This window comes from Diaporthe citri (genome assembly GCF_014595645.1).
Source record: "Diaporthe citri strain NFHF-8-4 chromosome Unknown scaffold_1, whole genome shotgun sequence".
Classification (NCBI taxonomy): Eukaryota; Fungi; Ascomycota; class Sordariomycetes; order Diaporthales; family Diaporthaceae; genus Diaporthe; species Diaporthe citri.
This window is the reverse complement of record NW_025064846.1, coordinates 5325028-5447096: the sequence shown is the minus strand read 5'-3', so window position 1 is coordinate 5447096 and position 122069 is coordinate 5325028. Positions and strand designations below refer to the sequence as shown.

The following is a 122069-nucleotide window of genomic DNA, read 5'->3' as shown; positions in this document are numbered from 1 at the left end:
GCCACCGTATTGTCAATTTATTTTCGAGACACTGACCGGCTCTACTAGACTCGATCGTCTCGGTTCCAATTCCAGCCCCGCTCGCAACCCAAGATTGTCTTGTCGTGAGAGCTTGCCTCTCGCGTTTGTCCAGATCGGGGTGTGTTGGCTGTCTTGTCTTGGGCAAGGTGCCACAGACATGGGCCTTGACTGGCCGGCTGCACCCGGAAAGCCTAACCCCCCGGGCAGAGAAGATTCGGGCTGCGCGCCGACCTGCAGTCGGGGATATTGCTGGATATTGCCCTTTCCGATGTCAGTTCCAGCACAAATGCACAGCAAAGACATTTAGAGAGACAGCTTGTTCTTGCGTGCCACACGCGCCGGGTACCGTACCACAAGATGTCGTTGAAATAGACTCCGAACCAGAGCCCCTCCCCCGGGACTACGGTGGGTACGATTGGAGCATCATCCCTGCTTGAGTGTGTATCAACGATACTCCACCGCATATCTGGGGTAACAGTGGAGACTAGGAGACCCTGTCAGAGAGCTCGTGGCCCGTCGAACGACAATCCAACGACACGCGACGGCCATTTCGGATCGAGTCGACGACAAAGTAGCTGTCACAATACCGGGCCCGTGAGGACTCGGCCCGGATAGCCACTGCTGATGGGTGGTCCTGCTGCAGCAAGCCATAGCTGTCACTCGTGTCGAGCGCCAGCCATTTGCATGGACAGGCCGCGGCAGTGCGCAGGCAAGGCCATGGTCCTGCTTCGATCCGTGACCCCAACGCTCACGGCTACTGGCAGGTGGTACGCAGGTTTCCTCCATGGGCGGCGGCCACGAGAGATGGCTGTGCTCGGAGCCTCTGCCTGCTGGGGCAGCGGGGAGCACCTCGCGGTGGGCAGGCTCCCGGAAGAAGGAAATGATGGGATTCCTCGTCCTTGGCTCCTGAGGCAATCAAGTGGCTCGGGGATTTATTGCTGTTACAGCGCAGCGCCAATCCCTCCTGACCCAAGGCCTGGGTGGGAAACACCAATGCTACTCTCAGTCGTGGCAAAACACCAGGAAACACGCCCGTTTCATGCCATGCGGGCCTCAGCTGGGCCCACATGAGCGCGCTACATAGCTGCTTATCAACACCCACCTCCTCGCCGTGGATCCCGCGGGATGCAACCCAGCACAGAGCCAGAGGAAGCCCCTTGTTGGGCGCCGCTGCTGCTGTGCGAGCATCCAACCCCCCTCCCCAATCGGTCTTGGGAAAGACAAGCCAGGGCCACCTCGCGCTGCGCTAGCATGTCGTGCAAGGCACACCAAGTGCTGTGACGCATCGAAGCAACCTGGGCTCCGCCGGGCCACAGGGGAAAGGGGCGGGACGATCCCCACGCGCTCCACTCACGATTATCCCCCCCCCTTCGTGAGCGCCTCCAAGCCCCTGTTTCGAGCTTCTGGCTACTTGAGTACTACCTAGCTATTTGGCTACCTTGCTTACCCTCTCCTGCACTGTCACCAGTGCTCCTGTCGTACGGCAGTAGTCAGAGTAAATGTGTGCTGAAATTGGTGTTCAGATGCAGCGGGGCCATTGTTGCACCGATGCCTGGGCTTGCCTTTTCTTCTTTCTCTATCCCCCCCCCCTAATTTTCTGATACTCCTTGCGTCACGCTGCTTTGCGGCGCAGGTACGGGCCTGGCTAAGCGGGAATATCGGGCTTGCTCCTGAAAGCCTCTTGGGTGAATAGGTGGGTAGGTAAGCATGCCTCACTGCTGTTTCGTTCGCTGCACCGGGCGGTTAACTCGTGACTGGGCCTTGGGCGACTGAGACGCCATGTGGACACGACCATTGTCTTTCTGTTGGACAGTCACTGTTCGGGCTCTGGGTCACGGTCCGCCCGGTGGGTTTGATTTGGGGAATATGCCTTCATGGGAGCTCACATAGCCTGGCTGGACTTGGTCGTTATAGTATGGAGCTTCCAATCGCAAAATGGTTGGAAACATCCCTGTCATAGCCTATTATACAGGGCTGGCCTCCTGATCTCTATGAATGTGAAATTTCTTTTCTGTGTGAGCGTTGAAAGGGGGAATATCTCTACTGACTGGACACAAGCACACTGTGCTGCTCATGCATCGCTTGATCCTCCAATACTCCATATGGTGATCACCATACACCAGTGAGATCGGTGCCCAGGTCATGTGCTTCAAGTTTCGTTTCGCCCACGGAGGATTCAGAAGCAGACATCAGAGGGGGGTGATTTCCACGATCACGCTGACAGGGGCCATCGGGCTTGTGGTCGTGTCCATGGAGGTCTGCAAGGTGCCTGACACCCAGAGTTGGGCAGGTTTTCAGGTTTTCTATGTGCTGCCAACGTCTGGCCTCCAGCAGCACTCTCCCTGGTCCCCACACCCTCCTGCCTCTTGTCTTTCTGTCCCCGGTCGGAAGAACACAAAAGTCTACTCTGCTGCGTTCCCGTTGGCCAAGATACGATGTTGCTGACGTTGTCCCGATGGCCATGAGACCTCTGGTTGCGGCCGATAGGCTGACTGGGATAACGGCCGTTATTACACACTCATTGCTCAGCGCCGGCTGGCCCTGGGCGTATGAGTGGATGGGGTGGTCTGATGGCCTTTGGGGGCAACTCGCTGGTTGCCACACTGAGAAGAAGGGTGAAGGTGCTGCGAGTTGGTGACCCGCCATGACTGGACGAGGGCTGATCATCGAGTCGGTGGGGATGTTGGTCTGGGTCTGTGACAGACAGCCTTCTAAGTCCGGCCACAGGCTATCAGCGAGTGTCTCGTTTGGATCTGTAGCTTGCGCGATGGGGGGTGGTGGATGGAGTGATGGCATTTGGTACTTTCCTAGGCTGCGATCACGGCAGAAAACGACCCAGCGTTGGTCGAGGGCGCTTCGACTGTATGAAGTATGTGGCGTTCTTGGCCACAGTGCTTGTCAAGAAGCGTCTCCGTTCTTGCGAAGAGGGCACGCCCTGGAATGTTCATAAGCCCAGGGCATGGACATGGCTCTACTTTGATGTACATGGTTAACGCTGAGGCAGACTTGACAGCAGGACAGGGCGGTTCACTTAGATACCGGACAGGGCTGTCCTCCGATAGGCTCACAGCCTCAGAAGATATTTTATTGCTCATGAAAGTCATCTCACAACCTTTCCATTTTGTAATGATTGGGTACGAGCCACGATATCTGTGGACAGGGCAATCCCGCATCATCACCATGTGATACTGATGCCATCCTAGCCATGTCTTTCTTCCTCGTGAGGTTACCCACAAACACGGCAGACGGACAGAAAGATACTTGGCCCGTTGTTGTTTGCTTTTCTCTGCCCGCGAGGTCGAATAACAGAGTCATGGTTGTCAGGAACGTGTACAATTTACATGAGAGGCTCGCACCTGACATAACCCTACAGTCAGTCGAATGGGTTGGGATGTCTGGAATGAGACGACGGGACTGAGATGTCATTCCTCCATCCCAGAGTCAGGAAGACTTGTTGTCTGAGTGAAGGAGAACTCGATACGCACCTTTGCTGTACGCCTAACTCACGTGTCGACTCCCGTCTACCCAACGCGAAGCAATCACCTCAAGGCAGCGAGTGAGCAGACTCAATTGTTTCTACCAATGTTCTTGGGTGTAGGATGCTTCTGGGTCTTTCGAACTGACTTCTGTTGGACACGCCAGCCCCAGATAGCTAGTTTTCTGGCCGTGATACCTGGCAGGAGACTCAAGGCGGCCTCGCAGCAGCTTTCCCTCGAGCCAGACCAGCATCAAGACTCTGGCCTCATTCCAACTAGAAGCTACATAGACAACAAAATACACCAGGAAATCACCTCCGGCGAGGTGGCCGATTTGGGTAGGCGTCAGGTTTCGACCTACGCCGATGATCCCAAGTTCAAACCCAGCCGGCAACCAGTAAAATATCAGCGACGGTCTGCAGAAGACGGAGGTATTTTCTGACTCTTCGGAGGGTCTTTTTGACCTTTCACCCTGGTTTTGCTCCCCCAGCCTGCAGAGCCAAACCTGCAGAGACCACCCCTTTTGAATATCCAAGCTGGGGAGATTTTGTATGTGCTAGCAAGCACGAAAACGAAGAACATTAGTTTCGTGTAAAAATAAAGGCAGGAGATCCTCGATGCCCAAGACATCCGATGAAGTTCATTAGGCTCCAGGGCGTAAGGGCCTACCACCGTGTCGATGATCCTGTCTCGGCGCACCTAGCGAGCCATGTGAAAAAGCAATACATAGGAATGTGTTGTGACAGGTCGGGAACCGGTATTTTTGACCGTCAACAATCCACAAACCAAGGTCTAGCAGAATACAGACCTGTTAAACCATGGCTCCCCGGAACACCTGCGCAGGGTAGTCTGGCGTGACCGTCCGTGCTGACAGTCTGGGCCAACATCTGGTGAACGATTCATCCAGGGACGGCAGACTAAGTTTGGAGTTGGGGGCGCGTCATGATCGGAATGGTGGTATCGTGGCGGGCTGCTGTCAAGCAGCGGCAACTGGCTGCAGCGATACTGCGCAGAGCACAGGATCTGTGTTCAGTTGGACGGATGTAGAGGAGGTCCCTGCTACTGCAACACGCGCACTCTTCCGCGCCTTGAGAAACTGTAAGCAGTGTTTGAGTATCTCATAGTAACAGCAGTTGCGATAGCATCCGTACGGGGCGAAGTCCATCACAGCCAGATGCACGCAAGCCTTGGGACTTCCTAAACAGACCATAGCCACTCAGAGAGCACTCAACCTTTTTTGCTTGCCGAGCCCTCACTAGAGGTAGCACGCAACATGTTCTTGGGAGATGGCCCGAATTCTGCCTGCTAACGATCTGGTACCTTGAAGGTTCTGAGCACAAGACCCGCAGCACGTCACGGTTGCCCCAATGTGATTGCGTCCGACTTTGCTGCAGGTCCATGCAGTGTGTTGCTCGCACCAAAACAACAATCGCAATTTAAGCATCAAGGCATGAGTCGCATGAGTTGGGGAACAAAAGCAGAGCCAAAGAAATCGTGTTCGTACCTACGGTGACTACTGCAGATCAAGCTGAGCATGAATTCACATCCACAGCACCCGAGCCTCAGGGCACCTCGCGATTTCGGTTCAAATACGGGTTGCAACTGCAAGGTTTATAAGAAGTCGTGGCACCGCGAATCTGACCGTGATCCCAGGGCCTTCGTGCCTCGGCCCTCGAGATCGGATTTGATCTGTGACAGGCCACCTGCGCAGGCATCTTCAAGCGTAGGTGGTCGTTTTCTCGCAAGTGCAGTTATGTTACCAGGCTCGGGCAAGTCAAACGGTGAAGCTAGTGGCTATTGAGGCTGTTCGGGGCCGTGATCCCTCCCCATCAAGCAAGCCCACAATACGCTGGGGCGAGACGTTTGAAACTTGCTCGAATGCGGCAGCACATAGAGAGCAATCCCGCGAGCGCAGGTTTCAAGCTGACACTATGGTAGAATCTGACGAGATGCAGGGCCTGCCTTCAATAGGAAACAACTTTGATGTTCCAAGAAGCTCTGAATCGATCTCATCCTCTGATTGCCTCCCTCATGCCAGAGACAATGCAGGAGCTGTGCTAGATAGACGGGGATCATAGAACCGTGCAGCTTTGTACTCGAGTTTGCACGTTTGCAGAATCGACCGAGCACGAGAGGCGGGGGATTCGGTGCGTGCTCATCATTATCCACACATGTGTTCCGTCCATGTCAATGTCAAGTTCAACACTCGGTGAACTGACGTGCCAGACAACGATACTAGAATCTCAGAAACGAACACGATGCTCCGGAGCTCCGGAGCGGGGTCATGTAAAGGTGTCCCTATCGCAACTGGGCCCATTGCAGGAAAAAAGGCAAATACAGTTTGTTGAAGAGAGTGACGTTGATGGTCCTGAAAGCAAGGCAGAATCAGCAGGCGACCACCAACTCCACGGATCAGTCAAGGACCTGAGAACATCATGACACGCCAAGGCCCACCCGCCGAGAGATGCCCTGAGGTTTACAAGGGAATGATTTGGCACAGCCAGGCTCTTCCGCTATGTTTAGATTTTAGTCCAATGGTTGTCGCGATCGTCGCGATGGGACGACCGAGAAGGGCCCAGCTAGTGGCGCCCAGGCCGTCGAGGCCGGGTGGGATGAGGACACCGAATTATGCGTTACCGCTCGTGACGGTCCGAGCCTCTGCTCACATGAGCTTGAGCCCCATGGGCTATGGGCCACGGATGCAGGAATAGGGAGCTCTGGTCCCTGGCGGTGATGAAGCCGGCGCATGGCTCCCAAGAAAGAGACCAAGATGGCATCGCAGCGCGCCGGAGTGGTTCGACGCGGCCAAGGTCGAGTCAAGACTTTGGTAGTGCATGATGAGGCTCGTCGGGTGCTGGGGGAAGCACAGATTTGGGACGACAAGGCCTGGGGGAGCGTCCTTGGCTGTGTGGGACCTGCGCCGGAACGAGTGGAGGGTTCGGCTGGGCAGGGGAGGCCGGGGAGGCAGGCAGGCGGCTGCTGATCATGGAAGCTTGGGACGCATGCTCGCATGAAGCATCTCAGGATTGTCGAATGGTGGGTGGACAGAGTCAATGCTGCCGCTGGGAGAGGGTGGAATGAGGACTGATGTTTGGATTCGACCATGCGACAGAGGTGAGGATCGCCGCGAGCTCAGACGAAACCGCAGCTCTAGGGACTGACTGACAGGCCTCGCAAGGTGATAGTGCAAGGTGGACTGGCCGTGTACCGTCTACCAGGCCGAGATCTGGCCCAGGCAGCTTGTGAGAGCCGAATGGAACGCGATCGGTAGAGGGAGACGTGAGAAGGGGTCCAGATCCTGGGCTAGCCTGAGCAAGTTGCCCCGTACCTTCTGATATCCCACGCCGAGTCTCAGGTCGGCCGCAGAGCCAGGCCTGCTAACACAGACTACCTTCCCCACACAATGCGACGGCGCGGCGGTGACAAGGGTAGAGTGCCCAGCCAGGTGCTCTTCGCCTGAGTGAGCAAGTTTCCCCAAAGGTCACTAACACCCGATCGAGCCTCACCCGCGCATGCACCAGCAGGAAGAGCAAAAAAAGGTTCGACAGCCCTCGTTTCGACTTGGTGCTTGTTCCTTGTCCATCACCGCGACCCTCACACTCACCCAAGGAGCCCAGCTCCACTCACCCAGTCCACCGTGACAGATAATTCCCAAACCTGCTCATTCTATATCTGCGCAGGTTTTGGAGTCTTGTTCCTGCCGTTGAAACAAACACATGCTCGTCGCCTCCAGGTTCATATACTTATTAGCTTCCCCCCCGCCTCGCCTCCACAAGTTTGCTCGTTTCTGTCAGCACTCTGGAAGTCCTCATAATTTAATAATACCGGCCGGTCCATCACCATAGTACAACATCACCAGCACCAGCACCATCACCAGCACCATCACCATCATCATTGCCCAACCGAATAACACAGCCCACCAGTCACAATGGCCATCTTCCCACGACACGGCGACGAGGTGGAAGCCGCAGCCTCCATGGCAGGCATGACAGGCATGACAGGCATGGACGGCATGGACATGAGCAACTCGTCCACGATGATGGCCACCATGATGGTCGCCTTCCACAACGACATCGCCACTACGCTATACTCGGAGATGTGGACGCCCTCCAACGCCGGCACCTACGCCGCGACCTGCATCTTCCTCATCATGCTGGCCGTAATCTTCCGCAGCCTCTTTGCCCTCAAGGCCATCCAGGAGAGCCGCTGGTTGGATCAGGAGCTCAACCGCCGCTATGTCGTCGTCAATGGCCGCCGCACCATGCCCGATGACCTCGCCCGCAACAGCCTCAAGGACAACATGATGCTCTCTGCCAACGGCGTCGAGGAGGAGGTCATGGTCGTCAAGAAGAAGCACACTCACGCTCGCCCGTGGAGGTTCTCGGTTGACCCCATCAGGGCCGTCATCGATACTATTATTGCTGGTGTTGGGTACCTGCTGTAAGTCTCCATCTTCTGCCTCGCCAAGACACCGCGTCGCTGACCCTCATCTCAGCATGTTGGCTATCATGACGATGAATCTCGGCTACTTCCTCTCTGTCCTCGGTGGCACGTTCCTCGGAAGCCTTGCTGCCGGGCGCTATGCGGTCATGGCGGAGCACTGAGCGAATCCACTGCTGGACAGGGGGTGGTACATAGCACAAATGTCACATCGTACAATGCAAGACGGCACCTACGACAGCTATCACACCAGATTATGTCTCTTGACGACGGGGCGGCTCGAGGATCACAGTCTCGACACAGCACCGCGGGAGGCACCGGCACTAGATGACTCGGCACACCTCGAACACACAAGGGTTCGACTGCGGCGCTTCGATGTGGTTTAAGTCGGCGGATAATATTGGAGAATATGATCTCATGACATCGTAAATAAATGATTGAACGATTGTTGACACAACTTGTGCTTGTGTCGACTGCTTTGCCCTATTGACTACATGTAGGCTCGTCCTCGTCTGCCTGTCATTTGTTGGTCGTGATAGTACGCTCGTCGGCCACCTTGTACCAGCGACTCGCGCGGCCGCTAAGATCAGAAACGTGCTCAACTAACCTGCCCGTCGTGATGGGGGGGGGGGGGCCCACTCGCCCGCCTCGCCCATGAACCGGACCCACGAACCAAGCTTTGGACCCCTGCTGCTGCTGCAGCAGCTTGCAGTGGTTCTGCTGATGAAACCGCTTATCTCAGCCAATTCGGGAACTCAAGTCCCGCACCAGTTTTAACTCCATGCCGAACCAACTACAAACCATCAGCAGTCTACGCAACTCTACAACCTTCTTGCTTTTCTTTTTCTTTCTTCTTTCCCCCCCAAAATGTATGATGTCTCCAGAAAGATGCTGCGACCTCCTGCGGCGCGCCACGCTGCCCAGAACTCGAGAGACCTTACCACGGGCTCCACTCCTCACCAGAAGAAACTTCCGCTTCCCTCTTTGCAGTCGACGTGGGATGAAGGCTAGAGCCAAAGCCATGTCTGCTGACGGCCTTCCGCCCCTAGAGCATGAGGCAACTTGCAGTGCAAGAAAACAAGCTATACGCCGATGTACTCAGTGATCCCACGTTGCTGCGGGAAAGGGTGGGCTGCTCTTGTGCCGGTGCCTTTACCCAAAGAGAGCATCTTGGCGCTCGATAAGGGCTCGACTTCCTGCGCTCATATCGGCCAGTCAAGCCGCACAACCACCTTGGGATGAGATCTCGGCTATAATGAGTAAAGTCGCCTGGGCTGGTCTCGCATCGTGGTGGCTGTGGCCAGGTCTTGGCGTGCATCTCGCTGGGCAAGGCCCCCCAATCTGTCGGAAAGCCGAGTGGCTCTCTGGCTATGCGTTGCAGGAGGTCTGACTGACTATTCGAAGAGTCGCTCAAGTGGCGGCGCGAGGGCTACGAGCTGGCTGGTCGTGCCCAGGCTTGCGATGGGACTCAACGGCCCGGGGCAGCGGATGGGGGCTCTGGGACCGATCTCGCTAGTGCCAGATCGTTGATACATACCTTTGGTCAGGGACGCATGGGGATCTGGCCGTAGCCAAAAACGTGGACGGGCCGTTGAGAATCGCCTATCTTGACCGGTTCAAGGGGCCATGGGACAGCGGGCTCACCGTGCTGCCCTACGAACCTCTATCACGGCAACTAAATGTTGAGAACACTTACACCACGTGGGCCGGCGAAGTATCGTGAACCTGACACGTCAGGCACCAAGGCCCTGGAGGCGCAAGCCGGAGGCGCAAGCCGTTGGCGCCAACAGTGTGAAGAGACACCCCGGGGGTGTCAACCTTATTTCAATAGCCGGGGCGCCGTCTCAGCCCGGCCGGCCAACCGAAACCACTCGGCGTGACTTGCATTACGGTGCCTAGCACCACGCTTCCCAGGACACGAGACCATGAAGGATTGATGGACTATAAGACGGTCCTACCTCATGGGCGCGTAAACCGCACCAGCAGCCAAAAGTGCAAGAAGGGAGAAGGGCGATCCGTACTTGCCCACGGCGGACTGTGTTAGGTCTAAGCTTTATCCTCGACCGTCGGGAACTGCACGGCTCGTAGCCACGATGACTACCATCGATGAGGCCTGGGGAGGTACACAGAAGGGCTTGAGGAGGTACGCAGAAGATACATACCAGTTACTTTCAATTAATGGCTGAACTTTTATTTCATGAGTAATTACTACTGTTTCCAGGTTAGTTGACTCCCTGGCCTGGGTACTCTACACATACTAGCAGCCTTAAAAGCTCCACCTGCCCCAAGGAACCTTAGACACACAAAACACATGCCACCCTTCATCACTTTCACAGAGACTCTGTTTCTACCTCCCAAACTCATGAGTTAAGAGCGGCTATTTTCAATGACACTCGTAACCTGCCCATCCACGGAGGCTGGCCATCAGAATGGAATTCCGGGTACACTACCTCAAAACTTTCACTCATTCAAAGACAAACATCTCACATGGTTTCTCACGCATCTGGATAACCCACAGCCATGGAGGCAGCCTTTTCAACCTAGCAGGCAGGCAGTGACACAATATCTACCTAGCGCGGTCATGGCCTCGACCGGCCCGCGTACGCATACGGCAAACACGAGCCGAAACCCGGCACCAGCAGACCTTCCCCATGAATCATCGTCCCATGCCTGGGAAGAAACCCCAGATCGGAAAGGCCCGGAGGGTTGGAGGGGAGGAACCACCAAGAAGATCGAATGATCTGAAGGATCTGAGTCGCAAGTTCAAATCAAAATAAACATCCCCAAAATCCCAATCACGGGTATGGTAACCGGTCCGCAGGAGAACAGCCTAAGGGGCCTCGCATCACCCTCCCGAGGGGATCGATCGATCCCAACCGTCGGTCGAGCACCTCCTGATGCGGCGGGCCTGTTGTGCTTCCGCGCACAGGGACACAGAGAGCGAGAGGCTCAGAGAGGAACCAGCCACTGCATCATGCTGCGCAACAGAGATGGGCCAAGTTGCGGTTGCGCTCATGTCCACTCTTCCCAAAAGCTTTTCTGTGCTCACAAATGGGCAGCGTTGTCACCGGCACTTGGAGCATAGTGACAGAAAAGAAAGGGGGCCACTGCCAGCCACGTGACAATTTTGGTCAATTCCGACCGCCTTCACCAAAAACATCACGTGGGAAAGAAACGAGGCTTAATAAGAATGTCCTCGACACCGGCCTCGAAAACGTGTCACTGCCCTATATCCCAGTTTCCGCAGTTTCATAACATGGGGGTACTGGGGATCAACAGGGCTGACACGGATGGACGGATGGGTTCAATGGGGCTCGCATCCCAATCTGGGTAAAGTGGCAGTTCGTCCGTGTAAGTTACCCTGTTGGGAATCAGAGAAAAGCCACTCCTCCCCTACCACCGTTCTTTCGACAACAAACCTCGTGCATCCCCGTTCCCTCCCCCGACCCGGCATGAAATTCAATTTGGCTTTTCCTCCCCTTCGTTGCTTTTACCGAGAGAAGAAAGTAGCCGTATGCCTGGAGAAAAACTCCAACTCCCCGGAAACGGTCACTTGGCCCGGGGCTAAGTGTCTCAAGCTGCAGACGGTTCAGCCAGCCTCAAAAAGCTTGAACTCGCCACTTGTACATGTTATTAATTGTATGTATACTTATACAAGTAAGTGTCCTCGCCCCGTGTGTCTGAGTAGAATGGTTAACGATTGAATTAATGTTTTGGCCGACGCATATATGGGTGTCTATGAAGGACTCGATTCAACTACTATCATACAGGTTTGCTTAGCTATTGTTTTCTTTTTCTCCTTGCAGCTTCCTTCTCCCTTCATCTCAATCGCTGAAATCATGAGAAATCCAGTCTGTTCTTAATTCACACCGACCAAGAACAGCCTGCCACGTCTAGAACTAGCCGCCTTATGACAGATGCGATAAGACAGGGACCGTCGGAAGGCATCGCTTCGTGTGATCCACGTGTTCGCAGATATTGCTTCCCGTTTCGTAATCACCGGTGGGGTGCATCGTTTCCATCCATCGTTCATGCTCATAGTCAAGTTGAGATCTCGACCTTTGCTCATTCTCGCAGTTTCGTGGATTATGGCCAAAACGGTGATCCGCTGGCATGAAGATGGTTGGGCAAAAGGATCGAACGGCAGAACACGTTTATGCTGCCACGCCGCATTCTACCAGGCAGATGCGAAGAGCGCACGACAACCGTTCGCCAACGGTTCCAGCCTCATCCGCCACGCCTGGATGCCGCGCAGCAGGCATGCATGCGTGTATAGTCGCTCACGACATGCCTCGCACGCGCGTGAGCAAGGAAAATGAAAAGAGCTGGCTGGTGTGATGCGTCTTCGCACACACAAGACGAGCCCGGGCATTACCACTGGCTGATTCCCCGTGTCACGAGGGCCAAGTTAAAGAAAAGACGAGACACCACCCATGAACGGGAGACATGGAACAAGAAAGTTGGTGGTGTTGGCGAGCAATAAAACCGAAGAACGCCTCAAGACCCCAGCGGTCTCGAATAGTGAGAGTGTCCATGGGTATGGACACCCCCTGATTCAGTTTATTCGGGTATCAACGCGCGAGTTATTTTCGATTCGTACTGGTCGAGGCGATGCACCGGGAACTATGACTGATGTTGGGCGTGCTGCGGCATGCCCGCTTGAGGTGGAATCGCGTACTGCGGTCCTCCGCGCTGGACGTAGCCCTGGTATGCGAGTGCCGACGATGGATCCATGGGTCCGACGTTGGGCATGTAACCGGGAGGCATGTGAGGGTTTTGAGGCATCGAACGGCCTTGTTGCTGCTGCATGTGGTTGGGTGGCTCTTCGGGTGAGTCGACTTGGTTGGAGTCATCGACCCCATTTTCGTTGCCCTGGCTGGGCTCCGGCGCGTTCAGACAGGCCTGCGCAAATGGAATTAGTATGGCGCCAGGTCAAGGAGGTCGTGCAACACTGTGCAGCACTTACCTGGATCAGGTTCTTGCCCTCAGCCTTGGTGACGAGCGGCTGAAGCTTCGGCGTTGTGAACGTGTAGACGAGGCCTGTCTCCGACACGACGAGCAGTAACACTTGTGTACCGGTGAGAACGGACAACTCGTAAGCCTGTTTTGCGAATTACGGTTAGTACGAGGCCATCGCCAGAAACATCATAGCTAGTATGTCTGCACCGATCCAGCCCGCTCTTGTCAATAATCGCCTGTTGGATGTGTTGTGCTCACCTTCTTCATGATACCGGCCTTGCGCTTCGAAAAGGTGATGTGCCGGCGCGACTTGTCGGCGATGAACTTAATCTCGATCTTACGTCGCTCGCGACCACCCTTCTCGTCGTCGTCGTCGTCATCGTCGGCGGCAGACGGGCGTGGGCGTTTGACACCGCGAGTCTCAGAAGCGCCATTTCCGGCATGATCTTCGAGCTCGGTGGGTGAGGTCTGGTCGTGTTGATCGGTGATGTCGGCCATTGTCTTGAATTGTATCACCAAAAAGCTTAAAAAGGCAAGATGGTGGAGATGCTGTTTTGAGTGTGGTGCCGATTGCCTATACTTGATCTGGCGTTGAGCGGAGGAGGCTCTGTTGATTGATTGTCGCAGAAACCTGGTTGGGCACTGCGCTGGATCGAGTCTGGTGTGCCCGGGAAGGGAAGCGAGGAATCAATTTTTATTTGCTTTGTCTGACAATTGGGGGCTTCCAGGTCTTAGGCGGGTACGTTGTCCAGGCGAGTAATGACACCGCGCTTGGAGTGGCCAGATCCCCAGAATGGACGCAAGGTAACCGAACGCTGTGGATTGGTGCGGGACGGAGTGAACGCGACCTCAAGAACGACTCAGGATCGAAAAATAGTGTGTTCGCCTGAATCTGAAGGACTCGGGTACGTATTGGGCTTCGCAATTCCCTGTAGAGAAGCCGACAGATTGTCAGTTCCTGGAGCGTCGACTGATCAGGCTTGGAGGGCTGCCGAATGATTGAAAAGAGGATAGCCAGGTAGTAGCACACGGACGGCGGGCCACGGCCATAGAGTTAAAGGGCAGGAAAGGCTGGAAAGTAGATGGGGGGGGTGGCGTCTCTTGGACCGTCGAGGGGTATGCTTAGTGCTCAGACGGGAGGGTTGCTTGGCCGAAGGTGGGAAGGTGGGAAACAATGGAAAACACCAGGGCCGCAGCTAGCAGCGGCACCGCCTGCAGCTAATGTCCCAATACCACCCGTTCGACGAGGCGATACAGTGCGCTGTGATATGAGGAGCCGGGGCAAGGGGGCACGTGAAGGGGAGAGAGGGGGACACTTGGGGTGGGTGCACAGTTGACACTGTCGCGAGCCGAACAGCGCTAATGTCGGGCTTTGGGGGGCGTTTCGGTCGACTTTCGATCGAGGGTCTTGCGCAGAGAAGTGGGTGCAACAGTAGCAATGCACTGGAATGTTTCTGGCAGGTTTCTAGGGAGATGGGACGAATGTTTCCTTACCTCTGGATCCAGGGTGCTCCGATGCCCTGATACAAGCTCTCCTTGCACGTTGTTCGGCACACCAGCGAAGCTCGGAAGGGGGGTCAAATGTCACTGACTCTGTCGTACGTGACCCGGCGGAACGTTGTGCAGTAGCCTTAGCTCCCGAAGATTGCGCAGGGTAACGTTTTGGTACGAAGTACGAAGGATTGTGTTTGTTTCTACACTGATTGTCAGCAAATAGGGTTCTCACATACCAGCCTCTGGTCCCCATAGCGGCCGGACAGTGCACCGAGATGAAGCTGTGGTCGGAGCAGAGGCAATGGATTTTGCTAACGACATCGACCCACGGGGTATGGAGAGATACCGTGGTGGAGACAATGCAGCAAATGAGAGCGAGCAATTGCGGTGAGTGTGGGGATGATAGGGATGGGAGATGACCGGGAAGCGCCCAGTGCGAGCGCTTTCCCCTGCAACATGCAAGCCGCTGCCCATGCCATGCTGACGGGGACCAGCGCCGGACAACAAGCGCGGTGGGGACTGCTCCTGGTGATGGAGAACGGTGGGTCGTCTTTTGCTTTTCCAGCTTCCCCTTGCACTGACTGACCGAGTGGTGATGACTGGGACCTCTGCACTTGTCCATGATGTGTTCGGTGGGACCCTGTGCGAATGGCGGTAACAAGCATTGCAGAGCACCATTTCGGCTGCAACAGGGCACTCGCCGGTGCAAGGCACAAGCAGCAAAAGAGGACGGGCCGCACCAGGAGCAAGATGGCTCTAGGCGTCCCAGACTCCGATGTGCCTCGTCTCCCACAATGCACTTGTTCCGCACAGCTAGGGAGGGGGCCGAGAAGGGGCTCCACAGGGCGACATGGGCCGGGACCACTTGGATGACGGTCTCCAGCAAACTGGGTGTGCGGGCGCATCTCTCACGCATCTCACTCATCAGACTGATGCAGGTGGTGATGTAGGGGCCGAAACTATTGAAAACGGTTGGTGATTGATCACCCGACACTTGAAGGAATCTCGATGGGCTTGGACGGCCACAATGGGACGATTCTGGGTGAGGGCTCTGGTTCCCTTTCCTCGTGCCAGAGCGGAGCTTTTCCAGCGCGGAACCACTGGGCTGGGGGAAGCCTGCCACGGCCGCGGGGCGGGCTTTGACACGGGATTGGCCACCACACGAACGTGATCTGTGTTCGGCGAGGTTTGATCTGAAGGTCGACCAGACCCTCGGATTCCGCACCGCGTGGGAGCGTGGGAGCGTGCTGCGTGCAGCGTGCACAGCGGCGGTGGTAGTCGAAGCTGCCCCACGCGCTGTCAAGACGTTGTGAACTGGTCAAACGAGGACAGGCGCCTTCTGTCGACGGGTCGTGACAGGCTGTGGCAGGCGCTGACAGCGACAGGGCGTGCAACAGGCGCAGGCCGTCCAGGATCATGCTGCGTGCGAGCCTGCAGCGTGCAGATTGGAGATTGCAGACGGAGCCGACGCAGTCTGTCCGACTCGCTGGAGAGATTGGGGGACCAGGGTGCCAGGGAACCCAACCTCTTGAGTGTGGGTGGGCGATCCGGTGCGACTTGCCAGGGGTAGTGCAAAAGCGGGGGCTTTGATTGAGCCTTTGTTGATGGCGTGTGATTGGGGATGAGGATCCTGAGCCGTGCGACGAGGCGAGGAGGTCTCACTCAGGCACCCCACCGGCGTGAGCCCGTAAAACCCAGCTCTTCCCGTTGCTGATCCGACGGCCTGGACGGGTGGCCTTGCATTCCAGAACAGGGCATGATGACGTTGGTCTTGTTCGCTGGGCATGGAAGAGGTGTGTACTGTATGTGCGTGTGGTGTGTTGTGTGTGCCCGAGTGTCTGTGTGCACGTATGTACGTATGTACCCAGGTATGTATGTACGTATGTACGTATGCGCGTAGGCACGCACGCATGTATCGTAGCTTCGGAAGGCATGGATGGATGTATGTATTGGTGCCTGTTCCAGGTGTCCGGTCTGCAGGTGGATCGTAGGATCGCAGGTCCGTATCAAGGATGGAACTCCAGAACCAAATGAATTGCTGGCGGGCAGGCGGGCTGGCAGGCAGTGGATGGGCGGATGGATGGCCTGTGGCCCAGGCACTTCTCTGGAACCCGGCCACAACTCGCCCGGGTCCAGACGCCGGGCGTGCATGTGGGCTGCGGTCCGCGGACGAAAGAAAAGATGGGGATTTGGCATGGGGATGCGGATGGGTACGGGGATGGGGGAGGGTACTGCCACCGATTGGGGGAGAGCACTGGCTCCTGGTCCAGGTCCAGCCTTAGAGCCGAGGCCCAGAGGGCAGACGCGGCACAGGCGAGGAGCAGGATCGATGAGCCGGAAGATTACTTCCAAATCGGTGATTTGATTGTGATTTGAGATGAGCGAGCCTGCAGTGAGTGCATGCAGCGCAATATTTGTTTGTGCCCAGAAGATTACGGGAGAGAGAGGAGCGAGGAGCGAGGAGCGAGAGGATGTATGAAGAAATGGTTGACTGAATGAATTGCTCGCAGAACAGTGGGCGGGCGTCGAGACGCGCTTGCAAGCAGTCCGCCTGCCCGTCGTCAAGTGCAAAACGGTGTGGTTGTGATTTGAGGCCAGGGGAGCACTGACTGACCTTGGTTGCTGTCTCGTGCCTAGTGATGGCCGACTCGTATCAAATCTCCCTGGGTCCGAGTCTCTCTAGGTCTCGACCGCTGCAGCCGCATTCGCTTCGGTTGGGTCGTGGTGTGCCTCTAGGGCTCACTGAGCTTCCCTGGACGGCGACGGCCTGGTCGGTCGTGCTGCTGCTAGGGAAAGGCGCCGATCGGTGGTTTCGTTTGTCCTCTTTCCTTTTCGGTGCTGGTGTGCTTTCCGGGCTGTTGCAGCTGTCCAGGGACGGGGCTTGGTTTTTCTTTCTCTCGGCTGGGTCCGCAAAACAGTGGCTAACCTAGGTCGGTCCAAGATGGCAGGTCTGGGTAGGCGACGATGCTTGCTTGCTCGCCTGGTTGTGTGTGATTGCTTTGCTGTGGGTGCAGGTGGGCTGAAAAGGACGAAGTGTCTCCGAAATGGGAAAGGTCGAAAACTTTGCTGGGAAGAGTGTGTTAGGCACGACGACCATTCTTTCATTCATTTACTCATTCATTCCCATTCACTCACTCAATCGCCCAAGAGCCCGTTCAATCATCCACTCACCTTGAGGGCAGGTACTTCGTCAGGAGACGGACGGCAGGTGCAGTCGACGGCGCTGGGTAGTGACTTCAGCACAGATGGGGGCAGGCTCTCAACTGTCGCAACGGGAAAGGTCGGAAGCTGAAAACGGAAAGGCGGGCAGTTTCCTGAAGAAGACCGCCAAGTGCCCAACCACCGCTAATGATTGGCCGGCTTCTCCTGGCCCGGTCCCTGCCACCTGTTACTAGCGCGCTGCACTAATTGAACGATCCCCTCTTGCAGGCGGAGATGGCCATTTCATTTCCATCGCCATGAATCTGCGCAGTCTGTCCCCCTCGGGAGTTCGGGTCGCTGGCCATGGCGTGTGATAAGTTGGGTGATTGTGGCCTTGGCAATTCACAACGGTGGAGGCGGCATCGATGAGTGCATGGAGATGCTCGTGGGATGCATTTGATCTGTTGATCTTGGGCTCTGGCCCTGCGAGAGGAGATCTGATCGGCCTCCGTGCTACCAATGATTCTACTGTGTACAAGACACTCGCTCATTTGGCCACAGCACAGAAGGTCACGGACGGCTTCTCTTGCCGTCCAGGGTTCCCTCTATCCTGCCAGTAACCTTGGAACCGACGGGTGTCAGCATCCAAAAGACACCGGCCAGATGCCGCCAAGAAGCCCGAGTTGCACATCCTGCCAGGCAGTCCTTTGCCATCCGGCATAATAGACTCTGCCAGTACTGCGCAGACAGACTTTGTGTGTTAATCATGTCTGCCGATGTCTGCCGACGCTAGCAGGACGCTGGAAGGGCATACCCAACGTCGAGCGAGCGGATATTACGGGCTACCTCGCTGCGGGCAAGAGAGCGAGGCTATATTGGCCCCTTTTGGACGCGTCGTCTCGTCTCGTCCCTGGGTCGCTTTGAGGCAAGGCTGTGACTTCATGAATCATCCCAAGGTCCCTCAAAGGGGTGAGTTTACGCGGAAGCCGCCCTCATCCTCAGCCCATCTTTGCCCCTCGGTGGCCATTACAGTACTCCGGTTTCGAGGCCATCTCAACTCGCCGGGCGCGCCAGCGAGCTGAGTCGTTCGGACGTGCGCCCGTCGGTGTCGTTGAGGCGGCTGGCCCAGAATAGACTGGCCTCTAAAGCCGTGGGGGTCGTCCAGAGCGCCCTGCCCGGAAACAGTTAATGACAGCGGGTGCGGCGACGGGTGCGGCGGACGGGTGCGTGTGAGCTTGTGGCAGACAGTACCAGTAGGGGGCGAGGAGGGAGGTGGGTAGGATTGGGGATTGGGCTGACCGCTGCCATTCCTGTTCCTGTATTAAGCTCGGGTCACCATGACCGAAGAGGCAAGCAGAGAGGGTTGAAATGCGGGTAATCTACGATGAATCGAGAACAGGCCCATTCTGGGACGCAAACACGGGCGATCTTGACCTGTTTCTGAAGGGCAAGGCTGAGGGAGAGTCATGCCCGAATGGGTCACGGCCCAGAAGTGGAAAGGTTGACAGCTGCAAGCAATTCGGCCATGGTCCGCTCTAGCCCTCCAGACCTCCTGGGGTGCTTGGGCGGCCTATGGGGCGCCTAGGGGTGGTTGGCGTTCGCTCTCGCTGCACCACCCGCTGCACCGTCTGCCCAGGTGCTCCACACCAAGGAACTGGGCCCCCGTCATGTCTGCATGTGATGGGGGGTGGTGAGGGGATGTGGGCACCCAGGCAGCCAGAGAGCACCAGAGCACCAAGGCCAGAGCGCCAGGGCCGGAACAACCAGGGCTAGAGCACCAAGACCAGAACACCCAGGACAACCTCGATTCCAAAACAGACACGCACAGGGACATACGTAATCAGACGGCCCTCCAGGTCTTGGGTTCTGAGCTCTGCAAGCCCTCCCACTGCTCTTGTCCAAACCCGGACGGTCCCAAGTTTAGATTTCATCGAATGATTCCTGGAGATCACCCGTCCCTGATTGGGCTCGTTTCCAAGCATCTCCCAGCGCCGCCTGCGCGGCTGCGGCCGTGGGGTGGCAGCATGTGGCCCCTGCACGCTTCATCCCAAACCACTCCAGGCGCCTCACGGCAACGCTGAAACCGCAACTGCCTCACGACGCGGATCACCACCATGCCTAGTCTCACGGCCGCCGACCGCAGCACAAACCTCGAACACGCCGCAGCAGCGCCCGTCTCGAGACTGTGGGCCGGTTGCAAGCCCGTTCTGCGTGCACGAATTGAATGGTGGCGTGCGTAGCGTGCTGGTGTGGGCAGAGTCCCCTGGCCAGGTAGCGTTTCCGCTGCGTTTCTGCTCGTCTTTCTGGTAGTGACGAGTGTCTCTGCCCCCTTTTTCTTCTTCGTCCCTTCAAAGTCTGTTTTGGCTTCGTTCGATTCAAAGCGCTTGCATTGCTGTTCCCAAGGGGCCGGTCTCCCGTTGGTTCGATTCGTCTTCGCCTGACGCCACGTCGTCTGTGCAAATCTTCCCTCTTTCTCTCCCTGTTGTATACTTTTAGTAATTGGGCATATTCCCTTCCATCATACCTTCTTTTTCGTATTTCGCCACCGGTGGGAGGAAGCGCAGGACGATTATACCGCCGAGCATTCTTTTCACGGCGACGATCACTTCACGATAACGATTCCGACACTAGACGCAGGTCGTCATCTTTTGGAGCAGAGGAAAACCACCACAGAAAGAGCCAGGAACACCGACAGTACGGATTGGTTTGGTAGCGGTTGAAGGGCGGCCGACTATCCCGTTGACCCAGGCTGCTCAACGCAACAACATCGACGACAAAGATGGTCAACAAAGTCCTCGGCGCCTATGTGGCTGCCGACTTTCTATTCGTCGCCACCGGTGCCATCCTCGTCGGCTTCTCGGTCATTGTCCAGAACTTCATGTTCGAGACACCGACTGAAGGCGGGCAGGCCGTCAGGAACCTCCTGTACCAGGAGTTCCCGTTAACAGGTACGCTCTTGCTCCCACCGAGGAAGGGGAGGACAGGACGGTGTGACTGTGCAGACAGTCACTCGGGAGACAAATGCAGGAACTTCGGAAAGGCAAGGGCTTCACAGCTAACGTTCCGCAGCTGGCATCGTGAATGGCGTGTTAGTGTTCGTCACATTTGCGTTTACGCTGCCTGCTATTGCCATGCCCACCCGCGGCTGGCTAAAGCTCTCGGGATATATGCTCGTTGTCAACGCTGTCTTCTCGGTCATTCTGGGACTGTACCTATGGATTCTCACGCTACGGACGAAAGAAACGTTATCCCCATTGTGGAACGCACAGGCACCCCGCGTCCAGGACTTGATGCAAACAACTGTACGGGAAACCCTCCCTTGTACAATGGTACGCCGTTGAGCAGTCCAGTTGACTAACGTGTGGCATAGTTCGCGTGCTGTGGCTTCTTCAACAGCACCTCACCCGCATTCGTCACCGACCCGACGTGTCCGTCCCCCGCGGCCGCTTCCCTGATGAGGGGCTGCGCTGGCCCGCTGAGCAGTTTCGCCAACGTCTTCATCGACAACATCTTCACGGCCGTGTTCGGTATGGCCGGTATCGACGGCGTGCTCATCCTGGCTACGGCCTGCCTGCTCAAGGACCGCAAGGAGCGCGAGCGATTCCGATATATTGACTCCAAGACCCAGTCCTCGACCTTCTAAGCCTGGGGTTTGAGTGAGCAACGGCATGTTCGGCGGTGGGGAATGGAACGTTGAACGAGGAGGCTTGGACCCGCACGAGCCCCACGTGGCAGAGCATCTGGGTCTCCGTCGAGTAATGCGAAGGCAACGTCCCGAGGGTGTTGTAACGATGGGGGATGCAGGGGACGAGGGGTTGGGTGGGTTGATGCTGTAATACTCGAGACGACGTCTGCCTGTCCACACAAGCACGCACACGACGTCCCGGGATTCTGAGATCCCATCCAGTGGGGCACGGCACGGCACGGTCTCAAGAGAGATGACGGAACACGATGTACGAATCTACTTGTGGTCTTTCAGGGCTGGTTCCAAAACATATGTCCTCATGGGCGTCAATTATCTCCTTTTCCCGCATCATTTTTCCATGTACATCCGTTTTAGTTATGCTGCTCGCCACCCGTCATACGTGTGCTTATGTATGTGGGTGTGCGCTGAGCGCGTCTTGTGATAGCGTTAGATACGGACATCTCATAGATTGTTTCTTCCTATGTCTGGCGATTTTAGGTGAGTCGAACTTGCTTGATTATTGCCTGTTCATTACGTGTCAAGACAACCTCGTATGAGACGGGTGTCGGCCTTGGATTTGAGTTTGCCTACTGACGGGGTCCGGTCGTCGCTACTGCTTCCTGTCACCTCATTCCCACTTGGCACGGCTGTTACACCAGCAATGCGTGACCTCCAACCCCTAAATGCTTTCAGCAAGCGGGCTTGCCGACACTACCCTACCTTGGACCTTCTAATACGAGAGAATCACACCAGCCTGAGGAGTTGGTCCCACATTCGGCGGCAAAGGACCGAGTTGTCCAACTTGTCAGTATTGCCGGGCTCTTCGCTGCCGAACATTCACTCACGTAGAGAGGAACCTAATCAGAACCCGATATCCGCGCACTCGGTTGAAAAGTAGGCCCTTTCCCCGTGTAGTCGTGGATCCTACGTGGGGATGGAGGCAAAGTGTGTGTTCCCGTAGTTGGCGACTCTCCAACGGACGTAATTGTTCGGAGGTGAGTCGGCCGAGGTGATATCGGCCCGCAATTTTACGACAATGCGACGGTTGCGCTGCCCTGCTGGTGCCCTGCTGGTGCCCACATGACCCTAGGACTATAGTTATCTCATAGGTGGTATAGACGTCCTCCTTGCAAGCGGCGCCAGGAACTAAACTATGCGATCATCAAAATGCAACAACACGGTTACTTTTCCCCTGGTACAAAACGTCAACGAGTAGTCTTTTATAGGCGGAAGAGATGCCCAGCGCACACTGACAGTTGCTTGATGCTCCACGATGTCCAAATTGTCTCTGATGCAAAGGTGATAACTCCCTATTTGTAGTTTGTATGTATAAAAAGAAAGGTGCCGAGCATTCCGATCTCTTGGAATTTCTTTTCCTGTCCCAAGTGTCCTGGCCGCCGTCTTTACACTGATCAGAGCTTTTGTACCACCAGTCACTATCTGCACTGGAGCTTATATACTGCTCTATTTGGCAGCTGCATCAGTCGTTCCCGTCCATACTTCTCTTTCGGGAACTACTTCTCCACCGGCCCTACTGCGTCTGGCACATTCATCACTGAGGCGACCACTACGCTTGTCTTACCGGCTTCCAACAGCCCTCACAATGGAAACTTAGGTCTCTGGCCTGGCATGGGAATGGAATGATGGTGACCTTGTCCAAGGCCTTGCCATCTCGACCGTTGGCGTCGGGTAGGTTTCGTCCGATATATGAGTACGATGGACCCGACCGAGCTCAGAATATTCACATACAGGTCTCCTTGCAACCTGGTCACGAGCGAGGTTAAGTGTTGTATCACTGCCAGCACGCTTGAAAGCCTGTTCGTCCGATATCCTAGGGTGCTTCCCATGCTCCCCTGTGTCTAGACAATCAAGAGGACGGCGCAGTCTACAAGGCGAACCCAGGTGACAAGGTCACATACAACTGTAAGTTAAAGGCCCCGATCTCACAGAATTTGATTTCAGGTCTGACTGGTCCACAGACAAATATAACCCCTCCACGGGCAAGACCGACCAGACGGTTTCGGTGAATGGCAACGTGGTATTGACCCTGTCCACCTGTACGTCCTGGCCATCAGACCTACCACGGCTCAAGTGCTTCTTGTCTCGATGCTAACTGGTCCAACAGCCAGCGGCCGCGGTGGTCTGGGCTGGGGCACCGCAATGGAGTGCCAGCAGGCGAACTGCGGCACCGTGCCCGCGCATCACTACATCAACACCAAGCTCACGACGAGCGCTGCTAACCCCAACTATAAGAACACCCTGGCGCTGAACGGCGCCTCGGGCAACCTGGCCACTGCCGATGGCGGCAACACCTGGACCGTTGCTGACATTACTGTCAACCTACTGTCAACCAGTACACCTACACGTAGGTTCTGTATGTCTGGGACAGGTGAAAGGATCTTTCGAGACACAAGAGGGCAGTGTGTAGGGGTTGAGGAGTGTGATAGTGGCCACTGATGTATATTTATGCCCCTCGTTTATAAACGTAGCTATGGCGGTTATGCGTCTTAAAATATATGTACCTGCATGTGCATGCATATCAGCCTGACCTTGTAAGGAATTAGCACGTGCTCCCGGCCATAAACCGGGCACTCGGAGGCCAGTTGCAGTAGCGCCTTGTCACAGTGACGGGGCCCAGGTGGTGTGGAATAATCATGATTACAAAAAGATAACTTCCAAGTTCCTATCCAGTCGCTCGCAACAAGAGCCATTCTCAAGCCCGATGGCAAATCCCGTGCGTGTTTTCTATTGGTATATATTGCCCAGTCACTCCAGTGTCCTTGGCCCATGTTCCTTTAAGCCAAAACGCCAACAGGCGGCACACTTTCCGCATAGGGTGCCGCCACAGTTCGAAAGGTATCTTGTATATCTCTCTATACAGCAGAATCGTCTTCCCTCCTGCGCCCTGTGACCTCGGCCGGGCCGGACGCCTCTTCAATGCGGTCCGGTTCAGGGCTGTCCCTGTAGGGCCTTCGAGCAGCCGGGGCAGCGTGGTCCCCCGGGTCGTCACTATACTCTGGGAACGTGGAGCTTGACGGCCTTGACAGAAGGTCCCCTGAGGAGTCATTGTTTCTATTCCTCCACCAACGCGAGATGCCTCCAATTGCGCCCTGGACTGGACCCCCGGAAATCCTTCGGCTTGATTTCCGAGCCGTGAAGCCGGGGAAGCCTGTAGACTTCCTGCGGGCGCGGAAGCTGGATCTCCATGGCCGTGGCGAGTCCGCACTCGTCGATGTTTCACCCAATATGAAGGGAGTGTCGCTGATCCCTCTTCGATGGGAACTGAGGAGTGATGCATCGTTGGCTGGGAGAGTCTTCGAGCGCAATCTGCTGACTGGCAAGGGCGAATATGGGACTTCATCGTCGTCCAGCTCGCCCCAGATTTCCTGTCGTTCTTGCCAGCGCGGTCTGGGTAGCGAAGGCAAGAAGGATGTTTTTCTCCGTCCAGAACCAGAGGAGCCTGATGGAGCAAGTGGTAACGGTTTTGGCCTGCTGCGCCGAGCGCTGTCTGGCTCCGGACTGTCAAAGGTGTTATACGTGTAAGTCGTTGGAAGGACGTCATCTTCAGCGCCGACTGTATTAGTGTTGGCGAGGAGCAGGTCCTCTTCCTCCTCCTCACCGTCTGTGTCTTCCACGAGACCCAAACCTGGCGCGAGAGAGGATTGACCGCCCACGGGAGTGTGCTGCTCGTCGCTCAGTCTCCAAGAAAGCGCAAGGACACCTGACAAGAGAATGACGGTGCCGAGCGCTATGAGACAACCGCGCAACGCGCTGATGAGTTCGGTCTGATCGAAGTAGATGAGCCCATCTAGGATGGCAATGATATTGTAAATGCAGAATACCAGGGGGTATAGGACAGATGTCGAGACCAGCTTGAGGCCTCGATGCAGATAGTAGAGTTGAGTCAATGCTAGTGTGATGAGCGCCAGGACAATCACCCACGCTTGCCAGCGAACAAACTGGTTCTTGCCGTCCACCACGGTCTTGATGATGAGTTCGACGGCCGATTTTGCCACCAGCAGTGAGTGGGCGGACAATATGCCACTTACGCAGCCGTAGGACAGGCCGCGGATCAGGCGAAACCGCGGGCTCTGCGAGAGATTCAGGAAGTGGTTCGCGCCGTCGATTACGGCGCAGATGGAAATGACGAGGACTGCTTGCAGTGCCATCCACAACACGAAGGCCGACCTCCCCAGCAGCGCCAGCAGCTCGTCCAAGGTGTGTGTGGGAGACGGTATGGCGCCAAAGATAGCGATCAGCACTGCGCCGGCGCACACCAATAATGTGCCCCATAGTGACCACCTCGTGAAGGGCTCGCCCAGTATGAGCGTGGCGCATATTGAGTTGAAGACTAGGCCCGAGGCCTGCAGCGTGGACAGAACGGGCAGCGGTAGTGTCGATATCTGGACGGTACTCCCGAGGATATTTGATACTATGAACATGGCCATCCCGATCTGCCATCTCCTCCTTCGGTGAGGTGGTCGGCGGACATCGTGGGGCCCCTTCTCGTCTTCGAGGATGTGCGACTTGCGTTGCAGTGTCAGACCTAAGCTCTGCACGCCGGTCGAAAGCAGTCCGGTTATAATGCCGAGCTGTACAGCATGTCAGCGCCGCGCCTCGAGGGAGGGCTGCCTGCGACCCAGAAGCACAGTCGCAGGATCAAAAACATACCGCGATGCTCCCACCAGGGGACATGCCGCCAATAGACCCCATTGCGCCGAATCAGTTGTGCAGGGACGCATCTGGCAGAAACAGCCAGAGGATAAGGTGTATGGATATTCGCGTGTCGCGTTGCACATAAAAGGAGCCTCTGCGATGGAGTATTTAGGTCGCAGGTGGGAAAGGGGGTCGGTGGGCTTCGAGTGTCGTTCTGTCCCGGGAGGTGTAACCCTCGTGCCTGGGGTCTGCACCTGGCACCTGGCCGAGGTTGTGGTACACCGCAGTAGTCGGAGGGGCAGTCAAAGACACAGGATGGAGTTGGTTGGGACGGTTCGTTCAGGAGGACCGTGTCGTTACCGGGCAGGTCGTCTCGAGGTTTGGAGCGGGTCAGAAACTCGAATCGATTCGCGGCGAATGACCTCAGTCAAATGGACGTCACGGCCGCGGCCCTGAGACATCCGAGTGGGCTGTTTCGAAGTGCTGGGTGACGCCGCGGTGTCGGACGCAGACCACTTGAGCTGGTCACAAGTCGGCGGCCTTTTCCCTCTGGTCAGGCACAGTCATTCGCAGCGTCGTCGAGGGGGGCAAGTAGTCTGATTGATGGGTGGGACGGGATAGAAACGGTTGAGCGGTAGGGAGTAGATGTGTGTATTATAGAGCATGGAGACTATAGTCTAGGAAGGTGGGCTTCATGCGGGAAGCGAAACATCGAGGTGCGCGAGCAGCCAAGTCGCTGACGATCAATGATCGTGGGCCGTCCATGCCCCAGGCCCAGACTCCCCAGGGCTCCCAGCCCAACGGTGATCATGCTGAATCCAGAACAGCGCTGCCGCGGCCGCCCCATCGATCATGACCGCTGCCACTGCTGGCCCAATCACGAGGGGCTGCTGCACCGCTAGGCGCTGTAGAGGCAGTGCGACCAGCGCATTACAGACCAATCTACGGCTGTTTGCAGCACCAAGCGATAGGAGCCTACTGGCGGGCTGCCCCTAAAGAGGTAGAAGACGTAGCGGCGGCAGTGGACCCCTGGCTGAATCAAGCTGCCTGCTCCTGGGCGGGCTGGCTTGGGAGCTGGAGGTCTAATGTGCAGGTGTGCAGATACCGGCGGGCAGTTGGGCTTGGCAGCATCAGCACGATGAGTGACGGAGCTCCAAGTCCAGCAATAGGCCAGGATCCACCAAGCCATCCTCTAGGAGGCATCGTCTCTCGGCCTGACCACGACCACGACAACGACCACGATCACGACTTACACCATCTTCCACGACTGACGACCCTTGTTTTCGCTAGACGCCGCGTCTTCCTCCCTCCTCGCCCCGTCCCTCCCCGCGAGAGCGTCTAGCTCCCCTCACCGTACCGAACCTCATATCCCGCAGTCGTCACCACCGACAACCGCCCAACATGTCGCAAGTCCACGCCTTGTCTGACGACCAGGTACGCATGACTGCACCAGGTCCTTATGCACACTTCGTATGGGGCGTCAGCAGCTAACAATGGCCACCCTCAACCCTGCAGGTCGGGCAAGAGCTCCGTAAGATGACGGCGTTCATCCGCCAGGAAGCCAGCGAAAAGGCCCGCGAGATCGAGATCAAGGCCAACGAGGAGTTCGCCATCGAAAAGTCCAAGCTGGTTCGGCAGGAGACCGACTCCATCGACTCCTCGTACGCCAAGAAGTTTAAGCAGGCCAGCCTGTCGCAGCAGATTACGCGGTCCACCGTCGCCAACAAGACCCGGCTCAAGGTCCTCGCCGCCCGGCAGGAGCTGCTCGACGACATCTTCGAGCAGGCCCGTGGCAAGCTGGCAGAAGGCGCCAAGGACAAGAAGAAGTACGGTGTCGCCCTCAAGGGCCTCGTCCTCGAGGGCATGTACGCCCTGGCCGAGCCCGAGCTGCAGGTCCGCGCCCGCAAGGCCGACTACGACCTCGTCCGGACCGCGATCGAGGAGGCTGCCAAGGAGTACAAGGACAAAGTGGGCAAGGAGACCAAGGCTACCATCGACGAGAGCAACCCCGTGCCCGAGGGAAGGTAAGAGAGGAACCCTTCCCCATGGCTCACCACATGTGGACTTGAGGACGCAGCTCTTTCTGGTAGAATGCTGCTAACAAGACTGGTGTCACAGTGCCGGCGGCGTTGCTATTCTCAGTGGAAATGGCAAGATCGAGATCGACAACACGTTCGAGGCGAGGCTGCAGCTCCTCGAGTCCAGTTCACTGCCTGCCGTACGAAAGACGCTGTTCGGGGCGAACCCCAACCGCAAGTTCTTCGATTAAAGAGAGGGCGGTATCTATCGCATGCATGCCTTGTGCTGGTTTTCTACGTTTACAGTGGTCGTTCGTCATATGGCGTGAGAGGAAGAATAAACTTGTGCCGACAGCCACGGACGTGAAATCTGGTTCGAGGCCACTGGCCGTGGTACATGCAAGAATGTATTATAATGTCGTTTTCGCATTCCTGATACTCATACTGCATGCTATTGATGTTCATGATATCGCATCTCCTTTGAATCACAGGTACCCTGCATGTTGAAAGCAAGGCGGACATCTCGACGTCTGATTCCTCCCGCCGTTTCCATCCCGAGACAGGTTCCACAGAAATCCCGAAGAGGAACACCTTGTTACTACTTCCGTCACACATGCTTCCTTCAGTCAGAACGAGGTTACAGAGCCCTCGGGGCTCGAACATAGTCACAATGTTGACTTTGCAGAACTGAATCAATGCCACGAGCCATAACAATATTATACTAATACCAGGCGCTGCTTGCAGCGGCAGGCGGGTAGATAGCATTTGGCATATATCCAACAGCTCACAGAGAATGCTGACTGCGGCTACGGTGGCTGTCTGAGTGTGCTGTCACCAGGTATTGTCAGAAGAGGTGCCGGTGTCAACCTCTACTTGATCTCTTATACAGTACTATAGCACTAAGGTTGGTATTGACAGATCTGAGTATCTTATGAGCATTCTCGTGGGATGGATTAAGTGCGTCTGTCTCAAGTTTGTAATCAGGTGCATAGGCAAGCTGTCATACGCATAGCAGTCTAATCTAATGAGATACCGAAACACTCCATCCCGCCAGGACCCCACGAGGTACTCAGGACTATCAACGGCGAAATCAGTGCTGCGTATGAAAAGACTTGTCATTGACCAACAGAGACAGCCACGCCCGGAAACACCCGGCAATGCTATCATTCTCACAGCTACTCTCGCCTTAGAAACTAAGAGCCTCACCCAGCCATCACCGTGTCCGTGGTTTCTATTTTGACACCCGGCCCTCTGTTGTTCTTCTTGAGGAACCCCTTCATGAAATCCCTCTGCTTCGGCAGAGACGCGTCCTCCTCCGCGTCGTCCTGCAACCCGAAGATATTTTTCTTCGGAACCGCCTTGATCCTGACCTGGTACAGGAGCCTCTCGCGTATCAGCTCCATCGCATTCTTGGCCTCTATCCTAGACACGTGAAGGCCCCGGTTGAGCGGCGCCACCCGCGTCAGCATGCTCTTGAGGCCCTCGGCCAGCTCGTCGACCTCAGCGTCGAAGCTGACGGCCGACCTCTCGGCCCGGTCGTCCTGCCTCGACGCGTCGCCCAGCGCGGCGTTGAGCATCATCATTAGCGCCTCGAACTCGTGGTAGTCCGTGTCCTGGTTGATCTGGAACTCGTCCGCCTCCTCCAGCCGGTCGATGACGGCGCGGATGTTGACCGTGTCCTCGGGTCGCTTGTCCGCGCGGTGGAGGTCGTCGAAGAAGAACACGGACGCCAGCCGCCGCTTGAGGTCGAGGGTGCGCGTCTGAAAAGCTATGGTGTAGGCCCTGGCCGGAGCGGCAGGGCCTAGGAGAGCCACGGCCCGCAGCCGCGTCGTGGCCCTCGGGGAGCTCTGGTAAAGTGAGTGGCAGGCCTCCTGGCAGAATGAGGTCCAGTCCGCGTCAGGCACACTGCGGGCGACGAGATCCACCACCTGCCGCCACCTCTGAGTGAATCCGAAGTTCTCCGCGGCTAAGCTGTCCATTCCCAGGCGCAGAAGGATCTGCATCGCCGTGGAGCGAGCGGCTGGAGTGAGATGACATGCCATTGCCCCTACTAAGTCGAGCATGCTTTCGACGCATGACCAGTCCCGACTTGGATATGGATGCCGAATTTCCTCCCTCAAAGTAATGGGGCCCATAAGATTGTCGACGTCTTTCGTTGCGCCGAGCTGTCTGAACAACTTCTGCAGAAGTGCTGGCGTGACAATGCGGGTCGTCTGATCGGTGCAGATGCTCAACAACTTGACATACTCAGTCTGCAAGGCCTTCCGCCTCTCAGAGCAGACTTCGTCCAGGATCCAGAGGAATATCTCATCCGGAAGGTTCCTCAGCTTCTTCTGTATGTCGTAGGGAAAGCCGCTCGCGAAGTGCCTCCCGCGATCCTGGGTATCATCAAGCACAGCCCACGGTCCCTTCGCCTTGGCCCTAGGGAACTTCCTGCCCACCACGTCTGCTTCAGGCTCATCCTGCTCGAAGAAGTAGTACGCCTTCCTCGCACCGCCGACCTCCGCGCGCTGCAGGGCTCTCACGACCCGCATCTTGGTCTCAGTCCCATCCTCGTCCGCTCCCTCGTCGTTCGCAGCAGCTGTGGCCGCCTCAAGTATGTGCTCCTTAAGCGCAGCCGCCGCTCTGCCCTCTTGGCCGTGCTCCTCCTCACCCTCCCCTGGAACAGCACTCCCACGCTGCATCTCGGCCTCCTGCTCCAGCATCGCGGAGAAGCGCTGAGCAGACGCCCTAGTCTCCTCGTCCTTGCGCGCGAACTCCAGCAGGGCCTGCATGTCCTGCTTCTGCTTCTTGCTCTGGATGGTGAGCGGCGATGAGTGGAATTCATGCGCTGCGGCGGTCCGCTTCGCGCGGGGCGTCGCGAGCAGGGTGAGCGGGGCAGACGGCGCTGCTCCCGCTGCTCCCGCTGCTCCCGCTCCTGCTGGCCTTGTTTGCCGTGGCACGGTCGGGCCGCTGTTGCGCATCAGTATGTCCGGCAGCGAGTCATCGTCCGAGTCGGAAAACTCGTCGTCAGAAGCTGCAATCACGGCGTCGGCTGATGGGGGGCCTCGGGGTCGGAGAGCTTATGGAGGGAGGTGAGGAGGGAATGTCGGAGCCTGGGGAGGGGAAGGCATTTTCAGGTTCAGCATCATCACGACTCCGCTTAGACGGGGTTTCTGGCGCCAACGCTCGGTTCTGGGAGCTCCGCGTCGGCGAGGCTGGCGGCTTTGATGCCTGAGAGCCTGCAAAGAAGCTGCGGATGTCCCCGTTCTTCTGGGAGACCATGCTGGCTGTGCTCGCTTTGGAATGCGTGTCTGGACAAACTAGCTAAATTGATATCATATCAAACAGTTGGCCCAAGCTGAAATCACAGAGGCTCTAGTGGGAGGTCAAGATTGCTTGTGCATTTGGTGATGCCAGTGACGTTTTGAGCGCGTTCCGACCGCGACTTGCGCGTTGATGGGAGTAGGGGTGTGGGGTGCTGCAACCCGTGCCTTCCTTCAATTCAGTGACACTAACAGATTGCAGGCGCTAGGAAGGCGCGATGTGCTATCGTAAGGGCTCTCCGGCCCAGTCTCCGTCCGTCTCTTGTGCATGAGCTCACGTTTATCCACACACAATCCTCATCAAAAGAGAAACGTCCTTCGCAGGAAAGCCCTTTGCCGAAAGCCCTCTGCCGAAAGCCCTCGAGATACGGGTGGCCACCCGTCAGCCACGCTCAGACGCGCGAGGGGCGGGTCTCAGACAGCATTCCTGAGGCCAAGTCCTCCCGACGCACATCGCCACTTCTCGATTGGCTTTGTTCGAGGAGATCCTCCCATCACGGGTTTCCGTGTGTCTGCTGGGTGTTGTGCAGCCGGACCAACCAAAGCTTAAGTCCCATTAAGTTGTGTCTCAGGGATTGCAGTACGGATAGGTGCTGTGCGAACATGCTATCACGGTCCACGTCCGCCGTCTCAGCATCTGCAGGAGCATCTTTTGAAATGCGCCCCCTGCGTGTCACGACGCTTTTGCACAGAGGCCCTTTGCGCCACAGTCCCAGACGAGAAGTCCGGAACGGTTAAACCCGGTCTGTCGGTGATAATCCCGCCCCTTAACTCCAGACGCCAACGGTCGGGGTACACCGCTTCAGGTATTGCTCTTCGTTCTTCTCGAGTCGCGTCTTCGAGTCAGAGCCGACCGCGACTGACCGTCGAAACGTGCGACAATCGAAAGCCCCGGAGTGGTCATTTGGACTATCGGAGGATTTCAAGGCGAGGCATCTCACATTGATGAGGCTCTTATAACAATTGCCCTGCGGACCCGACACCATTTCGGTCCGGGCGGGAGAAGATCACCGCCAAGTGGGTCTGGATGCCCGGCTCTTGTGCCCGCCCCTTGCAGCACTCATGAAACTGCGCCCAAAGGCCCCTCGCTCGAATCAAGACTGTTGTCTACCACACGACTAAAAGCTTCACCTGCGGCCACTTACTATACAGCTTGCCAGTCGTCCGACGGGGGGACGTGTTGCTTGTTACTCTCTGTCCCCCTGGTTGTCTCCCATATCAAGTTGCTTCGTAAGCGGAGGAGCCTCAGTGTGCGACGCAGTAGGGCCGACGGAGGGCACGGCAGTCTGCATGAAAGTTGCCTCCGTGGATCTTCCCAGTACCGTGCGGCGCTGTGCACAACGAGAGGCGAGTGACGACACAGCGGGCCCCTTGCCAGATGCGCGGAGTGTTTCGTCTTGGCACCACCGACAAAAGGAGGCGTCGAACGAGCATGTTGATGACGCTTCTGTAAAGGCTTGCAGGATGCAATGGGTAGGGCTGAGGGCACAAGACAGAGTATGAAAGATATCGAGTCACTTTCTCTGGTGATTGACAGCGCAACTGTATCGATTGGGGGTCAAGCTTACTGCGATCGAAGCGCCCCAGCCTTGTTTTGGTGCCTCACTCTTCTCAGCTCCGCCCCCTGGCCCCTCGTGGCTTGACAAGTGTTGCTATGTGCGACTTGCTTGGTAGAGGTGGCCAGTCGTGGGACGCGAGCCCAGTGGGTTTGCAATGTCGCACACGTACAAGCGTTGGAGGGATTCGAGGGGGCCCCTTTCCGTGGCCAAGTGTTGTGTATGTGCGTGCCTACTTGGCTATTTTGATAGTTCTCTGGGCAGTGCACGCCAAGGTTGAGAAATGAACCTTGGAAAACCAACAGCCAACAGGGAGTTCGCGCCATCCCTATCATTGCCCGTTCTGGGTTCGGCGGACATGGGATGAGGATTGACTCATTGGGGAGACCACGATTGCCGTCACCCAGTTGATGTTCGAGACTTATTAGAGACTTTCCTGCGCTAACAGCCCCGGACATGAGTGGTGGGCTTTTTTCTTTGACTGGTGACGAACGGGTTGCAGTAGGTTGAAGCTGGTGTATCCGCAGATTCGGGTCCATCGGGGCTGATGCAGAGGCCGAGAAGGACGCGAAGCGATTGACGAACGCCTCTCCCTAATAATAATACCACACAAAGCACGGTACCTGGGCACCCAGTGCTACTATGTGCGTGCACCTGGATCACGCACCACGCACCACGCACCACGCACCACGCACACAGTAATCCACCAGTCCCACATGCGCGAGCTGGGGATCAGCACGGATTCGTAGCATAGGCTGCTCATTTCCCAGTCTCTTGTCAACTGCATGCGAGCTGGGCGAAAAGTTTCATCTCTGACCAAGACGCGCACAAGATGAGAGGGAATGGGCTGTGGGGGCTCTTCTGCCAAGATTGCGGGTGACCAAGATTGTGCAACCCCTGGGTCGCATTCTGGTCCCTGGATTTGTGGGAAGCCCCCCCTATTCAGCATCTCCACCCCCATCTGGACCAGCCAATCTCGGGGCGGCGGTGACACTGCCCAAGGCTGAAGAGGGGGTCGGCACCGGTGAGATTAAAACGCGATCGGCCTCCGGATCTCCATCGAGCATGCAATATCTCGCATTTTGTAGGTCACTCGCTCGATTTGACTTTCTAGGCCACCATGGACAGAGGGGCTGCCGGTACTGCTCGGGCAATCGGGGGCAGGATTTGGAAGGGGAGGGGGAGGAGGAGGAGGGGAAGGGGGTCGGCCGGTGTTGACGATCTCGGCGTACGGAGTACATGGACCAGAACGGGTTTCGATGGGCGGCCGTTGATGCGTGCCCAGTTATTACTTGAAGCAGGTACCTGCCAAACCCGGTCTTGTTAATCTAATAAAAATCCGTAAGCTGTGGCTGAGGCGCTGCGTGAAGATGACAACGGGGAAACACAGATGCTGGGTCTGGAGAAGCGAACGGCACAATGCATAATGAGGATCAGTGCTGATGAACAGGTATCGTGTTTGCCTTACTCATGACCCGGGGATCCTCGCCATGCCAATGCCCGTACTGCCTGCCTGCCTGCCTGCCTGCCTGCCTGCCTGCCTGCCTTCTTCTCTATCTGCATCTGCACATACGGGCAGGAAGAATAACTGGATACCTGGCACGTGGACGGGACACACTCTGGTGGACAAAGGGATGGACGGCGACACGCTCGGCGGACTCGGAGACACACGTCCGTGCCAAAATGTCCCGACTATCTTGGTAGCCAGACTAGTCAGTCGCAGTCAATCGACCTCCAGGATATGGTTGCATCAAGCAGAGACAGTTGCTGGCGTAGGCATGTGGCCCATGTGGTCTAAGAGTCTAGTGCGTGCGGCGACCTGACTCCCGTAGGCACACGAAGGAAGAAGACAGAGCGCGTGGGTGTGGTGGGAGCGGGTGCAGGTGCAGGTGTGGATGGATGCTTACCAATGCCATGCCCGCCCGCCCTGGCTACCCCCGACTGGCTCTCCTCGTCTCGTCTCGTCTCGCCGTCATCGTCCTCTTCCAACTTTTCCCTCGCCATTCCCTGTTGATTCTCGCTTCCAACAGACCCAGAGCCCCAGAGCCCCCGAGCCTCCGGGAACAGCCAAGGATTCTCCCAATTGGGTGCGCGTGGCGGTCTCCTCGTCTCTCGTCGTCGGTTTCATCGGGCTGCTGGTAACACTGCTGCCGCCGAACCCTTTATTTCTCCCTGCCCGTCGCCTCCCGGCTATCCGAGGCCCTGCTGATGACAGGGTTACAAGGCTGTCTTGCATCTGGATGCTGAGCTGACAAGGGACCTGGGACCTTCCGGCGCCGACCTCAGCCTTTCCTGCTGGCAACAATACCACCGTGAAGTACACAACAGTCGCACAGCCCATCCTGACAACAACAACCAACCGTTGCCGTCAGCTTCAGCCCCGGTGTTGGTCGTTCTTCCTGCCCACCAGCTGTGCTCCCGTACAACGTCACTAGATCCTTCTCTCGGACTTGGGTGCGATCGAAACGGCAGTGCCACCTTTAAGCTACCAGGCTAGCCCAACAGGTCCCGCCGGTACCGTGCACAGTACGCACCTTGACGTACATTTTTAGTGCAGCCAGCCCATTCCCGCCCCTGTGGTTGCTGGCCAACGCCGACGAGCGAAGCGCAATTCGCGACCTTTTTTTTTTTTTCCAGGGCTCCTCCTCTCCTCCACAGGGGCCTAGCCATTTGGACTTGGATCACGCTGGGAGGGATTGTCCTCGTTCCGCGCCCCGGTGCATCCGACACCTGCAGCTAGTAGAGCCAACTCTACAGCAATTGTGCGGCACACTGAGGCTACCGAGACTGCCTGCCTACCCCCATCCATCCATTCACTCGTTCACTACCTGCCTAGTCTACCTACCTGTCGTTACATACCAACCAATTCCATCTCACCTAAGCTGCGCTCGCGCTGCGCTGCGCTGCGCTCCCAATCCCAATCCCATTCATTCCCTCCCTCGCTATTCCCGCGTCCCTTTTTTCGACCCTACCAAGCCGATCTTGGAGCCAGCGCCCCCGAAAGAAGCTTCCCAGCCCGTCCGTCGACCGCTGCCGCCCCCCATCACTACATCTACCTAGGTACTCCACAGGTCGCTCGGGTTCGACAACTCCCCGGCCGTGCTCGTCTTCCCAACTCCTACTCTCACCTACCCCTTCGACTCGGCTCGACTCGACTCGACCGCACCCACGACCAGCACCCACGCCCGCCCACGCTCTCTCCGCCGCCTCGATCGTTTCAACCTGTGCACCCGCCCTCCAACCTATTTGCGTATCGTGGTAATCACCAAACTGGAATCCGACAGGCGACCACATACACCGGCCAGGCGGACGAACATCGGCGCCAACGCGGCCCAGCCTGGCGAGCAATCAGGCGTGATCGGGCCTGGCCCGCGACTGCCACACAATGGCCCCAGACTCGCCAACAGAAGCTGGCGACGGCACAGCTAGCAGTGGAAGCAACAGTCCTGACAAGAGGAAGATAGACAAAACGAAGAGATCAAGATGGGCGACGCGGAAAATGACCGTCAAGAGCAGCAGCCTAAAGCGACTTTCCTTGATTGGTCGACAATCACTTAAGCCCTCACACAACGAGAAGAAGAGGCAATCCGGCGGCTCAGAAGCCTTGCAGTCACAACAGCCCGGCGAACAAAATGCAGACGACGCAGAAGAGGAGGAGGAGACACACGGTCCTGGGCCGCGGCAGCTGTATTTCAACCAGCCCTTGCCCCCAAGCATGGTGGACGAGGACGGCAGTCCATTACAGCAGTTCACGCGCAACAAGATCCGGACCGCCAAGTACACGCCGTTGTCATTCTTGCCGAAAAACCTGTGGTTCCAATTTCAAAACATAGCCAATATCTTCTTCCTTTTCCTCGTAATCCTCGTCGTAAGTATCCATACTTGAACCACACTGCCCTGTCCCTGGGTCTTCAGGTACGGAGCCGGGCCACTCACACTTTCTAGATCTTCCCTATATTTGGAGGCACTAATCCTGGACTAAACGCCGTACCACTAATTTGCATCGTCGCCATCACCTCAATAAAAGACGCCGTGGAAGACTACCGCCGGTCCAATCTCGACAACGACCTCAACAATGCACCCGTTCACCGCCTTTGCGGTTGGAATAACCCCAATGTGCTGGAAGACAACGTCTCCACGTGGAGGAAGGTCAAGAAGGCGAGCTCCAGGTTTTTCGGCTCGATTTGGCATACCATCGAGCGATTATGGAAAAAGGAGGATGAGGCGACGAGGCAAAGGAGGGCTGGCATCTACGATAACAGCGATCCTCGCGCATCCGTCGACACGAGGGTCACTCACGGCGCTTCGACCGCACGACAATCTTTCGTCTCTGCCACCGAGGAGATCCAGATGACACCCGTGGCTTCTCCTCTGCCCGTCCAGGACAACAACGGGCACTTGGATGTTCAGCGACCGGCGACCAGTTACTCCTACGAGGGAGGCGCGGAGGCTAAGTTCGACGCCCTCAAGGGAGACGTCATTAACCACGATCTCGCGGCGTCAGGGAACGCTCGATTCAAAAAAGACGCCTGGAAAAATCTTGCTGTCGGCGACTTCGTGCGCTTATACGGCGATGATGAGCTCCCGGCGGATATTGTCATCCTGTCAACCTCGGACCCTGACGGCGCGTGTTACGTTGAGACGAAGAACTTGGACGGCGAGACGAATTTGAAAGTGCGTCAAGCTCTGCGCTGCGGGCGGACCATGAAGCACGCCAGGGATTGCGAGAGAGCACAGTTCATGGTTGATAGCGAGGCCCCGCAGGCCAACCTTTACAAGTACAATGGTGCGATCAAGTGGCAGCAGAAGGTGTCAGAGTCCACAACCCACGAGATGTCCGAGCCGATCACCATCGACAACGTCTTGCTGCGTGGCTGCAACCTACGAAACACGGAGTGGGTCCTTGGAGTGGTCCTTTTCACCGGCCACGACACCAAGATCATGATGAACGCCGGCATCACACCTAGCAAGCGAGCAAGAATTGCCAGGGAACTCAACTTCAATGTTGTTTGCAACTTCGTGATCCTCTTCGTCATGTGTCTCGTCGCGGCCATCGTCAACGGCACTGCTTGGGCCACAACGGACTCGTCCCTGTACTACTTTGATTATGGCTCTATCGGCTCAACGCCTTCCATGACCGGATTCATCACCTTCTGGGCGGCTCTCATCGTGTTCCAGAACTTGGTGCCGATTTCGCTATACATCTCATTGGAAATCGTGCGTACGCTTCAGGCCATCTTCATTTACAGTGACGTGGAGATGTACTACGAAAAGATCGACGCGCCTTGCGTCCCAAAGTCTTGGAATATCTCGGATGACGTGGGCCAGGTAGAGTACATCTTCTCCGACAAGACGGGGACGCTGACCCAGAACGTCATGGAATTCAAAAAGGCAACCATCAACGGTCAACCATACGGCGAGGCCTACACGGAAGCGCAAGCTGGCATGCAGAAGCGGCTCGGCGTTGATGTTGACAAAGAAGCCTCAAAGATCAGGGCCGAGATTGCGGCTGCCAAAGTGCAAGCATTGGACGGGCTTCGTCAGTTGCACCCAAATCCCTATCTGCATGACGAGGACCTCACATTCATCGCCCCTGATTTCGTGGAAGACTTGTCTGGAAAGCATGGTCCGGAGCAGAAAGAGGCAAATGCGGAGTTCATGTTAGCATTGGCGCTGTGTCACACGGTGATTGCGGAGAAGCAACCCGGGGATCCGCCCAAGATGGAGTTCAAGGCCCAGTCGCCCGACGAGGCTGCTTTGGTGGCCACTGCCCGTGACATGGGATTCACCGTTCTCGGACACACTGGCGACGGCATCAACGTTAATGTCATGGGTGAAGACCGTCACTACCCGATCCTCAACACAATCGAATTCAACTCGAGCAGGAAGCGAATGAGTGCCATCGTGCGCCTACCGGATGGTAGGATCGTGCTGTACTGCAAGGGCGCTGACAGCGTCATCTACTCCCGCCTCAAGCGAGGAGAGCAGCAGGAGTTACGCAAGGAAACGGCAGACCACCTGGAGATGTTTGCGCGGGAAGGTCTCCGGACTCTCTGCATCGCCAAACGTTATCTGACGGAGCAGCAGTATCAGGCTTGGCTGAAGGAGCACCAAGTTGCCGCAACCGCGCTTGACGAGCGTGAAGAGAAACTCGAAGTTGTGGCGGATCAGATTGAACAAGAACTCACCCTCCTTGGTGGTACAGCTATCGAAGATCGACTACAAGACGGCGTTCCTGACACAATTGCACTGCTTGGTGACGCGGGTATCAAACTCTGGGTCTTGACTGGCGACAAGGTCGAGACTGCTATCAACATCGGATTTTCCTGCAACCTCCTCAACAACGACATGGAGTTGATTCGACTGCAAACCATCGAGGACGAGTCTGGCCAAACTCCGCCGGAGGAATACCTGCGCCAGGTCGAGACTGCGCTTGATCAGTACCTGAGCACGTTTGGAATTACTGGCAGCGATGCGGACCTGAAGGCCGCTCGTCATGAGCATAAAGCACCACCTGGCACGCACGCGCTAGTCATCGATGGCTTTACCCTTAGATGGGTGTTGGACAAGGAGCTCAAACAAAAGTTCCTGCTTCTCTGCAAGAACTGCAAGTCGGTGCTTTGCTGTCGTGTCAGCCCTGCCCAGAAGGCTGCCGTCGTCGCTATGGTAAAGACTGGGCTCGACGTTATGACCCTGTCAATTGGAGACGGTGCGAACGATGTCGCCATGATTCAAGAAGCCGATGTTGGAGTCGGAATTGCCGGAGAGGAAGGTCGCCAGGCCGTCATGTCTTCTGACTACGCCATTGGCCAGTTCCGTTTCCTGTGCAGACTTGTCCTGGTCCATGGCCGATGGTCCTACAGACGTCTGGCCGAGACAATCAGCAACTTCTTCTACAAGAACATGATCTGGACGTTCAGTATCTTCTGGTTCCAAGTCTTCTGCAATTTCGACATCACCTACATTTTCGACTACTCCTACATCATCCTGTTCAACCTCTTCTTCACCTCGGTACCGGTCATCCTGATGGGAGTACTGGACCAAGATGTGTCTGACACGGTTTCGCTCGCTGTTCCACAACTTTACCGCCGAGGTATCGAGCGGTTGGAGTGGACTCAGCGAAAGTTCTGGCTATACATGTTAGATGGTGTCTACCAGTCCGTGATGGTCTTCTTCATCCCGTACCTCACCGTGATCAACAGTAACTATGTTACCTTCAACGGTCTCGACGTGTCGGATAGGCTGCGTCTTGGGTGTTATATTGCCCATCCGGCTGTGCTCACCATCAACCTGTACATCCTCATCAACACCTATCGATGGGACTGGATCATGCTCCTGGTGGTTGTCATCAGTGACCTCTTCATTTTCTTCTGGACAGGAGTGTACACTTCGACCACTTACTCAGGGTCGTTCTATAACGCCGCCCCTCAAGTCTATGCCGAAGCAACCTTCTGGGCATGTTTTTTCATCACTCCGGTCATCTGCATCTTCCCTCGATTTGCGATCAAAGCTTTGCAAAAGGTGTACTTCCCCTATGATGTGGACATCGTGCGCGAACAGGTCAATCAGGGCAAATTCGACCGTCTCATCAACCCCGAAACTGCAGACGAGGCTCAAGAGGGCTCGTCCTCTGGATCAAGCCAGTCTTCGAAGAGGTCCTCGAAGAAGTCAAAACACATGCAGTACGGTAGTGTTGACGAGGACAAGCGGCCTATTTATCCTCCCTCCGTGGCAACACACGCAACACACAACACTCGTACACAAAATGGCAGCGATGGAACGAACTACACCGGACATGAGAGCTCGATGGATGCGGCGCCGAGGTCGACCTCGGTGGAGGATCTGCCTGATCCTGTGCCAGTAAGACCGTCGATCGACCGGACCAGGCCATCATATGACAGGATACGAGCATCAATGGACCGCGTCAGGCCAAGCTACCAGCAAAGCAGCGACTTCACCTCGGCAGCGAGACTAAGCCGCGTGGAGTCCTCCCAATCAGGCCACCACCAACTGGGCAACAGTCTGCTCAACAGGACGAGACTGAGGGGAATGTCCATCATCTCGAACAGAAGCAAACCATAATCACCACCTAATCACACTCCCTCAATCAAAAGTCACCATACCCGTTGTACTATACAAAAACGGCGATTCCCATTCCCTTGCCACCCTGTTGATATCCCCGATGTTTCAAATCAATGCATTTACGATCTTCGCATGATCAGCGATCTACGAGCTCTTTGCTTCGGCGGTTTATTGAGAGCGCATCGAACGCAACACCGAGTCCGCTCAGAAGGACAGCGCTTTCCAACATGGCTTTGCTTCTCTCCATTTCTGCTTCATTGTCTCCTGTTGTCCTTTTTTCTTTTTTTTTTTGGTGATAATTACGCGATAGGCTGGTTTCTGGTCTGGCGTTTGGGAGCATATGCGGGCAGAGAGCTTTTGTCGGAAGTTTCGAGGAGGAAAGAGGAAGGGAAAGTCGAGAAATGAGGAAGCACATCAGATGGGCCTGCATGAGCCGCGCCACGAGGTCAACGCGACGAGCGAGACGGGTCGGGGAGAAAGGGGATGAGCAGTACAGGGCAGAATCTGCATCTATATACCTACGTAAAACATCCTACTTAGTACTGGAGAACAAAGAACGAAACCATATGGTCAGGCGAACGGATGAGAAGGGGGAGGAAGAGAAGGAGCCTTTTTTTCCCTGGCCGAGTTTGCCTGCCTGCCTGCCTGCATATAGATACATACCCCTTTTCAATCAATACCAGCATGAGGTTTAAGGCTTCAACCCTTTATCATGTGATTTCCATCTGGTTGGAGGCGTTGATCGTGCCCCAGACCTTGTCCCAGACCTTGTCGAGCACTTTCTTGTGGTTTTAGTGAGCCTTGAGAACAGGTTTTCCTTACACGAAAATAATTTGATTTCCCAACATGCAGGAGTAAGAAGGTTTACATGCAAAACTTGTCTAGCAAGAATCCTCTGGGACACTCTTGACGAACAAGACCTACTTATACAAGCAATGCAGATGGTTAAACCTCAAGTCACTGGTCAGAAGTTAGGGTTTAGCAGTGGATTTGAGTCACTGCACGAGGGCTGGGACCTCATGCCACAGGCACGAAAAGGTCGTAAATCACAGAGACCAAAAGAGCATCGATTCAGAGTCAGCTATATGCTTGTCCATCCTTCTGACGGAAACTACTCTTCTTAAAATACACACCCTCTCTGCCGGCATCTTCCCCTGTGATCAACTTGTGCGGGCCCACAGAGCAAAGGGATTCTCAGCTCTGCCGGACACGCAAATGGGAGCGGTATTCCAGAGCAAACAGATGCTGTATGCCAAAGATTACTATTGTTCCCCCATTTTCTTATCCGTTGCCAAGATTATTTTGCAAAACAATGAGGCTCCGAAGGCTAGAATCTTGGTGATTCAATGTGTGAACACCTTGTGGATCCTGAAAGCCTTGATGTGCCCGGACTGGCTATCCATAAAGCTGTATGCCAAATCTTGTTCGTGCAATAAAAAACCTTCCCAAAACTCCCATATGCCACCATGGTTGTGCTTCGTGCTGGTTGTCGTGTTAAGGTCCTGCATATTGTCCTGGAAAGAAAAGGATGGAAACACTGCCCAACCCTTGGTAGCGCTTTGGTCGACAATCGCCCCACAAGGTCAAGGATCACTGTCCTCTTCACTGATTGAACTCAGTGAATTCACTGTCGCTGTGCTCAGACAAGTCAGAGGAGTCCTCATCGGCTTCTGTCTTCGTGACCATCTCCTGGCGCAGGATAGGATTCAGCATGGCTTCTGCGACATCGATCTGAGCAAGCCCATGTGGTGTTTCGTCCTTCATTTGTGCCTCAGGGACTTCTTCAATCACTGCCTTTCGGCTGTTGCGAGTTGATCGAGTCGGACGCTTCGCATGGCGCTGTGTAGGTTTCAGCTCCACACTCTCGTTCTTCTGCTTGCGGGCCCGCTTGGCTGGCTCCTCAAAGTCGCTATCCTCAACTTTTTGCTGTCGACCTCGTTTCTTTGGGGTTCTTGCCTCCAAACCCCCTTCTTCATTCTCCAGTTCCTCACCCAGTTCCTCACCCGATTCCTCTCCTGACTTCTTGGCTTTTAGTTTGGGAGGCGGTTTCTCCTTGCCGGTCCTTTGCAGAAGATCCTCGAGAGGACAGACAGTCTTGTCCCAATCAGCCCACCCTTTGTTGCTATTAGTCTTGCACTTCAAGCAAAACTGGCCATGTCGGATGAATTGCTGGTGCAAATCGTGCTTGAGGTGGTCAGGAACCGTTGAATCCAGGTGCGCGAAAGCCTCATCTTCGCCACCTTTCTTCAACCCTCTAGGGACCCAACCAAGCCACTTTGCAATGCGAAAGCAGTGTGTGTCAATCGCAAAAACAGGCTTCTGCATGCAGAACAGGAGAATACACGCAGCAACCTTGACGCCTACACCTCGAAACGCCATTAGCTCATTCATGGCATCCTTCTCGGACAGCGCGCGCAAGTGTTCGAGGTGGAGGATGCCTTGGTCGAACATCCAGATCTCCTGTTGTTTCTGTTGCCCAGAAAGCAGTTCGGCCGCCAGTACAGTGGCTGGGTTATCTGCAGTCTCCTCCCGGAACGACTTCGCACGTTCAGCGTTGATGTTGTAGATTTGGTCTACGGTTGCTTTGATGTTGATACCCTTCTCGATGTGGTTGCCTCCTTTCTCAATTGCCTGCTGCACTGCCTTGAGGGGGAGAGCGCGGAGGCGGCTGTAATCCAGACAATCTTTCAGTCCTGGGTACTCGTCTGGGTCCAGTTGCAGGTTTTCAGTGACAGTTCCAATGGCCTGGTGAAGGCCCTGGACAGCCTTGTCCGCGTTGTCAAATTGAGTGTTGGTGCTGAGGACTGTACGCAGAAGCGCATCGCAGACCTGCCTGACCTGTCCACAGCCAGCAACCTTCAGGCTTGGAGGTGGAATCTCTGCAGGCTGTGGACATGGACCATGCTCCTTGACGAGGAGCGAGTGAACCTTTGTGCAATCCTCAGCTGACGGTCCCTGGAATTTGGGGAACGGAGTTGTCTTGTAAGGTACAAGCACTTTCTTCTCGTACGGGGTCCGGTCCTTGACGGATGTCTTCATTCGTATGCGCTCCACCTCTTCATCATCGTAAACCCTTGTGGCAACGTAGTAGCCCTCTGGTGCCTTGCTTGTATCGGATGGCTTTGACAGGTCTTCGTCGGGCAACTCACTGGCCTCTGTGGTGATTTTCTTCTCGGTCGAATCAGTGGCCTCAGGCTTGATACCAGCCTGGGTTTTGTTGGGTTGAGTCACAGGCTTGGTGGTTTTCAAGTTCAGTTGCTTCTGTGCTGGCTCGGTTTCGGTGTCTGCATTGTTCTTAAGCTGTCCTGACGTAGCAGATGGAAGTGCAAGACCGTGAGGCAGTGTCCATCCTCCAGATTTGGGTACCCGAGATGCCTTGGCAACACGAGCTCCCCGTTTGGTCTTTCGTTTGGCTGGCATTGTGCGAAGATGAACCCTCTTTGCTTAGTCTGTATCTGTGAGGGATGTGAGATTTTCTGAGCAAAGAGGCAAGTCTTTTGCGACACCAAAGCAGACAGCAAAGCAGACAGTTTGGAGTTGGGCAGCCCCTTGATGGTATAGAACGCTATTGAGATCCAGTTCAACCGGACGAGGAAGAGGAACAAAGATGGGACGAGGCAGTGACTCCGTTACCCACGTCAACTTTGGCTTCAGGGATAGGATTTTGACAGGGAAGATGGAGGTACCAAGTCTCATGTGAGGAACGACTTTCAATCTTGAAGAGTGGCCCAAGAACCTTGAAAAGCAGTGACAGAAGGGCGTAGAGGGAGCAAGCTCGTGCGTACTTACCACCGTTTGGACTGTGTTTGTTGGTCAAGTTTTCAGGCGTAGTCAAACCCTTCATGGGAGAGAAGAGAAAAGAAGAGGAGAGAGAAGTCTGGATCACGAATTGTGAAAATGTACACATTACTGAAAGTAGAAAACAGGAAGGAGGTGGTGGAGGCTCTTGCCTCCAGTCTGCAGTGGCTAGCGTGGCACGGGCCACTCAATAAGTGGTCTGGGACACTCCTGCATTGGCAAACACTACTTGGTCCACAGGCTATGGAAGTGGTAGATGTAGTAGAAAAGGAACTTGACAGTTCGGAATGCTTGAGGTAGTATAGCATAAAGTCTGCAGAATGTGTCCTCAAAGCACATCAGAGGAGGGGAAAGATTGGGGAGGGTAGGGGGGGGAGGGGGAGAGTCTTGAGAATGTCATTGTCCTCTAGCACTGTAAATCTGGATGTTGAATTTGACCTGCACAAAAAGTTGATGCACACGCTGAAGTAACTCAGTCGAGACCTAGAAACGACGAGAAGGACGTGAGGACCGCTCAACAGTATCTTGTTTTGTCCCATTTGTATGCTCTGCCCTGCATCCGTTCCCAGTCTCCTGTACAGCATCAGTACTGAGATGACCAGACAACCATATCGGCTCTTGTGCCAGCCACTTAACCAAGCACTTGCCGAAGTAGATTTGGAAGCGTGCGAAAGCCCCTGTCAGTCCTCTAGTGGGAACGCCAATCATCCCACAGTGTGTGCCAGCCTCCACGGCCACCAACTGAGCCCTCCGAGGCAGTTTCTGCATCCGTTGTGGTCTTTTGACAAATGCCGGGCAAGCAACTTTGCTTGACCGTCAGACCTATGGCAGTCCACTCTTGAGATCACATGGCCATCGTTGCCCAGGCTACATTGGATGCAAAGTATCGACGTGTAAGCGAATGCAGACTATCACTTAGATAGGGCCACGTGCGCGGTCTCTGCTGGTCCTGCGAGCATGTTAGCTTGCAATTCCAGTCAAGTATGACAGTAACATATCGGAATGGTGGTATCTCAATCAGACAGGTACCTGTTCTTCCGCACATTTTGGCTAGGAAGTCGTCCATTATAAAAGGTTGATCATCATGTAGAGGGAGGGCAGTGAGTGGAGGGCAAGTAGATGGCTGGCTGGTGAGCAGCTTACTTACCAGAGTTGATGATGATGACCTGGCTCCCTGAGCATTATAACGGCAGCGAGAGCCATATCATCTAGGGCAAACTTCGTGCACACATCGGGCTTTGACGCGAGCAGGACTGACTGACTGGGCTGGTTGGTGTCAGAGGACGGGATGCAGAAAATTTAGAGCAGCTGTGATTTTGTGAGGTTGCGACACGTGGGCCGGTCCCAACCTGCAGCCAACCACGCGGCAGGGCGAGCTTCGGCACGCTCCGGGCGATCGCACCGTCACACCAGTCTGCAGGTAGATATTAGACGGGTACTATTGTACCTTGCGGGGATGGGAGTTTTATGTTTTGCTCCCGATCGTGGGATATTCCACATCCATTTTCCGTCTGGTGATACATTTCCTTGACTGTTTTGGAGGCCCAGACAAGTTTCTGTCAACTGTCATAGAGTGTAGGAATCATAGGAACGGCCGTTTTGCCATAAATTTGCAAACCAAATCGGAAAGCACATTGATTAAGCCTCTGCCGTGCATCACCTTGTCTCTCCGTGCCCACCTGCGCACTTGACTGTTGTCCGCCTGGGTCTCCGTCTTTCAGCAGCAGCAGCCCCACGGGATAGCTAACTAGGTACCTGCATGGAGCCAGCGGTCTGGTTCAAGCACCTGCAGTATTTAACAGCAGCGACTACTTCAAATAAGTGAATTTGCATTAATCCGCCACATGATCTCGTCTAGCCATCAGCCACACCCAACCTGCCAAATGCAAAGTCAAGAGTCACCACCTTAACACCCTAGGAAGATAGCGTGATAGCTCGCAGTCCACTGAAGGCTGTCCAAGGTTGGATCGAGCGAGTGAGTCAGCTCTTCATTCGGACCTTTCTGTTGTTAGCAGGCTGGAAGGAGAGATCCATTTCCAGGGCGAAGTGCTTCTCACCTGCCAGCCGTACCTGGTAGCTACCTACCTGTGAACTGCAGCTTGAGTTGGGACCCCCTACCCGGTGAGTGGGTCCTAACTCGACAGCCGGCAGCCCAGTAAAGCGCGTGCAGGGATTCTTAAGTGGGATCCTGACCCTCTGCTAAATTGGTGACGCGCGAGTAGGCCTTCCTACCTCAAGTACGCGACTTCCTCCAACGGCATCTAATTTTTAGCCCTTTGTCCTCGACACCAACCTCCCGCCGAGTCGGAGTCGAAGCCTCACGTAACCACTGCCACAAAACATCGTTTCACACCCTTCCAGGGCTCTCGCTCTCCACCACGAAGCGTCGCCGGCCTGCCGACAACCAGGGAGGTTGAGGTTGACAGTTCCCCGTGGTCTGCGCTGCGCAGCTCCTTGCACCTGCACATCTGCTCACTCGCACAAGCCACGCAGAGAGCGATCACTTGCATGCCCACAGCGCTCCATGCTGACGTCCTCTACTCGAAGTCTTGCAAACAATTGACTTCTTTTCTGTGGCCAGCCTGCTACTGACGCCATACACGCTCTCATCTACTGTGCTAGGCTGACACTTGTGTCTGCATTCTGTTCTACACTTTACATTCACTCACCTCGCCGAGACGCCATACGAGCCCCCACCATAGCTGCTCCGTTCTACCTTAGACGACCCTCGAGCCCGCTCCCTTAACCGAATTTCTCTCCTTCAACGCGATGACCGTCACAACCTCGAAACATGGACGACACCAATAGGCTATACGAAGGGATCACGGAGTCCTACCAGGAGTGGATCAACATACCTGAGGAACACCATTTGCTTTGCCCTAAGACGACGAATGATGACGACTTTGATGACTACGTCAGCGACGGGCCCTCGTCTGACATCACTCCCGAGGAGAAGGAGCAGAGAATACAGGAGGGAAGACGTCGCGTCGAGCTCACCTACGACCTCAGTTTGTTACTGGGCATCACAGAGGAACAGTCCAGTGGCTGGAAAGAGCAATGGATCGAGCGCACCGAGTCTTTCTTGACAAAATGTGATGGCTGCGTGTTGCGCTGGCACATGCACCGAAAGAAGTTCTTCGAGAAACTGCAAGGGTAAGTGGCTCCCGACGGGGACGATGGACGATAAGGGCAACATGGGCAAGCACTGACGACGGCCGACAGCTCCTTTGACGAAGACGTTGCCACCATCATGGAAAACAAATTGAACGAGTTCGACAAGGCTCGAATAGACAGGGGTCTCCAGAAAGCAGCCGCTATTCTCGAGGCGAATGGACCAATGAGTTCGGCCAAGATCGCCCAGCAAGATGACACCGCTATTCTGGCTCTATTCGAGGCCCTGTGCTGCATGGCATATGTTGGTGAGCCACAGGTTCGGCAACGCTATTTCAATAAGGTCTTTCAGGATGTTCAGACTCGTAAACCTCTGAAATTGGGATCACAGGTTGTGCCGACTATGGCCTTCTTCCTTTTCGAAGAGGACCAGTATCGCAACCGATTTGCCAAGTCGGCCTGGGAGGTCCTCAATCCCGAATGTCTGACAGAAGAGGAGTTCGACTTCGCGGTCAGTGAATCACTCACAAACGCTATCCGAGAAGTAAGTGCGGTAGACCCAGAAACGGGGACCTTGCGCGTCTCTCAGAACAAGGTCAGAGTCTTTTGGGAAGGCTTTCTCCTTCTCTTGAACTCTATGAGCGAGGAGATCGTGGTGCATTGCCTTCGGGGGATGGACGCAGATGTCTACCAGCTTGCCATTCAACATCTCCAGCTCTGCCATTCGGACGAGATCTTGCTGCTGGTCCTACATGCGATCGCTGCACTTCTACAGAAGTCACCCAAGGCATTTTGGGGCGCGTTAGACCTTCCACGGGCACAGCTCGCCCAGTTTGTGTTCATGAACCCAGCGTTCACGCGGTTGCTCTCACGATCCTTGGAGTATGATAGACTCGTTGCCGACGGGCACATTCGTGTCCCCTTTCTTGCCGTCTGGGTCAGGACTGTTATTGGGTCGCTCCAGCAGCACGAGTTGCCAGACGTGTGCCAGTCTCTCACAGACCACCTCTTCTCTGCCCGTCCTGACTTAGACGCTTCAAGGGAAGCACAGGTGACTCGAACAATCGCTGGCTTGTACGCCTTGAAAACATCGCTCGACAGCTTCAACGGTGGCGCCTTCCAAATCCGAATGGGTACATCCATTATATACATAAATTCCCTTATCAACCTCGTCGTCAAATACGCGGCCAGCGTCATCAATCCTGCCGCAGAACTGCGGGCAGAGGACCGGTTCAATGTAGGGTTATCACAAACGGCCGTCGACGTCATCAAGACATCTCTTGTCCTCGACTCGAAGACGACTCGTACTGAGTGGATGACGCTTATGCGTGGGAATGTCAAGATTCCCAGGACCAACCCAAGACATTCCGCTCAGCTCTGGGACAGATTCCTCGAGATATTCTGGCCCGGCCGGCCTGGCACTGTCGATATCGCGAAGTCGATGTTGTCTGCTATGCATCCGCTCAACGGAATCGGAAAACTCTTGCCCCCAAAGAAAGAGACTATGAAGGACCCCGAGAAGAAACTGTTCAATCAAGATCTGGACCGGACCGCGGAAGCAGTTGGTCGCATGATGGAGCGTCTCAGCGGGTTTGCTCTTACGGATCTGGAAGCGCTTTGCAGCGATTCACAAAGCGGTATGATGTATGCCGTTGTTGCCTCTCTCGTGCACGCTGAGGATCCTATTCGCGAGGCTGGCATCTCCTTGATCAAGACCATCACAAGCGAAGCAACGAGGACGGATGCAGTAGCGCAGATGGCTTCGGACTATTTCCAGCCTTTTCTGTCGACCTTCTCTGACGTCGTCCGGGGTGTCACGTACGACAAAGACTCGATGAAACCTTTTCCGCCGATGCCCCATGTCTTGACTTGCAGCAATGACCTGGTCAATGCCCTTTGTGACACTTCCGGGCTGCTTAGGTCAAGAGCACTCTCAGGCATTGAGTATACTGCCGTCATGTCATGGTGGACAACTCAATGGGAAGGAATGCAACATGCTTTTCTTCAACTTCGAGTCTGGAACGAACAGATGGACAAGTCAATCCTTGAGGCGTTTTGTCGTAAGACTATGGAACTCGCCCAGGCGCTCCTCGACAAGGACGGTGTCGTCGCGTCTGCGCTCGGCGCACAGAGCCCGGAGGCTGAGGCCATGAAGACTGTCTTGGAGCAGCCACGACTCAACACTCGTGGGATAACTAATATGATCAAGCTGCGGGACATCGTTCTATTGGACACAACCGTGCAAACACTGCTCAAGCTTCTTAGTCGCCTGGCTCAGTTCGGGCTTGACTTGGATACACACAGTGCGTCCACTATTCGGCAAGCTTGCATTCCAAAACCAGACGGCAAATTCACTATCAACAGCAACTTGACTCCGACGCAGAAAGTTGAACTTCTGAAGGCGATCGGGGAGGAGGAGGAGACTGTCACCGTCTCGAAGGTCACTGAACGGCCGAAGAAACAGAGCAGTCTCGATGCCTGGTCCAAATCTGGGACCAGCACTCCGCTGTCCCGGTCCGGGAGCACCACGCCTGTTCCCACGAGCCGAGTAGATGTCAAGCCATCCTCAAGCAAGCTCGAAAAATTGCGCTTGACGAGCGAGAAGACCAAGCCAAAGCTGCTGAGACCAGAGCCCGCCAAAGTCAGCAATGCCAAGTTCCTGGAGGACCGAAAGCGGGCACAGGCCGAGAAGGCTGAGCGGAAAGCTGCTGCCATCGCCGAAGCCAAAGCTCTACGGGTGGTACCTGGAGAAGGCTCAGGATTGAGGGGCGTATCAGGAGTTCTAGGCAAAGATCATGGCCCGCAGCCGAAGAGCGACATGATGGTTGACAGCTCGGAAGAAGATGACGACTCATCGGATGATGATGCCCTAATTACCCCCAAAGGTGGCAACAAGCTGGATCATGACGCAAAACAGCGTGCACTTCAGTTGGCAGCCAAGAAGATGGGTCCATTAAAGAAAGAGAAAATGAAGCGAACCGCGAAAGATCTGCGGGCTAGGATCATTCCTCCCATGGACGTTCTGCACCAGTCCATCCTTGAGTGGGATATCTTCCACGAAGGCAATGACCCGCCGAATGGCGATGTGTGCGTCGAGGTTGCGAATACATACATGACTCATCAGGACTACAAGTCGACCTTTTTCCCACTCCTGCGATACGAAGCATGGCGCTCTTTCGTGACAGCCAAAGATGAGACCACGTCGAAGCCGTTTGGTATCAAGGTGATGAACCGCATGACCGTCGACAAGTTTATGGAGGTCACCACTTCGATGCCCAAGGTACAGAACAAGGAGCTGGGGCTGAGCGAGGGAGATATTGTGATAATATCACAGTCAGAGGACCCACTGAACCAAAAGACCGCTGCTCACTGTTTGGCTCGCATATGGAAGATGACATACAAGAAAGACAACCTTGAAGTGGCATATCGCCTCAATGCCAGGGGCAATCAGATCATGCAATTCTTGCAGGCAGGAGCACAGTTCTTTGCTGTCAAGATCACCAACATGACGACGGTCGAGCGTGAATACGCGGCATTGGAGAGCCTGCAATACTACGACCTTTTGGACGAAGTCTTGGAGGGCAAAACCTTCCCCACTCCTCAGTTATGGAGATGAAGCCATCGGGTCGGTGATGAAGACGTACTTCTTGAACCGTGGCCAGGCAAAAGCCATCATGAACGCCAAGGACAACGACGGCTTCACTTTAGTTCAAGGCCCACCAGGAACGGGCAAGACCAAGACCATTGTCGCAATGGTGGGTGCATTGCTCACCGGACACATAAGTACCAAATCTGCTGCTGCCATCCCTGTCAGTCGACCGCATGATTTGGGAACTCAGACAAACCAACCTCCTCCGATGAAGAAATTATTGGTATGCGCTCCCAGCAACGCAGCCGTTGACGAACTAGTTCTACGGTTGAAGCAAGGGGTAAAGACGATGAACGGCGCCCACCACAACATCGGTGTTCTTCGACTAGGCAGGTCTGACGCCATCAACACACTTGTCAAGGACGTGACCCTTGACGAGCTAGTCAAATCCAGGATGGAATCCGAGCTCAACAAGAACGGCCCGGGTGCCAGTGAACGCGAAACAATGCACAAGGAGGCCGGTGAAATCAAAATACGGCTGAACGATCTACGGCCCATGCTCGATGCTGCCAGGGCTAGCAGTGACAGGGAGTCTCAGAGCAACTTGGAACGTGAATTTGATAGGTTGAAGCATCGCCAGCGTCAGATTGGTGCCCAAATTGACCGCGACAAGGACAGTGGCACCACGTTTGTCAGGGAGAGCGAGGTCAGGCGCAGAGTGGTCCAGCAGCAGATTCTGGACTCGGCACAGGTGCTGTGCGCAACACTCAGTGGTAGTGGTCATGAGATGTTCAAGAACCTGAATGTTGAGTTCGAGACAGTCATCATTGATGAGGCCGCGCAGTGTGTGGAGCTCAGCGCTCTCATTCCACTCAAGTATGGATGCACCAAGTGTATCCTCGTCGGAGATCCCAAGCAATTGCCGCCTACCGTCCTCTCTCAATCCGCAGCTCGATTTGGTTATGATCAGAGTTTGTTTGTGCGTATGCAAAGGAATCACCCCAACGACGTCCACCTACTCGATACCCAATACCGAATGCACCCGGAGATCAGTGCATATCCCAGTGCCGAGTTCTACGAGGGCAGACTTTACGATGGAAATGACATGGGGGCCCTCCGCACCCAGAAATGGCACGAGAGCAAATTACTGGGCCCTTACCGATTCTTTGATGTCGAGGGTATCCAAGAGCGCGGCCGCAAAGGCCAATCACTGGTCAACACGAACGAACTCGAGGTTGCCATGCAGCTGTTTTCTCGCTTCAAAATCGATTATGCGGACTGCGACCTCAAAGGGAAAGTTGGCATAATCACCCCGTACAAAGCCCAGCTCTTTGCACTCAGGGACCGTTTCGCCAATCGCTTCGGTGAGGGTGTCTTTGATGAGGTCGAATTCAACACGACCGATGCCTTCCAAGGGCGTGAGTGCGAGATTATCATCTTCTCTTGCGTCCGAGCTAGTCCGACGGGAGGTATTGGTTTCATGACCGATATCAGGCGTATGAACGTTGGCCTGACCCGAGCAAAGTCGTCTCTGTGGATACTTGGAGACTCCAGAGCTTTGGTGCAAGGCGAGTTCTGGGCCAAGCTGATCAAGGATGCCAAAGCGAGAGACCGCTACACTCGGGGTGACGTGTTAGCATTACTGAGGAAGCCGAGCGAGAAGGTATCGCGAATGCAGAATGGCTATGAGGGTCGCAAGAAGTCCGACGTCGAGATGAAGGACGCACCTGCAATGGCGATCAAATCGGAGATGCCATCACGAGGTCCAGCACCGCCACCACAGTCCGTCGGCGGATTTAATGCGAAGGGAGAGAATATCGTCCAGCCGGCGAGGGGAGTGGGCCCTCCCCTGATCGGAGATTCGAAGAAGCGGCCTCTCGAAGGGGGTGACAACCAGTCTCCCGCACCCAAGCGCCAAGTAGGTCATAACCATTCTAACCCAGCATCTTCGACGGATTTGCTTTACCATGCGACCAAGAGGCCTGTGGAAGACGCAGGACAGCAGCAAAGGTTCTCTGAGGAGGATGAATGGGATCGTGAAGACTCCGACTAGCCACTTGATGCTAATTCACAACAAAGCAGAACCATTATTCGGCGACTAACCGGCCAATCCCAACTGGGCCGAGAGCAGCGGCACTACCGCCCGCACCACCAAGACCTAAGCCGCCGCCGCCGAAGCCTGTGGACCCGTCGGCCATGGAGGTATTAGGGCTTGCACCTCCTTCGCGGCCTCCGCCTCCCCCGGCCAACCCTGGGCAGGCAACGAGGCCAACGAGGCCGCCGCCGCCGCCGGCGGGACCGTCGAACGCACCACCGCGGGTGAGTGGCCATGCATGTCAAAACTGCTGTTAGCACTAGGCTAACTTCTCTAGGGACCGCGACCACCAAAAAAGAAGAAAGACCCATTCATTCAGCGAAAGCCGAAGAGGCCTTGATGTTTGTTTTACACTACGTTTTCCCTCCGTCATCTATACCCTTTTACGATTTTGCACTGCATAGGCGTCTGAGAGACAGAAGGTGGCCTGAAAACTTATCTTGACTGTTTTGACGGGCCCGTGGGACCAGCTAAACGATGGAGCATCGTCTACCGGCGTTGATGTTATGGTTTGATAGCTTTGTTTCTGGAGGAGAGCGCCGGCTGTGGGGTCCCTCCGATACAGATCTGAGGGCCTTGTGGATTGGAGCCGGATGACGACCTGGGGAACTGGGGACCTGGGGACCTTAGGATTGGGTAAGGCGGGGTACACTGTAGAAATCAGACAGCAGAGCTCCAGTTCGGGAGCAGATACACACAAAGAGAAGAGGAGGCAGGCTTGCGCAGGTCCGGGGACAGTTGGTGACCAGCCCCTGCGTCGCGTTGCATGGGCATGGACGTGGGCATGGGCATGGGCTCCGCAATCGTATTTTGTGGTGACATTGGAGCTGCTGGTGTTGGTGTTGACGGTGGTGGTGACGGGCGAGGTGTGGTGAGGTTCGTGAGTTTGTGACACGTCGTTCGTCTTGTATAAAAAGACGACACATTGCTGTCCTCCCCCTTGTCCTTTCGAAACGGGCGCCGGGCAGGGCAAGGATGTGTTGCTGGATGGCAGGCGGGATGCAACCTGTCCACCCAGATGGGCCCAGGTGCCAGAATCCTGCCCGGGACCCCAGCCGGCGGAGCAGTCTGGGTCGGCAGTCTGGGTAAGACCGATTGCCAGTTACATCGGAGCGTCACGTCGTCACCGAAGCACCCAAATGTCAAATTCCAGGACGTCAAAGTATCACTGTCACCCGCGTGGCCGGGGCTCCGCCCTTGAGAACTCCACCCGACGGCGTGGCTCTTGATCCTTCATTACAAGTACTCGGTGCCCTCACCAGTGATCAGCAGCCGGGCAGCTTCTGAGGCAGAGCTGCAGCTGTGTCAGGATTGAGTTTTGGCGATTCGTCAGAGGCAGGGATCGGACCACCCAGACACGTCGGTGTGGCATAAGAGGGGCGAGTGCTGTGCGATACGGATGCCTTGTCGTTTTGCCGTCCGAGCGGCGGTGACGACGCGCTCAAGAACCTTGGAAGAGCACGGCGGACAAGACCTGGGGCGCGCACACCAGGCAGCCGGGGCAGCAATGCAATTACTGTGCGACTACTGATCCGTCCAATCGTCGACCTGTCCCGGCACACCCGGCTGGGACTCAAGCTCAGGGAGCAGGCGGGCGGGCATGACGGAGGCAAACCAGTCAACCCAGGACCCTTGGGGAGACGAGGCTTCTTCTGGGCTCCATCACGCTTCTACGCTTGGACGGCTTCGACCCCCGGATGGCGCGCAGCTGAGAGGAGGGTGTGTGTGTGTGTCCCTGTCTCCCCCACTCTCCAATGCGACGGCGCCGTCCTTGCTGCTTAGTCCCAACGGGCATTGCCCCTGAAACATGCTGCAGGGGTGTTTCGACGTCGGCTCCGGTTCGACCTGGTGTGCGCTGTGCACCGCAGCACCTCTTCTTCCTGCTCTTCCTGTCCTCCGCCAGACTCTCAAACGTCGAACGAGCCCGTCGTCAGGTCCAGACCGGACACACTAGCTACAACGGCTGCAGCTAGCCACCACCAATGAGGCCAGCCTCGGTCTGTTCCTGCTCCTGTTCCTGTCCGTGGACTTGAGCTTTGCTTCTCTCAATCCCGTCCGCCTGGAATGCCGTCGGGCGGGACTGGGGAAACAGAGACATGGCATGCGCAAGGTGGTCACGGGAAGAGTCGATTGATTCATCAAGGTGGGGACCTGGTGCGACTCGCCGATGTCATGGGTGCCATGTCCTGCACAACGTCCGTGGAGAACCTTGCGATTTGCGTTTCGCCATCGCCAACGTAGCACACAGACAACACCCAGAGGACCCTTGGCCGTTCACTGGTTTGTTTCCTCCCTCGTTGTTTTAGCTTTGTCCGTTGACACCTTGACGCTTTGGTGCTAAGGTAGATCTCGCTGCCGTCATCTGTGAATCCTACACATGGTCAAGGACTGTTGCGTTCACTTCGTCCTGCCCTCACACGGCCTGCTGCGAGCTTGTCTTGCGCTTAACTTAATCGCTGTCAGGTGCCTCCAAACCTCCAAAATCCTCCTTCCACCCTTTGCCATTGCCTTCGTGGATCGAGGTCGCATTCTCTACTTTCCTTTCTAATCTACGCCAAAGCCGGACGGCGAAACCTAGTCTATCTATCAACGAGATGACTCGAGCTGTCCGCGTCCGCTTCCTCGCTTGATTTCCCCCGCGGACCTCTTTTCCTCTCTCCCTTCATCTGCCTCTGTCCCGGCGTAGACCGCCTCCTTCTTCGCCTGGCACACGTCTGACGCAGCGTCGCAACTAAGACTATTTGTGTCCACCATTCTGCAAGTTAGCGCCAAGGGAGAACCTTCAAGTCGGCAGCCACGTGCCCGTCGGGGCTTCAGTGAGGATCGCTGCCTGTCAACACGGGACGAAACTCTAAACCTGTGCCATCTTTGATACCCCGAGTTTCGTTTCACAGGTAGCACCGGGAGCTTACTATCCCTCCTCTGTCTGGAGTTATGCCTCCGTCCTGACCCGTCTCAAAGCCATGTACATATACGACCTGGACGCGCATGGCCACACCGCCACTGCCGAGGACAGGCGCATGTCCTTCAGCTCACTGGACTCGGACGAGAACTCGTTTGCTACAGCAGCAGAGTCGCGAACCAACAGCGGCTTGGGCGTCGCCAACAGCGGCCTCAGCAACGCCCGCCCCATGACTTCCTCTCAGCTCACTCCTGCCACGGCCCTGAGCTCAAACTGGCCTGGCGGCATCCTCCGCCGTATCGACATCCGTGTCGAGTCCAAGGAGCTACTCGAGCCTCGGAGTGACGCGGCTGCTCGGCCCCAGTCACGCCCCTCCCCCCGCGGGGTCGCAGGAGATCGCAGACGGACTTCTGAGGGCGAGGATGAGGCCTGGGACGAGGTGGCTGCGTTCCTGCGGAATGTGACGCCGCCGCCGTCCAACTTCATGTCTGTGCCTACAGAACCATACTCGCCGACGACCGTCTCTTCAAGGTCGAGTATCCGGCGGAGGACGAGCAAGAAGAAGAAAGGGGCCCTGCGACGTTGCATCTCTTTTTTGAGGGGGGCTTCCCGGCAGAAGAAGGTTTTGCGGAAGCCGTCTGTCAGGCCAGCGTCGCCGACTCTCACCCGTTCTCCAGCTCGCAGACACAAGAAGCGCCCTCCACGCATCACACTCCCGGACACCGCCATCTCGGGCAGGACCGTTGACGGGCATCGACACATTGCCATTTCTATCCCTATTGAGCATGCCCACCTAGGCCCAGAGCCGCGGCTCAGGTTTCCCAGGGCCGAGAGGAGGACGAGATCAATGCCCGTGGTAGAGATGAATCCTGCCGTCTACAGCGATGTCAATGTCAGACCAATGACTGCCTTTGTCAACGAGCCACACATAGGGACGCAATTGGGACCTGTGGCTGAAGAGCGAGAGTCGCTGTCGTCGAGGTCGTGGGAGAGGTCGAGCTCAGGAGGCCTCGACGAAGCGCGCAAGGTCCGACTGGCATCGAGACATACGTTTGGCACAGTTCAGGAAGAGCTCAGCAGGCCCAACACAAGCTCCATTTCACCACCAAAAACTCCGAGACGCATCAGCGACGACTCATGGTCACCACGCACCAGTGACGAGACGCGTGAATCAATGCATAGACAGGCGCTCGCCGCCCTACAGAGGCCTAGAACAGCCCCAAGGCCCGTCAGTGGCCAGTCCGGCTACAGTTTTCGCTCATTTACATCGGCGTCGCCGGCTTCCAAGGTGTCGTATCCGATGCGAAAATCCAGCCTCCACCCTCAAGGTTCCGAAAACAGGCGGTCGCGAGCACGCAGTGATTCTGGCCAGCGCGCTCATAACGAGCACAGCCGTGATTCCTCGAGGGACCAGTACACGCTCCAAGAGTCCATCTTCTCGGAGCCTTCGTTCCTGGAGAGTTATGGCACGATGGCGAGCGGCTCGGAGGTCGAGCTGGGCGTCATCAAAGAGGCGAAGCGTGCGAAGCGATTCTCTGGTACGGCAGAAATCGTGGATACGCCACCGAGAACGAGTCTCGAGGCGGGGGAGGTGAGTGGCAGGGAAAACGCGAGGGCAAGTGTGAAGGAAAAGAAGCGGAGCAGCGGTCACGACAGCAAACGGTCGAGTGGGCACAGCAAGAGGAGCAGCAAGCGAAGCAGCAAGAGGAGTAGTGGTACAATCGAGGAGGAAGAGTCATTTGTGGAGAAGACCAGAGACTCGACAGCTACAGTGCTGTTCAACCCGGAGGTCAAGAAAGTTGACGAGAGTATTACGAGGCAGCCGCAGTCGCGGAAGTCTGTGGAGATCGTGGTCGAGACCCCGACCGACACCGTATTTCCACGCGAGGAGCCCGAGACCAAAGATGAGGAAACCGTACAAGCTCAGAAGGCGTCATCCGAGGGATTGGAACAGGAACGTGAAGTCAAAGGCAAAGAGAGACAGCAGAGGCTTCAGCAAAGCCCAATCTTCGACGTGCCTGTGCAGGAGAAAGAATCGAAAGGCAAAGGCAAGGAGAAGGCGGTCAGCCCTGTGCTGGAGGCCGTAGAGGATGATGACGAACGCAAGCCCAAGGCAAAGGCACAGAACGAGGAGACCGCCCAGAGTCCGTTGCCGAGCCCCAAGCAGCGGAAAGAGAGGAGGAAGTCAACAATCCTGACTAGGTCGCAGCGGATTGCTGAGTTGAAGAAGGCCCTGGATATGCCTGGCTCGGAGCCCAAGGATTTGGTGTGGCGGCGGCTCAGTGTCTCGTCTGATGGAAGCTCCAACTCGACGGAGAAGGAGGCCAAGGCCGAGCCAAAGGACATCTTGGTTCACGTTCCTGTTGTTCCGGAGAACAACCCCTACAGTCTGAAGACGACACCGGGCCGCTTTGGTATCAGCGCTGTCATGACTGTTGCGGATGTCAAACCGTCCAGTCCGCTTACGGCGTCTCCCGTGCTGGGGATTGAGAAGAAGAACTCCCTACCGCTCTCGGTTTCGTCCCCGGGAACCGTGGCTACTGTCGTCATGACCTCGCCTGTGCCGCCATTCCGAAGCCTCGGCAGCGTCACGCCGCCAGACTCGCCTCCGCAATCGCGTTCGTCTTCGTCGCCAATCTCATCGCTCGAGACACAGACGCAGGCCACGGCACTCAAGCACCCACCTCTCAAGCGGCTCAGCTCTCTGCGCCGACGCCCTTCTGTTCCCGGGCGACAATCGCCAGCCCTGTCTGGCAGGATATCACCGATCATGCAGGAGAGCACGCCCAGGCCCAAGACGGCGGGCAAGGGCGTCCTGGCCTCTAGGAAGGACTTCTACGGAGGGCGGCAAACTCCTGAATCTCCTGAGCAGGACCGGGTTGAGGCCAGTACCTCTGTTTTGAAGATGTCACGCTCTGAGATCTTCGACCGGTACGAAGCACTACGCGAGAAGCAGGCTCGAGATATGGAGAAGAGGCTCGAGAGGCTGGAGAGGAGTGGTGACTACTGGCTGACGTCGATGCTTCCTCTGCTGAAGGACTTGAGCCAGACGCTAGGAGACCTTGCTAAGGGCAAGGGAAAGGAGGCTGATCAGGAGGCTGAAGCCCCGAGTATCAGGACCACGAGAAGACCGGAGACGAGCTATCACAACGATGGCAGGCGGAGCCGGTTTGGCGGCAGATTCGACGAGGAAGACGGCGGACCAAGCACGCGCAGAAGGTACATAGCCGGAGACGACTCTTTCGAAAGTGACGAGGAAATCATGCGCCACCCGTATGTGCCTACAGACCGTTCAAGGGCCAACACCGGCGTCTCCGAACGATCCCGCCGACTTTACCTTCTCGATGAGCATCCCGACCTCGGGCGCCGTGTCGACGACTACGACCATGCCGCCGACCAGCGCCGCACCCGCAGCCACAGCCGCCACCGTCGATCACAGACAGCAGACGGGCAGAAGCCAACGCGCCCGGGGACGCTGTCCGGGACCACGACCATGATCGACAGCAGCGGAGCCCGGACGAGCTCGATGGGCACCGTGTCCAGGACGGCCGCCAACACCAGCGCCAACACCGCCAACACCGCACCGGGCCCACAGCGCCTGCAGGACGAGGTCGAGGCGGAGCTGGAGCGCATCAAGCGAATGGAGCGGCTCAACGAGCGCATCGACTCGCACATGCGCGGGCTCTCGCGCGAGCTGAGCCAGCGGCGCCGCCACGGGTGGTCGCCGCCGCAGCAGTCGTCGTCCTCCCGCGCCGCGCGACGCGGCGGCCTAACCAGGTACGAGAGCCGGAGCGAGGCCAGCCTGGCGACGTACGCGGCGCCGGACGAGAGCGGCGGACGGGCCTACTACAGCGGGATGCACACCGTCGAGCCGCTCATGCGGGAGCTGCAGTTCGGCGGCAGCCGGCTCAGCCTCGAGAGCTCCGGGTCCGTCGGCTTCGAGGGGGACAGCGAGGTCCAGCGCCTGAGGGAGGGCCCGCGGGCCGTGATTGGGTTTGGGGCCTTTGGTGGGCGTGGGCTTTGAGTGGCGCGTATCATGCATGCTGGCTCCGGCGGGAGGATAGTGGCAACCGATAATTTGTAATGTATACTAGTACGATTTATTATCGTGGTTGCTTTTGGTTTTTTGAAGGGCTGGCCGTCGTTGCTGCGTGTTGTGGTGTGGTGACTTGACTCGTCCTGGGCTTGACAACTCGAGCCTAATAGACTGTTCAACACCATCTGTGGGGAATATCAACTCATCCGAAGTGCCACCATGTGACGCACAATGGAGAGGACTACGTTCTTTGTGGGAGATCAATGTCCACCCGTTTCATTCCCGGTGTACTCCTAGTCCATTTCACACTAATCCGAGTCCCTGAACATCATCTCAGCTTACTTCTGAGCCTCAACCTTCGCATGCCACGACGCAAACCCTTCAGCGTCCATTCTTGACGAGCCGCCTGCATGCTCCAGGCTTCCTTCCCTTGGGCTCCAGAACGTACGGGACGTCGTGCTCCTTGGTCGAGTTCCAGAAATCAATCTCGGCCTCCCAGCCGACCGGGGATGAATCGCGGTCCTGCTGCTGGGGCAGACAGGCCCACCACTTGTCGAAGAACCCCGAGAGCGTGTCGGGTGAGCCATCGGCAAAGCCCATGTCCCAGTTGGGGAAGCCAACGTACGTCAGGGTGACCGTGTCGAGCCCATGCCGGGCAGGCCGGTACGGGAAGACCAGCACCTCACGGCTCCTGGCCACCACAGTGTCCCCAAGCCGCTCGCTCATGAACACCGTGTGTCCCGGAACCAGCCACTTGTCTCTCGCCATGGAGAGCCTGGCACGGCTGGAGTCTTCGTACCACTCAAGATGTCTGACCCTCAGGCCCAGCTTCAGAGGAACGTAGTTCCTGAAGACCAAGGCTCTCGAGGCCCGGTCGACCAGCAGGGCGACTCTGATGGCATCATGGGTTGGGGGCCATGCGGACACGGTGTAGCCGCGGATACGACCTCTGTACAGATGACCAGGGATATCCATCGAGGCTTTTTTCAACTCGATGGCGCGGGACCGGTTTGGGAGCGTGTGTTCCCAGATCATGAATCTCAGCTCCAAGGGGAGCTTCGAGTAGGAGTGGAAGGTCGTCGGGGCTTTGTGCGGCTGGACTGGTTGGCTGTGTTGGATTAATTTGTTAGCTGCACAGTGTGGTCCGCAGTATACACTGTTGACTTGGTGGATGGTGGCAGGCTGGATGGGGACGTCATACTGGCTTTTGTTCCCGTGGTCCTGGTGCTTCTTGATGAAGCCGTCGCTCTGCTTGGTATCTGCCGGACGCCGTGAGGGTGTCACGCGCAGTTTCGAGAGTACGTAGCCCATGGCGTTGATGTGGTGGCTCCGTTGGAGTCAGGTGGAAGTAGAGCCACGATAAAATCTTGGTGTTTTCCGCGTGAGTAAGATGGAAAGAATGAACCCTAATGCAAAGGGACCCCGAATACATTGGCTTGCACTTATAGACCACATACCAGGAAGTCTAAGGCCAACATCCATTCGATCAAAGGAAATACACCTTGACACTGTGTTGCCTGGCTCTATGGCATGTTTACGGAGGCGAAGGAGGGCTTCTCCTGCATGCTTCACTGCGAGGATGAATACAGATTCCTGAACTCTTTCCCACCTGGTGGCAGCCTGGAAGAGTTCTCAAAAGACAGGCACTGTTGCATCAAAGTGTTCAGTTCCAAACTACTTGTCCGAGGATTGCGCAGCCAATATGAATGAAGGGAACAATCCCGCAAGGTCTCTCTTACACTCAGTAGATGGAGTATATTGACCTTCACTCCATAGCTATATTCAAGTATCAGGCCGTCAAATCGACCGTTGTAAGAGCAACCCGTAGGCATGGCACACCTTGTTTTCTCCGGCAGAAGCAATCCATCTGTAGATGCTATCCCATGGGAACTTTTTGTTTCATCACTTGATACGGCCTGAGGGTCAAGACTTCTGCCAACGTCATCTCCTTCGACTCCACTTGGAAGAAGATCCATGCGTTTGTATGGCAATCGCTCTTCCAACACTGTGCAAGGTGATAGAGAAAAATACTTCAGTCTTAGAGGTTCGAGACTCAAGTCTACCGAATTTCGGATAGAGGCACCGGGGTTCTGAGAGGATTCGGATACACGAACCAGAAGAAGACAGAGAGAAAGAAAAAGACAAAAAAGAAAGAAAAAGAGAGAAACTCGGGCTTGCCGTGCATGGTGGAATCTGCGCCCCTGACGCAAATATTGTCTTCAGCTTGGCCCGCCAAACCCCGCGATCCGGACGGCAGCGCCGCGGAGACATCAAGAGCTTGTCTCTTCCGGCAGGGCCCGACCCTGAGCCCTTGGCCTGTTGTCTCGATTCAGAAGTCTCTATCAAAACGTGGTTCCAGGTTTTGCAGCTCGAGGATGGTCTCCCTTCTGTCCTTCTCGCATTTTTGAGGCACAATTAGTCACCTCCGGAGTAAGACTGCAGTACTGTGTCGTTCGGTTAGTAAAATTATAATTTGTTTGTCCGAATGGATCTGTTTCGTTGTCATAACGGAATGAGCCACATCGTTCAATAGCCAAGGTCATCAATCTAGAGTGTTCTTGAGGTCTTCGCCAAGATTAAAGTTCAGGGGATCATCCGATATACCACGTCGAGAAGACCCCTGGATCCCTGACGGCGATCCAAGACAAGTTCGGCATGACGTCGATCATTGGAGCACATATCCCTGAGCTCGACACAGCCCAGCCAAGACTTGCACGATGATGCGTAGATGCACCCATCCAACCCACACCTTCATGGAGACTGCATCCAGCTAGTGCTGGCTCACAAGCCTAGGATAGCCCATCGCGTTGTTGGCTCAACCAGCCCTAGTGCAACACGAGCGTGGCATTAGCCGGTGTCGACCTCCTCGACGACCGAGAGCTCCTACGCCAGTTCCCGTGAGCATCCTCGTGTGAAATAAGAATGTCACAATGTCTCGTCCATGGATCTTCGTATGCCCATCCAGCCGCGGGCTAGGCCACGTCCTCACTAGACATCTACTGCGGAACACAACCGTTCCCATCCTGGCGACAGCGCGCAGCGACCCGTCGGGCGTGAGGAACCGCCTGCTGGACGACATCCAGCACGACAGGGAGGCGGCGGCGCGGCTGCACGTGGTCCAGCTAGACGTGACAGATGAGCCCATGGTCGAGGCGGCCTCGCACGAGGCGGCGAGGCTGTTCCCCCGCGACACACACCACCTGCACCTGGGCCTCGCCATTCCGGGAATCCTGCACCCTGAGAAATCACCACGGCAGGTGGACGTAGCCGCCGCGCTGGAGACATACCGCGTCAACGCTCTCGGCCCTCTGCTGCTGATGAAGTGGTTCGAGGAGTTTCTCCCGCGCAGGCGCACACAGTTCGAGCTAGGCGGGCAGGGTACTGTCCGCCTTCCCGAGCATGCCGTCTGGCTGAATATGAGTGCTCGCGTAGGCAGCATCTCGGACAATAGAAAAGGAGGATGGTACAGCTACAGAAGCAAGGCCGCCGTCAACAGCCTCACCAAGAGCTTCGACCTGCAGTTGGCCGCAAGGAGTGGTGATAAGGCTATGGCTATGGCTTATCACCCCGGCACGGTCAGAACGGACCTGAGCCGTGACTTCTGGGAGACAGTGTCCAAGGGGAAGCTGTTTGAGCCCGAGTTCGCCGCGGAGGAGATGGTCGAGGTCGTCACGGGAAAGGTGGGACTCGACGGGAGAGGAAGGTGTTGGGACTGGAGGGGAGAGGAGATCCTGCCCTGAGCCGGTCTGCTTGGGTGCCATAAGTAGCGGGTGGACGTCGCACTCGTCGCAGGTGATGATAGTCGGATAACGAAGGCGGTGAAACGTCTTCGAATTCATTATGATATTTGTCACCGTTTCAGCGTGAATATCTAACCTGAGGTCAGATTCGACAGACGTCAAGAAACATTAACACCATAGCCAGCAAGGTGTGACTTGCTCATTTCTGCCCCCAGCTCCAAAGAGAACGAGGCGCTTACAACTGTACGTCCTGGAACGATGCGCGACTGGCTGGGGTCTGAGCCCCTGCGTCTTTCTCATCGGCATCTTCCACGGTCGCAAACTTCGATGCCTCTGGCCGCAACGTCAAGTTCTGCTCCTTGTCTTCGAACCTGACCTTCTGCTCGCCCTCTTCTGTTGCTTTTGTCTTCTCTTCCGGCTCGTCGTCGTCTTCCTCGTTCTCCTCATTTCCGCCTTCCACGGCTTCCTCCTTATCCTGGGCCCCATTTGCCTCTGTGGGCTCCTCTTTCTCGTTTTCCTCCTTGCTACCTTCCTCTCCATTCTCTGCCGAGGGTGCGGCTGGCAACTCCTTCTCCGTCTGCACTGAAGCTGGTGCGGCGGCAGGAGCAGCAGGAGGGGGCTGCTGCTGTTGCTGCTGCTGAGTGACTGTGCCAGCCGTCCCAGGCCGGTCCTCACTTGGTGGGCCCGGTCTCAACGCATCCAGGTAGAATTTAGTGACACCCAAGATCCTACCGTTCCTCTCGCAAGCCTCTACCCACTCTGGCCGCACCACGGGAATATTCATCTCCACAGCCTTCTCCCACTGAATGCCCCGTCCCTCGGTGGTGACAAAGTGTGTTGTGTCTATCCTCACGCTGTCCACAATCTTGGCGCCAATCCTCTCCACTGCTTCTGCCAGCTCCTCTCGCATGGACTGCGGCAGGATGCCGGTCGTGATGGTGATACCACTGAGATCTGTCATCTTGTGCGTCTGAACCTCGACCTTTTCACTGCTGTACGTGCCAGCCGTCGTTCTGAGGACCAGGTGGAAGGTGTAATTGGTGTCCACGGCCAGACCCGAGATCTTGGTCGTGTGCATCTGTAGCGGGCGGGGGATGTTGCCAGCCTTCTGGCCGTTGCGGTACAGGGCAAGGCTGATGAGATCCGCGGTCGCGAGCTGGATAGGATCCCATTCTAGCACGACTGAGGTCTGGGTAGCATTACGGCAGCGAAGTATCGGGCTGGAGGGCGAGGCGGCCCCAAAAGAGCCATAGATCTGGTCCTGGAGCGCCTGGAAGCGCTGCTCGGCGGAGGATTCGGAGGAGAGATTGCGCGCGACTGTGATGTCGACGATGGAGCCAGAAGAGATGTCTGGTGGGAGGAGGATAGAGGGGAACTCGATCTGCGGGAGGACACTGGTAAGCTTGGACTGCCCGACTTCGAAGTGACGGCTGCTGCGCAAGGGTACGGAGCGCTGCCAACAAGCTACCCATGTAGACTTACGAGTCGTTTATCTGGGGTCAGGAGGACAGTGACGCCGGCGTCGACCTTGCCGACGGTCAGGGAGACAAGCATCTTGGCCCGTCGATCTTGGATCGCCTCTTGTAGCCCGAGGCGAAGTTGCCGAAATAGTCGAGGATTGGTCTGGTCGGCAGTGGCTGGGGATGGAGAGTCAGAATTGGATGGGCTTCTCAATCAAGGTTTGGAAAGCTGTTGCGCTGGCAGTTGGTGCCGGTCGCGTTGCTTGTGAAACCAGGACCTGCAAGCAGGCCAGCTGTAGGCTTATGTAAGCCAAGCTGAGATGAACGGGGAGCTTTGCCGTGGTCGGCTTATAGTTGAACGGTTCACTCGAGCAATCAATACAAGACAAGCCGATGCCGAAAGGGGCTGTGTTGGCTAAGACGATGTTGAATTGCATGAGAGTCCTGGGTCCACCTGAGCGCATAGACACTCCAACTTGGTCAGTCTGGTTCGCTATCCGCACAAGCCGTGCCTTCCTTACAGTCTAGCTTTTGACGATGATCACCATTTTGGGAAATGACCAACTGGTATAGCTCCTGCCCAGTAGGCTAAGCTTTCGGGCCCATCATGCCTCATATGTCCAGCCCAAACACGGTGGCTGGGTACATCTTCACCAGGTTCTAGATAGCTGGCTACAATGCCTCCTTTCAGGGGTTTATCCTCGTCCGAACTGCAGTCCGTAGATGGAGGAGGATGGGGCTCAGACTTGTAAGCATATACAAAGCACATACGCCTCACTGCAAGCCAGTCATCAGGACAGCTGAGGTGAGCTTTGCCACGGCGTACACGATCAGGGATCGTTGCAATTGAAGCGTCAACGGAGACACTCAGTAAATGTTTCTGAAATACCCTAGATGTCGCGTCAGAGCTGCCTTCTGAGACTACCATTTGGACCTTTGTCCGGCCTTTTTCGCCTGGCCCCCTCTGCCTCCCCTAACTGATCCGCCGCCTCTGTTGCCGCCGCTCGAGCGACCTCGATCCTGTTGACGTAGGCCCGGTCCTGCTTTGGTTTCTCTGCCGGAGCCCCCAGGACGTTGGCCAAGGGCTTGCTCCACGGCCTTGACGACACCTTCGCAGTAGACCTGCAGGTCCTTGAATGGCACTTTGTGGACTTCAGCCGGCGCGTGGATTTTGATGACCACAGTTCCGAACAAGTGCGTGATTGCCTTATCCCCAGACCGATGGCCGTTCTGTTGATCTGGCAGCCTTTTCCCTTGTGTGTCATACCCGGCGTTGTGCAGCGCATGTCTGAAGGCGACGTTGATGCGAGCGACGGCCTTGTTGCGGACAACGGGCGTGTTCGACGACCCAATAGTCTCAGTTCTCCACCAGAGGGGCTTCACATTGTCTGCTACATATCTCCTGCAGACAGCCTCTGCGTACGGCAGCCCCTGGTTTGTGAAGTATCTCAGATCAGACCACTGTAAGGTGTGTCGGCCGGCAACATCGACCGACATGTTCTTCCAGCGCATCTTCTTGACCGTCTTGAGCTCACCGTAGAGCCCAATGTTGTGCTGCATCAGCCCTACGATGCGATCTCTGCCGTCCCATGTGTACGCTTCTCTGTTCTCAGCCTGGGGTGGAATCCGAGAAGCCATCGAGGAGAATGGCTTAAGTCCTCTGCTGCCGCGGCAGTCATGAGAGATTTGCCATGTTGCACTGAAGTACCTCCCTCTTGGCCCGAGGAGGATGCGGCAATTGGACATGACTCTCAAGGGCAGCTGTCATGTCATCCTGATCAAGACGTGAGGCCGACTACTCGTACTTCATGTTAATCTCTGACCACTCTGCGCACAGCCACACCCTCCAGGATGACTCACGATAAGAGCCCGCGAGAGGTTGCTGGGCCAAAATTTAGCGAGTCCTTACTCACGTCCCAAGAGACTGCGAGTTTTCCTGAAGCGATGAGTAAAAATGATGCAGTGAGCCGGGCGAAGACGGTGAAGAACCTCTCCAGGCTCACTCAGTATGGTATCACAGGTATGCAATTGAACGACGCGGCAGGCTCGGTAGAGTGTTAGTGCCCTGTTCTAATTCGGGACCCACAGTTCTAGGCCCACAGTGACTCCCTAGCGCCTGGATTCGCCCCGCGGTGAAAGCCCACAAGCACAAAAGGACCCCGCCAACACAAACCCGTTGCCCGTTACTCGCCGCTACTCCTTCTTCCTGCATTTCACCACAGCCCAGACAACCTCTTCTTGTCCACCTACTCCCTGTCCGCACAAGAAACAAGTGCAGGCCATCCCCCACTCGTGGATAATACCTTTAATAAGCCGACAGGATGCCCAAGAACAAGGGAAAAGGAGGCAAGAACCGAAGACGTGGAAAGAACGAAAACGACAATGAGAAGCGAGAACTCACCTTCAAGGAGGAGGGCCAGGAGTACGCACAGGTCGTGAAGATGCTTGGGTATGTCAGCCACCGCTACATCCCTGGCGCCCAAGTCCGGGACAAAACAGCCAGACGTTGCTCCCGCGGCGCGGCGCGGCTGCCTTCCCTCAACAAGACGCCGTTGGCGATGTACATGTGCTGACGACTCTTTTAGAAACGGCCGCCTGGAGGCGCAATGCTTCGACGGCACCCGCAGACTCGGCAACATCCGCGGCAAGCTTCGCAAGAAGGTCTGGATCAACCAGGGCGACATCATCCTGCTGTCGCTGCGTGACTACCAGGACGACAAGGGTGACGTGATGTACGTTGCAGGCCCCCTCCCACCCTTTCCAAAGTACAACACAAGCTGACCGGCGTGAACTCCCATGTAGCCTCAAGTACACAGCCGACGAGGCCCGTTCGCTCAAGGCCTACGGCGAGCTCCCCGAGACCGCCAAGATCAACGAGACGGACAACTTCGGCGGCGGCGAGGACGGCGACTGTGGCTTCGAGTTCGACGAGGACCGCGACTCGGACAGCGGTGACGAGGGCGGCGCCGGCGGCAAGGAGGTGGACATCGACGACATCTAAGGAACCCCCACCAACTCCATGGCAAGATAAAAAACGGCGTTTCGTGGCTGTCTGTCTCTCTGTCGGGCATGCCACGAAGCTGCGACCCCGGGTCTTCCGGTGTGGCAGCCCCGAAACGTCAGGGTGTGTCCAGACAGATGTGCCTTTGGCCGGAAGGGGTGCGCGAGCGAACCGTCGTCGAGCGGCGGCGGGGAGCAGAACTGTCTTCTCTCTCTTAGACCTGGGGGTTTGTGGTGGCGGCAGCATGCCGCCGCTTGCCCCTGGTTTCTCGACAGTTGAGTTTGGGACGGCTGGGATGGGAGGGACGTCCTGTGTCGGCAATCGATTTGTTCTTTTCCTAACTTTCTTGATGATAAATGCTCGAGCTGTTTCAAGGGAGAACCAAAAAGTGCACCGTGTGATGTATCTCTTGACGTGGACCGGGGGTGTAGCATAATGATTGGAGTACGAATGCATGGATCAACCAGTCTGGTTCACAAGAATTCCTACATAGACCGGCTGTCATCACAATAACTCCCATGTCTTCCGGTATTTCTCTTGCGGCTTTTAATCATTTTGTATTGTCTCAATCTTAATCTCTGCCCTGGTATGGGCCGGGACGGCTGCTTTGGGCATTCCATACCAGCGTGCGGTGGTGACCTCCGTTCCACAGAACGTCAGTGCTCTCGTCTCTTCCAAAACAGTACGGCCCATCATGAATGCTCCCGCCTGAGCAATGATGGCCGACACGAAGATAAAATGCTGCGTAAAGTTGCTAGCTCGTCATCAACCCGAGTTGCGAAAGGCGAGACACAATGTTAAAATTGCCCGGACTGTGTCCAAGTGCGATACGCTGACAGGGAAGCTATTCTATATTCCTCCTCTTCCACTGATCCTAAGATCGTGAGTCTAGTCCCAGTCGTCGTTATCATCTTCGTCATCTGAAAGCTTGTTAGTGTGTTGCCCACGTCTTGTCCGCGGATGATAACTTACCACTATGCGCAACCTTCTTGTTTCTCGCCGCAAGGGCCGCCGCCAAAGCATCGGCCATACCGCCGCCGCCGGCTGGTGCGACCCCTGATGGCGGTAAACCACTTCCATGTGGGCCTGTATCGCTGCCACCTCCAACCTGCGCACTACTTCTGTCACGAATCTGACTCCTGTCGACCTTTTTCAGAGCACCGATACCGCCGGCCTTCTGTATACCGTCCAGCATAGCAGCACGGCCGGGATCGGCACCCGCCGCTGCTGGAACACCGGATGAGTATCCTGAGTCGCGATTTGGAGGCGGCGGGGGCCCAGGCGGCGGGGGTGGTCCAGGCGGCGGGTGTGGTCCAGGCGGGGGAGGCGGGCCGGGTGGTGGAGGAACGCCGGCCATCCCACCAGGTGGTGGCGGCGGTGGAGGAGGAATTCCGCTTGGCGCGCCAGTTGGAGGAGGAGGAGGCGGCGGCGGAGGCCCACTCGAGGATGGTGGTGGCAGAGGAGGGGCGGCCGCCGGGGCGTTGGTTGGAGGTAATGGAGGTGGTGGAGGCGCATTTGCTGCTGGCACGGGCGGTGGAGGTGGCGCAGAGGCTGCTGGCGGCGGCGGTGCTGGGGGAGCGCTGGAGGCTGGTAATGGAGGAGGTCCTGCCGGGCTTCTCGCCGGTAGACCCGGCACCGGTCGGGAGGTTGGAGGAGGAAGAGGCGGCGCGGCCGATCCAGGGGTTTTCGGGGGGAGTGGTGGCGGAGGACCTGGCGGGACAGCGCTCGTCTCTCGCGACGGAGGCGGAGGAGGCACGGCGCCACGACTTTGTGGTGGAGGAGGGACGCTCCTTTGGCCCTGGAACGCCGGAGGGACGCCGAATTTGTGGCCTGGTTCTTTGGTGTCTTCGACAGGAGACTTTCCGGGCCGTGGGGGAGGGGGAGGGCCGGGAGCGGGAGCCTTGGCTGTCTCGGCGCGCGCGAGCTTCCCGGCATCAGGAAGCGGAGGTGGAACCTGGAATCTGGGCCTTGGGGGAGACGGGTCGCGAGGAGGCGTCGGCTCCCTGGCGACGGCGGCCGGCTCGGCCTTCCCAGACCTTCTTGGTGCGGGAGGGGGTGGTGGAGCGCCGCCTCGTCGCGGTGCCGGGGGAGGGGGGAGGAGCCCTAGAGCCGGTCCCGTTGACTGGAGGTGGTGGCGGTGGGGGAGTCGAATGCTTCGTTTGAGCCTGCTCCTGCTTGAGAAAATCGACGATGAAGTCCTGATTGTCCTTTATGAAGTCATCTGTAAGGCCTTTACTTCTCAGGTCGTCGCCGAAGTGCTCTCTCCATTCGGGGTCAAATGCCTCGAGGGTCGCGAATTCGGACCTGTGTCCATTGCTCCCAGATGATTGTCTGTGGAAGTGGCCAATTGGGGGGGCGCTGTTGCGAGGAGAGTCGGGCGGCGTTGGTGCAGAGGCGTGCCTATGTCCTCCGAAGATGCCACCTAACAAGCTGTGTTTGTGGTGACCGGCTGCTGCTCCTGGGGCCACTCCTCCGAATGGCGTTGACTTGGTGGCCTTGCTCGCGTTCTTTTCCCTGTCGTTCATCTTCTTTAGGAATTGCTTCGCTTCCTTCTCGTCAACGAAAGACAGAGCGGCCACACAGTCTTCTAGCTCGAAGGAGTGGAAGAATGTTCGGTCTTGGTTGTAGCTCCATGTGTCGAATATCTCCTGATCCCATACCACCCCTCGCATTGCAGGCTGCGCGCGGCTAGTCAGCTGGCGCCTCGGACGAGTTTGACATGCAGCTGGGCAGACTTACGGATATGTCAACCATCTTGAGCCAATATGTGTTCCCAACAAGGTCGTTGGAAAGCACGACAGCGCCTTGCAAGCCCGTATATGTCCATTTTGATCTGTTTGGGTAAGCAACGTAGAGTCGGGCTACAGCCACGGCCTGGATCTTATTGCTCTGCTTGGGGACGAAGCGCTTGACGGTCTCCTTGTCGGCCTCGCTGAGGATGGACGGCATCGTGGTATCGCAGTCCGGGGTGGAGGGGCAGCGCGAGGCTGGGGGTTCGGTCGTCGAGGAGGACAGAGAGGAGGCGGAGGTTGGGCGGGATTCGGGGTCTCTCCTCCCAGTAGCCTTGTCTCGATGACCCCTAAGCTAATTCATGGAGTGAGTTAGATGGACTGAACAGCGTTATGTCGCTGCCTGTTGTGAGGTGTGGCAGTCGCGGCAGTGGGACTGGGACTGGTAACGGCGATGGTAATGGCAATGGTAAAAGAAGTAAAGTGGTGTCGTGTGAGTTTAGAACTGTTGCACACTACCAAGCTGCGAGGTGGTGTTTCCAATCCAGGGAACGCTTGGCTTGGCTCGGATGACTGGCAGCGCCCACTTGGATTATGTCGCAGGTACGGCAACTTTGGCAAATCGGATGAAGGTTGGTGGGTGGCTTACTGTACGCGCGTATCAAGGCAATAGTAGTGGTAAACGGAGAGTGAGGGTTCTTGGGATTAGGTAGGATTTGGGTGCTAAGTGGCAAGCGCAAGGCCGACGTAGCTAGACCAAACGGTAGACCGTTGGACCGGATCTTGGCAGGAAGACTGACAAGTGCCAACGCCTGGGCTGACCGGGCAATTAAAGCTCGAGACAAGGGCGGGACAGGAGACGTAGGCCTCATCAAGAGATCGTCGCCGGACAGGTCGGTAACAGGCGGGGAATGATCCGAGAGAGGTGAGGTTGGCCTCGAGGGAGTGCCAATTTACAGAGGGCGACAAGCGAAGTGGCAGGGCAGCCTCCACGCCCAAGGTGCGGGTGCTAGGTGCTTGTGCTTGCAGCTTCTGGGAGCCCGACCGACCGTACTGGCGTATTGCGTATTGAGAGCTCCCCGGGCGCGGGAGGACGTTTCATGACACCTGTTGCATCATCGCCCTCTTAGGAGGACCTACCCGTTACATGAATATCAGACGAGGGAAGCGGACCCCATTTCATGCTGTCCTGAGCAATTGGTTGCGAGCACAGCCACAGCCCAGGCTCATTGCTGATCCTGTTGCTGCCGTCGCCGGGTGTCGCTAATATGCAGCCCGAGCCGCATACCGACTGCACCTGAATGGATCTTATATTTTACTGCCCTGTATGCATTTCTGCAGCGGCCCAGTACCACTTACTGCAGGGCTGCATCGTCGAATCACCCTTGTGGATCCAGATTCCAGGAAGCGGTAAAGTGCCCACTGGGCCGAACAATCCTCGCGAAGATCACAACACACTGCAAACTAGCCAGTGTGCATCACAAACAAGTGCCGCATTTCACACAGGCACAGCGTCACCTTGGACACATACTTCTAAATGGTTGGGCATCTTGCAAGCGAGGTAGAGCGGGATACTGCCTGTGAAACTCGGGGTATCGAATGCCAATTGTGTCATTAAATCATCGTATCTGCCCTGCAACAGTCTCTACCAAGCATCAAAACGCCCTGGCATCCCCATCCTCTTGAATTCCGCAGGAGTTTATTTGTTCAGCTCCTTGGCCTTGGCCAGGCGCTCCTCCTTAGTTCCCTCCTGAGGAATCTCGCTGTGGTCGTGGGACACGGCCGGTCCGGGCGCGGCATGGTGTGGGGCAACCTTGGACTTGATGGCCTCGATGAAGCTAGAGCCTTCCTTCTTGCTCTCGTCGATGGGCTTGGAGAGGAGGTTAGTTAGCCACGGGACTCCCATGAGCCGAAGAGGAGGTGGGGAGGCTCTGCCTGGGCAACTTACCTGAGTGGTGAACTCCTTCTCTTGCTGGTTCTTGTCAGACATGGCTGCGGTTGCTTGGTGTGGTGGGCTGATGTGTTTGGTAGGTTCTAAGTCCTGTTATCAGTTGGTTGTCTTATCGTCATGCGGAACTGCTGGGTGGAATGGCATCAAGCCTTACTGGTTTGGAGTTGAGAAAAGCAGAAGGTCTTAGGTTGAGAAGCTGATAGCTGCAACTACGGTGTATGGAGTACGAGGGAAGTTGTCCCGTCTTATACATCCACTCCGGATCTGAGTTGGGGGCCCTCTTCTTGACAGTCACGGCTTGCGTCTATGCACAGCTAGCTGCCAGCACATGAAGATGACGTCGTTTCTTGACTAACGCCGACCCGTGACGGAGCAGGCAAGCAAGCCCCGCCAACGGGGCAACGCGGCTTCCATCGACTTAGCTGTCTGCCTGTGTGCTTGCTCAAGGCAAATCCAGGTAGGATGTCTGTAATTGGTAGGTCTCTCCCCTCCTAGCATGTCGTGCTGCAATGTATGACAGGCGGAAGCGGCCGAGACCCAAGGATGTGGTAGTCTATCAAACTGTTTCGGCTTGCGCGCGGCGGTCTGGCACTCAAAGCCTGGCAGTCAGGCCGGTTGCCTCACTTCTGGGATCTTCGGTTCGGAAGTCGAAGGACAACTCACAGTCTTCCAGACGCCACAACTACCGGCGTTCGGAACCACAGGGATCAGGAACACAAGCTCTTGGGGCATGCTTACTGTAATAATTTGATCATGTCCTCTTATTAATGGCTCGTTCGGGCATCCGTCCGGCCCAAGAGGCCATCATGGGGGAAGACACTCCAACGCTGGCGGCTGGCACCAGCTGCCGAACAGCTGAGGACTGCGACTGCTCCAATCTGACGACATGGAGTTCCGCGTCAGAAGTGCACGCGTGAATGTCGACTGGCCCGGCCTCAGCTTTCCATAGCATGCCGAACTGGCTTCGCTGACACCTGTCGACCCGAATACCATGTTTCATTCCCTCTTAGCAGGCATCGCATCTGCACTTGGCTGCCACACTTCATCATGGCCGCCAACGATGCGCCGCAGCCGGTGAAGCTCTCATTGCCCCTTGTAAGCCTCTCCAGCCAATTCACAGGCTCCACATCAGACGCTCACACTCATTGCTTCCTCTCAAGGAATATCAACAGTCTCTCTTTCAAGAACTCCGCTCAGAGGATGAGCTCGTCATTCTGGCGCGTGGCCTTGGGCTCATGCGCTTGCTGACCAATCTCCTGCATTCCTACGATGCTGCCGGCAACAATCTCATCGTCGTGGTCAACGCTGAAGACCGTGAGAACAACTGGATCGGTGAGGCTCTGGCCGAGCATGCTGCCATCAGCATGACGCCCCTGGCCCGGGGCCTGACCGTCGTCAACACCGACTACACAAATGTCGGCGCCAGGGAAAAGATGTATGCCTCAGGCGGCATCTTCAGTATCACGAGCCGTATCTTGGTCGTGGATATGCTCACCAACCTCTTGAATGTTGAGAAGATCACCGGGATAATCATTTTGCATGCCGACAGGGTAATTGCTACGAGTCTAGAGGCCTTTGTTCTGCGGATTTATCGCCAGAAGAATAAGGTCGGGTTTCTCAAAGCCTTCGCGGACAATCCGGACCCGTTCACTACTGGTTTCAACCCGCTCGCGGCCATGATGCGGAATCTTTTCCTGAGGAAGGCGAGTCTATGGCCTCGTTTCCATGTCTCGGTGGCGCAGTCCCTGGAGGGTAAAGAAGAAGGCAGAGGTTATTGAGCTGGAGGTTCCTATGACGGACGCCATGAAGGAGATCCAGACTGCCGTCATGGAATGCGTCGAAGTCAGTATCCACGAGCTCAAGAAGGGAAATACTGGCCTCGAGATGGATGACTGGAATCTTGACAGCGCCTTGACCAAGAATTTCGATGTTATGGTGCGACGCCAGCTTGATCCAAATTGGCACAGGGTGAGCTGGAAGACAAAACAGATTGTCAGCGACTTGACTGTGCTACGCGGCTTGTTGCAGGCCGTTGTCGGAATGGATGCTGTGCAATTCCTGCAGAACCTAGATACCATCCATGCTGCTCACTCGCCTGCGCCGGGAACAACCAGGCAGAATCAGTCACCGTGGCTGTTTCTCGACGCTGCTCAGACCATTTTTGATGTCGGCAGGAAGCGTGTCTACAGCGGCGTGAACAAGCCAGGCGCGGACTCCAATATTGACTCTGTACGCCCAGTGCTCGAGGAACAGCCCAAATGGGCGGTGCTAGCCGACGTTCTCCAGGAAATCGACAGAGATCTCTACTTCGAGCCGACGGCGCGTGACGACTCCAATGGCACTATTCTGATCATGTGCTCGGATGCCGCGACGTGTCGTCAACTCAAAGAATACTTGCAATCCATGCATGTGAAGCCCAAGGCAGAGCAGCCTAAGAAGAAGATCGTCTACCAGAGTGCCGACGATGACGAGGAGGATAAGCCGTCTGCAACATTTATGATGCGACGAAAGCTGCGCAACTACCTCAATTGGAAGCGAGAGTTCGCCAAAGTCAGTGCCACTCTGTTCGCCGAAAACCAAAATGCTCTGAAAGGTGCGACGGATCCACGTTTGCAGAAGACCAGCAGGGCGCCCGCCAACAAGCGGCGGCGCGTTCGCGGCGGTGGTTCAATGGCGACAAGTCTTGGCCGAGCCGAGAACGGGAGCCTCGTTCCCTACTTCGAAAAGGCGAGCGAGGTGTCTGAGCTCATGGAAGAGATCCAGATCACAGAAGAGGAGGCAAAACAGAAAGCAGATGTCATCGAGGACACGTTGGAAGATATGGACGATTTCTACGAGATGTATGAGATGCAGGATCTGGTGGTCATCCACGCCTACGACGGCGACCAAGACGAGCACATTCTCGAGGAGGTCAAGCCGCGGTACATCATCATGTACGAGCCTGATGCATCGTTTATCAGACGGGTCGAGGTCTACAGGTCGTCTCATAACGATCGCAACGTGCGCGTCTACTTCCTATACTACGGTGGCTCCGTTGAAGAACAGCGGTACTTGACCACAGTCCGGCGGGAAAAGGACGCGTTCACCAAGTTGATCAAAGAGCGCGCGAGCATGAGCGTCGTCATGACTGTTGACGCTCATGGAGTTGAGGACCCGCAGGAGGCGTTCCTGAGGACCATCAATACTCGCATAGCAGGTGGCGGGCGTCTGGCTGCCACAGCACAGCCGCCTCGGGTGGTAGTAGATGTCCGGGAGTTCAGATCATCTCTGCCTTCGCTCTTGCATGGTCGCTCCATGGTCATCGTGCCATGCATGCTGACCGTGGGTGACTATATCTTGTCGCCCAACATTTGCATCGAGAGGAAGTCGGTTAGCGATCTGATATCCTCTTTCAAGGATGGTCGTCTGTACAGCCAGGCCGAGACCATGTTCCAACATTATAAGTCGCCGATGCTGTTGATCGAATTCGACCAAAACAAGTCTTTCACCCTGGAGCCTTTTGCGGACCTGTCTGGAAACCTGAAGAGTGTCAACCCAGACAATGTGTCGTCTGACCTCCAGTCCAAGATCGTGCTACTAACGCTGGCCTTCCCCAAACTAAGGATCATATGGTCGTCATCACCGTACCAGACGGCCGAAATTTTCGAATCTCTCAAGGCGCAGGAGGAAGAGCCTGATCCGATTGCAGCGGTGAGGGCCGGGCTCGAGAAGAACGAGGTCGCCGAGGAGCAGCCGTTCAACCAGCAGCCGGAGGAGATGCTGATGCACGTCCCCGGTGTGACGAGCAAGAACATCAAGACCTTGACGCTCGAGACAGAGAGCATCAGGGACATTGCCAACATGTCCGTGCAGGACCTAGAGCCGTTCGTAGGTGGGGAGTCTGCCAGGAGGATTGTGAGATTCTTTGCGAAGGATCTGCTTGAAGATGAGGATTAGTTTGACGGGCCATTATGACATTTGACTAATCAAAGAACATCATTCATGAATGCTCATGTTCCACTATTAACTATTCTTGTTCCCGCCGTTTGAAGTTGCCGTATTGATAAAAGTTGCCGTCACTGGGAAACATGGTTACATTATCGAGTGTGACATACACACAGTAACCGAACTGGCCTGCTACAATTCTAGCCGATGTGCAGTGGCGTTGCATGTCACGAAGCAGCTCAAATTAAACGAACTTTGCTAGCGAAAGTGGTTGGACAACTGGGGTATATTTCGTTACTCCTTGTCTTCAATCATGCTAACGTCGTCCTCTCAAGGAAATTTCCGGTGTCGGTACTGTACAAGGGGAAAACAGGGGTATCAGGTATCTTCAATGCCTTGAACTGGAAGCGCGGAGGCCCATGATCATGCAAAGCGTTCCTCCATGAAGTCGGCAAACCCACAAGCCGCGCAGGCATTACTCTCTCTCAACTCCGTAGCTCGAAAAAGGAAACCGCGCCTCCGCGGCTACTCCTCGTCCCCTCCTCCACAAGGTGAGATCCAGGTCTTCGAATTTATCTCACGAACACGCCCGCCTGGTGGTCGTGCCGTTGCCCCTAGACATGACTAGTGTGTCTTGTGCGACGAGTACCTCCTCCGCCGTGGCGTCCACAGTAGCCGCCTGTGAGGGAGTTTGGTCAGTCATTGGTTCTTGAGGTGGATGGCTGGCTGACGTTGGAGGGGAAGAAGTTACTCACAGGTCAGGAAGCGAACGATGGCTGATAGGACGGCGACGACGCCGTTAACAATCGACATGATGACTCCAGCGATCGCGCGGATGACTGTCATGATACAGTCACCGATCCCCTGGATACAGGACATTACCGCGCCCATGTTTGCGGTGTTGTGCTGAGAATTTGTGGGAGGTTGAAGTTGTTGTTTTTGTGGAGGCTACGACTTGTAGGTCGGAATATTTTTGGCTCTGAGACTTGAGAGATGACTTGCAGGAATAAGGTTTGTTATTGACGGATGAGTTATAGGACACGGCCACTCGAAGGACGAAATGGTGTGTGTTGTTCCTTATATCCTCGAGTCTGGAAATCCCGGCAGGGCTTGCTCTGTTGTTCACTCATGCATCGCGATCTCGTCAGTGGGAGGCGCTTGCCGACTTCAGGCTGACGTCACGGTGTGACCGGGTGATTGCCGCAGGGATTTCCCTTTACGAGGATCCCTACGCCATCTCAACGTCAACAGCGTCACTGTAGGGCAAGGGAGGAAAGCCTCCGGTTTTGATTGTTCCTATGGTCGGGGCTTGTCGGGACCGCCTGGCAACCTGAGCGATCCAACGCTGTTTGGGAAATGAAATCTGACATGAGACACCAGAATCAAGAAAGCCGTGTCTGACCATTTCCGCTTCGAGCTTTGCCTCTTCTCGCGGTGACGTAGCCTGGTGTTCTGGGCAACCATAGACCGCTGGGCCTATCTGGGACTATCTGACGCTAGGACCATCTGGTGACATCTGCGTCACCACCAATCACAGCCAGGCAGGTGCCGAAAAGGGAAGGCAACCGTGTTAACCCCCCTGCAGGGCAGGGTGGCAAAGGAAAAGATATTATCCTTTTTTTTCTCCCCCCCCTCCCTCTTCCATTTTGGCGCGTCCACAAATCTTCAGCCTCGCCGCAAGGCTCCACAACAATTGTACAGACTCGGTCTTTCAAGTGGCTACATGGTCAAGCTGTGCTTGTTCTTCATAGAGGAGAAGTCTCTTTTCGTCTTTCATATTGTGGCCCCTCCTTGTTCATGTGTATACCTGGGTTGTCAGACCAGCACTTGTGAGCTGCAATGAAATGAAGCAGTAAAGAATCAAAGTATAAGAATTTGGCTCAAGATGAACCATCCAACGGTGATGCGACTCTTTTTCCTATCCAGCCTGCCCTGGAGTTGGCGCCATGGAGTTGGCAACCGCTGCATCTCAGCTGCCAGTATGAACAACAAGCCATGTCTTGTGATTTCATGGGGACTATGCAACTCAAGTGAATGTCATTCCTCATTCACTCTATCGGTGAGAGGCCGTATTTGAAATTACTACGCCATATAGTGCAGCTTCACCTGCGGTGGCAGCAGCGTGGCAGCCTCGTCTGCCGCCCTGTTCTTCGCCCAAGCTACCACACGCCCATATCTGGACTTCGCGTGATGATGGCCTCCCATCTGCAGGGCGAATGGAACCAAATTCGGCGCGTTGTTTACAAACTAAGCTGCCCCTCTGCCTCAGCAGACCCGAGTGAATGTTCCCAGCTTTGTTGCCAGGCAATCATCCTTCAAAGCATCTGCCACATCCTTTCCCCAACTCCGCAGGTGCCTCCATCCATGACCCTGCCCATCTGACCTCCAAACCGCAACTGATCACAATCTTGATTAAAGAATCCCAATGCCCGAACATGTCGACTTCGCGTGACATGCCTGGGCTCGGAGGGACAGGCGTACCTGACGGCTCTCAGGAGCAACCGATCTTAGTCGACGAGGATCATGACGTCCCCCAGTCTGGCATCGGATTCGAGGTAGAGAGGCTCGTTCGACAAGTCCAAAAGGGAGATGCCAGGTTTAACCCCATCGATCTCGACGGCGAGGACGAGAACCTTTCTGAGGATCCGTGGCGTGCCGACGAGGAAAACTACGACCGTGACAACGCCAAGATCGAACTCGAGGAGCTGACAGACGAGCCCGAGGACACCCAAGGCGGGCCCTGTGTACACTGGAAGAAAGGCATCCGCAACCCCTGCCCATGCGGCACTCATCAAAAGGTGCCCAAGGTGATGGCCGGCAGCATCGAGATCAGCCAGTCTCAGGTTGTCGAGTTGAAGGTGTCCGTCCGTGTCGGCCGCTACGAGGCAGAATTCCTCGAAGTCTACGAGATCTGGGTCTCTTACAAGGGCGGCGATTCCTTCGTCCGTGGTCTAACCTATGCCAGGACAAGGAACCTCGAGGGCCGGATCGTGCCTCGCAAGAATGAAGTCTGCGAGATCTATGAACTCGATGAGAACGACCACCGAACATATCTGGAGCAGGCGCTGGTTGAGGTTCCGATACAGAACATCAAGACCATCAGGATTCTCCACAAGACGAACAGGGCCTTTCCAGAGTGCCGCTTCGATCCGGTCCGGTACAGGACCAAGAAGGAGCGAGAGGACAGGGCACCCATTATTTGTCGTTGGAAACAGGTGTTGTCGTACCCGGATTCCAGATATCGCCGCCAACAGCGACCAATTGCTGGGGAGGTGATCGAGCACTATAGCCAGGACGACATACCCAAAGAACGACATCGCATACCAGACAGTGAGCGCCGCAAACCCCATGAGAAGATCCGAGGTGGTTCGTTCGTCCCCAACGGCGCCCCCAAGGCCGATCCGGAAGCTTCTCTTATTCACCAGGCCCTAAAGCAGAAGTACGCTGCTGCCGACTTCTTCTGTGGGGCCGGAGGCTCCTCGAAGGGAGCCGAGATGGCCGGACTCAAGGTCTTGGTGGCTTGCGACTGGTGGACGCACTGTTGCGAGACATACCGGCAGAACTTCCCGGATGTTGAGCTCCACCAGAAGGACGTCTACAAGTTCATCGAAGACATGAGCACCGACCTGACCCGCGAGCACCTCAACATCGACATCCTCCACTTCTCGCCCCCCTGCCAGACGTGGTCCCCAGCGCACACGTGCGAGGGCAAGAAAGACGAGGAGAACAGGGCGGCGCTGTTCGCGTGCGAGAAGATGCTCGTGATATTCAGGCCTCGCATCTTCACGGTCGAGCAGACCTTCGGCCTGGCGCAGGACCGGTGGATCCCCAACTTCAACGCCCTCCTCCAGGGCTTCACGCGCCACGGGTACTCGGTCAAGTGGAAGGTGCTCCACCTGGTCGAGTACGGGCTCCCGCAGACCCGGAAGAGGCTGGTCATGATCGGCGCCGCGCCGGGTGAGCAGCTCCCCGCCTGGCCGAGGCCGACGCACAGCAAGGACCCCAAGGACGGGCAGAAGCCGTTCGTGTCGGCGTTCCAGGCCTGTAGCGCCCTCGTCGAGGGCGAGAACCGGCACGATGTTAAGGGCGCCCGTCCCGCCAACAAGGTCCCGTGGGACAGCAGCAAGCCTTTGGGGCGGACTGTCACCTGTTCCGGCGGCCAGTGCCACCACTGGTCTGGCGAGCGGGACTTCACGCTGGCGGAATTCGCGGTCATTCAGGGGTTTCCCACTGACTTCCGCTTCGAGGGAAAGTGCATCAAGAAGCAGATCGGGAATGCTTTTGCGCCCATTGTCGTCAAGGTCCTGTTGAAGTGTATTCGCGTCCACCTGGAGAACTTCGACGGGGTCACGCGTGAGCCACCACCAGGTCAGGTCATTATACTCAGCGATGATGATAATGACAGCCACGACAACAACAGATCACAGCTTCAGCACAAGGACCAGAGCCAGAGCCAGATCGAGGGCCCGCTGGTGGTGGAGGACCTAGTGGGCTTCTGCAGGAAGCCATCCGGCCTGAGCCAAGAGCTCCTTCAAGGCATGATCAACGATGGTCACGAGAACCCTATGCAGTGCTTCCTTGCAAAGGGGACTCGAAAGTCTTCCAAGGGCAACAGCAGCCCCGGGCCCAACCCCCGGAGATCCAGCCGGATAGGAAGCAGACAAGCTCAACCCACCCAAAGGAACACCTTAAACTCCTACTTCCTCCCCGTCAATGACCAAGATTCTCCATCTGCCGCAAATACCGTCCTCGGGGGAAACTCCAGCGTGGCCCCTCAGAATGCTGCAGGCTCCACCTCGGTCACGGCGGACGACGATCATACGGCCACCCAGGACGCGACTGCCGGCGCTTCCAGAGCAACTTTTCAGATCCCTTCGACTTCGGACGAAAGCACAACCGGTCAGGCTAGTAGTGCAAGGCAGACTGCCGGTGCCGGCCGGACTATCAACGCCGGAATCATCGCCGCTCAGCCCCGTCAGAGTCCCCCAGACTCCGATGAACCGCGGACCCGCCGAAGCGCTCAATCAGCGGTGACCATCGCTGACCTCATCCCCTCCGCCCGCCAAACTCGCTCGAGCACCAGCCGCTCCACGGCAGGCCCAAGCGGCGGCCAGACAATCGTCGGTAGCGTCCTCAGCGCGCCCGCTCAGGACTCCTCCGACTCCGACTCCGACCGGCCCATGGCCCGCCGGAGTGCGCGCACGGCGCAGACCATCGCCGACCTGAACTACTCGCCCCGCCAGACTCGCTCTACCTCTCTTCGCTCCACGGGCCACCGGAGCGCCCGGACTGCCCAGACCCTCGCCGGCCTGGACGAGGAGTCTTCGGCGGGTCGCTCAACCTCCAGCGACGCCGCCGCACGTCGGCCACGGCGGACGGGGCGGATCGTCCGCGGCGTCATTACCGCCCCGAGACGCCAGAGCCCCCCTGGCTTCGACGACACCACGCCGCTGTACCAAGCCGCGCAGACCACTCAGACAGTCACGGACTCTGGCGATGCTCCGCCGAGTCCAGCCCCACGTGTTGCTCAGCACAGCCGTGTCTTCAACAATTCTGCGCCACTGGAGGATATCACTCAAAAGGAGGCAGTCGCGGGGGTTACGAAGGCAGCCATGGGGACCAAGATATTCCCCGGGCTTGTCAAGGGACTGCAGAACCTCAAGGTAGACAAGGATCCTGCCGTCCCTGCTTTGCCCGGCCCACAGGGTCCCCCGGGCCTCGATGTTGCCTCGCCTGGTCAGACCCCTCGTACCGGTCAAGATACTGACGACGTCCTCGCCGAGCCAACTGCGCCAATTGCGCCACGCCACCAGAGCCCCTCGGACACTCGTGACGGTACGCCAGGCCAGGACATTCCCACTTCTCACAGCGGGCTTTTTGAAGGCACTGTCAGCTCGACAGCCCGTCAGACTGGCATCCGCGCCGCTCTGGCCAACGCCTCGCAGCACACCCAGGCACGAGAGGACGCAGGTGGCCCGAGCCGGAGGAGGTCTAGCGGCGACAGCGTCGCGTACATGGGGGAGTCATCCCGCGCGGGCGCCAGGCCTTCGCTGCCGTTCGTTGTCGAGGATGACGAGGAGGAAGCCGGTTACGATGACGGCGACCAGGAGGAAGACGAGGACGAGGAGCAGCAGCTCCAACGCGCCATCAAGATGAGCTTGGGGGTGGTGTCTCCCGTCCAGGAGGTCCGAAGGTTCGCCGCGCAGGGCTTCGACCCGGACGAGACCGCCCTCGCCATCCAGGCCAGCATCCTGGAGGCGCATCGTCCCAGCCAGGACCTCGAGCCCGAGGACCTTTACACATCCATGGACCACGACGCGCCGGCGCCTGAGGCCGAGCCCGAGCCCGAGCCCGAGATGTATGGGCCGGGGGACTACAAAGGCAAGGGCAGGGCGGTGGCGCCGAGGAAGTATGACAAGTACGCCGAGGATGAGGAGGAGGCTGAGAGGGAGGGGAGCCCGAGCAAGCGGCCTCGTGGCAGCAAGTAGAGTGTGTCTGGTTTCACGTGTTGGTCAGCATCGAGAAGAAGCATAGCGAAGGCGCATAGATGTTTCGTCGCTCTCGCGACAGGAAGGCTGGGAGACGGCACGGCAGTGTTTTGATTTCCGGGAAGGCAGCGACGGCATCCAGGCATAGCACAATGTAATTTTCATAATTCTGTACAATTCTATCAGAAGGGGACCAGGACACTCTGATCGACCCACCACGTATTATTCGGCTCGCCACTCGGCGTCAGGAACACATCCGTGGGCCACCGGTACGGCTCGGCCTCCTCGTCGTCGAGCACGATCGTGACGTTGCTGGCCATCTCGGCCGTGACGTTCCACCCCGGTCCGTAGTTGTCGAACGTGGCCATGAATGTATAGTTGTTAACCCTGGGGTCGGTTGCGCCCCACTTAATATACCCAGCTGGCAGGATGCTCGCGTCAAAGTAGCTGTCCATGAAGATTGACCGCTGCTGGGCGTTCCACGGGCGGCCCAGGGCGCACTGGCCGACGACCTCGGCGGCCGTGGAGGCGTTGTTGGCAATGAGTTGGGACGAGTCGATGTAGACGCCGTACTTGTTCTCGAAGGTCGTGTTGGTACCCTTCCAGGCGGTGATACCGCCTCCGCAGTGGCGCAGCGACAGAGTAGACTTTGTGATGTACAGTGTGCCAAAGCCGTACAGGAAGTCCGTCTGGCCTGCGACGACGGTGTCGTAGAAGTAGGCGTTGGCTAGCTTGCCGACGTATATCTGGAAGAGGGCTGGTCAGTGCCGGGATATCTATCAGGAAGCAGGGGCGAATCTCACGGTATCCTGCCAGCTGTAAAAGCCGCAGCTGTAGAAACCAGCATTGGCCCTGGACACGCCCATGGCGTGGGCCGGCCCGTTCGAGTAAGGGGCGTACTCATTCCTGAAGTCGATGCTGTACGCTCTGAAGTCCTCGCATCCGAATGGGGTATCCTCGGGCACGGGGAAACCCGTGGGCCCACTGCCGGTGAGAGTAGCGTTGAGGGTAGGGCCGACGGTCAGGACACCGGTGAAGACGTTGTCACTGATCAGGTTGTTGCCGACGTTGGCAGAGCTGAACCAGATCTGCACATCGTTCTGTGCCGTCTGGTTGTGGCTCACATCCCCGGCGTAGTCCTGTTGCTGGGACGGCAGGTTGGACTGGCCCAGCAGGTAGAGAGGCGCTGAGCGGGTCACGTTGAGTTCTGAGGACTGTCAGCAGGATGTGCATCTGTGTTTGGAAGGGGTGTCTCTCACGCTCATAGTAGAAGCCAGCACCGATGAGGATGTAGTGAGGCTCCGTGTCGTTGCCGATGGAGATGATGGCATCCTGGATCTTGGTGAAGTCGGCAGAGGTGTCATTGGCGCTCACATATATGGTCCCCTCAGGACAGCCCTCGAGCGGGTCAGCCGTCTTCTTCTGACAGTCCGCGAAGGTGGTTGCCGGGTAGGGGGCTGCCGAGTTGGCATTGGCGAGGACCGGGCTGGTGACCCCCAGGGAGAGGAGAGCCACCACAGCGGTGGATTGTCCCAGCATCTTGACAAGATGTGTCTGTCCTTGACGATGCGGTGCTTGGCTCTCAGGGCTCAGGGGAAGAAGATGCCAGTGCCAAGCGGGTGACAAGGACGTCAAGACAAGACAAGCTTCCAGTGTGTAGACAGAAGGGAAGGGCCGAGGCCATATTGTGTCCTGCCTAACAGTATAGTTCGCATGGCCTCGACCCAGTCTCCCGGAACGGTGACGCCTCGAATGTCACCCTGCCCAGGAGGCAGTCATGGCCGGCCGGCGAATCTCAGGACGAGCTGTGGGGAAACACACCAGCCAAGGACAGGACATGCTGGCGACAGGGACGGCGAAACTCGACGAAGGGGAGCGGTGCTACCAGGGGCATGTCCCTCCCGCAAGAGCCGGCTGCGTGGTGGGCTCTCTCCTGTCATTTCGATGCCGCTGCAGATTGAGCGAGGTCTAAAATGTGGAGGGGAATGGGCCCCGGCCGTCACTGCAGCAGAGTCTCCACATCCTCCGCTGCTCCGTCTTCCCCATCCCCCCGCGAAATTGGGCCGCCGTGGTGCATGATTCGTTTCCTGGACAGCGGGCTAGCGGCTGCTCCCTGGGGCAGCACGTGTTGCCTCTCGTCGCCATTGATGGAACAATTCTGCCTGGGTTGCTCCGCATCGCACTACGTCCGTATACGTTCCCAGAACCAGGAGACAAGGGTCACGGCGACTTTCGGTGCGAGACCCGAACCGACCTCACTCGTGTGCTACGACTGTCACAAGCCATGAGGCCACGCTCAAGTGAGCTTCAACAAGTTGGACCTTTACTTAATGACGAGGTGATGGCCATCGCTTTGCTACTGGGTGACAAGACATGGTGTCACCGTCATGGGATATAGATGTTCACTCGAGGCAACGCATTGAGCAGAGGCGGCTTGGGATTTCGTGGTGGGTGGCCTAGAACCGGCCGTCCAAGCCAGTGTGACTGCTGTTGTGTGGTTGGGGCGAGTCCATGCCCTGTCCGATCTCTCCTTCTCAGGGCGGCCGGAAACTCTCATTTCTGCCCAGAAACTCCTCGCAAGACCGACATGTCCAGCTGTCTACGTTGTCCCCCCTCGTCCCATCCGATGGCATCACTTTGAGAAAACTGGACTGGGCAGCCCCAAGGACACCAGTAGACTGCTTCCCATGAACACTTCCACCCACCAAACGCCAGTCGGCGGTCAGGCGCTCAGTGGTCAGCTGAATATGAGATGAGGCAAGCTCAACCACAGGATGGCGGTTCGCAACAGGGGTCGCAGAAGTCTTGCTGCTCGCAGATGGTCGCGCAACTGTAAGAACCGTCAGATTGTCAACTCTCTCTCCGTATGGTACAAAAACAGCAGTCGGGGCTCTCCAGGCCAAAGATCATCTCGGGTCTGATATGACTGCTCAATCGGGCTGTAGATGGTGATTGGGGCTTTTGTGGTGGGACACTTACATGACCCACAAGATCGTCCAGGCTGCACACGTCTTGACGCACAGCGAGCACTCATCGCACTGGCCCTTCTCGGAGCCGACGATGCCTCCTCCTCCGCCGTCGCCAACGACGGTGGCCATGAGTGCGCTGCTGTCGATGCGGACCTGGACGAGGTCGTTGATGTCGAGGCCGGACCGGCTGAACTTCTCCTCCTCGGCGGTGAAGTTGACGCCGTCGACGTTGAAGTCGCCCGCCGCGAAGGCAGCGACGTTGGGGGCCCAGATGCCGTTGGCGGCGAGGATCTCGGTCGCGTTGGCCCTGAGCGTGGTGTTGAAGGGGCGAGGGTTGCGCTCAGAAGTGGTGGCCATCGCGGTGGCGGCGACGGCGGCCACGAGGGTGTAGATGTAGAAGAAGACCTTCATAATTGCTTTCTTGGATGGGTGTGATGTAAGTCTTTCGTTGATATGAGTAGGCTTGTGTATTCTTGGGAATGTTGTGGTTGTTGTTGAGTGTCCGGGTAGGCAGAAGTTGGGAGTTGACGGTGGGAGATGGGCCGGTATGGGAGCAGACTTTAAAGCAAATAAATGGCTCGTTTGCGAACCGGATTAACAGCTCTCCCTCCACCATAGCTATGTACTGGGTACGTAGTCTAACGCCTCGCTGCTTGTCACTGATTCTACTTTGCTCATATGTCCGAGTCACATGCTAAGGACGAGGTCTTCATACACTATTCAAGCATCGAAAGATCTAGCTATACTTTGTACCTGCTTCCAAATCATGAAACGGGCAATCACTTCTCCTGGTCAGGAACGGTACCAGATCCGGTGCTTTATCAGGGTCACATCATGTTGCTGTCCATGACAGTGTTGGTATAGGCAGAAAACAGAGAGTGTGTACGCCACTTGCTGTCCTACCTAGGTACGCTGTGACACGGCTTGACTACTGCTGCAAATCAAGTGTGACGGCCAAGACCGTAATATCCAATCTACCAGGTTGGCTATTCAGCAGTATATAAGAGCCGTAACGTCACACGCTGTGAGCAAGAAGGCCGCCACTAGAAGAGACACAAGTACACAAGGATTCAATTCGAGGATGGCTTCAAGGATACCAAACCAGGTGAAAGAAACGATCACACATACAGACTCAAGGCCAGCAAGCCCAAGGTCCGTTTCATCAGGCCAAAGCCTTGGTGTAAACAACAGGTTGTGGAGACGATGTTCATGGATATTGCGAAAAGATATGCGGCAAAAGCGCCCTGTAGTCCAAAATCTAGTCGTGGCCCAAAATCGAAAAACCAATCCAGTGACGCCGTGCGTAGCCCAAACGCCCCGGATCCTCTATTATTCAAAATCCAAACAGATACCCTCAGGGAGACTCAACCACGATCAGTCCTCCTCACTGACATCGCTCTCCGCATCTCCACCGTCATCAACCTCCATGCCACCAAAGTCCTGCTCGAGGTCCTGCTCGAGCTCCTTCTCCAGCTCCTTCTCAAAGTCGAGGTCCCCGAAGTCGTCGTTCCCATCGTCATCGGCTGGCGGCGGCGCGCCACCAGCACCGCCGCCGACCACGGGGCTGGGCAGCTTGAAGCCGGTGACGCCCTCGCCGCCCTCGCCCGAGACGTCGTCGTCCTCCTCGCCCAGGATGTCCTCCTCGTCGTACTCGGCGTCCGCGTCCTCGTCCGACTCCGGGCCCTCGTCGCGCACGAACTCGGAGAAACGACGGATCGCCGTTGGGAACGCCGGGCTAAAGTCCTGGCCGCGGGTGGGCGCCGACGGCGCCGGGTCCGGGTACTCGACCAGCAGGCCGCCGTCGCCGTCCTCGTCGTCGTCCACGTCCGACTCCGCCGGTGAACGGTTCCGCTGCTGCTTCTTCGGCTTGTTGTCCTTGTCGGCCTGGGACTTCTGCGACGACTTGGCCTCCGCCTCGGGCGGCTCGGCCTTGGCCGCAGGGGGCTCCTTCTTCTTGCTGTCTGCGCTAGCCTTCTTGTTTCCGTTCTCTCGCGCCTTGACGGTCGCTCCCTTGCCCATCTTCTTGTCCGTCGTGGGCCGGACGTTACTGTCGATGTGAGGGTATTTTTCCTTGAGCTCCTGGGCGTCGCTGTTGTAGGGGGTCCGGGCGAGGTTCATGTGGAACATGGAGTCCATGCGGTGCAGCACAAAGGCCTTGCGCTCCGGGTCGAAGATCAGAACATATTGGTTCTCCTTGGCGGATCGCGCGCCGTTGTATGCGTACTTGCCTCCGTTCTCGTAGAAGGACATGTTGAAAGTGTCGTCGTCGGATGGGGAGGGCTTCAGCTCGGCCTCATTGGGGCCCGTGTCTGATGATAGCTCGGGCTTGTGGTTGTCTGCGAGAGTTACAGAAGGCACATCAGTCACCAGCCCAGCTCGGGTCTTTCTCTATGGCGGGAAAAGCCGGGGCGTCTCACATCTGATAGCGGTCAGAGCCTCCTTGGACGACTTCCCGAGGAGAGCATCGCTGAGGATGACCGGGTAGCTCTTGGGCTTGGTGGGATCGACGACCCCGGGAGGGGCAGCTGACGAGGCCATGACGGGGACGACGGCGGCGCGGAGGAGGGGCGGGAGCGGGAGCAGGAGCAGGAGCGGTAGCAAGAGGAGGCACGCTGGCTTGGGGATCCAGAGGTGGTGGATTTACATTGTTCGCATGAGGGTGACTGCGAGAGAACGAACTGGCCGCGGGCTTTGTCCGTTGCTCAGGGCATGCGTGGTGGAACCCGGCGAAGTGAGGTGAGGCGAAGAGGGCCAAGTAGGGGTCGCAGCTCCGCCGTCACTCCAACGTCTGGCAGGTCAAGGGGAGGTCTGTCCGTGCTGATCAGTCCGGGGCGTTCCATGCGGGTGCTTTGTTTGGTCCAGTGCCACTAATTTAGCGCCCTGTTGGCGGACGGATATCGGTGGGCCCCAAGCTCGGCCCCTCTACCCGGGGGTGTGCGCTCAACGTCGGGGCTTGTCCCAATGTGTCTCTTTAGGGGCGTAATATGGGATCTATCTCTCTGGCTTAACACCAACCACATCTACTTTCTCAACCTCCCGGCAGTCCATGCTCCAACGCAGCCGGAGAATGAAGAGGATCGCGCGGAGACGGGAGGTCTTGACCGAACAAAAAGACTGCATGACACGAAAATCAGCAAAACGAGCGAGAACATAAATGAGGGCTTGTCCTATTTGGGTTGCGAGATTATAGTCCTGCGAAGGTGGCAATGATAACACTACATGCCTCGCAGATAAAGCCAGAAGGTACATAGTCAGCGCTCGCTCCAACAGGCTTTTGCCGATTGTCCCAAACTCCTCCCCCAATATCGAGGCCTCCTTCCTGGCTTGCCATGCTGTGCACCACCCATATGCAGTCACAATCTCAAACCTCCAGTCCGCATTTACGTCAAGCAAGTGCTGCGGTGGACCATCTTGTGTATGAGGCCACCAGATATTCGCATGCCTATTCCTTCTGGCTCTTCGTGATCCAGGGCCCTTCCTTCAACTTGAAGACACAGGGCCCCATTCCTCCGGTACAACACCAGCTCCAGGACTCCGGTAATCGGAATCAGTCGTCATCAAATATTTGGTACGTGTTCTGTAGGATAGTGTCGACCACCTTGGCTTGGAACCCCGAGTCACTGATGGCGCCGTGGGCGCTACCTCCCATCAGCGTAGGGCCAAAGACGATGGCCAGGTTCTGAGATGTCATTCTGTTCGTGGCCGAATTTTCCATCACACGGTGAAGGTGTAGTGCGACGGCGCGAAGTGTTGCGTAGTTGGGGTCTGGAAGAGAGTTGATGATGGCGTGGAGGGAGTCGCGGCGGACGATTTCGTCATCGTGCTCTGAGAACGGGTTAGGCCTGGCGAATGGAGACACAGTATGACTGGAGGAACTCACTAGCTGCTTCGATAAACCCAGAATAATGCTCCTTGGTCAGTAACGGGTCCGGCAGGTCGCGGAAAAATTGCTTCAAGAGGCCAGCCACACTGTTCACGTCGTGGAAGAAATTCTCCGGGTTTCTGAAATCAAGTTGTGGTGACGCCGTATCTGAAGAACTGGTTAGTGGACCAAATTAACCCACTGGGATCACGTTCTTGGGCTTACCAGTGTCAAACATGCTCTTCATCTTGTTCACTTGTGGCAGAGACCCAGACAACCGATAGATACCTTCGACTGTGAGACCAAACAGATCAACGGCTTGAATACACTGATAGACGACCATGGGAACTGCCAGCCCATCCCGCTCGTATAAACGTGCGAGAGAGACACCGAAAACAGGCCGTGAGCCCACCGCCCTCGGTGGTGATGAGCCTCGGCCTGGCCCTGGCCCCATCGGGCCTGGGGCGTGCTGTTGTGCGGGACCACTGTCCGCAGAGAAAGGTGGTGGCGGCGCAGAATAGTTGGCCGGTTCCTGGAACGGTAGCGCCCCAAGTTGTGGTGGCCCCTGGGATGCCATCCCGGGCTTTTCGTTGTATCTCGAATTCGCGCTGCCCGAGAGGAGCATACCCGGGCCGAATGAGTTTCGGTTGCTGTATTGCGGCTGGGAAGCCGTCGGTCCCGTTTGGTTCAGCATGCTTGCCGAACTAAAGCTGCGCTCATGCTGTTGGTTGGAAGACGTAATCCCCTGTGTCGGAACAGCTGGCATTGGTGGCATCGCACCTCGCGACCAATCTGGCTCTTGGCTGGGCGGTAGCTGCTGTTGTTCTTGCGGTTGGTTGTTTAACAGGGTGACGTAGGCTGGAAAGAATCCTGCCGAGAATGTCCGCTGGGCTGGGCTGTTCCCTGGCTCGGCGGCTGAGATCTCGCTGGTTGATAGGTTGGTGGGTGAGCTCCTGACATCGTGGGACCGCCAGACGGACCTCCGAGAACCTTCCAGTTGTCAACCTCTGCTCCAAGATGCGCTTCCGAGACGAGGGAGACTTACAGGATGCCGCTCATATTTGGGCTCCCCTCTGCTAGGCGGGACCTTGCTGTGGTTTGCACACAGATACTCACTCAAATCCCGCTGAGTGTCGACATTGTGGACAATCTCTCTGAGACTCATAGAGTCCGGCCGAGAGGACTTTCCATTCTTCAGAGGGCTGACGCTTAAGCCGTTGCTCAGAAGAAGCTTTTCGTTGAAAGATGCTAAGAGGGGTTCGTCAGCCAGGTTCATAGTGCGACGCGTGGGCGAAATTCACCAAACTTCTGCATCTGCAGGACCAGACCCGAGTCGCATTCCCTGACAATGTCTTGCAATGCCCTGATGGCCTCCGGCCGCGTCGTCGAGATCAGCTGGCCGCGCTCCTGCTGATAGGCCTGGACCTTGTTCTTGTAGTCCTGATCGGCCGCCTGTACTTTGCGCAGCAGCTCCTCCTCGTGCTGCGCTGCAGACTTTGGGCCCTTGAACCCGAACATCTTGCCACCTTTTTGCCCGTCCCCAGTCCTGACCCGGTCGTATTCTTCCGCCAGCGAGTGGTACTTGGCCTGCGACTTCCGCATCTGTGCATCGACGTCGGCCGCACGGTGCTCCGCGGCGAGTCCGTCTTGCTTCCAGCCTTTTCTTTGTTTCTCTGCAATAGCAGCGAGCTCGTTGAGGTCTTCGGCCATTTGCAGAAGCGACATGGCGTACTGCGTACCGTTCTCCGCGATTCGACTGTGTGTGCCCATCATGCCATCGAAGGCCTTGGCAAAGCTGCCCCCGAGGTGGTCGGACCGGCGCATGTTGTCGGAAGTCGTCCTCGCCAGCCTCTTGAGCCCATTTGCGTTGTCCTCTTCGATAGCGGCTCTCTTTTTGAGAAAATTGGCAAATTCCTGTGCAGGGCGACATACATCTCGAGTAAGCCGGTGCAAGATCTCCCATGCATAATGCTGGTTTTGCCTACCTTTGCTGATGCGACACTCTGCTTCAGTCTGTTGAGCATGGTAGCAACACCGATCTACGACCGCCGTCAGCCCTGGGTCAGACCCATCTGTGTGCGCGCGATAAAGTTCACCTCTGATGAAAGCACATCCTCGACCATCTTCTCGTTTCCTGACGGTGCTGCCGCCGGAGGTGCAGCCGTCGCGGGTGCTGGGTCGCCGGCCAAGGGGCCAGCGCCGTTGGAATGGTGTTCGCCATTCTCTGGGAGAGTGAAACCGCCGCCTAGAGACATGTTGCTGTCGGCTCGTTCGCGGGGAATCTGTGGGAGGAAGTCGGAGGAAGCATTGGCGTCGGCCATGGTGGCGGGTCGACGGGCGTCGGGGGGGGGGTATACCTGCGGGCAGGCAGGCAGTCGGCTCGACAGGTGATATTGGTTTGAAGATCGATTAAGCCAAGTAGCAGCCCCTGGCCGAGTCTACACCTTGCAGGACTGCTCGTTCGGACTTCTGGACTAATGGCGCACCAGGGTGAGACCCCGTAGATTCCAGATCGGGGCCGTGAGCTCTCGACCTCGACCGCGGGAGCCCTGCGGGGAGTAGCGCAGTGGGTTCTGACACGGAGTCCGGACAAAAAAAAATAAGACAACAATGGGCAGCTCACTCCTTGGCTGTCGCGACCCGAGGCACGCGGGGATCGCTGTGGCTCGCTGTGGTTCGCTGTCACTGGCAGGGCAGGGCAGGACGGGACAGGACAGGGCACTGTCAGGGCTGGACAGGGCAGAAACAGCGACTGAGTTGAGGGCGGAGGGTGCGTGGCAAGGGTTGAAACGGCGGGTTTTATGCGCTCGGGGCGGAATGGCTGCGTCGGCCCACACGAGTCTGTGGGATGCGACGAGATATCGCCCAGGATGTTGCCGGTAGTCGCAGAGGCTTCGTCTGATCGCCTCGGCCAATGGCGCCCAGAGGCAACGGTCGATCAGTGCTCGGATGATACTGACTGACCGGGTCAATTGGGCGTGATCTCCAGTCAGGACCGTGTCCAAGGGGCAGGAGTGCAGCAGTAGATGTACAGAGCGAGAGGACAGCACGTCGAGTGTGGTGTTGACGGCAGAAATCACAGAGCAGAGGAGACTCCTGAGGAGCCAAGCTGGTTGGAGCTGCAGATGGCGATATGCACGCAAGTCGTGTTCGGGTGTGGCTCAGCAACTCTAGCGGCAGCGAACCGGAATCGAATCGTTTCCCCAGGGTGGAGACTAGAGGCACCTCGTGCTCCCCCAGGCCAGCACGCAGCACAGTAGACTACCTAGGTACAGTGAGCCGAACAATGGACGGGGACAGGGGTTCAGGCGGGCCTCACCTCTCCACCCGCATTTCTGGTAACCCATCCAACGTCATGCCATGCCATGTCATCCCAAATTCATATCTACAGGTGGACTATATACTGTTACAAGCTGTTCTATATCTACGGCCTGCGTCAACAACGTCGTAGAGGACCAAAACTTTTCAGCCTTTTTGTGACCGGCCTGCACAACTCTGCCCCTCGAGCTAAACGTGCCCCACGAAACATCACCTGCGGACAGGCTTCGGCTACCCGGGCACAGCACGAAGCAACCTGGCACCATGCGGTGAAGCTCAGAGCTAAATCCGCTGCAACTCCAGCGCCATTCCTGGTTTCTTTTTCAGCACCAAACGAACCACCATGCAGATCCTCTGCCACGCAGCGTGTCGTGGGAGTGCAGCCCGGAGTGCAGTAGCAGTACCACCACCTTGGAAACAGGCACACATGCACCGACCGTCCTAGCACCCGCGCCGTCGAGCCCGCTTAATGTTTCGCCGGCCGTTGTCACGAGCCCCTTGCTACGTGATGGATCGTCCCATAATTGGTGCCTGTGACCACTCCCACTAATCGTAAAACCACGGAACGACTCACGAGCCGGCCTCCCGACGACCTGGGCCAAAGTACCAAAGCTCCCGAAGCTTCAGCGCTAGAAGGTCCGTTTCAGCTAAGAACACGGTCCTTAATATCGGCACCCGTCTCGTCTGAGTGTGGTCAGCTAGACTTTCGTCTGAAATGCTGGCTCTCCCTGCTGGTGACGTCTGCTCTGATATACTGGACAAGTCTCCGCCACCTGCAATAATCTGGGAAGATAGGTCTGCTTGTTCCCAGTTGCGGAGACTGCCCAAAACACCTTGCTATAGCTGGTCGAATGCTCCCCAGACTACTCCGCCTGGACTATTCGGATCCAATCTACGGATGAGTGGTCACAGAGAGCATTCCGGTTCTGACAGAGGAAGTCGTTGTCGCTGCTCGATTTGTCACTCTCGTGCTATCTATCCCTCGCTGCATCGCGTGTCCGGGTAATCCCACTCCCATGTGCCAAGTGCGCCCACGTTGTGGAGAACCTGGTTAAGCAAGTGGTTAGGCGAGCTCCAAGCCCCATTTGCTTCCGAATGCCACCCTCATAGGTGGAAACGACGTTATCAATGTAGCTTTAAGTTGTAGTGTGGCGCACAGTTACAGTTCGCTACGTTTGACAAAACCAATATATGCAACCAAGACTATCGACACCCTGTCTTTTCTCAATAACTGGCTCATCTATATTTGGCAGCATTGGTAAGCCACTCCCAAGTGTCGATATGGTCCAAGACTGTGATTGATCCAAAGGCCTGTGATGGAGCTGTGTTCCGAGACGCCCCTGCGGCCTGCAGCACCCGTTCATCGTGGGTACGAAAGTCTTCCGTCTCGAACAGCGATCAACAAACACATACCAATCCCCCCCTAACCCCATTTCATTTGGCAAAAGCCAAGCTGGAGGCCCCGGCGTTAAATGTATACGATGTCGTCACTACAGACCACATGTAGCAGTATAACACATAGTTGCTGTCCGCGGCAACACAGAGAAGGAGAAAGTGCACTTTTGTTTTGTCTATCCGAGGACCGTCCTATTTCTTTCTTGTAATTTTCCGTTTAGTCTGAATAAGTTTAGATGTAGCCCTTCAATGCAGCAGCCTCGGCGTTCAATATCGAGGAGCCAGCAGCTCCGATGACAGCTACGGAGAAACGTCAGTCTTTGGCCACTTACGTGGGAGGAAAATCTAGGGGACCGCTGGCATGGACTCACTGTTATGGCTCAATGCAACAAACTTGAGATCGAAGATGCCGCTGTCATCCTCCCTCACACGGCCCACACTGACAGTGTAGCCCCTGGACAGCTCACGGTCCAGCCTCGGTTGCGGCCGGTCCGGCTGGTCGTCGCCAAACACCTTGATGCTAGGCTTGGGTGCCGACGGGCAGCCAAGCTTCTCGACGTCGCTCACGTAGCCATTCAGCGCCTCGCGGACCTCCTCGGCGCTGGGCGGCGGCCTCTTGGCGAAGCGCAGCGACACGCACGCGACGTGGCCGTCCAGGACCGGCACGCGATTGCAGGAGGCGGAGACCTTGAGGCTCTTGAGCTCCTCGAAGGCGGTGGCGTCGGCATTGATGCCGCCCAGAATCTTCTGCGCCTCTGTCTCCAGCTTGTCCTCCTCGCCCGAGATGAAGGGCACCACGTTGTCGATGATGTCCATGGAGCTTACGCCCGGGTAGCCCGCGCCGCTGACGGCCTGCATGGTGACGACGGAGACGGTCTCGATGGGGCCGAATCGGGCCTGCATGGCGGCGAAGGGGATGACGAGACCGATGACGGCGCAGTTGCTATTGCAGACTAGGAAGCCCTTCTCGAGGTTGTGCTGCTTGCGCTGGTGGGGGATGAGGGAGAGGTGCGACAGGTTGACTGTGGGGACCACGAGGGGCACGAGGGGGTCGCGGCGGTAGTTCTTTGCGTTGGAGAAGACGGCGAGGTTGGCCTTGAGGAAGTCCATCTCTGTTGGAAGGTTGCACCCGGCTTGGATCAGCATGTGCTTGAGGCAGGGCGTAGGAATGCTGAGGCAGAGGGAAGTGGCGGGAGCAAGGTCTGCGTACCGACGTCTCCTGCTATGTTGGCGTCCAGGCCACTGAATACGATGTCACAGTCCTTGAACTCGCTCGACTTGCACTCCTTGACGACCAGATCGCCCACGTCCCCCATTGGGGTGGACTGCTTCCACTTGACTGCATCGCGGTACTTCTTGCCTGCGGACTGCGGAGATGCGCCGACGGCGACAAGCTTAAGGAAGGGGTGGTTTTGCAGGAGCAGGATGAATCGCTGTCCAACCGAGCCAGTTGCACCCAGTACACCTGATTTCAGGTCGAGTTAGCTGGTGATTGTTCTCTGGGAGTTGAGGTAGGGGTGATTCTGGGTCGGCCGAGAGGGACGAACCGCACTTCTTTTCCGGGAATTGTGTCGCCATGATCGATTGAAGTGCTCGAGTTGACCGGATATACTATATCCAAGAGAGCAACGACGTCTCAATTAGACAATTGGCTTGTGTTGAGAAGGATGTGAGGAGTGCGTGTGCGAATTTGAGATGTAGTCACCGTCGAGATCTTCCAACCAGCCTCTGATCAGTCACAGTCATACCACAACCATCAAAAAAGAACCCCGCTATCGGAGGGGCACAACTTTGGGCGGCGGATTCAAGCTGCTTGAGCTGTGTGGGGCATGCAGGCCGCCCTTGGCTGCAGGGATCCAGGCCGCCGCCCCCTTGACCAACCCATGCCACCCCTGCTCTGCGGCTCTAATCCGACGTCAGCACATGCTCGCAGTTGAGACTCGCGCCCAGTCTTGTACTACCTAGGTATTCACAACTTTATAAGATCTCTGTAAGTTGTGAACTTCAATCAAGGGGCAAAAGGTCCCGCCATTTGAGACCCACATCCTCTTACATGGCAAGTCTATGTCAAATTATGTTTTGATGGATGATTAAGCTGTTTTATTTATTCCCTTCTTTTTATTCTTTTTTCTCTCGCGCTCTTTTTGCATGGTTCAACATGTGCATCGTCCCTCTCAGCTGCCCGTGTCTTTTCTTCTGATACTTTTTCCTTTTGTTTCTTGACCACTTCATTTTTATCTCTCCCCCCCCCCCTTTCATTCTTCCAGGGGACAGCTCGCAATCGTTTCTGAGTCTCATTTTTAGGACTGGTTCACCCCAGCAAGTTGCTTATGGTCAATTTCAGTCCACAGCGGTCCGTACTGCGTGTTTTGCTCTGCCACAGAGCCCATGAGTGCTTTCTCTACTATCTGGCCATGTTGTGTGATACCGTTACTCGTCTGAACATATCATCCTATACAACCAGACAGGCCATTCCTTCAACGTAGGCTTTCGGCCTCTGCTGTTGTTCATCATACACTAGAAGTAACATCATGGCGGCTGGGGTCGGAACTCTTTAATTATCTTCCGCTATGTTCCGTTCTTCAAATGGGACATTGGAGACGAAATATTTGTTTAAAGAGCTGGTGGCAGCAAGAATGTTTCCTATAGGAAAAGAGAATACTGTCATACGCCCCGTGTATTGCTTATAGAGAGCAAAAGCCCTGCAAGACCATGTAAATGCAATTGCTCCTTGGTGTTAGTGGCCACAGAATGGTTGGGCCTCATTTGACGTTTCGATGAAACTGCCGTAGGTGTGCTTACAGGTCTCCACCCTCCACAAGATGATATGCACCTAGCTCAACCAATGAACTGATGTCACTGGAAATGGTCATCTGCATGTCCACTCAAAGATTTCAGAGGTTGAAGATCTTTGAATGGTGATAGCGAAGCGATGTAAGACGGCGCCCTGAGCCCTTGCCCTATAGCCATCGGAACCAAAGGTTAGAGTGCTCCAGAACGCTTCTAGAAAACCAGTGTAGTCTTATACAGCTGTGCCGTCACACTTGTGAGGCAAGAATGGCAAAATTTCAAACAATCAAGGAAAGGCTAAAGGGCAGTCTACCTTGAGAGAAAACATTTGATCGCTCAAGTTGAGATATGGGAGGTCTTCTCACAATCTGAATAATAGATTCACCTTCCCTTTTCCTAGAATATCACAGGTGAAGAGACAGGTCTGATTGGCGTCCAAGGTCGATCGCAAAGGAACTATCCTTGTGCAATATTCTACCGTGCATGGTATACGTTATACTCCTCCAATATTCATTACGTCTGTTTCAGCTTGGGTAAACGGGCCCGGATACTAAACCTCGTATTAGGTCGCCTACCAATCTCGACACCTAGGCACCGAATCATAACATACCTGCTCCAATATTGACGATTGATACTTATCTCGACTAGCCGGCAGCTGCACATGAGCTTTGGAAACATTTGAAGAGACTCTGTGCCCACCGCCGGGATCAGCACGTATATGAGAACGTGTGTTCTGGCACAGTGGGCCGTTGCCTATATAGCGGGAGCGAATCTAAGATGTACGACCATTCTTTTTCACGACCGGTCTTGCTGCTCACTGGTTCCGGCCAACCAGACACGTTGTGCTTCCGTGACTAGTAGCACAATTTTTGCCTGAATAAGCTACGACACACATACTGTTACGACCATCAAAATATATCGGCCCCAACTAAACTCATCCTCCGATCCATATGCAGATCTCCGTTTTCCAAATCCTACACTCAGAAGCCGATTTAAGGGCAGGAATTACCCACCCATGGGTACCCATGAGTACCCAAGCTCGGACCCCGAGTCCATAAACTCGATTTATATAATCACCAAGTCCTAAATACCCATAAGTAATAAGTATTTCTTTAAATAATTTATTAAGCATTAAATTATTTAGGTATTTAAATACAATAATATAATTTATTACCAAGTGGCTAATATTACTTTATAATTAAGTTTTATAACATTACTTAATTTTTATTAATTTTAATACTTATTTAATATTAAAAGATTAATTAAATTTAACATTAATTAATATTAATTACCTTTAATTCCTTATCTTTAATTAATTTCTTTAATTTAAAATAAGTAATATAAGTATAATATAATTAAAAGTTATTAAAGTTTATATAAAAAAGCTTTTTTTTAATATTACTTATATCTTAATTTTTTATATTAATTACATTTTAATTTACTTATTTAAATGTTTAATATATTAAAATTTAAAAAATATAATATATATTTTTTTATTTAAAGAAAATAAAATTCTTTTAATTATTTAAATAATTTAATAATTTAAAAAAAATAACATAAAATCTTTAAATACTTTTTAAATAATATAAATCTTTTATATTTTAAAATAAACTTTATATTATAAAATAAATTAATAATGCTTTTATAAAAATATATATAATAATTAATATAAATTTAATTTAATTAAAAAATAAATGCTTATTTAATATATAATTAAGTAAAATACTTAAGAATTTCCCTTATAACTTTTTAATATAAAAAATATAATTAACTTTTTATTAATATTAAGCTTAATGCTTTATATATATATAATTTAATTTAAAAATTAAGTTTAATTATTTTTATAATTATTAAAAAGTTTTTTATAAATATTTAAAAGTTGTTAAAAATGAATTTAAGTTATTTTAAAATATAATAATTAAATATAATATTATAAATAAAAATTTATATAATTTTAATAAAATTAACTTCATAATAAATATAAAAATATTAAATTAATTTAACTTAATAATAAAAAATAAATTATAATTACTAAATATATTAACGTAATAAATTAATAAATTTTATTATTTATAATTATTTAAAATATTTATTACTTTATAAATTAAGTTATAAAATTATAATTTTTAAAAAATTAAGTTATTAAATTTACTTTAAATAAATAAATAAATATAAAATTTAATTTAAAATAAATTTAATATTTTAATAAATATATTAAATAATAAATATAAAATATATATTAAATATTAATATAATATAATTATAAAAGTTATATATTAATTAAATTTAATTAATATTATAAAAATAATAAAATTATTTTTATTAATATATTACTATATTATATTTATCTTTAAAATATATATATAATAATTAAATTAATCTTTTTATTTAAGCTTTTATTAATTATATTATTAAGTTTAAATTTTTCTTTATATTTATAATAATTTATAATAAAATTAAAAGGTTAGTTTTATTAAAAACTTATTATAATGCTTATATAATACCTTAAAACATTAATTTAATAATGAAATTTATCTTAATGCAATAAATTTAACCTTATTATAATAATTATAAACTTTTATAATAATAATATATAGGTAATATTAATAATAATAAATAAAGGCAATATTAATTTAACTTAAAGTTATTATTATAAACATTATAATAAAAAATATATAATATTATTATAAATATATATTAAAAAATAAATAAAGTTAGCATAAAGCTTATAATTATTAATAATAATTAAAATAATATTTTTAATTAACTTATTATAAAAATCTTTAAAAAGGGAATTTATAATAATCTTATAAAAAATTAAGTAAAAACTCTTTATTATATTTTAATAATTATAAATAAATATTATAATAAGTAAATATAATATAATTATTATAAGCTTAGGTTTTAATTTAAGCCTTAAAGCTTAAGAGCTTATAAAGCGGGTTTAATATAAATGCCCTTTAAATATTAAAAAAACCCTTTATATATATATATATATATATATAATAATAATTAAGGGCCACCTTTAAGCTTTAATTACTTTTTAACTATTATAATTTATAATCTTTTTTAATACTTTTTTATAAATACCTTAAAGTTAACTTATAATATTAAATTATAATCTTTAAATCTTTTAAAGTATAAATAACTTTAAAATAGAAAATAATATGCTAGTTATAACAACTTAATTTTTGCTTTCCTCCCTTTAAATTAACTCTTAATAATTCTTTTTAATAAGGTTTTTTTAACTTTATTTTACATTTAACTTAAATATATTTTAATCTTAATTAATTATATATAATCTTATAATGTTATATAAAATAATTTATACATTAAAAGTATATTTTTATAGCTTTTTTTAACTTATACTTTATTTAATGCAAGCTGCTTTTACTTAAAAAGCTTTTTAATAATAATTAAGCTGCTTTTTAAGTTTAAAAGCTTATAATAAAATATAAATTAAAAGTTAATATAAACTTTATTAAAAGTTAATATAAGTAATAAATATTTATTTAAAGTAACTTTATATATTTAATATAAGTTTAAGGAATTTACTTATAATTTTAATTTAAAAGCTTTTTTTAATTATTTAAAGGTATATTATAATAATTTATATTAATATAAGAGTATATTAGCAGCTCTTAAGATTTTATAAATAAAGAATTAAAAAATTTTTATAACCTTTTATATTTACTTTAAATAATTACTTTTTTAAGTTAAAAGCTTTTTATAAATAAATAATATTAAAATTAATTACCTTTATGCTTACCTTTTTCTTTAAATTTAAGAAAAGGTTATAAGTATATAAATTAATTAAAATAATTATAATATTATAATAAAATTATATTATAAGTTAACTTATTAAATTAAGGTATAAGATTTAAAATAAAAGCATTATTATATAACTAATTTATACTTTTAAAAGGCTTACCCCTTAGCTATTTTTATAAATATTTTAATAATAAATATTATTATAATAAGCATAATTTAGCTTTAAAAGGATAAAAAGGCTTAAGGCCCTTATATTTATAGCTTTATAATAATAAAATTAACTTAAAGCTAAGCTATATAAGCTATAAAGGAGGAAAGGAATTAATAGCGCTAATTTAAGGCTTATATATATTATAATATATAAAGTTACTTTATAATTAATTACTCTTAATTTCTAGTTATTTTAATTATATAAGTTTAACTGCTTAAAGTTATAACAAGAAAAAAGGAGAACTTAGCTAACTTAATAAAAAATAAATAATTTTTATATAAAGTTTTATATAAAAGTAAAAAGGCTTAATTAAGGCTTATTATAATAATATATAGTTTTAAGAAATATAATAATAATTAAATAAACTTTTCTTTTTAATTTTTATAATTATAAATAATAAGCATGCTTTAAATATATAAATAAATATTAGCTATATTTATTATAATGTAATTAATAAGAATTAAGCTTAGCATTTAAGCTTAAAATAATTTTTTTTAATATATCTTAAAACTTTAATATTATATTAAAAATAATATAAAGTTATTATATTATATATATAGCTTGCCTTTCTTTTAACTTTAATATATAATTAATATTAATACTTACTTATATTATACTTAAAATATTATTATTATTATTATTAAGCCTTTTATAACTTTATTATTAAGGAGGCGTTATTAATATAACTTAAAGTTATTTAATAATTTATATTATAAGTAATTTAATAATAAAAGAAAAATATTAATAATAATAACTTAACCCTTTATATAAGATTTTAAGCATTATAATAAATGCTTAAATTGCTTAATATTAATATTAATTAATAATAAATATTTCTTTAATAAGTATTAACTTTTAAGAAATTATTATAATTTTATAAATTATAACTTTTATAAAGCTTTTATTTAAAAAATATAATAAAGCTATAATTAAATCCTTATTTTTAAAATTTTAAGATTTTATTGCTTTATTTAATAAAGAAAAGGCTTTTAACTTATTATTATATTAAAGCTACTTTAATTATTATATTTAATTCTTACCTTATATAAATAAAATTAAGCTAGCTTTATTATATAAGTTATTATATAATATGCTTTAAAATTACTTCCTTAAGTTATATATGTAAATAATAAACTTATATAATAAAGAGTAAATATAAATAAGTTTCTTTCTTATAATAACTTTAATTTTCCTTATAAAAAAGGTTAATAATGGCTAATAATTTTATATAAATTATTATAACTTAAATAAGCTTATATAGCAAAATTAATACCTTTTCTTACTTATAAAGAAAATATTATATTTCTTATTTAAGGCTAAGTTTTTTTATTAAGCTTAATATTTATATTATTTTTTATTATTTATAAATAATTATAAGATAAAAATATTAAATAATATTTTAAATTTACTTTAAGCTTTTTAAGTAGCTTATTATATTATTTAAACTTATAAAAGCTTTAATTATATTTTCATAATATATTAATAATATTTTAATTATTATTTTAAAATATTATATTATAACTTATTTAAATAATATACTTATCTTTATATTAAGCTTAAAATAAAATTATATAATAAAAATTTAAAAAGGATTTTAATATTTAATTAATATTAATTTAAATTTAAACTTAATAAAATATAAATTTATAATAAAAAAAGTAAAATATTTAAAATATATTATTTAAATAAGTAAGGGTATTTAAATAAACCTTAAAAAAGTAAGAATTATATATAATTAAAAAGTATTTTATAATATTTAAAGGATTTATAAGTTTTTAAACTTTATTAATTTTTATTATAACTTTATTTAAAACTTTTTAAAATTAATTAAATTTTTAATTTATTTTATAATTAAGATTATTTCTTTTTATTAAGAATTTAAAGAAAATATAACTTTTTAATTTTTAAAAACTATATTTATTTAAGTATTTATTTTAATAAAATAAAATCTTAACTTTAAAGCCTTAATAAAAATAAACTCTTTTTATATTATAATTAAAATATACTTTTTTATTTTTTTTAAAAAATAATATATTATATTTAATATTATATTATATTTAATAATATATTATATTTAATAATATATTATATTTAATAATATATTATATTTAATAATATATTACTTTATTTACCTTATATTTACTTAATATAATTACTTTATTTATAATAAAAAACTTTTAATAATAATAAAAGTACTTAAAAAATAATTTTTAAAGTTATATAATATTTATTAATTATTTATAATTCTTATAAATTATAAAGAATTAAAATATTTTATTAAGTTTAAGTTACTTTTTAAATAATAAGCTTATTAAATAAAAACCTTTTTTTTTACTTTTATTTATAATATTACTTTAATTTATAAGCTTAATAACTTAATATATTATTTAAATAAAAATAAGATAAAAATAATAATAAATTAAAGCTTATATAAGCTTTTTACTTTATATTTATTTTTAAAGCATTTTTTTACTTATAAAAATGCTAAGTAATATTTATTTATATTATAATTTAAGCTTATACTTATAATAATTAATTAGCAAGCTTTATCCTTATAAAAATAAGCTTTAATATAAATATAAATAAAAAGTAAACCTTTTTCTTTATACTTTAAATATAAACCTTATTTAAATACCTTATAATAAATAACTTAAGGTTAGCCTATAATATATATTTAAAGTCCTCTTATATTATAAACCTATAATATAATTATATAAAACTTAATATAATAAAACTTAAAAAGAATAATAATAGCTTGCTAAGCCCTTTTTTATTTTAAAGAATTTTTATTTTAAGAATACTTAGCAACTTAATTAATAAAAATAAAGATTAAGTTTATAATAAATAAGAAAGTAATTAATATTAAAAGGGCTTAATTCTTTTATATATTTAATTAACTAAAAACCTTTTATAATTAATTTTTATTTTATATTAATTTTATAAAGATATTTAAGAAGTAATTAAAAAGCTTTTTAAAAAGGTTTATTTTATACTTAAAAACCCTTTTAAATAAAAGCATGTTAAGCTTAACTTAATTACGCTATAATAACATTATAAAAAGGGGATAATAAAATTTTTTATTTAATTTAATTAATTAGCTTATATAATAAAGGCTTAAAGTTAATTAAATAAATATAAAATATTATTAATAATTAATAGCTTAACCTTTATAATAAAAACTTAACTTAATTATAAAAAGTAATTAAATATATTTAAAGCCTTTTATTTTACCTTATAATAATATAAAAGCGTTTTTAATATTATAATAAAGGAAAATAATACTTAACCTTAAAATAATAAAGTAATAAATATTAATATTATAATAATTTTAATAAGTAAAGTTAAGTATTTTATATATAGCTAGCTTAGCTATTATAAGTATAATTATTTTAATTATTATAAAAGAATAAAGGTATAGCTTTTATTAATTAAGGCTAGTAAAAAAAGGAGTTTATTTAAAGGGGCGTAAAATTTTTTTATAAGGTAAGGCTTAAAAGCATTGCTAACTTAATATTAAGCTAGGTTTAAAGTAAGCTAGCTATATATTAATTAGTTTAATATTATAAAAATGCTTAAAATTTAAGAAATTCTTATTAATAAAGCAAATTACTTATAATTAAGCATTAATTAATTATAAATTATATAATAAATTTATAATTTTAAGGTTTTAAGTAAAGAAGCTTATATAAAAGATTTTTATTAAAAGATTATAAAAATGCTATTAATTTAACTATTAGCTTATGCTTAAATAATTATCTTTTATTAGCTTGCTTTAGCTAATATATTAAATTATAAAATATAAAAAAAACGAAATTATAAGAATATAAGCTGGCTTAATAATGTAATTAAAACGTTATAAGTTAATTAAATAGCTAAGTAAAAAGCGATATTTAATTTATAATTAAAGCAATGCTTTCTTTATTTTTTATTATATAATTAACTTTTTAAAAAGCTTTCTTTATAACCTTAAGCTTATAATAATTAATTAATAAGCTTTATTTTTATAAAAATAAACTTTAATATAAATATAAATAAAAAGCAAACCTTTTCCTTTATACTTTAAATATAAACCTTATTTAAGTACTTTATAATAAATAACTTAAGGCTAGCTTATAATAATTTATATAATTATAACCCTTAATAAATACTTAAAATAAGGCAGCCTTTTAATTATCTTAATTAAATATTAATTATTTAATAAACTTATATTAAAAATACTTTAAAATAAAGCAATATAATAAGATTATATATATATATAATATTATAAGCTAGCCTTAAATTATTTATTATAAAGTATTTAAATAAAGTTTATATGTAAAATATAAAGAAAGAAATTTACGTTTTATTTATATTTATATTAAAGCTTACTTTTATAAAGCTAAAGCTTATTAATTAATTATAATAAATAAAGCTTAAATTATAATATATTTTCCTTTTTTAAGTTTTTATAATAAGCTTTAAAGAATAACTATATAATAAAAAATAAAGAATATTATAATTTAATTATAAATTAAATATTACCCTTTATTTAATTATTTAATTATACTTTAATACCTTTTAAATATATTAAAAGCCTAGCTTATTTTCTATAATTAACGTACTTTTAATCCTTATAATTTAATATATAAGCTAAAGTAAGTTAATAAAAAATAATTATTTAAATGCAAGTTAATAGTTAAATTAATAGCATTTTTATAATCCTTTAATTTAAGCCTTTTATATAAGCCTTTTTATTTAAAACTTTAAAGTTATAAATTTATTATATAATTTATAATTAATTAATACTTAATTATAAATAATTTACTTTATTAATAAGGAATTTTTAAATTTAAAGTATTTTATAATGCTAAATTAATTAATATATAATTAGCTTACTTTAAGCTTAAGTTAACATTAAGCTAGCAACATTTTAAGCCTTACTTTATAAAAGAATTTTATACTTTTTTAAATAAATTTTTCCTCTTTATTAATTTTAATTAATAAAATTTATATCCTTATTTTTTTATAATAATTAAGTTAATTATATATAAAATACTTAACTTTATTTATTAAAATTATTATAATATTAATATTTATTACTTTATTATTTTAAAATTAAATATTATTCTTTTTTATTATAATATTAAAAATGCTTTTATATTATTATAAAGTAAAGTAAAAAGCTTTAAATATATTTAATTATTCTTTATAATTAAACTAAGCTTTTATTATAAAAGTTAAATTATTAATTATTAATAATATTTTATATTTATTTAATTAACTTTAAGTTTTTATTATATAAATTAATTAATTAAATTAAATAAAAAATTTTATTATTTTCTTTTTATAATATTATTATAATATAATTAAGCTAAACTTAATATACCTTTACTTAAAAAAGCTTTTAAATATAAAGTAAATCTTTTTTAAAAAGCTTTTTAATTATTTTTTAAATATTTATATAAAATTAATATAAAGTAAAAATTAATTATAAAAAGGTTTTATAAACTTTATAAAAATTAAAAATACTTTATAAGCCTTATAAACTTATTTATTTTATAAAAATTATAAAGAAAATAATTATATAATAATATAAAAATAATTATTTTCTAATTACTTATTTAAATCTTTAAAAAAATAAAAAAGTAATAACTTTTAAGCTTATTAAAAATCTTATTAAAGTTAAATTTAAGATTTTAACTTTAAAATAGCCAATATTTTAATTATTAAATTATAAGATTATTAATAATAAGCTTAAATATTATTACTTTAAAAACTTTTAATTTTAAGAAGTATATATACTTTATTTAAAGAATTAAAGTATTATTTTTATTAAAGATTTACTTATAAATAAAGTTAAAAGTATATATAATTTAATAATATAAAAAAAAAAAGAGTTATAATAATATTTATTATATATTTATATTTAAATATATAAAAATAAAAAGTTATATTTAAATATATAAAGTTTTATTATTAATATATATACCTTTATAATCCTTATAAAATACGTAGTATTATAAAGCTTATAAGGCGTTTTTAACCCTTATAAAGCTTATAAAAATAAAGGTTATTTAATAAGCTTAAAAATATTAATTATAAATTATAAAAATAATATTATATATTATTTAACTTAAAATATTTAAAAGTATTTATTATTTAAAATTTTACTTAATATAATATTATTATATAATAATTATAATTAAATATAATATAAGTATAAAAATAATATATATTATTTAATAAAATTATATATATATTAATTATTATAATATTTATTATAAAGAATATTTAATTAAAACTTTAAATATTTAATTAATTATTATATTATATTTAATTTTATTATATAAAATATATAAATATATATATATATTATATTAAATATTAATAATATAATTATAAAATTTAATATTATTAATTTAAATAAATAATTTTCTTTATATAAAAAATTTATTAATTTTTTATTTTTTTATATATATATTAAATTAATTAAATAATTTTTCTTTATATTATTTTATAAAGATAAAAATTTAATAAAATTTTAATATAATTAAATAATAAGAATATATATTAAATATAAAGTTATATATTTGCTAATATTTTTAAAAATAAGGTTTTATACTTTATTTTATTATAACTTATTAATATATATTAATATATATATATATATATATATTATTATAATCCTTAATCTTTATAAAATATAATAATATAATAAAATAATACTTTATTTATTATCTTTATATAAAAAAATAATTAATATATTTTTATTATTAATTTTTCCCATTTCTTCCTTTCCTTTAATATGATTTATTTATAATTTTACTTAAAATTTAATTTAATAATAATTTTATTATTTAATCTTTAAACGTTAAATTATTAATAAATAATAAAGGAGAATAAAAAGATAAATATATAACTTTTTTCCTTTCTCTTTAATTAAACTTAATTTCTCTCTTATTATCTTTTCTTTTTATATTTTAAAAAGAAATCTTTTCTTATTATAAACTTTTATATGCATTATTAAGAAGCAATGCAGCTTTTATTTAAGGCTTTTAAAGCCTTAAATAAGGCAAAGTTTGCTTTTAATTAAGTATTTCGCCTTATTAAAGAAACTTATAACTTATTTACTAAGTTTGCTAACCTTAAAGTATATTTATTTAATAAAGCTTTTTTTTCTTTATTTAATAATATATTTTATTAAAATAATTTTAATATTTTATTGCTAAAAAAGCTTAAAGTAAATAAATTATCTTCTTTTTTTTTTTTAAAATATATATTTTAATTTATTTAAAACTTCTTTATAACTTTAATTAATAAAACTATATCTTAAAATATTATTAATTCATTTTTATTATTCTTTTTTATTGGCCGCGTGGTGCACTGGTTATGCGTTTGGCTTCTCTCCATAAAGAGCATAGGTTTAAACCCTGCCGTAGCCGCCAAAACCTTTTTTAGGAATTTTCCCCTTAATTACGTTATAGCAAATCGCGGCTTGCTTACTTGCAACCCCCTTAGCCAAAAGGAGCCCATGCTTAAGGCCCTAAAAACCCTATTAAAGCCAATAAAAATAGGTACTTAAAGAAAGCCCTAGGCCCTTAAAATCTTAAATTAGCGGCACCTTAAAATATACCTTATAATAAGGCTCCCTTATAAGGGGCTTTTAAATTAATTAATAAATAAGCCTTATTATAAGCCTTAATTAGCTTTATTAAAAGCCTTATATTAATAAAGATAGCTTTATAATTTTATATTAAAATAATTATAGCCCTTAATAAAGAAGTAATAACCCCTTATTAAGTAATTATAAGGGATTTACTTATAAAAAGCGGCCCTTATTAAAATTAAAATTAAAAGAAAGGATTATTAAGAAAGAAAAGCAAGTAAGGGCTTTATAAATCTTAAGAAAGGTTAAGAGAGGAGCTTTTAATTAAAGGAATTAAGAGGCATATTAGTTTTCATCTAGCTTTAAGGCACGGTTTTTCCAATATAGGTAAATTTACAAAGGGACCGCATGCTAATTAACAAGCTCTCTCTATATATATATATTGTAGCTTTACGTAAATAAAATATTTTTATTATTATTCTTTTTTATTACCTTTTCTTATAAGTATTTATTTACTTTTTAAGCATTTTCCTTAAATTTTAATTATAATATTAATATATAAAGAAAATAATAAAGAAAAATATTAAGAAAAGAAAACCTAAGGTTATTAATCTTTTCCTTATTAAATATAGGAAGGTATTTAATAATAAGCATAAAAAGGTTATTTATAAGAAGAAATAATATAGAATTTATAAGAGTTTATAAGGTACTTTAAGGTTAAGATTTCTTTATTATTTAGCTTTAAAATAAATATAAGAGCTAAGGTAAAAGTTATTTAATTTATAGCTTTAAAATAAATACTTAAGCTTTTTATATTATAAAAGTTTTTCTTATATTAAAAATTATTATAATAAAAAGTATATATATATTTATCTTTTTAAAAATAAAAAGTATATATATATATATAATTATAATAAAAAGTATATATAAAGTATATATATACTTTTATAATAAAAAATAAAATATATATACTTTTTATAATAAATATACTTTTTATTATTTATAATAATAAGTATATAATAAGTTATATATTACTAGTTTTTATTATAATATACTTTTTCTTATAATATACTTCTTATTATTTATAATAATAAATATATAATAAGTTATATATTATTAATTTTTATTATAATATATTTCTTTTATAATATACATTTTATTATTTATAATAATAAGTATATAATAAGTTATATATTATTAATTTTTATTATAAATATACTTTATATTATTAATATATTTTATATTATAATATATTTAATTATTAATATTATATATTTATTATACTTATTATAAATATACTTTTTATTATTAATATATTTTATATTATAATATACTTTATATTATAATAAATATATTTATTATAATAAATATACTTATTATTAATTATTTAAAATAATATATAATATATTATTAATCTTTTTTTTTTTATTAATATTATAAATTATAAATAAAAAGTATAAATATTACTTATTTTCTTTTTTTATTATCTTTTATTTTTTTTTTTTCTTTTAACTCCTTTAAAAATTATTAAACTATTCTTTATATTATTATTAAATAGTTTTAAAAACTTACTTTTTATTATTTATATTTAAATTATAAATTCTTTAATTAATTATATTTTCCCTTTATCTTAAATTTTTAACCTTAATAATAATAATTATAATAATAATAATAATAATAATATTAATATTAATAAATTTAATTTAAAAATATTTAAAATAATTAAAAAAAAGATAATATAAATATTAATTTAAAAGGAAATAAAGAAAATTTTATATTTAAAGCCTTTAATATATATACTTTAAAAGCCAATTTATTTAATTATAAATTATTATTAATTAATATTAATACTTATAAAATAGTTAAGTTTACTTATATTATATTAAATTATAATTATAAATATAAATATAAAGCTATAAAATCTTAAATAACTATAGCAACTTAATATTATTATTTACGTTATTACCTTAAAATTACTTTTAAAAAAAATTAAAAAAAATATAATAAAAAGTAAGTATTTTTAAATATACTTATTTAATATTAAAATTAATATTTATCTTTAATATTTATAAAATTAAAATTCTATTATTTACTTTTTTTAGCATTAATATTATTAAATTAAATTATTATTATTTCTTTTATAAATTTATATTAATTTTAATATTAATAAAATAATAATATATATAAGAAATAATTATAATAATAATAATAATATAAGTAATTTAAAATTATAAATAATAAATTAAATATTTATTATAAACTCTTTTAATAATTTTAATTTTATTTATATTAAAAAAAAAGGGCAACTTATATTAATTTTAATTTTAATATTAATAAAAAGACTTATTTAATTAAGGTTATTTATTTTTTATTATTTAATAACTTATTATTTAACGTTTTATCTTTAAAGTTATTTTAAAATTTAATATAATATTTAAATAAGTAAGTAATTATTAATATTTATAATTTATATTATACTTAAATTTAATATTTAAGTTAATATATTATAAAAATATATTTAAGCTATATTATTAAAAACTATATTATTTTTTATTTATTTAATATAATAAAGCTATTATTAAAATTAAAGAAATAATATAAAACTAAATTAATAATAATAAAGGAATATTTATTTAATTAAATATATAAACTTTAATTAACTTTATAAGTTATTTAAGGGTTATTATGAATTTTATTAATAAGAAATTTAAGTTAAAATATTATTTAATAAGTATTATTTCTTTTTATTCTTTTTTATAATGGGCTTAAGCTATTGCCCAAGCTATAATGCATGCCCGTGCTAAGCTTATACTGCACCCAACCCTCTTACATAATAGGATATATATTTAAAAGATAAATCTAAAGTTAGGCCCTTTTAAGGCTTAACTTACTTCTTAAATATTATAATTTATAACTTCTTTTAAATATTTTTTAATAAATACTTAAAGCTAACTTATAATATTAAATTGCAATTTTTAAATTATATTAAAGAAAATATTTATATTATAAAAATAAATAACTTTATACTTAAGATATTAATTTTTTTATAAAATGCATAGCTAAGAATTCCTTAATTTACTTTAACGCTAAGCTATAAAAATATTTAAAAAATGCCTTAGCCTTTTTAGCTATTTATAATAATACTTATTAATGCTAATAATAATATTATTATATTTCTCTTTATAATAATGCTTTATTAATTTATAAAGCTTAAAGTATATATAAATTTTCTTAATTTATCTTTAATTTAATATAAGTTGCTTTTAATTAAGCTTTTATTTAATAATAATTAAGATAGCTTTTTAATTTAAAAGATAATAATATAATATAAGTTATAAATTAATATAAATTTTATTAAAAGTTTTTAAAAATATTAAATTTTTTTATAAAGTTAGTTATTTATTAAAATATAATTATATATTATAATATTTTATAAGTAAAGCAAGCCTTAAAATAGCTTTAATATAAATAAGTTTTTTAAATACTTAAAACATTATTATAAAAACTTATATTAATAAGTAGCTGCTTTAATTAAGCTTAAAATATTTTAAATATAAAATTATAATAACTTTATTTAATTTTATATTTAATTTAAATAATTAATAATATAAATTAAAGGCCTTAAATAATTAAATAAAGTAAAGTTAAATTACTTTTATAATTAGCTTTTTTTATAACTTTATAATAAAGCTATTAAGATATTAATTTTATATATAAATTATAATAAGATAATAAATATATATTATTAAATTATTTATAAGCTAAAGGTATAAAATTTTAAATATTAATAATATATAAGCTTATTTTTATATTTTTTAAAGCTTTTAGCTTAAAAATAATAAGTAATAAGTTAAAATATAATAATAATAAATATAGTTATAATAAGTATAATAAGGGGCTAAGGCATTAAAAATAAAGAGTTATAAGGGTAATAAAATATCTTTTTTTTTAATTAATTAATAGCTAAGTTAAAATGCCTTAAGTTTTTAAGTTTAAGAAGAAGGCTTAATAAAGGTATAAAGTATGCTTATATTATAATTAATAAAAGTACTTTATAATAAATTATAAACTCTTTTTTATAATTATATTAACTTAAATTTAAGTTATAAAGCTAGCTATATTTTATAAAAAGAACCTTATTAGCTTTAAGGAAAAAGATTAGCTTTTAAGTAAAGTTTTACTTAAAAATATAAGCTTTCTTTATAAATTTAATTTATATAAAAATAATATTAATAAGTATAAAATAAATTAAATAAGCTTCTTTTTTTAATTTTTATTATTATAAATTATAAATATATTATTATTATTTAAATAAATAATAAATATAGTTATTATATTATTATAAATAAATAATAAATATAAAAAATAAAATTAAAGCTAATAGCTTTGCTTATTTTAAGAAATTTAAGGATAATTATTAGCTTATTGTAAAATTAATATATTATATATATAATATAGCTTTTTTTAAATATTAATATATAGTAAGTTTTTATTTTAATTTATATAGTTTTAAGCATAGTTTATTTCCTTTTACTAAGCTTATCTTAATTATATTATTATAATATTTTATTAAATTTAGCTTATAATTATATAATAATTAATGCAACTTAAGGGATAATTATAAAGGAAAAGGGTTAATAAGATATAAGTAATTTAGCTTAATTAATTTTTAAAGTAGTTATAAAGTTATAAATAAATTGCTTATTTTATAATAAAATAATAAATATTATTTTAATAAAAATAAGCTTAAGTAAAGTTATATAAATTCTTTAAGTTATAGCTTTTTAAAAAAGAAATAATAATAATATAAAGCAATATAAGGCTAAGCTTTTATTAAAAAAGATATAAAACTTTATTAACCTTTTTAATAAGAATTAAGCTTTTATTTTTTTTATTATATTAAAATTAATTTAATTATTATATTTATTTATTATTAATAAAAAATAGGTTTGCATTAATATTATTATAAAGCTTATTATATAATATACCTTAGGATTAGCTATTTAAGTTATAAAAATAAATTATAAAACTTTATAATAAAGGCTAAATAAGGGCTAGCTTTTTACTTATAATAGCTTTAATCCTTTTAATATATAAGGTAAATAGGGAATAGCGATTTTATATAAATTATTATGCCCTTAATAAGATAACTTAATAAAATTATTACCCTTTTTTCCTTATTAAGGAAATATTATGCTTTTTTTTAATGCTTAATAATTTATAAAGTTAAATATTTACATAGCCTTTTATTAAATATAAATAATAAAGAAGTAAGAGTATTTAATAATATTTTAAACTTAATTTAAATTATTTAAATAACTAATTTATCCCTTTAATTTATTTAATGTACTTATTATATTTTAATAATATATTAATTTAATCTTAATTAATATTTTAAAAGATTATATAATAGCATACTTAAATAATATATTAATATTTTCTTTAAGTTTAAAAAAGAATTATATAAGGAAAGTATAAAAGGTTTTATATTATTTATAAAATATTAAATTAAACTTAAATTAAAATAAATATAAGTTTATAATAAAAAAAATAAAATATTTAGGCTTTATTATTATAATTAAAATAAATATTTAAGTAAATTTAAAAAAGGTTAAGGTAATTTAAAAATAAAAGGCATTATAAATAGTTTATAGTATTTAAAGCTTTATAAGATTTATAAACTTTTATTATAACTTTATTAAAAACTTTTTTAAAATTATTAACCTCTTTTTTTATTTTATTATTAAAAGAACTTTTTTTAATAAAGGAGTAAAAAGGATAAAGCCTTTTATTATTTTAAGGCGGCATTTATAAAGATATTAATCTTAGCTAAATAAAACTTAAATTTAAATATAATAATAAAGGTAAATTACTTAAAAACAGCTTTTAATATATACTTATTAATTTAAAAAAAGGGAGCTCTTTACTTAATTATTTATTATTTTATAAAGCTTTTTTTAATATAATAAAATTATATTATTTATAATAAAAAGCTATTAATAATAATTAAGGCCTTAAAGGTATAATTATTTATATTTTAAAATATATCTTATTTATTTATAATACTTATAAATTATAAAGGCCTTAAGTACTTTATTAATTCTTAATTCCTTTTAAAAAAACAAGCTTAATAAATTAAAACTTTATTCCTTTTTTATTATAATCTTTAATACTGCTTAAAGATATAAGCATAGCATTTTAATATATTATTATAATAAAAATAAGATAAAATAACTTTAAAAGAGAATTATATAATTAAAATGCTTTAATTAAGTTTAATAATAATTTTTAATATTTATGCTATTATATTTATAAAGTTATAATTATTTAATAAATTAATATTAATTATGCTTTAAAATAATAAAGTTTAATAAAACTTATAATATAGGATTTATTATAAGGTAATTATATTTAATTAATAATAATTTCTTAAAAAGGTTAAAATAGTAATTTAAATTATTAATTATATTTTTAATATATGCAATGCATTTTAGTTTTAAGGCTAGCTATAACTCTTAAGTTAAAAATTACTTATTATATTAATATTATAATAAGCTTATAACTTTCTTATAATAAAATATTTAAAATAAAAAGGAATTTTTTAAGTTTTTTTGCATAACTTTTATTAAAATAATATATTATAAGTAATTTAGCGTTTTATTTAAAATTATAATATATATTGCTAAACTTAGCTTAATTAATAGCTATAGCAAGGCTTGCTTTACTTTATCCTTCCTTTAAATTACTATTAATTTTAAATATTTATTAACTTTATAATAAACTTATTAATTTATAAAGATAGCTTATATTACTTAATAATTATTATAAATTGCTTTTTAAAATAAATTCTTTTAAAAGTAATATATTTTATAATTATAAAGAATTATATATAATGCTTTATTACTTTATAATAATATTATTATAAGTTTTTTATATTTATTATTAATAATTAAGGCTTTAATTAAATAAGGGCGTTTTAAGCTTTTTTATATGCTTAAGTAAATATAAAATGCCTTTTATTTATAATATATTACCTTAAGATAAATAGTAATATAAAATAAATAAATTAAGAAGTATAAAAGTATTTATATAATATTATTACTTTTTTATAAGATAATTAAGCTAATTATCTTTTAGCTTATTAAATAATATTAAATAATAAGGATTTAATAATAATTAATTAAAGCTTAAATTAACTAATAAATAGGTTTAATATATAAGCGATTTTAAGCTTTTTAAATATAATAATATTTATAATTAATCTTAAAAATTAAGTAGCTGCATTTTTAAATTACCTTTAAACTAAAATAAATATTGCTTAAGCTATTATTATTTTTACTTAATAATAATAAGAATAGATAGTTAATAAATAATATTAAATAATAAAAAGCTTTTATATTAATAATTAAGTATAGCTATTTTTAAAGTACTTTTAAATTACTTAATTAATAATAAAGCTTAATTAATTATATTAAAAATATATTATAATAAATATTCTTATGTTTTAAATAATTATTTTAAATATATTAAATTAAGTTTATTTTACTTTTAATATTAATTAAATTAAGTATATTATAAAGGATTTACTATTTACTTAAATATTTATAAATACTTAATTAAATGCTATATTAATTTTAAATAAAGTAAATAAGGGTTAGGATAAAAAATATCTTATAAAAGAAATTTTAATAATTAAAAATGCATTAAGGTATTTATAAAATAATCTCCTTAAGAAATAAGTTTATATTAAATGAAAAAATTAAAATATATTAATATAAGAATATTTTAAGAATTTATAAGGATTAATAGCCCTTAATTTATTTAAGGCATAATAAAGGGATACTGCTATTTATAAGGAATTGCTTATTTAAGGTAATTATAAAGCAAGCTTATGCTAAGCTTAATAAGCTTATTTAAAAGCAAGATATAAGGTAATAAAGGTTATAAATAAGGATAGGATAAAAATAAGTAATTTATTTTTATTATGCTATTTAGCTAAAAAGGTAACTTTACCTATATAAGCTTTAAATAAATTAAGCAAAGCAAAGTAATAATAAGATTTAAACTTATAACCTTATTTATAAATAAACACTCCTAATTAATTAAAACTTATTATGCATTTATTTTAAGTTTAATTAACTCCCTTTCTTAGCATAACTTAAATTATAATAATATATATTTTTATATATTAATAGCTTATATAAAATTTAATATAATACTTTAGCTAAGTTATTTAAGAAATAAGAAACTTATAATTCTCTTAAAATTCCTTTACTTATTACTTTATTTAAGTAGGTATAATATATATTATTTTATTAAAATGCTTTTAAAATAATATTAAAATAAAGGTAGGTTATATATATAATAATAAGAATTAAACTTATATTATTGCTAATAAAATATAGCGCTCTTTATTATTTAAATTTACTATATATATAATTAAGGCCTATTTAATAATAATAATAATGGCGGCATTTATGCTCTTTAAAAAGGGATAGCTTGTGCTTATTTAGGTTAAGACTTAAAGTATAATTATGGTAATAAAACTTATTTAAACCTAGCTAAGTATTTTAATAAGGGTATATAAAAAGGCTAAGGTAGCTTAAGCTAAATATAAGGTATAAAAAATAAAAAATTAAGTAAATAATAGCTTAAATAGCCTTAAGTATTATAATAAACTTTTAATGATAATAATCCTTAAAATAATTAAAGTGCTTTTATTTTTATTATTAATATAAGCTAAACTTATATAAGGAGTAAACCTTATTTTAAGATTTATTATAATGCATTTAACTTTTTATATATTATTTTAAAATATATTAAAAATATTAACTATATCTTAAATAACTTATTAAAGCTAGCTACTTATTATAAGTATATTAAAATTATAATATATAATAACATTATTATAAATAAAAATTAAAAGCTTTATTATATTAAGCATATCTTAGGAAGTATATAAAGTTAAGATAATATAATTATTATTAATAAGGTTAATAATAAGGGCTGGTTTATATATTATTAGCGGGTGTAGGGAATTATGTAAGAAATGATATTGCGCTGAATTCCGGCTAGCTATAAAAAGCTAGCTTTTATGCTTATTTTAAACATTTTTTTTAAGAAATTAACTCTTCTTTTTTTTTATATATTTAATACTTTAATTAAGCTTTTTTTATTTTTAAGAATTTTTAAAATATTTATCTTTTCTTTTTTTTTAATTTCCTTTTATTCCTATTTTTTTTTATTGCATTAAAGCTTTTCCTTAAGTTATTCTTAAGAGGATTTAATAAAACTTATCCTTTATTATTTAAGTGGTTTGTTTTTACTAATAATTTAGCTTAGGCATAATTTTAATTTTATGCATTTTTAATTAATAATAAGAAAAATAGGAAGTTAGCTATAAGTTAATTATTTATTAATTTTATCTTTTTTTATTTTTATATTAAATATTGCTAAATTATTTTATATATTAGCTTAAAGCTTTAATTAAAGCTTATATTTATTTTTAACTTATTATAAAGAAGAGTTAAATATAATTAAACTTATAATAATATTATAAATATCTTAAGATTATTTTTTAATTTTAAGGTACCTTTTATGCTTTTAATATTTAAATAAAATATTACCTTAATTATATATTAATATATTATTAAGTTTTAAACTTATTTTAAGTTTTTTATTAAAAATTATGCTTAAAATATAGTAATAATATAAACTTAAGATTAAAATAATAAATTTAAACTTTATAAATATTACTTAATATTAATTAAAAGTACTTTAAATTCTTAATTAATATTTATTATTATTATTATAACCTTAAGTTTAAAATAAAAGGAATTATAATGTAAAATTAAAATGCTTACCTTACTTATTTATAGGTTTAATAAGTAGCATTATATTATATATTTTTATATTAATTAAATTATATAAAAAACTTAAACTTAAAGTATAACCTTATTTAAGTTTTAATTAAATTTAAATTTAATTTATTAAGGGTTTAATATAATATTAATAAGTAAAGCATTAAATATAAATTTAAAGGGCTTTTTTTATTATAGCTTTATAATTCTTATTTTTTAATAAAATATTCTTTTATTAAATTTATTTTATTTATTATATTTATTAATATCTTTATTTTTTAAATTTTAATTTAAATATTTTATAATAATATTAAAGATAAATTTCTTAAAAGTAATTACTTTAATTAAAGATATTATTGCTTTTAAGTTTCTTTATTTTATTATTATTTTAATAAAAATTATTATAATATATATATTATACTTTTAAGCTTAAAGCCCTTTTAAACCTACTTTTATTTTAAAAATATCTTTAAATCTTAAAAATTATTTTTTTTTTTTACTTAAAGTTAAAAAAGAAATCTTAAGAAACTTATTAAGGAAAAAGAAAAATTTAATCTTATTTATTATTAATTAAAGTATTAATTTCGCTTTAATTAAACCTTATAATTTATTATTAGTAATAAGTTAAGGATTTAAATTAATATTTTAAAAGTTTTACTTTTTATTAATATAATAATTTTATTATAAGTAGCTTTATTTATAATTTATAATTTAAATACTTTAAAGTTTAATAAAATTAATATTATTAAGGTTTTAAATAATTTTAAAATTATTACTTATTAATTCTCTTATTTAAATAATTAAATCTTAAAATTACTTAAATAACGTTATATTATTTTAAATTTAATAAAAATAATTAAAAATATTATTGCTAAATAATTTATTTAAAAAAATTAAAAAAAAGAGCTTTTTACTTTTTATAAATTTAATAATTAAATTTATTATATAAACTTAATTATAATTATTAAAAATATTATTTATAATAATCTTTATAATAATTTAAAAATATAAAAAAGAAAGATTATAAAATATAATTAAGAACTTAATAATATAAATAATATCTTTTTTATTATAACTTAGCCTTTTTATAAAATGCTTTTATTATATTTAAAAAAATAATTAATAAAGAAAGGGATTATTTATAAATTAATAAAGAATATTTTTTAATTAAACTTTAAGTATATTTTGTTAAAAGTTATTAATTAAAAACTTAAATATTTTAAGTAAAATAAGTATTTATTTATATAAAATAATTTTAATTAAAATTTATTTAATTTAAAAAGGTTAAATTTCTTTTAAAAAAGTTAAAATAATTTTAATTTTTTAAATTACCTTTAAAATAAAAATTTATAAGCTTAATAGTTTTTATTTTAATTTAATTATATTAATATTATTAAAAAATATAATTAAGATTTATAAAATATAAATAAATTTATTAAAAAGTTTATAAAGTTAAAACTTAATTTAATTAAGTTTAAAAATAAATTTAAATTATTTTAATAAAATATTAAAGCTTTTTTTTATAATAAATAATAAAGTAATTTTAAAATAATTAAGCTAAAAGCTATAAATTTTATTTAATAGCTTTTAATAAAACTTAATTAAAATAATTTTAATAATAATAAAGTATAAGTTATAATTTTAATGCTTTTTTTTAAAAAAAATAAGTTATTTAAAGTTTATTATAATTATACTTTTTAAAATTATAATATATATTAATATAATAAGCTTAAGCAACTTTTCTTAAATAATTTATTAATAGCTTTTAAGTTAAAGAAATTATTAATATTTCTTAGCTTATTTAAAAATGCTTAAGCTAATTTTTTAAAATATTTAAATCTTATTTATATTTAATTATATTATAATTAAAGTAGCTATAATTTAAAAAGATATATTTATAATTAATTAAAGTTTTTATTTAAAAAAAAAGATTTAATTTACTTTATATAATTAAATATTATAAGCTTATTAAGGTAAATTCTTTATTTAAAGGAAAGGCTTTATTAAAAGCCTTAAAAGTAATTTAAAAGCTTAATAATTAAAAGAAAATTAGCTTAATTTTAATATTTATAAATCTTATAAATTATATAATTTATATTAAAAAAGAGTTTATAATTATAAGTAATAATAAGCTTTTTTAAATAAATATTATTATAATTAAGAAAAAATATATAATTAAGAATATTAAAGATTAAGATAAAGTTATAAAAATTATAAAGGTTAATTATACTTAATTTAAAAATTTTAAAAAAGCAAAAAATAATTAATTTTAAATTATTAATAATAAGTTATAATTAAGGAATAAAAAGAAAATAAGGAAAAGAAAAAATTTATTTATTAATTAAAATTAAACTTAAAAAGAAAATATTAAATTTTTTATAATAAGAGTAAGCTTAATAAATATAATAAATTTAAAATTAAAGAAATATATTTAATAACTTTTATTATTTAAAAAAAAGGTAGTTTAAGTAATTTTAGCTATAATTATTAAAATAAATATTATAAATATTTTAATGCTTAGTAATATTAATTTAATTTTAATTAAGTACTTATTAATAATATAATTTAAGGTATATATTTTATTAAAGGTATTTTTTAAGTTAATGTATTTTAAAAATTATGTTAAAAACTTATTTTTTAAAGTTAATATA

At 47.9% G+C, this 122069-nt stretch overlaps 27 protein-coding genes and 1 non-coding gene across 28 annotated transcripts; 13 read left to right on the top strand and 15 right to left on the bottom strand.

Moving 5' to 3' along the window:
• Positions 1-7425: 7425 nt before the first annotated feature.
• Positions 7426-8101, top strand: INS49_001466 (uncharacterized protein; the record flags this gene model as incomplete). The annotated part of the gene is made up of 2 exons (XM_043162293.1): positions 7426-7937; positions 7993-8101. The coding sequence occupies 2 exons, from the start codon at positions 7426-7428 to the stop codon at positions 8099-8101; spliced, it is 621 nt and encodes a 206-aa protein (XP_043030799.1).
• A 4459-nt stretch (positions 8102-12560) lies between these two features.
• INS49_001465 (uncharacterized protein) lies at positions 12561-13394 on the bottom strand (the record flags this gene model as incomplete). The annotated part of the gene is made up of 3 exons (XM_043162292.1): positions 12561-12839; positions 12904-13038; positions 13155-13394. The coding sequence occupies 3 exons, from the start codon at positions 13392-13394 to the stop codon at positions 12561-12563; spliced, it is 654 nt and encodes a 217-aa protein (XP_043030798.1).
• Positions 13395-20310: 6916 nt separating this feature from the next.
• Positions 20311-21174, top strand: INS49_001464 (uncharacterized protein; the record flags this gene model as incomplete). Its single annotated transcript, XM_043162291.1, has 3 exons — positions 20311-20479; positions 20601-20833; positions 20902-21174. 3 exons carry the CDS (start codon positions 20311-20313, stop codon positions 21172-21174), a joined length of 675 nt encoding a protein of 224 aa, XP_043030797.1.
• A 1078-nt stretch (positions 21175-22252) lies between these two features.
• INS49_001463 (uncharacterized protein) lies at positions 22253-23660 on the top strand (the record flags this gene model as incomplete). The annotated part of the gene is made up of 5 exons (XM_043162290.1): positions 22253-22277; positions 23080-23139; positions 23196-23273; positions 23342-23581; positions 23656-23660. The coding sequence occupies 5 exons, from the start codon at positions 22253-22255 to the stop codon at positions 23658-23660; spliced, it is 408 nt and encodes a 135-aa protein (XP_043030796.1).
• Positions 23661-24089: 429 nt separating this feature from the next.
• On the bottom strand, positions 24090-25929 carry INS49_001462 (uncharacterized protein; the record flags this gene model as incomplete). The annotated part of the gene is made up of 3 exons (XM_043162289.1): positions 24090-24255; positions 24697-25808; positions 25888-25929. The coding sequence occupies 3 exons, from the start codon at positions 25927-25929 to the stop codon at positions 24090-24092; spliced, it is 1320 nt and encodes a 439-aa protein (XP_043030795.1).
• Positions 25930-27273: 1344 nt separating this feature from the next.
• INS49_001461 (uncharacterized protein) lies at positions 27274-28141 on the top strand (the record flags this gene model as incomplete). Its single annotated transcript, XM_043162288.1, has 3 exons — positions 27274-27306; positions 27388-27896; positions 27991-28141. The coding sequence occupies 3 exons, from the start codon at positions 27274-27276 to the stop codon at positions 28139-28141; spliced, it is 693 nt and encodes a 230-aa protein (XP_043030794.1).
• Positions 28142-29092: 951 nt separating this feature from the next.
• INS49_001460 (uncharacterized protein) lies at positions 29093-31154 on the bottom strand (the record flags this gene model as incomplete). The annotated part of the gene is made up of 2 exons (XM_043162287.1): positions 29093-30906; positions 31025-31154. 2 exons carry the CDS (start codon positions 31152-31154, stop codon positions 29093-29095), a joined length of 1944 nt encoding a protein of 647 aa, XP_043030793.1.
• A 4982-nt stretch (positions 31155-36136) lies between these two features.
• INS49_001459 (uncharacterized protein) lies at positions 36137-40833 on the top strand (the record flags this gene model as incomplete). The annotated part of the gene is made up of 2 exons (XM_043162286.1): positions 36137-36619; positions 36697-40833. The coding sequence occupies 2 exons, from the start codon at positions 36137-36139 to the stop codon at positions 40831-40833; spliced, it is 4620 nt and encodes a 1539-aa protein (XP_043030792.1).
• Positions 40834-42435: 1602 nt separating this feature from the next.
• Positions 42436-44253, bottom strand: INS49_001458 (uncharacterized protein; the record flags this gene model as incomplete). Its single annotated transcript, XM_043162285.1, has 1 exon — positions 42436-44253. One exon carries the CDS (start codon positions 44251-44253, stop codon positions 42436-42438), a length of 1818 nt encoding a protein of 605 aa, XP_043030791.1.
• A 3169-nt stretch (positions 44254-47422) lies between these two features.
• On the top strand, positions 47423-51358 carry INS49_001457 (uncharacterized protein; the record flags this gene model as incomplete). Its single annotated transcript, XM_043162284.1, has 2 exons — positions 47423-47784; positions 47854-51358. 2 exons carry the CDS (start codon positions 47423-47425, stop codon positions 51356-51358), a joined length of 3867 nt encoding a protein of 1288 aa, XP_043030790.1.
• A 58-nt stretch (positions 51359-51416) lies between these two features.
• INS49_001456 (uncharacterized protein) lies at positions 51417-53766 on the top strand (the record flags this gene model as incomplete). Its single annotated transcript, XM_043162283.1, has 3 exons — positions 51417-53249; positions 53414-53650; positions 53704-53766. The coding sequence occupies 3 exons, from the start codon at positions 51417-51419 to the stop codon at positions 53764-53766; spliced, it is 2133 nt and encodes a 710-aa protein (XP_043030789.1).
• A 2623-nt stretch (positions 53767-56389) lies between these two features.
• On the top strand, positions 56390-60352 carry INS49_001455 (uncharacterized protein; the record flags this gene model as incomplete). Its single annotated transcript, XM_043162282.1, has 1 exon — positions 56390-60352. One exon carries the CDS (start codon positions 56390-56392, stop codon positions 60350-60352), a length of 3963 nt encoding a protein of 1320 aa, XP_043030788.1.
• A 393-nt stretch (positions 60353-60745) lies between these two features.
• On the bottom strand, positions 60746-61675 carry INS49_001454 (uncharacterized protein; the record flags this gene model as incomplete). Its single annotated transcript, XM_043162281.1, has 2 exons — positions 60746-61472; positions 61566-61675. 2 exons carry the CDS (start codon positions 61673-61675, stop codon positions 60746-60748), a joined length of 837 nt encoding a protein of 278 aa, XP_043030787.1.
• A 1619-nt stretch (positions 61676-63294) lies between these two features.
• Positions 63295-64104, top strand: INS49_001453 (uncharacterized protein; the record flags this gene model as incomplete). The annotated part of the gene is made up of 1 exon (XM_043162280.1): positions 63295-64104. The coding sequence occupies one exon, from the start codon at positions 63295-63297 to the stop codon at positions 64102-64104; it is 810 nt and encodes a 269-aa protein (XP_043030786.1).
• Positions 64105-64339: 235 nt separating this feature from the next.
• On the bottom strand, positions 64340-65658 carry INS49_001452 (uncharacterized protein; the record flags this gene model as incomplete). Its single annotated transcript, XM_043162279.1, has 2 exons — positions 64340-65485; positions 65587-65658. 2 exons carry the CDS (start codon positions 65656-65658, stop codon positions 64340-64342), a joined length of 1218 nt encoding a protein of 405 aa, XP_043030785.1.
• Positions 65659-66485: 827 nt separating this feature from the next.
• On the bottom strand, positions 66486-67202 carry INS49_001451 (uncharacterized protein; the record flags this gene model as incomplete). The annotated part of the gene is made up of 1 exon (XM_043162278.1): positions 66486-67202. One exon carries the CDS (start codon positions 67200-67202, stop codon positions 66486-66488), a length of 717 nt encoding a protein of 238 aa, XP_043030784.1.
• Positions 67203-67885: 683 nt separating this feature from the next.
• Positions 67886-68565, top strand: INS49_001450 (uncharacterized protein; the record flags this gene model as incomplete). Its single annotated transcript, XM_043162277.1, has 3 exons — positions 67886-68013; positions 68150-68296; positions 68367-68565. The coding sequence occupies 3 exons, from the start codon at positions 67886-67888 to the stop codon at positions 68563-68565; spliced, it is 474 nt and encodes a 157-aa protein (XP_043030783.1).
• An 888-nt stretch (positions 68566-69453) lies between these two features.
• INS49_001449 (uncharacterized protein) lies at positions 69454-71514 on the bottom strand (the record flags this gene model as incomplete). Its single annotated transcript, XM_043162276.1, has 4 exons — positions 69454-69485; positions 69538-70470; positions 70520-71243; positions 71305-71514. The coding sequence occupies 4 exons, from the start codon at positions 71512-71514 to the stop codon at positions 69454-69456; spliced, it is 1899 nt and encodes a 632-aa protein (XP_043030782.1).
• Positions 71515-72993: 1479 nt separating this feature from the next.
• Positions 72994-73284, bottom strand: INS49_001448 (uncharacterized protein; the record flags this gene model as incomplete). The annotated part of the gene is made up of 2 exons (XM_043162275.1): positions 72994-73164; positions 73243-73284. 2 exons carry the CDS (start codon positions 73282-73284, stop codon positions 72994-72996), a joined length of 213 nt encoding a protein of 70 aa, XP_043030781.1.
• Positions 73285-74292: 1008 nt separating this feature from the next.
• Positions 74293-77181, top strand: INS49_001447 (uncharacterized protein; the record flags this gene model as incomplete). The annotated part of the gene is made up of 3 exons (XM_043162274.1): positions 74293-74340; positions 74406-74952; positions 75014-77181. 3 exons carry the CDS (start codon positions 74293-74295, stop codon positions 77179-77181), a joined length of 2763 nt encoding a protein of 920 aa, XP_043030780.1.
• A 565-nt stretch (positions 77182-77746) lies between these two features.
• INS49_001446 (uncharacterized protein) lies at positions 77747-78060 on the bottom strand (the record flags this gene model as incomplete). The annotated part of the gene is made up of 2 exons (XM_043162273.1): positions 77747-77848; positions 77941-78060. The coding sequence occupies 2 exons, from the start codon at positions 78058-78060 to the stop codon at positions 77747-77749; spliced, it is 222 nt and encodes a 73-aa protein (XP_043030779.1).
• A 1544-nt stretch (positions 78061-79604) lies between these two features.
• Positions 79605-83657, top strand: INS49_001445 (uncharacterized protein; the record flags this gene model as incomplete). The annotated part of the gene is made up of 1 exon (XM_043162272.1): positions 79605-83657. The coding sequence occupies one exon, from the start codon at positions 79605-79607 to the stop codon at positions 83655-83657; it is 4053 nt and encodes a 1350-aa protein (XP_043030778.1).
• A 182-nt stretch (positions 83658-83839) lies between these two features.
• INS49_001444 (uncharacterized protein) lies at positions 83840-85196 on the bottom strand (the record flags this gene model as incomplete). The annotated part of the gene is made up of 3 exons (XM_043162271.1): positions 83840-84403; positions 84461-84864; positions 84917-85196. The coding sequence occupies 3 exons, from the start codon at positions 85194-85196 to the stop codon at positions 83840-83842; spliced, it is 1248 nt and encodes a 415-aa protein (XP_043030777.1).
• Positions 85197-86420: 1224 nt separating this feature from the next.
• Positions 86421-87037, bottom strand: INS49_001443 (uncharacterized protein; the record flags this gene model as incomplete). Its single annotated transcript, XM_043162270.1, has 2 exons — positions 86421-86487; positions 86688-87037. The coding sequence occupies 2 exons, from the start codon at positions 87035-87037 to the stop codon at positions 86421-86423; spliced, it is 417 nt and encodes a 138-aa protein (XP_043030776.1).
• A 963-nt stretch (positions 87038-88000) lies between these two features.
• INS49_001442 (uncharacterized protein) lies at positions 88001-89164 on the bottom strand (the record flags this gene model as incomplete). The annotated part of the gene is made up of 2 exons (XM_043162269.1): positions 88001-88962; positions 89044-89164. 2 exons carry the CDS (start codon positions 89162-89164, stop codon positions 88001-88003), a joined length of 1083 nt encoding a protein of 360 aa, XP_043030775.1.
• Positions 89165-90173: 1009 nt separating this feature from the next.
• On the bottom strand, positions 90174-92809 carry INS49_001441 (uncharacterized protein; the record flags this gene model as incomplete). The annotated part of the gene is made up of 8 exons (XM_043162268.1): positions 90174-90451; positions 90507-90656; positions 90714-90782; positions 91469-91478; positions 91534-91736; positions 91790-92402; positions 92474-92527; positions 92585-92809. The coding sequence occupies 8 exons, from the start codon at positions 92807-92809 to the stop codon at positions 90174-90176; spliced, it is 1602 nt and encodes a 533-aa protein (XP_043030774.1).
• Positions 92810-95433: 2624 nt separating this feature from the next.
• Positions 95434-96779, bottom strand: INS49_001440 (uncharacterized protein; the record flags this gene model as incomplete). Its single annotated transcript, XM_043162267.1, has 4 exons — positions 95434-95501; positions 95573-96313; positions 96412-96666; positions 96749-96779. 4 exons carry the CDS (start codon positions 96777-96779, stop codon positions 95434-95436), a joined length of 1095 nt encoding a protein of 364 aa, XP_043030773.1.
• Positions 96780-109321: 12542 nt separating this feature from the next.
• On the top strand, positions 109322-109394 carry INS49_001439. The gene has a single exon. It is a non-coding gene; the product is annotated as a tRNA-Arg (tRNA).
• Positions 109395-122069: the final 12675 nt, after the last annotated feature.